At 48.9% G+C, this 144,179-nt stretch overlaps 1 protein-coding gene across 1 annotated transcript; it reads left to right on the top strand.

Annotated features, from left to right (window-relative positions):
- Positions 1–53,169: 53,169 nt before the first annotated feature.
- LOC134981180 (prostaglandin E2 receptor EP2 subtype-like) lies at positions 53,170–105,434 on the top strand. The gene is made up of 2 exons (XM_063948404.1): positions 53,170–54,351; positions 101,640–105,434. Exons 1-2 carry the CDS (start codon positions 53,542–53,544, stop codon positions 101,961–101,963), a joined length of 1,134 nt encoding a protein of 377 aa, XP_063804474.1. The 5' UTR covers positions 53,170–53,541; the 3' UTR covers positions 101,964–105,434.
- The last annotated feature ends 38,745 nt before the right edge of the window (positions 105,435–144,179 follow it).

Genomic DNA, 144,179 nt, shown 5'->3' with positions numbered 1-144,179 from the left:
AATATGCAGCTCTCGGTCTGCAACGACGGTCTCAGTGCCCCAAACGATACAGCATGATTGATGGCTGTTTGGGTGTGGGGTGTTGACCAGCGTTCCAGAAAACGAAGATCCATCGGTCCCATTTCTGGGTGTGCCGAGGCCAGTGGCTGCGACCTTGGATAGAGCTTTGCTGGATCTACATATGTGCAGTACATGTCCTGTGCATCACAGATCTGAAAACATCGGAGATGTGCGCAAACCATACACAGCGGTCATCCTCAGTAACCTGGGGGTTCCTCAGACGACCGATGCTCACACAGATGATCTGATGCTGCGTCTTTGGACGCAGCAGCGGACCAGGGAAGCCGTCAGGAAGAGGAGTCTATTTACATAAGACATATCTTAGCACAGCCGCTGCGTACAAAGACTCAGCTGCTGTGTGCACTGCGCCCACCTCTGGATCACGCCCCCAGTTCACATGAGGATTTCACCCTGGCTTTACCATTAATTACAAAACAATGGCCCTCATTCCGAGTTGGTCGCTCGCAAGCGGATTTTAGCAGATTTGCTCATGCTAAGCCGCCGCCTACTGGGAGTGAATCTTAGCATCTTAAAATTGCGAACGATATATTTGCAATATTGCGATTACACACCTCGTAGCAGTTTCTGAGTAGCTTCAGACTTACTCGGCATCTGCGATCATTTCAGTGCTTGTCGTTCCTGGTTTGACGTCACAAACACTCCCAGCGTTCGCCCAGACACTCCTCCGTTTCTCCGGCCACTCCTGCGTTTTTTCCGGAAACGGTAGCGTTTTTTCCCACACGCCCATAAAACGGCCTGTTTCCGCCCAGTAACACCCATTTCCTGTCAATCACATTACGATCGCCTGAACGATGAAAAAGCCGTGAGTAAAATTCCTAAGTGCATAGCAAATTTACTTGGCGCAGTCGCAGTGCGGACATTGCGCATGCGCATTAAGCGGAAAATCGCTGCGATGCGAAGATTTTTACCGAGCGAACAACTCGGAATGAGGGCCAATAATTCAAAGATTTACCATTGGCGCTTTTGGTAACTGGCTTTGGATTGAAACTGCTTTTACTACACTTAAATACCAAGAAAATAGATTTAATGTGATTTATAAAAGTCACGGTCACTCCAGGAGCAGACGTACAAGGTGGTCCATGTGTTACCCATCTGATCCCATATTCCTCAAACCTCTACTAACCACCCTGCATTGTAAAGAGGATTTACACATTGCTCTTCCCTGACACCAGACAATGAAATACCCCATTTGTGTCTGCCCAGCCTGCTATACAGGACAGTGGAGGCAACCAATCAGATTCCAGCTGTCATTTTCCAGATTGTACTACATAAATTACAGCTAGAATCTGATTGGTTGTTATGGGCAACACCTTCACTTTCCCTCTGTAGAAGGTCTGATACATCTCCCCCTGGAATACATACGATATGCTGGTGGATGGGATGCCTGTGGTCAATGCACAGAATCCCGATAGAGGGTCAGGTAAGTATGTTTACCCTGCTCCCTTACCCCCCCCCCCCTACCCGCCCAACAACCCTAACCCTCCCTTTCTCGCAGCCTAACCCCAACCTCCCCGTTTTGCATAAACCTAACTGTCCCTTCCCCGCAGAACCCTTCTTGGGGTTGTTTAACCCTAACCCCCCCTTTCCCCGCAGCCTAACCCTCCTTTCCCCACAACCTAACCCTAGCCCTCAACCCCGCAGCCTAACCCTCCTTTCCCCGCAACCTAATCCTAAACCCCCTCCCTGCATCCTAACCCTAACCCTCCCCCTGCAGCCTAACCCTAACCCTCCTTTCCCCGCAGCCTAACCCTAGTGCTCCCCCCCGAAGCCTAACCAAAACCCTCCCTTCCCCGCAGCCTAACCCAAACCCTCCTTTCCCTGCAGCCTAACCCAAACCCTCCTTTCCCTGCAGCCTAACCCAAACCCTCCTTTCCCCGCAGCCTAACCCTAGTGCTCCCCCCCGAAGCCTAACCCAAACCCTCCTTTCCCCGCAGCCTAACCCAAACCCTCCTTTCCCCGCAGCCTAACCCAAACCCTCCTTTCCCCGCAGCCTAACCCAAACCCTCCTTTCCCAGCAGCCTAACCCTAACTCCCCCCCCCCCCCCCCTCCTCATAGCTAAAATCTATGAGACCCCGGCATACTTACAGTCGTGATGCAGACGGTCGGGATTCCAAGTGTTGTCGGAGTTCCGATGCCGGGATTTTTTTTCCTGTGTGTCGGGATTCCGGCACCAGTATTTCAAGTGCCGACATCCCAACCGCCGGCAACCTGACTGCATCCCCTCCACCTAAGTGGGGTCTGAATATGCAAATATATAATTCCAGGATGAGCTCAGTGAAGACACAAACATATAATGCACATGATATATTGTTCCATCTTTCCAGCGTAGAAATGCGTAGTCATACAGCGCCGTGTAGTCAGTGGGACAATCCTCAGGCTGACAAATGCTGCCCGAAAGCTCACAGTGATCTCACTGCACCCATACACAATGTGTTATTGCAGTAATTATAAAAACTGACCCCTTTCATGGGCGCACTACTCCACCCCTCCACTGGAGGCGCAATGATCCAGTGAAAGTCTTTGTGGGAGTGACATTTTAGCACAGGGCATAGAACGCGCGTATGTATAGTAGACATGTTCCCATACCTCCATACAGGGCATGCGTGAGCCAGCTAGGCCAGGCGTGCCCAGTAAACACTTGCCCGTGATTCCCGTAGAGCGCAGAGTGTACATCACATGACTTAGCCGCTAGTAATGTAAGTAAGCATAACGCCATCCAGAGACTGTTATTATGTTTGCTCTGAAAAATACAATAAGCATAGCTTGTGGCTTTATAAAGGGATTGGGTAAAAACCGGAATGGTCCGGAGCCCGGAACGCCGGACAGAACCTGCTCCCTGCAGCAAACTGTCATTCTGGAGCTAGTAGTGCTTGTCCTCATCCGGGTATTTTCATGCCTGTGACAGCTGTCACCAGGGAGGCGGTGAGGGAGAGATTACAGCCACCCTGTATGGTCCGAACCGTTCCGGCTATTACCCAATGCATGGACCATTAAGGGAGGTTGTAATCTCACCCTCCCCATCTCTGTGGTGACACCTCCCCCGGGCAGGACACCCCCTGGACAGGGACGAGCACTACAAGCTCCAGAATGCTGCAGGAAGCTGGTCCGGTGTTTCGCGGTCCGAACCGTTTCGGTTTTTACCTAATCCCCTTTATAAATTGTACCCGGATCGCAGTCTCCACAAGAACTGTTGGGAACTTGGGACACGATCAAAGTATTAAAATCACTGATTTCTCTGGGATAACCCTATTTAGAAATTGCATGAAGCAGTGGTAACAACTTTTTTTCCCCCATGGTTTCAATGGTCATCACTGCTTTATAAATAGACCCATTAGTATTTATCTATACTAAAGTGTGACAGTCATTTGTCCTATAGTGAGATAGGTGCGGGGTATGGAAAAAGGTCAGCGCTACCTGTAATATTATGGGGTATATTTATCATTGATGGCAGTCAGGGTATTTACCAACAAAAACATCAGGACGGTAGAAGCTGGGGCATTTTAAGAGAGGAGGGGACCTGTGTGCAGCCTCCATTGTGGACCCCCTCCTCTATGGCATAATGTCAGAGTCTACTACACATCCGCAGGTCTCTGGGAACATGGCGCCCGTGCCTTGTTCCCATGGCGGCCATTTTCCGAGCGATTTATGCCCCCACTGGAGGGCCGCCGCCACGGGACTCCGGAGTGGTAAGTATACTATATGGGTGCACACACTGCACCTATTATAGAAACACCTATGGATAGAAGATTGGCAGTAAAGTGATAGCTATCCTTACCAAGGCCACCAGCTGGGTGGCACATTTTGACCTAATTAGTGTATTTTTTTACTGTGTTGTACTTTTCTTCTTTCTATTGGTTTTATAGTAAGCACTTTCAGTCTTCATTAATTATTTGAATATGACGCGTTTCGGGCCTTCTAGTTGCACTTTGGCTTGAAGAACATTGAAAACTCATATGTGTGACACATAAAAAAGACAGCCCTGGTGTCCCATCACTTTAATTCATAATTAATCATATATTCCGGATAAACAGAGCAGTATTTTAGCAAACACACTGTTTATTAAAGGAAAACAGTGATTCTAAGGTACTAGGAGGTTGGACTTTGAAGTTTCCACTTTTGTTCAACGCGTTTCTTTGGGTACACTTCTTTTACGAGGGAAGGGTGGGTGCGAATCTACATATGTGTTAGGCAGTGCATCTAGGTACCTGTGCAAAACTAGTTCACTTTGTAAATGAGGCCTATTAAGCTTCCCTTGTGAGAAATATACCAAAGAAACGTGTTGAACAAAAGTGGTAACTTCAAAGTAAAACATCATAATAAACTATGAATACACTGGTATTTATTATATTCCTGAGTTTGAGAAAGAGAGGAAGAACTGTAATTAGGGGACTCCCGGAAAATCACTGGAAAGACCTTGATAAATTTAAAAAAATCTGTGATAACTCCTTTTCTGATAAAAAATAATAATAATGGGAGAACTACTAGTTATCACTGAATGCTAAATAGAACCCTAAGTGCTTGGAATTTTTTTTTAAATGATTCAAATCCACTGTAATCTGGATATGTATTTTCATTCTCCCTGAATGTACCTGGAGACATTTGTGCCGGGATATAATGAAGTCCGATCTCAGCGGGCGTGCGGGATGCCGGCCGAACTGACACTTTTTTAAAGGGTCTATCTTTTACAAGGCATGGTTTAACCTTGTAAGTGATTGCCCTTTAAAAAAACATCCGCGTTCGGCCGGCTTACCGCATGGCCGCTGAACTTGGACTTCATTGCATTCCGGCCTTTGTGTCTGTATTGTTCGCAGCTGCAGATGTGATGGATGATATACAAGTAAACGACAAGTCAGCAGATGTTGCGCAGCTGTGACAGTGGGAGGGACGATGTTTAAATGTTGAAGTCTTGGAGCATTAAACAGCGGCATTATATTGTGGGAAGTATGTGTCACTGATGTTCTGCTGAAAATCCTCGTATTACAAACAGACAACTATCTAACTACTGTATAGTAATAGGGCAGACTATACTGCACATTATCATTTTCAAATTAAATACAGTATATAGTGGTCTATTTATTAAGGGTGACACCATGGGGGTCATTCCGAGTTGATCGCACGCTGCAACTTTTTGCAGCCCGTGCGATCCTCTAGACGCCGCCTATGGGGGAATAGATTTTTGCATGGCAAGGCTGCGAAAGCTTGTGCAGACGTAGACTAGGGTAAGAGTTACTCACCCTGTGCGATAACTTCAGCGTTGCAGGTGCCCCGGAACTGACGTCAGACATCCGCCCTCCAAACGCCTCGGCACGCCTGCGTTCGAATCGCCACGCCCCGAAAACAGTGAGTTGATGCCTGGATCCGCCTTCCTCCCGTCAATCTTCTTGCGGTCGCCGCTGCGACCGCTTTCTTCGTTGGGGGCGCCACTGCCGCAATGACGAGCCTGCGCAATGCAGCCGCCGCGCATGCGCAGTTCCGACCCGATCGCACGGCTTTATTGGTTCAGTAGCGCTGCCTTCTTTCAACATCTAATCTGAGCTGATTGTAGCCTATCTAGTTTAGCGTCCTCATTTTTGCATCCTATCAAAATAACAAGCCCAATCTGTAGATTCAGCTCTGAGCTGGCTTTTATCTAGTCATGTTATAAGTAGAAATGGCTGTGTCCCCACCACTTAGCAATGATCTGATAGCTGGCTATACGCTAAGCCCTCAACTCTAGCACTCATACACGTAGAGGTCTTCACCGTCAATTGCATAACAGCATGCATTGCTCTACTTACAGATGCAAGGGTGAAAATTGCATGCAAAAGATGCACGCTGACCTTAAAGGATGTCAAGGCAACAAAAGCACTTCTTTCTTTCGAGTCAAAACATTTATAGGAGAGTGGTTCTGACTTTGTAACAGTTAGGGTAATACCCATAAAGAGATAATAAGCTCACTAGAACCTCTTCTGAAGGTCTTCATGGTAATCCACCTTTCCTATAAAGTTCAATATGCTTTTTCAGCTTAGATGTTACAATTGTTCAAGCCTACCCTACCGGAAAGTACAGATTGCTGACCGGATTGTGTGAATTTATTAACTCAGGGTTTTGCTTATGGAACTAAACTGGTTGAAACACTTAAGGAGGTCCATGTGGTGTAACAGTGGATGTACCAGGTGAAGGATACTTGCAGAATGAGAACAGCAGATGGAATAGTGCAAAGTGTAGTGAAGAAGCCAAGGTCAGGGCAAGTAGCAAACAACAGTACAGTCCTGAACACTTTAGGTTAGGGCTGGTGGCAGACAAGGTATGGTCAGTACACATTCCGAGGTAAGGGCTGGCGGCAGACAAGGCAAGGTCAGTAGACAATCCAACGTCAAGGCTGGGAGCAAGCAAGAAAGTATCCTGAAGGCAAATCAAGGTCAAGACAGGAAAAGGCAGTGAGGTCCATGGTCAACACAGGTCTCAACAAGGAATACACTCAGAACACAGGATCAGCAGGATCTATCACCAGGATTGTTGATATAGGGAGTAAGCTATTAAAAAGCTTAAGGAGTCAGTAGGGTGAGATTTGGAGAACCAGTCACCTCCTTACAAACAGCAGCACCAGTCAGCTTCCTGGTTGCCTAGTAACTGGGTCTTCAAGGAGGAAGAACAGCAGTGCAGACAGAGCAGGAAGCTGGACATTTCTAATAGAAATAGAGAAATAATTAAACATGTAACCCACAACATTAACCTGATCCTCACCTACTTCTGTCCAACACTATTGGATGAATTAGTATGCCAAAATTTATAGAAACATATACTGTAATCTTTAAGATTGGGGGACATTGGAGGGGGTGGGCCCCCTCCTCTGTACGGCGCAGTAGTCTCCAGTATTGTGCCGGAGTCTACTGCGCATGCTCAGGTCTCCGGAAACATGGTGTCCGCCATGTTCTGGAGACCAATTTGACTACTGCGCACGCACGGCGGCCATTTAGGCTGCGATTTTGCGCCGCAACTGCAGCGCCCGATGCTGGACTCCGGAAAAAGGTAAGTATGAAAAAATATGGGTGCAGTGTGTGTGGTGTGGGCAGTTGCAGAGCAGTCCAATATTTAAATAGGGGAACCACACCAACTGCAACCCCAAACACTGCCAAACATTCCTGACCGGGACTCACTGGCTGTTGGTGTAGCGCCCCTATTTGAATTTTGGACTGCACTGCAACTGCCACTGGAATATATATATATATATATATATATATATATTTATTTTAGATAATTATGTTTATTGAAAATCCCCCTAACTTCTGAAATTCAAATCTTGTCAATCACAACCTGTCATTCTAAGCCCTGCGCATGTGCAGCCTGCGTAGCTGGCTATACGCTAGCAATAGGGAAAATAATCAGGGTAAATGGGAAGAAAGGATACACAGATGTGGGTAATAAATTGTAATCAAGGAAGTTTAGTTTTCCAAAGTATTTTTATTTTGGCTTTGATTAATACAGTTAGGGACAGAGATGCATTCAGTAAACATTATTGTCATTACATAGATCATTATAATACTGTACCTATCAGATTACTGGAGTGCCCATGTTGAATAATTTCCAGGTACTTGCAGATGAGCCGATTTAAACAAATATTTAGGAAAAACAATGAATCTTACTGTCACAACTGAGGGCCTGAGCGGACGGGAGGCAGCCTCAGTTGTAGGGGCTGAGATGTACCGGAACCTGGGAGGTTGTATCAGACCCCTGGACATGTAAGTAACATGAATAATAACTGCCCGAAGGCGTGACCACGACAACTTGGATAAAAGTCAATGATGTTTATTATGACAACTCCGCAACACAGCAGCAGTAAAAGAAAACGTAAAAGTCAGCAAAGAATAAATACAGTTCCTGGGTACTACAGGATGGCAGGAGCCACAGGGCACTGGTAGTGTGAGATAGTTCTTATGATCTTCTAGATGGAAAGTCCTTACCAGGCCCGACTGTAGCAATGGAGATAACCCAGGATTGTGCCAGCTGGTGTTCCAGGAAAAGCTGGGTTGCTGAAGATAAAACAGCTGCTGTGGATACTGGCTGGAACCAGACTGTTGTTAGCACGGAGTGGATACTGGCTGGAACCAGTTAAATAATAAATGAACTTGGGAGCGATGAAATATGAACTGAAATGTAGAACTTGAGAGCGGAGAAATAATAATACCGGTGGAGAGTGGTAAAGTGTAGAAAGGACACCGGCCCTTTAAGGGAAGCTGTACTCTGCTGGAAGCTGAGCTGGAAGCAGGTAATGTTGTAGCTGGAAACAGATGAATCCACAATGGATTGGAGAGTCAGGCTACACCGCAGGTGGAATGCTGGTGCGGGTCTCTATGGTGGAAGTCTTGAGACAGGAGCTGGAACCTGGAAGACAATCACAGGAGAGAGACAAACAGGAACTAGGTTTGACAACCAAAGCACTGACGCCTTCCTTGCTCAGGCACAGTGTATTTATACCTGCAGCAAGGAAGGGATTGGCTAGGCAATTATGCAGATTATCAATACTGAGAACAGATTGGTGGAAATGATCAGCTGACAGAATCCAAGATGGCTGCGCCCATGCAGACACTTGGAGGGAAGTTTGGTTTGTAATCCATGTGGTAATGAAAACAGTAATGGCGGCGCCGGCCACCGGAGACAGGAGGCGCCAGGCTGACAGATGCACATCCAACCACGCGGACACAGCGGAGGCCGCGGCTGACGTAATCGCCACTCAGACACTCTGCATGCAGAAGTTCAGGGACGGCGGCGGAGGCCGCGGGAGACGCCATGCCAGGTGTAATATGGCGTTTACTGTGACAGCGTCCCAGAGTGACAGGAGAGGATACAGGAATGTACACATCAGGATAACAGATGGGATCCGGTCCTGGAGCGCTGAGCCAGCCTTAGGAGGCATCTGATGGGTAAGAAATGGCGTCCAGATACCCGGATCGTGACAGCACCCCCCCCTTTAGGAGTGGCCCCAGGACACTTCTTTGGCTTTTGAGGAAACTTGGAATGGAATCTCCGGACCAAGGCAGGAGCATGGACATCAGAAGCATTGGTCCATGAACGTTCCTCAGGACCATAACCCTTCCAGTCAATAAGATATTGTAGTTGACCGTAACGGTGACGTGAGTCCAGGATCTTGGCCACTTCATACTCAACGCCTCGTTGAGTTTGGACTTTCGGAGTTGGAGGAAGTGAGGAATGAAACCGATTCAAGATCAGCGGTTTCAACAGGGAAACATGGAATGTCCTGGGTATTTTTAAGAAGGGAGGCAACTGGAGTCTGTAAGCAACAGGATTGATGACTTGTTCAATCTTGAAAGGACCGATATAGCGAGGTGCAAACTTCATACTGGGAACTCTTAACCTCAAATTCTTCGTGGATAACCATACCCGATCACCCACCTTGAGAGCAGGAACTGCTCGACGCTTCTTATCCGCAAACTTCTTGTACCTGAACGATGCCTTGAGCAGAGCTGATCGTACGCTCTTCCAGATATTGGCAAACTGATGCAAGGTGATATCCACTGCGGGAACAGAAGTTGCTGGAAGCGGTTGGAACTCAGGGACTTTAGGGTGGAATCCAAAGTTAGTGAAGAATGGTGTTGAAGCAGATGAAGAATGATACTGGTTGTTATGACAGAACTCGGCCCAGGGAAGTAATTGAACCCAGTCATCTTGAGAGGAGGACACATAGATGCGGAGGAAGGCCTCCAAGTCCTGATTCACCCTCTCGGTTTGACCATTGGTCTGAGGATGGTAAGCCGTGGAAAACTTTAGCTTGACTTGGAGGACTTGACATAAACTTCGCCAGAATTTGGCTGTGAATTGAACTCCTCGATCTGAGATAATTTCTTCAGGAAGACCGTGGAGTCGGAAGATCTCTTGTATGAATACTTGAGCCAACTTGGAAGCTGACGGAAGACCGGTGAGAGGAATGAAGTGTGCCATCTTGGTGAACCGGTCAACTACCACCCAGATGGTATTGAACTTGTTGCACATGGGTAAGTCTGTAATGAAATCCATCGACAAGTGGGTCCATGGTCGACGGGGAACGGATAGTGGAACCAGTTGCCCCGCAGGCGACTGGCGGGATACTTTATGTTGGGCACACTTTGGGCAAGATGCAATAAACTCCAAGACGTCCTTTTTCAGAGTTGGCCACCAATAGGACCTAGAGATAAACTCCAGGGTTTTTTGGATACCTGTATGTCCGGCAAAACGGGAAGCATGGGCCCAATGCATGAGCTTCTTCCTTAGCATCGGCTTCACAAAACTTTTCCCTGATGGGGGCGTAGAGTCCATCCCTACCGTGGAGAATGCCAACGGATTTATAATAGGATGCTTGTCTGAAGACTCTGACTCATTTTCTTGCTCCCATGAGCGGGAAAGGGCATCGGCCTTGCGATTCTGAGAGCCCGGACAGAACTGGAGTTTAAAGTCGAACCTGGAAAAGAAAAGTGCCCATCTGGCCTGACGAGGGTTGAGACATTGTGCGCCCTTCAGGTATAAAAGGTTCTTGTGGTCTGTAAGTATGGTGATTGAATGAGAAGCTCCCTCCAACAGATACCTCCACTCTTCTAGAGCGAGCTTGATGGCTAGCAACTCCTGGTCGCCAATGGCATAGTTGCGCTCAGCTGGGGAGAACTTCCGGGAGAAGAAACTGCAAGGGTGTAAGTGGCCATCTTTAGCCCTCTGAGATAACACCGCTCCTACTCCAACGGAGGAGGCATCCACCTCTAAGATGAAAGGAGAGTCGATGTCAGGCTGTTTCAGAACAGGCGCAGAGATGAACCTTTGTTTTAAAAGATGAAATGCTTGCATGGCTTCTTCAGACCACTTGGACGGGTTAGCACCCTTCTTAGTGAAAGCAGTAATAGGCGCCACAATGGTGGAAAAGTCTCGTATAAACTTTCGGTAATAGTTGGCGAACTCTAAGAACCTCTGGACCCCTTTGAGGGTTAAGGGTACCGGCCAATTTTGGATTGCTTGTAGTTTCTCAGGATCCATCTCTAGTCCGGAACCGGACACAATGTACCCTAGAAACGGAATGGACTTGACTTCAAAGACGCATTTTTCTAATTTGCCATAGAGATGATTGACACGGAGACAGGACAGAACCTCTTTAACCCAAAAACGATGTTCCTCTAAATCGTTGGCAAAAATGAGGATATCGTCTAGATAGACCACGACATGACGGTATAGAATGTCTCTGAAGATCTCATTGACAAAATGCTGGAAGACAGCTGGAGCATTGCTCAATCCGAAGGGCATGACGAGGTACTCATAATGTCCGTCACGGGTGTTAAAGGCGGTCTTCCACTCGTCACCCTCATGGATCCGGATGAGATTGTATGCACCTCGCAAGTCCAGCTTTGTAAAGATGGTAGCTCCGCTAACTCTGTCGAAGAGCTCAGTAATCAGGGGTAAAGGATAACGGTTCTTGATGGTAATGTCGTTCAAACCTCTGTAGTCGATGCACGGCCGCAGACCACCATCTTTCTTTTTTACAAAAAAGAAGCCTGCGCCGGCTGGAGAAGAAGAAGGTTGAATGAACCCCTTTGCTAGGTTCTCTTTAATATATTCCTCCATAGAATGCGTCTCAGGCAGAGACAACGGATAAGTTCGGCCTCGAGGTGGAACCTTCCCTGGAACGAGATCAATCGGACAGTCCCATTCTCTATGAGGAGGAAGGATATCAGCAGAAGCTTTACTGAACACATCCGTGAAATCTTGATATGGAGGAGGTGGAACATCAGACGACCTAGGGGAGGAAGAACAGACAGGCAATACTTTAAACAAACATGTCTCAGCACAGGAGGAACCCCATGCCAGGATTTGCGTAGTCGTCCAATCAATTGTAGGATTGTGAAGACGGAGCCATGGAAGGCCCAGGACCACAGGATGTGTGGCTCTTGGAATCACTAAAAAAGAAATAAGTTCGGAATGAAGAACTCCCACTCTCAGACGAACTGGTAGAGTCCTTAAAGAAATAACTGCATCAAAAATTTTGCTGCCATCCACGGCAGTTAAAGAAATGGACGAAGGAAGTCTCTCGGTGGGTAGGGACCACCGTTTAACATAGGCTTCGGTAATAAAGTTCCCAGCTGCTCCGGAATCAAGGAGGGCAATGACGTTCCGATAACGTTGAGCAACTTGAAGCGAGACTGGGAGATTACAATCTTGAGGAGATGGAGAGGAGATCATTACTTCTAGCCGGCCCTCTCCTTGGCGAGCTAGGATTTGGAGTTTCCCGGACGTTTGGGACAGGCATTAATGGTGTGAGACGGAGCTGCACAATAGAGACAGAGAAACTCGGAGAGACGTCTTCGGCGCTCAGCAGGAGTTAAACGGGAACGGCCAAGTTGCATGGGCTCATCTTTAGATGGTGACAGTTGACGAGGAGGAGGAGCAGAAGATTTTGGAGCAGATGATCTTCCACGCTCAGTTGCTCTCTCTCTGAACCGTAAATCAACTTTCGTGCAGAGTGAGATTAGCTCATCTAACTTAGAAGGTAAGTCTCTGGTAGCTAACTCATCTTTAATACGCTCAGATAAGCCATGCCAGAATGCAGCATACAGGGCCTCGTCGTTCCATGCCAGTTCGGATGCCAGGATCTGGAACTGTATCAGATATTGTCCTACAGTACGTGACCCCTGGCGTAAACGGAGAATCTCGGATGAAGCTGAGGTTACCCGGCCTGGCTCGTCGAAGATGCGCCTGAATGTTGACACGAAGGCAGTGTAGGAAGATAGCAGGGTGTCGGACCTCTCCCATAACGGTGATGCCCAATCAAGGGCTGAGCCACTGAGAAGAGAAATAATGTAGGCAATTTTTGTACGGTCACTGGGAAAATTGCCAGGTTGTTGTAGCTCAAACTGAATCTCACACTGGTTGAGAAATCCCCTGCAGAATCTTGGAGATCCGTCAAATTTTGCTGGCGTTGGAAGATGAAGACGTGGAGCAGAAATGGGTAAGGTGGGTGGGGTTATAGCTGGAGTCACTGTGGTTGACGCACCAGACGCGCCTGATCCACGGAGAGTTGTCTGAATCCCATCCAGCCGAGTAGAGAGATCCTGGAGACAGCGGATGATGTGGCCCTGTGCAGCCTCCTGATGTTCTAGTCGGGCTGCCAGTTCTTGCATCGGCCTGGCCGCTTGATCCTGGTCTCCGGCTGGATTCATTAGGTCAGTGCTTACTGTCACAACTGAGGGCCTGAGCTGACGGGAGGCAGCCTCAGTTGTAGGGGCTGAGATGTACCGGAACCTGGGAGGTTGTATCAGACCCCTGGACATGTAAGTAACATGAATAATAACTGCCCGAAGGCGTGACCACGACAACTTGGATAAAAGTCAATGATGTTTATTATGACAACTCCGCAACACAGCAGCAGTAAAAGAAAACGTAAAAGTCAGCAAAGAATAAATACAGTTCCTGGGTACTACAGGATGGCAGGAGCCACAGGGCACTGGTAGTGTGAGATAGTTCTTATGATCTTCTAGATGGAAAAGTCCTTACCAGGCCCGACTGTAGCAATGGAGATAACCCAGGATTGTGCCAGCTGGTGTTCCAGGAAAAGCTGGGTTGCTGAAGATAAAACAGCTGCTGTGGATACTGGCTGGAACCAGACTGTTGTTAGCACGGAGTGGATACTGGCTGGAACCAGTTAAATAATAAATGAACTTGGGAGCGATGAAATATGAACTGAAATGTAGAACTTGAGAGCGGAGAAATAATAATACCGGTGGAGAGTGGTAAAGTGTAGAAAGGACACCGGCCCTTTAAGGGAAGCTGTACTCTGCTGGAAGCTGAGCTGGAAGCAGGTAATGTTGTAGCTGGAAACAGATGAATCCACAATGGATTGGAGAGTCAGGCTACACCGCAGGTGGAATGCTGGTGCGGGTCTCTATGGTGGAAGTCTTGAGACAGGAGCTGGAACCTGGAAGACAATCACAGGAGAGAGACAAACAGGAACTAGGTTTGACAACCAAAGCACTGACGCCTTCCTTGCTCAGGCACAGTGTATTTATACCTGCAGCAAGGAAGGGATTGGCTAGGCAATTATGCAGATTATCAATACTGAGAACAGATTGGTGGAAATGATCAGCTGACAGAATCCAAGATGGCTGCGCCCATGCAGACACTTGGAGGGAAGTTTGGTTTGTAATCCATGTGGTAATGAAAACAGTAATGGCGGCGCCGGCCACCGGAGACAGGAGGCGCCAGGCTGACAGATGCACATCCAACCACGCGGACACAGCGGAGGCCGCGGCTGACGTAATCGCCACTCAGACACTCTGCATGCAGAAGTTCAGGGACGGCGGCGGAGGCCGCGGGAGACGCCATGCCAGGTGTAATATGGCGTTTACTGTGACAGCGTCCCAGAGTGACAGGAGAGGATACAGGAATGTACACATCAGGATAACAGATGGGATCCGGTCCTGGAGCGCTGAGCCAGCCTTAGGAGGCATCTGATGGGTAAGAAATGGCGTCCAGATACCCGGATCGTGACACTTACATTATGACATAATGTTATCACATAGGGTTCTAGGTGTATGGAGTCTACATTGGCGGATGTGTTTATTGAATTTTTCTGGATTGTTTGCATTGTAGGTGATGATAGATTTTGTATGAATATACCCCCAATATGATGGTGGCGATATAAGTTCTTTATTCCAGGCAAACAGGTGTAGTAGCCTGGAGAGCGCCATATCTCATATAGAGGTCTATTCACGAAGCAGTGAAAAGTGTGGAGAAGTGAGCCAGTGGAGAAGTTGTCCATGGCAACCAATCAGTGTTGAGGTAACATTTATAAAATGCATTCTATAAAATCATACAGAGCAGCTGATTGGTTGCCATGGACAACTTCTCCACTGGCTCACTTCTCCACACTTTTCACTGCTTCATGAATAATAGACCCCTATATCTGATGAACACTATTAGTTGATCTGCCCAGTTGCTGATACCACAGAAGTCTTTATGATGAAGCAACTCCTGGCTCCTTTGGGAAAGCAACCATGGGAGAGCAGCGAAACGCGTCAGCTGCCTGCTTTCTCAGCAGTTTCACCATCATAAAGACTTCTGTGGTTTCAAGAAGTAGACCTCACCGCTCCACCCGCAATTTCCAGTAAACTTCACCGTGTCTAACGGGAAACCATCCACTGTGAACATCGCTAAAATAGGATCACATTCATGGAACTGGTAAAAAACTACCTCAAGCTGGATCTTACACCTACCATTCCGGCCCATGTATACAAAAGCCAAGATGATAATTTGAGGAAAAGGAATCAATATCCACAGTATTTCTTACTATATCAGCTGTCTTTATGCCAATTCTCAAGGTTCTATGAATGCATGCTGCTACTTATTTTGTTTTTCTTTATACTTAGCGGTTTAAGGCTATATATTGGGGGTCATTCCGAGTTGTTCGCTCGGTAAAAATCTTCGCATCGCAGCGATTTTCCGCTTAATGCGCATGCGCAATGTCCGCACTGCGACTGCGCCAAGTAAATTTGCTATGCAGTTAGGATTTTTACTCACGGCTTTTTCTTCGTTCTGGCGATCGTAATGTGATTGACAGGAAATGGGTGTTACTGGGCGGAAACAGGCCGTTTTATGGGCGTGTGGGAAAAATGCTACCGTTTCCGGAAAAAACGCAGGAGGGGCCGGAGAAACGGGGGAGTGTCTGGGCGAACGCTGGGTGTGTTTGTGACGTCAAACCAGGAACGACAAGCACTGAACTGATCGCAGATGCCGAGTAAGTCTGGAGCTACTCAGAAACTGCTACGAGATGTGTAATCGCAATATTGCGAATACATCGTTCGCAATTTTAAGATGCTAAGATTCACTCCCAGTAGGCGGCGGCTTAGCGTGTGCAAATCTGCTAAAATCCGCTTGCGAGCGAACAACTCGGAATGACCCCCATTGTTGTATTAATACATGTTTACACATTCCATCCACTTTAGGGATTAACTACATTGTATTGGTCTTGAGGCCTATTGTGCGCTGTTTATTCTTGTTTATATTTAATCATTACTTTGGAGAAAATTCCATTATACACAGCTGACTTGGACTAAATATCTTTAGTAGCGTCTGATTAGTTTTATATCTCGTTATAATTACCCCTCATATTACACATTGTGGGATAACCCTAAAATGTAAAAGCCACTGAGTTATTCCCATATCTGTATGACAGGCAGAGACGGCCGCTAGGCGGGAGGGGGCAGGCTGGCGGTGTTTGGCCGCCTGCGTTGTCCGGACCATGCGAGGGGGTGGGCCACAGCGGCTGCGTGACGTCACACGCAGCCGCTGTGACCTGGACAGCGACGAGTAGCTTCCTGCGAGCATGCAGGAGCTGTGCTGGTAGGGAGCTACTCTTCAAGTACAAAAGCATCGCCGCTGTGTGATGCTTTTGTACTTGTGCGGCAGGGTAGGGCCTAACATGCAAGGCGGACTAGCACTGTGCTGGGCGTCCCCCCGCATGTCAGGGAAGCTGATCGTAGATGTGCTAAATTTAGCACATCTACGATCAGGTCTGAATTAGGCCCCATGTGCACTGCAGGTGGGGCAGATATAACATGTGCAGAGAGAGTTAGATTTGGGTGGGATGTGTTCAAACTGAAATCTAAATTGCAGAGTAGAAATAAAGCAGCCGGTATTTACCCTGCACAGAAACAAAATAACCCACCCAAATCTAACTCTCTCTGCACATGTTACATATGCCCCAACTGCAGTGCACATGGTTTTGCCCAACTGCTAACAAATTTGCAGCAGCGATCAGGTCTGAATTAGGCCCTATGTGTGCTTGCGATATTGGCTATGTGCGATTATGACTATGGGCCTAATTCAGATCTGATCGCAGCAGCAGAAAATGTGTTAGCAGTTGGGCAAAACCATGTGCACTGCAGGTGGGGCAGATGTAACATGTGCAGAGAGCGTTAGATTTGGGTGGGTTATATTGTTTCTGTGCAGGGTAAATACTGGCTGCTTTATTTTTACACTGCAATTAAGATTTCAGTTTGATCCCAGATATATTTCACCGTGTGTACACACCTTTATTATAATTTGGAAAGTAATTAGGATGCGATGCCCCAGACCATTAGTCCTTGGAGACGTGCTTCACACTTCCGACCTCTTAAAGATTTCTTCGTCATTATTAGTTCTCCAATTTCATTCTTGTACAGATGGCTGAGATGGAGTAAGTGCCATTCTGTAATATGAGCAAGCTTAAAGGGACAAATGCATCGGGTATATTAAAAACTGTTTGCAGATAAAGTGCTGCTTGCATGAAAGCCAATCTGTGCTGGCATACATCGTCGTGTTTTTCTACAACTTCCATATATATTATATTAGGGGGTTTGGGATGCCACCAGAGCCGGCCCTAACCAATATGATGCCCTAGGCAACATTTTGGCTGGTGCCCCCTAGCACCACCGCTGGTTCCGCCTCTGACCTTGTACCCCCTATATTTTAAATAGGAAAAGTTTGCACATTTGGCGCACAGCCCAAAAAGGGGTGTGTTTTTGCTGGAAAGGGGCATGGCCACACAATAACCCCAATTCCAATTAGGCCACACAGTACTGCAACTTTATTCACATATGATCATTCGATAGAGTCCATAATTCATATTACATCCCACGGTAGTATCACTTTACCTTATAAACGTTACTCCTCACAGTAGAGCCCCTTATTCACATTACATCACAGTGAATTGCTCCTTATTCACATTACACCACACCCTATTGCTCTTTATTCACATTAGATGACACAGTAGTGCCCTTTATATACGCAATGCCACATAGTAGAGCACCTTATACACATAATGCCACACATTAGTAATGCATTTACACACATTCCCCTTACACATATGAGACACATTATTAATGTCCTTATAAACATAATGCCCCTTACACATTATGCCAACCTTTATTAATGCCCCTTTATACATAATGTCCCATACACATATGCCGCACATCATTAATTCCCTTATACACATCATGACACACATAGTGCCCCATACACATTTGCTGCACATTAGTGCCCCTATACACATAATGACACACATACAGTAGTACCCTGTTACACATTTGCCGCACATTATTAATACCCTTATACACATAATGACACACATAGTGCCCCTTACACATATGTTGCACATTATTAATACATTGTTACATGACACACATAATGCTCCTTACACATATTCTGAACACTACTGCACAACCAACCCACTCACATGCACACAACACTCACACTGCCACTAACACTGTGACCTCTGCCTCTGCTTGGATACAGATGTGTCCTCATAAATATTGCCTAAATGCTAACATTGGGCACCTTTTTTATGAAAATGCATCTTATTTGCATTGCTATGTGGCTAGGATACACAATCAGCTTCTGCTGATTAAAATGATATGCAGCATGCCTATATACTGTGTGAGACTGTGGCTGTATCTGCATATGAAATGCTACACACAGAATATAGGCATGCCGCATATCATTTTAATCAGCAGAAGCTGCTAATGCCCCTAGGCATATCAAATGCCCTAGGCAATTGCCTAGTTTGCCTATGCCTATGGCCGGCTCTGGATACCACCAAAAAGTTACTTCTCTGTAGTAGGCCCAACTTGTTCTCATTTTGGAAACAGTTATTTTTTCCCCATCCCTGGAACTCTAGACTACCCAGGAACAAGAGGAACAGAGGATGTTTGTGGTGTATCTTATTAGTTCTCCCAGCCGGTTTCCAGGCTGTACACGTTGAGTTAATTAAGATATTATCTAGTTTACAGATTTTCAGCCTATTGAGAGGTGCGTGTAAAGTATAATTGTCAGATAAAGAGCTCTAAGTCCGTGTCTGTGCTCTAGAATGTAATCACGTCTACGGCAAACCATAGCTGGCAATAATGTAATATGTAAGGTTTATTCCTGTTGCTTAAAAATCTATGATGCTTTTGTTAAGTTTGTCCATTGCACACCCGCACCCATATATTATACTTACCCCTCCAGAGTCCTGCAGTGACAGTCCTGCACTGCAGACACAAATCACTTGGAAACGTGTCTAACGTGGCCATTTCCGAGATGTACCCGGGAAAAAGGTGCTGGCGACATGTTCCCGGAGACCTGCGCAATGCACAGCCAGTGTCTACTTGGTGACAGAGAGTAAGGATTCCGCAATGGAAGCTGCATGCGCAGCCGCATTGGTGTTTCTATCGTGGGTGCAATTTGCAAAATGTAAAACAAATTAGTTACGTCAGAACTGAAGTTATGGATTCAGTCCACTAGGGGGCGAGGAAGTGGAGGATTATGGGCACTTCTCATTATTCCTGGCACTGCATGATTAAAACGGAAATGTGAGCAGAGCAGTGATTAATGCAGAGCCTTGGGGGTCATTCCGAGTAGATCACACGCTGCAACTGTTTGCAGCGCTGCTATCAGATAGTCGCCGCCTATGGGGGAGTGTATTTTAGCCTTGCAAGTGTGCGATCGCATGTGCAGCCGAGAGGTACAAAAACAGTTTGTGCAGTTTCTGAGTAGGTCTGGACTTACTCAGCCGCTGCCATCACTTCAGCCTGTCCGGTCCTGGAATTGACGTCAGAAACCCGCCCTGCAAACGCCGGACACGCCTGCGTTTTCCTCTCCACTCCCAGAAAACGGTCAGTTGCCACCCCAGAACGCCTTCCTGCTGTTAGTCACCTTGCTCGCCGCTGCGCATTGTGGCCACAATGCATGCGCATTCCAGACCCGATTGCACGGCTGCGAAACACTGCAGCGTGCGATCGGGTCGGAATGACCCCCCTTGTCCAGTGTAATATTTTCCTCTTCACTACTGAAGAAAAAAACTGGGGACTTGTGTAACTATATTTCATTGTCAGATAAAATATGGCAGCGCTCGCCCACCCTAATTATGGTCCTGTGCAAAAAACTATGAAAACTAACCCCGCAAAGTGGTGAATTCACTTTCACCATTCCGAACCAGTAGTGTATGGAAAATGGAGCGATGTTTATCTGCATCTACAGCTATAAAATTATGTAACGAATGAAAAATGAAGAAATATTTTGTATAGCCGCCTCATGGGTTTTGTTTTTTTACACCTTATTACAGTTAATTTCTTTACATATTATATATAGTATAATGAACTTTATACAGCATTGTCAAATTCATTGTTTTCTCATTTTTGGGTTCATTTTCAGCTGAATATACAATTTTTCTCACATAAATGCGGAAATAACTTAAAAAAATAATGCACAGTTATCACTGCAATGGTGAATGTCATAAACAGGGGATCCGGTCTGAAGATCGACAGTGTCTAGGTCGACAATGTTTAGGTCGACCACTATAGGTCGGCAGTCACTAGGTCGACAGGGTCAGAAGGTTGGCAGGGTCAGAAGGTCGACGGGTCAAAAGGTCGACACGAGTTTTTCACAAATTTTTTTCTTTCATTTTTTGAACTTTTTCACACTTAATGATCCACGTGGACTACGATTGGAACGGTAATCTGTGCTGAGCGAAGCGGTAGCGGAGCGAGGCACCTTGCCCGAAGCATGGCGAGCGAAGCGAGGGGACACGGTGCACTAATTGGGGTTCCCGGTCACTCTACGAAGAAAACGACACCAAAAAAACATAAAAAACTCACGTCGACCTTTTGACCTGTCGACCTAGTGACTGTCGACCTATAGTGGTCGACCTAAACATTGTCGACCTAGACACTGTCGATCTAATGATCCACACCGGTGGTAACGTTTAGGGAGAGCAGTGTAGGGTGGTAGACAGAAAGGGTATCCGCTCTCTAGGTCAACAGCACTTAGGTCGTCAGTCACTGGGTCGACCACAATTGGTCGACATGAGTTTTTCAGGATTTTTTTTTCTTCATTTTCTGAACTTTTTCATACTTTATGATCCACGTGGACTACAATCGGGAACAGTAATCTAACCTTGCCTAAAGCATGGCGACCGAAGCGAGCCATGGGGGTCATTCCGAGTTGATCGCTAGCTGCATTTGTTCGCAGCGTAGCGATCAGGCTAAAAAAATGGCACTTCTGCGCATGCGGCGCAATGCGCATGCGTGACGTACGGGCACAAACGAACGATGCAGTTTTGCACAGGGTCTAGCGAAGCTTTTCAGTCGCACTGCTGGCCGCAGAGTGATTGACATGAAGTGGGCGTTTCTGGGTGTCAACTGACCGTTTTCAGGGATAGTTGAAAAAAATGCAGGCGTGCCAGGAAAAACGCAGGCGTGGCTGGGTGAACGCAGGGCGAGTTTGTGACGTCAAAACAGGAACTGAACAGTCTGAAGTCATCGCAAGCGCTGAGTAGGTCTGAAGCTACTCTAAAACTGCACAAAAAAAACTTTGTAGCCGCTCTGCGATCCTTTCGTTCGCACTTCTGCTAAGCTAAAATACACTCCCAGTGGGCGGCGGCATAGCGTTTGCACGGCTGCTAAAAACTGCTAGCCAGTGATAAACTCGGAATGACCATCCATGCAAGGGGACTCGCTGCGCTCACTGCCGGGATTCTGGCTGTTGGGATTCCGGCGTAGGTCACCTGACCGCCGGTATCTCATACCCAATCCCTAGAAGCTGTATACTAGAAAGACATGGAGGCGTTCAGGACCAAAATATTCCTTGATTCAGTCAGTGTCCTTGGCATAAGAAACAGCTCTGCATTCTGTAGCAGTAAGGACCAAGAGCTACGATGCCCCTGCAGACACAGCAGAAGTGATCTCTGGTACAGTGCAGGGAACAGTAGGGCGCGCATTCCCAACCTTTATCTATACTATACTATCAATATAATTGTATGTATGTATGTATGTTTGCGATAAACTCGAGAACTACTGAATCGATTTTGATTGGGTGGTCACTGAAACGTTCCTTGAGATCCTCCGAGTAACACAGGCTATGAATCATCTCACTAAAATGTTAATTGCCTAATTAGCGAACAAAATATTCAATGCATCAAATTCTAACTGTTCTCTTGCCTCAGAGCAATGGGGTGGAGGGAGGAGGGGGGGGGGGGGCATGGGCACACATGGACAATGCATACCTCCCAACTGTCCCAATTTTCGCGGGACAGTCTCTTTTTTTGGGCAGTTTCCCGCGGTGGGGAGGGGCAGTTGGGAGGCTCCTGTCACTGCTGTTCTGCTTTGTAGAGCAGAGGTGAATAGACGCTGTGCGCATGCACATAGCGTCTATTCACTGAAGACGGGGAAAGGGGGCCTGCCAGCAGCTCACAGAGGCTTACGATCGCAGAATCACCACAAAGCCACAGCCCCCTTTTCCTGAGACCACACCCCTTTTTCGGGAGCGCGCGCAGCGAAGCCATGCGTGTGTCCCTCTTTCAAGATAAAGAACGTTGGGAGGTATGGTAATGGGGCACAGAATAATGGGCACCCCCTGGTCATTTAGGAAAATGTTTAAGGACAGTCAGAGACATGCAGGCAACGGGAAAGTCAGGTGACAGCCAAACACACATAGGGGGTCATTCCGAGTTGATCGTAGTTGCTAAATTTAGCACAGCTACGATCATCTTCCCTGACATGTGGGGGGGGGACGCCGGCACAGGGCTAGCCTGCCCCGCATGTCAGTGCCGCCCCCCCTCCCAAAGAAGTGCAAAGGCATCGCACAGCGGCCTTTGCGCTTCAAGAGTAGCTCCCGACCAGCGCAGCTTTAGCGTGCTGGCCTGGAGCTACTCATCGCTCCCCGGCCTGCAGCGGCTGCGTGTGATGTCACGCAGCCGCTGCGGCCCGCCCACCGGTCGGTCCGGCCATGCCTGCGTTGGCCGGACTGCACCCACGAAACGGCGGCCGAACACCGCCGTTCCGCCCCCTCCCACCCAGCGATCGCCTCTGCCTGTCAATCAGGCATAGGTGACCACATCCCTGCTACGGCGCCGGCGTATGCGCAGTAGGGACCTGTTCGCTCTGCTGCGTGAAAAAGCAGCGAGCGAACGGGTCAGAATGACCCCCTATAATGTGGTTTACAACAAGGTATTTACAGACTGATGGAATTGGTAAACAATAAGAAAATAAAAATGTTTTTGCTACAGAAGGTATTATGACAGACGAGTGACTAATAAATGGTAATCAGTCGGTAACGACGGGTAGGCTTTGCTAGTTCTGCTATAATGTGTCGTTACCGCACTGCTAACGCTCATCAGCACAACAGTTATTTGCTGACTGCTGATGTGACATCCAGCCATACACTGATAACCACGAGGCACGATGAGCGCTGTCAGCATACTGGCACCATGTACCATACAGCTGCACTTCTGCCGGATAGAAATCCCTCTTGTCTTACATATATATTTTACCTACGTCTGTCAGCGGGTTCCAAAATTACTTGTTCCTAAATTCATTATGTTCGTTTGTTTCTGAGTGTAAGCCTTGCACTATGGGGGTCATTCCGAGTTGATCACTAGCTAGCAGTTTTAGCAGCCGTGCAAACGCTATGCCGCCTCCCACTGGGAGTGTATTTTAGCTTAGCAGAAGTGCGAATGAAAGGATCGCAGAGCGACTACAAAGTTATTTTGTGCAGTTTCAGAGTAGCTCAAAACCTACTCAGCGCTTGTGATCACTTCAGACTGTTCAGTTCCTGTTTTGACGTCACAAACCCATCCAGCGTTCGCCCAGCCACACCTGCGTTTTCCCTGGCACGCCTGCGTTTTTTCCGAACACTCCCAGGAAACGGTCAGTTGACACCCAGAAACGCCCTCTTCATGTCAATCACTCTGCGGCCACCACGGCGACTGAAATGCATCGCTAGACCCTGTGCAAAACTACATCGTTCGTTGCAATAGTACGACGTGCGTGCACATTGCGCCGCATACGCATGCGCAGAAGTGCAATTTTTTTGCCTGATCGCTGCACAGCGAACGATAGCAGCTAGCAATCAACTCGGAATGACCCCCTATATGCAGGGGAAACCATCATAAATAGGGAAATCACACTTTCCAGTTATTCTGTTTAATGAGACGCACTCAGTGCAATCCAAGAAAATTTAATAACGCTTCCCAGCTATATCCCCTGTTTGGTCTGATGCTCTGGGTGTAAGCGGGTGTGCGGAGCGGGTGGCGCCCAAATGTTTTTGCTTGTTGCATTTTCAGTGCCTCTCACTTTTACAGGCATCAGTCCAGTACACTTTGTGATCCTGTACCCAATGTATGGGTGAGAAAACAGGATACAAGTGAGCAGAACACTGGTGACCTGGATAGTGCAAAGTCAGGCGGAGCATCCTGCCTGTAAGAGCTTACATACTTAGGGGAAGGGGTGGGTAGTTGGAGGGTGAACTGGGAAGATATGTAGTGGAGGGGGAACAGTAACATGTTATAAGGAGAACTGGTGCGCTTTAATAAAAAGGTATGCTTTAAGGTCCTATTTAAAGATGGAGAGACTGGTTGAGAGTCTTATTAGGTAAGGAAGTGAGTTCCAGAGGATGGAGACAGCTAGCGAAATCTTGGTGGCGAGTGTGAGAGGAAGTGAGGTAGAGGAGAGGCGTCGGTCAGAGAGGAGTGGAGCAGGAGGGAGCATGGACAGAGATGAGGTTAGAGATGTAGGCAGGTTAGGAGTGGTTTAAGGCTTTGTACCTGAGAGTGAGGAGCTTGACCTGGATTCTGAGTGAGACGGGGAGCCACTGTGGCATGTTGAGGAGGAAGGAGGCAGAAGCTGTACAGCAGGAGAGGAACATGAGACGAGTAGCTGAGATAAGAATGAGCTGAAGTGGGGATACCCGAGAAAGAGGGAGACAACTGTGAGGAGGAGGTTACAGTAGTCTAAGTGGGAAATGACGAGAGCGTGAACGAAAGTTTTGGTGGCATCAGGGATAAGAAAAGGGTCGGACTTTGGAGATGTTCAGGCCTGGAAGTGGCAAGTATAAGAGAGTGCCTGAACGTGGGGAGACCGGATTAGAGGATGACACTGAGGAACTGGACTTGGGTGACAGAAGACAGTGCGATACAATCAACAAAGAGAGAGAGAATGTAAGAGATGGAAGGATCCTTAAAAAGGGGCTGGGGAGGAAGGGGGGGGTGAGACAATAATAATAAATGGCTGTAGAAATCCAAGGTGATTCCCAAAATCCTTACAATTACATTAGGAGCTGTATTACCCCTGGTGCTGGAAATAAATTGTCAGTTATTACTAATTCCACATTTGCTTCTGCAGAAATGGTAAAACGTCCCTTTTGGCAATGCCCATCAGCTATAGTCTGCAGGCCGCGGTTGTAGCGAGAAGCATCTAGAGCCCAGTGATAACACTACACATGATGAGGGTTACATGGTGAGCAGGATTACAGCAATGACTGAACTGTATTCACAAAACAATTAGACATTGCACAAATTGAACTAAAGATGATCTTTTCATGGTCTCGGGTCAGTAGTGATCAGCCGTGAAGGCCACTGGGGAATCGGGGATTGCCTGATATAATAGAAATACACAGTCGCTCACTTGCCAATAAGACCTGTGGCACATTCTCCAGCAGAGGGCACTATAGTGCAGTGAAGTAACCCACAGATAAAAAGGACAGACTACTATATTAAGTCATATCTTAAACTGCCATAAAATAAGAAAATCAGCTCTAGGTAAATAATTTACCAATATACACCTCCCTCTTGCCTGATCCATGTGAAAGTCCATTGCATTGAAATCAGTCAGTTTAGCGCAATATCGTGTTAGCAAGTTCAGTGAATACACAAAGAGAAAAGGTAGATTCCACGACAGGATATAATATGCAGGCTCAAAGTTTATCAGTATTAAAAAAAAAAAAAAAAAAAGTAATTTATATATATATATATATATATATATATATAATTTTAAATATTGATAAACTTTTAATCTGCATATTGGGGGTGATTCCAATTAGATTTGGATGTGGTGTGTTCAATCTGCAATCTAATGTGCAGTGTAAAAATAAAGCAGCCAGTATTTTCCCTGCACAGAAATAAAATAACCCACCCAAATCTATCTCTCTCTGCACATGTTATATCTGCCTCCACTGCAGTGCACATGGGGGGTCATTCCGAGTTGTTCGCTCGTTGTTATTTTTTTTTCTGCAACGGAGCGATTAGTCACTAATGCGCATGCGCAATGTCCGCAGTGCGTCTGCGCCAAGTAAATTTGCTAATAAGTTTGTTTTTTTACTCCCGACATTACAAGGTTTTTTCTTCGTTCTGATGATCGGAGTGTGATTGACAGGAAGTGGGTGTTTCTGGGCGGAAACGGGCCGTTTTATGGGTGTGTGCGAAAAAACGCTGCCGTTTCTGGGAAAAACGCGGGAGTGGCTGGAGAAACGGGGGAGTGTCTGGGCGAACGCTGGGTGTGTTTGTGACGTCAAACCAGCAACGAAACTGACTGAACTGATCGCAGTGGCAGAGTAAGTCTCGAGCTACTCTGAAACTGCAAAGAAATTTCTATTCGCAATTATGCGAATCTTTCGTTCGCAATTCTACTATGCTAAGATTCACTCCCAGTAGGCGGCGGCTTAGCGTGTGCAAAGCTGCTAAAAGCAGCTTGCGAGCGAACAATTCGGAATGAGCGCCATGGTTTTGCCCAACTGCTAAAAAAAAATCCTGCTGCGATCAACTTGGAATTACCCCCATTATATCCTGTCATAGTTTTGTTCTACTACTGTTGTTCTAATTGTAAAGCACAAACGGAATATGCTGTGCTATATAAGAATCTGTTAATAAATAATTAAATATACAGATATAATATAAAATATTTTATATATATATATATATATATATATATACATATATATATACACACAGGGTGATCAAAAGTCACAGTACGCCCTTTTGTTTAAAAAACTGTGCAGGAAATGGGAAAACTGAATACTCCAGTAAGGTATGGGTGAGGTGGGCTATCTTTTAGGGTATGTACCGAACATGGGCGCCATCTTTAAATCGTCCATATTGAATCTAAGTCAGTTTACCTATTTCCAGCACAGTTTTTGAAACAAAAGGGTGTGCTGCGACTTTTGAATCACCCTGTATCAGGGGCGTAGCCAGAACTTTGTGGGCCCCATAGCAACATTTTGAAGGGCCCCCGTCCCAATGCTTCTAGAGAGACACTTCTCTGCAGCAGTTGTTATGCCCTATAATAGTGCCCTAGTTCATTGTCTGACCCATAGCAGAGCCTTATTTAATGTTATGCCCCATAGTAGTGCCCTAGTTTCTTTTATGAATTGCAGTAGTGCTTAAGTTCACCCTATGTCACATTTCAGAGCTGCCAGTACACATCATGCCGCACAGTACCCCCAATTCACATTATGCCGCACAGTACCCCCAATTCACATTATGCCGCACAGTACCCCCAATTCACATTATGCTATATAGTGCTCCCTGTTCATATTGTGCCTCATTACAGTGCCTCCAGAGGCGGAACTACCGCCAGTGCAACCAGTGCATTACACTTGGGCCCGCCTCTGTCCAGGGGCCCAAGGCATGTAATGAGTCAAGCTGACTCATTACATGCCGCTGTGTGCTTCGGGCAACCGCTGCCCGCAGCACACAGCCGCCCCGAGAGGAGAGGAGAGGAGCAGCGGTACGGGGGAGAAGGAGGAGGAGGGAGGTGGAGGAGGGAGCCGCAGTAGCGCTTTACTACTGTTTGAGGCGCTGCTGCTGCTGGCCCTCTGCTGCACTATAGGCTGTCTTCCGAGAACAGCCTATAGTGAAGCAGAGGGGCAGCAGCAGCAGCGCCTCCACCAATAACACAGCGCTGCTGCGGCTCCCTCCCCCACCTCCCTCCTCCTCCTTCTCTCCAGCCCAGGAATCGTGAGTGACCAGAAGCTGCACCAAGGAGCCTGAGCTAGCGGAGAGGGTAAGTATAATTCTTTCTTTCTCTTTCTTTCTTTCTTTTCTTTTCTTTCTTATCTTTCTTTCTTTCTACAAAAAGGGGGACTGTCTGCCACAGTGTGTAAAAAGGGGGAATCTGCCTGCCACAATGTGTAAAAAGGGGGAATCTGCCTGCCGCAATGTGTAAAAAGGGGAAATCTACCTGACGCAATGTGTAAAAAGGGGGAATCTGCCTGACGCAATGTGTAAAAAGGGGGAATCTGCCTGCCGCAATGTGTAAAAAGGGGGAATCTGCTTGCCGCAATGTGTAAAAAGGGGGAATCTGCCTGCCGCAATGTATAAAAAGGGGGAATCTGCCTGCCGCAATGTGTAAAAAGGGGGATGCTGTCTGCCGTAATGTGTAACAAGGGCACGCTGTCTGCCGTAATGTGTAAAAAGGGCACGCTGTCTGCCGTAATGTGTAAAAAGGGGACGCTGTCTGCCGTTATGTGTAAAAAGGGGACGCTGTCTGCCGTAATGTGTAAAAAGGGGGATGCTGTCTGCCGTAATGTGTGACAAGGGCACGCTGTCTGCCGTAATGTGTAAAAAGGAGACGCTGTCTGCCGTAATGTGTAAAAAGGGGACGCTGTCTGCCGTTATGTGTAAAAAGGGGACGCTGTCTGCCGTTATGTGTAAAAAGGGTACGCTGCCTGCCGTAATGTGTAAAAAGGGGACGCTGTCTGCCGTTGTGTAAAAAGTGTACGCTGTCTGCCGCTATGTGTAACAAGGGCATGCTGTCTGCCGCTATGTGTAAAAAGTGTACGCTGTCTGCCGCTATGTTTAACAAGGGCACGCTGTCTGCCGTTATTTGTAAAAAGTGTACGCTGTCTGCCGCTATGTGTAAAAAGGGCACGCTGTCTGCCGTTATGTGTAAAAAGGGCACGCTGTCTGCCGTTATGTGTAAAAAGGGGGACGCTGTCTGCCGTTATGTGTAAAAAGGGGGACGCTGTCTGCCGTAATGTGTAAAAAGGGGATGCTGTCTGCTGTAATGTGTAAAAAGAGGAATCTGTCCGCCGTAAGGTGTAAGAGGGTCTCTACCTGGTGTAGTAGTGTTACTGTGCGGCGTAATTTGAATAATGGAGACTACTGTGCACCGTTTTATGAATTGGTATTATTTTGTGGCCACACCCCTTCCCCACCAAGCCACGCCACTATGTATTTTTGCGCGTGCCTACGGCGCGCGCTGCCCCTGTATTACATGCAGGGGTGGGGCTCCGATGCTGTTTCTTGCACACAGTGCTAAAATGTCTAGTTACGGCACTGTTGCTAGGTATCCATTTCTCTGGCCCTGAGTAGGTCCCCCTCACCAGATCCTCTCCAGGGGTGAGGGGGTGGACTTGGATGGGATGGGGGGCCCAAAGCATTTTGTCGCACCTGGGCCCACCACTCGCTAGTTCCGCCACTGAGTGCCTCTATATAACACATGTAACTGTGACAGGGAAGGTGGCCCCTCTCAGCTCTGGGCCCCATAGCAGCTGCACTCCCTGCACCTATGGTAGCTACACCCTGTATATAACACATGTAACTGTGACAGGGAAGGTGGCCCCATAGCAGCTGCACTCCCTGCACCTATGGTAGCTACACCCCTGTATATAACACATGTAACTGTGACAGGGAAGGTGGCCCCTCTCAGCTCTGGGCCCCATAGCAGCTGCACTCTCTGCACCTATGGTAGCTACACCCCTGTATATAACACGTGTAACTGTGACAGGGAAGATGGCCCCTCTCATCTCTGGCCCCATAGCAGCTGCACTCCCTGCACCTATGATAGCTACACCCTGTATATAACACATGTAACTGTGACAGGGAAGGTGGCTCATCTCAGCTCTGGCCCCATAGCAGCTGCACTCCCTGCACCTATGGTAGCTACACCCTGTATATAACACATGTAACTGTGACAGGGAAGTGGCCCCTGTCAGCTCTGGGCCCCATAGCAGCTGCACTCCCTGCACCTATGGTAGCTATGCCCTCCCGCATTGGCCGGGAGGCTCACAATATTCGGGTGGCGCTCCCAGCCCCCCGGAAAGGTAGGCAAGTCTCCCAGAACCTGCCTTACCCTCCTTAGCCCCCAGCACCTCCCCATAGCCACCATTAAAATTGGGCGGTCCGGGGAGGCCTATGACGTGATTCGCGCTAAATTGCATCATCGTAGACCTGCCCCGGGCTTTTTAAATCCACTAAACTGGGCACTGAATAGTGTGGGTGGGGCCATGATGATGCAATCAAATGCCCACGCCCCCACACTGCTCACCCATGGTTAAGCCACGCCCCATCCCTGTTCTGAGCGAGATAAATGTTAAGTGGAATCTGCTTGGTTGCTATGGTCAACATCTCCACTTCTAAAAAAACCTCACACCTTAGTAACTATACCCCAGATAGAGACAGCGGGGAGAGAGAGAAAGAAAGAGAGAGAGAGAGAGAGAGAGAGAGAGAGAGAGAGAGAGAGAGAGGCGAGAGAACGAGAATAAGAAAGAGAGAGAGAGGAGAGAGAGAATGAGAAAAAAGAGAGAGAGAGAGAGAGAGTCTTTTTTTAAATTGACAGTTACAATTTATAGTATATACAGATGGAGCCATCTTTATCTTGGCCTTTAATAGGATTAATTGAGCCAGGGCAGTTAGACTTAGAAGTGTATTTACTAAGCCTTGGATGGAGATAAAGTGGAAGGAGATAAATTACCAGCCAATCAGCTCCTAACTGCCATGTCACAGGCTGGGTTTGAAAATGACAGTTAGGAGCTGATTGGCTGGTACTTTGTCTCCATCCGCTTTATCTCCATTCAAGACTTAGTAAATAGACCCCTTGATCCCCTGCTGTAATGACTTAATCCCCTGATGTATTGTTCCCTGTATTGTATTGCAGCTGAGAACAATAGATGAAGGGTTTATGCTAATAAACCATGGTGTGCCTAGGTGCAGCAGAGAAGCCAAGATAAGTGTGGCTCCCTCTGTATACAGGATCCATAGTGAACTCAATGGTAAACCACGCCTGATATTCTGTTGCAATACTATCAGGTATCATTGCCATTTGAATGCAATAGCAAGACATTAGCTGCAGCATCAAAGTCTGAGTGGCCATGGTGTAACTTGTAATCCAGAGTAATTATTTATGACGCCTTATAGCGCTGTACAACGGCATGTGACATCTATAGGAGGCCTCTACTACCAGCCCAGGTGATCACACACCCTCACAGATTCCCTTTACTACCAGCCCAGGTGATCACACACCCTCACAGATTCCCTTTACTACCAGCCCAGGTGATCACACACCCTCACAGATTCCCTTTACTACCAGCCCAGGTGATCACACACCCTCACAGATTCCCTTTACTACCAGCCCAGGTGATCACACACCCTCACAGATTCCCTTTACTACCAGCCCAGGTGATCACACACCCTCGCAGATTCCCTTTACTACCAGCCCAGGTGATCACACACCCTCACAGATTCCCTTTACTACCAGCCCAGGTGATCACACACCCTCGCAGATTCCCTTTACTACCAGCCCAGGTGATCACACACCCTCACAGATTCCCTTTACTACCAGCCCAGGTGATCACACACCCTCACAGATTCCCTTTACTACCAGCCCAGGTGATCACACACCCTCACAGATTCCCTTTACTACCAGCCCAGGTGATCACACACCCTCACAGATTCCCTTTACTACCAGCCCAGGTGATCACACACCCTCACAGATTCCCTTTACTACCAGCCCAGGTGATCACACACCCTCACAGATTCCCTTTACTACCAGCCCAGGTGATCACACACCCTCGCAGATTCCCTTTACTACCAGCCCAGGTGATCACACACCCTCACAGATTCCCTTTACTACCAGCCCAGGTGATCACACACCCTCGCAGATTCCCTTTACTACCAGCCCAGGTGATCACACACCCTCACAGATTCCCTTTACTACCAGCCCAGGTGATCACACACCCTCACAGATTCCCTTTACTACCAGCCCAGGTGATCACACACCCTCACAGATTCCCTTTACTACCAGCCCAGGTGATCACACACCCTCACAGATTCCCTTTACTACCAGCCCAGGTGATCACACACCCTCACAGATTCCCTTTACTACCAGCCCAGGTGATCACACACCCTCACAGATTCCCTTTACTACCAGCCCAGGTGATCACACACCCTCGCAGATTCCCTTTACTACCAGCCCAGGTGATCACACACCCGCACAAAAGCCTTTGCTAAATAGTTTGTTATCACTACTCTCTCTTCAGTAGCTAAAGATGATATGGGTGTACGATCTGCTTCAGTGCAAACAGAACTCGTCTGTCAGCGGCGCTTCCGCCCTTTTCTTATCTGGCTGCGCTCTAATTCATATTGCTTCATATCCTGTATAGCGCAGGAGAGTCCACCTGCTTTTAGGAAACAACGTCCCCCAAACAGTTACTGTAATGCCCGTAGGTGATTGTAATGTGTAGGCAACATGACGAAGCTCCACGTATGTTATTGTACAGCGCTGATTATGCATCTGAGTCTGCAACCCCTTCGGTAACACGTCTACACCACTCCTATAACCCACCCATAAGACAGACCGTCTCATTTCAACTGCATAGCCAACTCCCTCACACCTCCCAGGAACATAAATACATTTTCAAGACATTTCCGAGACTGTGTGCCTAAATTGGTTCTGCGACTGTGCGCACAGTCTCAGCGCTTCTTGGGAGCAGGTGCAGCTGGAAAAAAATTACTTAGGTCAACAGAGTCAAACGTACTACATGGAAATGGCCGACACAGAAAAGGTTGACTTTTTGTTGTTGTTGTTATTTTAACCCTAATCCTAACCCTTCCCTTAGTGCCTATCCCTAATCGTCCCCTTCCGCAGCCTAACCTTAACCCTCCTCCAAGTGTCCAGCTCCTTCCGTCCCCTCAGTCAGCTTAACCCTAACCCTCCCTCCAAGTGCCTAACCCTAATCCTAACCCTAACTCTAGTCCCTAGCCATAACCCTTAACATTGTCCAAAAAAATAATTTGCATGTCTGTCAACCTAATTTCATGTTGACCATTTAACTGTTGAACTTTTGAGCCTGTCAAACTATTTACTGTCGACCATCTGGAGTTGAGCTACTGACTGCCTATTTTCCATCTGGATACCGTGGCTTGTTACACGTAAATCCAAAAGTGTCCGCATCTGCAGATTTTCCGTATGCCGCTCATGCTACACAGGCTGCATAAGCATCTTTGCAAACATACAGGGATTGTGAGCCATACGCATCTCTGCGGTCCCTATATGGGCCCTCCTGGGTTGTGATTGGACTGCAACAATTCAAACGCAAAAAACTGTTATGTAGGTGTGCCGTGGGCAGCGACGCATCCTAGTCATGCGTATGCACAGTGGAACCCAAATTCAGACACATCTCATGCACAGAGTATGGTGTAGATGCATGTGATAGGACGACAGCTGCACTGGCAGGTGAAGGAGCGGAATACGGGCGTACACTTGCCTTGGTATTCTGTTCACGCCAGATATCCGGAATTGCATTCACATTGTGGACTTGACAAAAATGTAAACAACCAGTGAGGTAGAGATTACAGTCCCCTGAAGGGTGATTTCATTAGGACTTTTCTAGTAATTGAATATATAAAGAGAACAGAAAACGATCCTTTCTTCTAGAAATAAATAAGAAGCAGTGCAACTTGAAATGGTCAAAACTCTCATTTGGACAAATCAAACTAACTTATCAGACAACAAACTCCCTTTTATTCAGAGACTGACGCTAATGCATTCGCTATAGCAGCCGCTGTGTCAACCGCAAATGCTAATGTCAGCAGCGTGCGACGGAGATCGCTAGCACTGAGATGCCCAGTTTCTGAGGCCATTGGAAGAGCAACTGTGACAGTGGTTCTGAGTAGTCCACCGTCGGCGCACTATCACTCGCACGGCGACACCCTATGGGCTGCTCAGTGTTTCCATCTCAAATACGTATCAGCACAGGCTCTGTGGCTATGGGTCTGCATTTGGGAACACAGCTGCATTCCTAAGCCACGCCCACGAGACGGCCTATTTTTGCGAACACTTCAGGCCGCCTCCCAGTCACCGCCCAGGAATGCCCATGGTAGCTCTATTGCACGCAGGTCCGTACGCAAAAACACTTATATCTGCGTACAGTCAGGGTAACACATGCGCCGCACTTTTTGCTCACGCTCAGTAGCAAAGAATCGCTCAACTGCGCAAACGTCGTCATAGTGTCTGCCTCTTAATCAGGCCTAGAGTGACGAGCCACTAAATGAACCACTTCACTTTCCCAGGCTGCCTCGCTGCTTGAGTTTGCACGCCCTTCCTGATGACACAGATATCATATACGTGAGGTCTCTGACACTCTGATTGGAGCACAATATAAAGTTCCATACTGCCCTAGAGGCTGATTCCGAGTCACACTGCTGCTTCTCTTGCCGTAGTCGTGACTTTATGCTAACGCTAGTATCAGACCTGCCCCTGGTGTACAAGTGCGCGTCTGACTGTGGAAAAGTGTGTGCAGACGCTGTAATAGCGCGTGGTGCGTCTTTAGACACCATCATCAATCGCACCATGGAAACTTGTAACAACCCCATTGTAGGTGTAGATTCTCCTTCAGAGTGTGAGCAATAAGCGTCTCGAGTTCGTAACCAGCTCTGCGGCATTCCCATAACACGCACATAAGACGGGCCATTTTGGGACACATACGCTGGAGGAGTTTTAGGCTTCACGCGCAGTAGCAAACAAACACTGAACTCCGTGAATGTGCGCATTGCGTGCCGCTGAGAATCAGGCTCCGAGTTTGCAGCCATGCAATGCATCATTTATCTAACATTCCAATCTAACACCACGCTGACATGGAAACAAGGAAATGACTGCGCAATAACAATAAAACGTCCATTTCATACACAGCAACGTGACCTCCGCTGCGACTCTAAACTGTAGTCATCGGCCCAAGCGAAAACGAATTAAAGGTGTGAATTTAAAAATGTCCTTAATCAATTCATTTCTGTAACTCACTGAAAAATAAACCACAGGGAGAATCATACAGTTTTCTCTGCAATGATTATTTCTACCGCGGCACTGATTTGGCGGCAAGGTAAATTGTGTGTAAAGCCCGCACTAATTACGTACTAGTGGGGTCATTCCGAGTTGATCGTTAGCTGCATTTGTTCGCTGCGCAGTGATCAGGCTTAAAAACGGCAGTTCTGCGCATGAGTATGCTAGCGAGCGATCAACTCGTAATGACCACCCTTGTGTATTAAACAAAGTTTGTGTACATTGGCCATAATTCCGAGTTGATCGCTCACTAGCTGCTTTTAGCAGCAGTGCAAACACTAAGCCGCCGCCCTCTGGGAGTGTATCTTAGCTTAGCAGAAGTGCAAACGAAAGATTAGCAGAATTGCTTGAAAATCTTTTCCTTGAGTTTCTGAGTAGCTCCAGACCTACTCCTAGATTGTGATCACTGCAGACTGTTTAGTTCCTGGTTTGACGTCACAAACACGCCCTGCGTTCGGCCAGCCACTCCCCCGTTTCTCCAGCCACTCCTGCGTTTTAGCCTGACACGCCTGCGTTTTTTAGCACACTCCCGGAAAACGGTCAGTTTCCGCCCAGAAACACCCACTTCCTGTCAATCAGTCACCGATCAGCAGAGTGACTGAAAAGCGTTGCTCGCCCCTGTGTAAAATTGCTTAGTTTTGTGTGAAATTACTTGGCGCGTGCGCCCTGCGGCCCATACGCATGCGCAGAACAGCTGATTTTTAGCCTGATCGCTATGCTGCGAAAAACAGCACCGAGCGAACTCGGAATGACCCCCATTGAGCCATCAGAAAACAAAGGTTTCACTATCTCACTCCAAAAATTCTGTATTTCAGAATATTCCGTACTTTGGAATATTTGGATATGGGATACTCAACTTGTATAGAGAGATGACCACCAGGCGAAGGTCCCCTGGGGGTCATTCCGAGTTGATCGCTCGCTGCCGATTTTCGCAGCGCAGCGATCAGGTGAAAAAGCAGCATTTATGCTCATGCATATGGGCCGCAATGCGCACGCGCGTCGTACGGGTACAAAGCCCGTTGTGGTTGTGCACTGACGGCCGCAAGAAGATTGACAGGAAGGGGGCGTTTCTGGGTGTCAACTGACTGTTTTCAGGGAGTGTCTGAAAAAACGCAGGCGCGTCTGAAAAAACGCAGGCGTGGCTGGGCGTTCGCTGGGCAGGTCTATGACGTCAAATCCGGACACAAATAGGCTGAAGTGATCGCAAGCACTGAGTAGGTTCAGAGCTACTCAGAAACTGCACAAACTGGTTTTGCTGAGCTCGGCTGCACAAGCGTTCGCACTTCTGCTGAGCTAAAATACACTCCCAGTGGGCGGCGTCATAGTGTTTGCACGGCTGCTAAAACTAGCTAGCGAGCGATCAACTCGGAATGACCTGCCCTGTCCTGTGCACTCACCTTTGCTTTAATTTGCACATTTTACAACCTGACTGAGCAACTCGCCTTTCTCCCTTCTGGGAAACATTCTTGATTGACACATTTCTCTCCTGACATAAGAGATGTATTTAGCAGCCCGCAACGTTGTTCCCTCTGAGAGACGTTTGAAGCTAAAGGTGGGTAACCTGCTACTTGTAAGTTTGTGTTTACTGTACAATAAAGCATGCAGAGAATGTGACACGCAGGCCTCATCGCACTTATAGTTGTGTTTGCATTGGCGTGTACTGTCATTCTGGGCTAACTCGCCAGCTACGTGGCATGCTGCCAGCAAATTCACTTACCTTGCGCCTACTTTAGTAAATTAATCTCCACTGTCACCTAAACATTCACTTGAACTGACATAAAGTAAACGTAAAATACAACTTAGAATGAGAAAAAATAACATTCAGGAAAAGATGGCCCTACATACAGAGGTGTATCCATGGCGCCCCGGAACTTGTACGGGCGGTGGCACCCCCTTCCCCCCAAACCCCTCCCCCTCTTCCCAAGTGTACCAGGGAGGAGGCGTGTCCTGCACATGGGATTAAATTGAAGGGAAATAAAAATAAACGTCAGGGGCGGTATCAGACTGGGGCATGGAGGGCTAGGTATGTTTCAACCTGCTAAAGTAATCCCACACAAGGGAAAATGCGATAAAACCCCTGTTTTCAGGGGTTTTATCGCATTTTCGTATGTACTAATCCCCGTCCACCGCGTTATCACCCCAGATGGCGATACACTATAGAAGCCTATGGGCTTCTTAACGCCGGCTGCCTCCTCCGCCGCCCCCCGTCACAGACACCGACCCCCCTCCCCCGGCATACCTTCTTCCAGGCAGCCCTGGTCATGGAAGCCAAACCTGTCCGCCACCTAGCAACACAACTTCCGGCTGCAGGGAGGAAGTGCCGGGGACAGCCTGCTGCCTGCTTCCCGACAGGTGAGCAGGTGGAGACCCAGGGAGATCACATGGTCTGAAAGATGGCTGTTTGTGTAGGAATATAATCAGTGTCATTATCATACAACAGAGGCTCAACCAGACTGTGTCATCTCCTGCCCCGTTTACCTCCAGCCTTCTGACCCATGCCATGTCTCTCCAGCCTCCTTCCTCATCTGTTCAGCCACCTGTCTTATCAGTCTCCTCCCCGTCACTCCAGCCACCTGTCTTATCAGACTCCTCCCCGTCACTCCAGCCTCCTGTCTTATCAGACTCCTCCCCGTCACTCCAGCCTCCTGTCTTATCAGTCTCCTCCCCGTCACTCCAGCCACCTGTCTTATCAGTCTCCTCCCCGTCACTCCAGCCACCTGTCTTATCAGTCTCCTCCCCGTCACTCCAGCCACCTGTCTTATCAGTCTCCTCCCCGACACTCCAGCCTCCTGTCTTTCCTGCTAGTTGCCCTGTCACTCCAGCCTCCTTTCTTTTTATCTTCTGTTCCACTCCTTCCTGACTTTCCAGCCTCCTGCCCCCTGTCACCCCAACCCCATCTCTTTGGCCTCCTGCCCACTATCACTCCAGCCTCCTGCCCGATGTCTAGCCTTCAGCCCCCTATAACTCTAGCCCTAAGCCCCCTGTCACTCCAGCCTTCTGCAACCCATCACTCCTGCCCCAAATCCCGTCACTCCATCCTACGTTGTCACCACAAGAGCTGACCCCTTCCCGACTCCCTCCGACTTTCCTTCTCTTCACCCTGCTGCATGCTCCTCTTCCTGCTTCCCTTCTTTCAGAGGAGCGTCCTAGCTCCTTTCCATGCGTGTGACATCATACACTTGTAAGTGTGGCATCATGACATCACACGCACCACACAGCAGTAAAAGGAAGCGGCTGCGTGCGTCCCTGTAGCTGGCTCCTGGTAGGATGTCTGTCAGCTGCCGGCAGGGGCAAACGCAGGATTTGTGAGGGGGGTTTCTTGGTGTGTGTAACTCACATTATATTATATATAGCTTAGCCTGTGGCCCCCCCTCCACACACACACACACACACACACACACACACACACACACACACACTGGGACTGAGGGTGTCACACTGTAGCTGTGGAGAAGCGCCTGCTGAGGAGGAGCGCAGGGAGTGAGAGACAAAGGCTCATGGGAGCTTCCTGGTCCCCTCGGCAACTGAGGCTACATGGAGGTCCCCGGCTACGCAGATCACACCGACAGCACTTTCATGTTGACAGCGCAGCGCCCTCTAACATTTTCGGCGCCTGGAGCTCGTACTCTGCCTCTACTGGAACCGCCCTCCTCACATGCTACAATATTGTAGGAAAAGGGGGGGGGGGGGGGGACTGGACTGCACACCCTATTTTTAGTTACACATAATAACAGGTTCTGCCATGCTGAGCCTTCTGATACCACAGAGGAGACAGAAAAATGCTGATACACACTCTATGCACTAAGAATACTGATAGTCAAAATGATTTTGATTAATTTTTACTATTAACATGGAGTATGCTACAGTTATGTCCCATTGTCTGCAAATTGCCGCCTCTGTGGAGCAAATATAACTTTGGATGACAATTAACTTTTTATAGGGAACAATAATATGTGGATAATACAATCATCGTCTAACTGCACTAACGACAGACTGGTCATCCAGCCGCAGCCCCGATCAGCTGGATCTTTCCTACACTATCTGGCCTAACACATGTAAAATGTATATACGAGCGGCGTGCAATAAAATTCCAGATGCACAAAAAGTATTTTATTTACAAACAAGGCGGACATTTTTTTTTTTCAAAGTATTCGCCAGAGGAGTTTGATGCAAAGTTGCATGCGCTCAAACCATTTGGAGAAGCAGCTGGACCAGTCCAAAGCAGGTATGTCTGACATAATCGATGAAGGTCTCCACTGCAGCTTCCGGCGACTCAAAACTAATCCCACTCTTCTTGCTCTTGATTTCTGGGAACACGAAGAAGTCGCAGGGAACCAAGTCTAGACTGTACAGCAAATGACCAAGCTTCTGGATGCGTTCATGTGCCAGAAAACCCACCACTTTCCTCGACTTGTGGGCAGGTGCATTGTCGTGGTGGAGAAGGGCACCACGAGCGCAAGTTCTTGGACAGCACCCGGAAATGACTTCCGGCACTTGCGGCAGGCAATGGTTGGCGTAGCTGAAGCACGAGTGCTACGGTAGCTACATGACCAATCTTTGCCACAAAAACAGACACCATGTGCTTGGCCACGCTGCGCTCATCTCGGAACTTCTTTGGCAGCGCACCTCCAACTGGGGTCCACTAGGTTGACTGTTGTTTGGTCTCGGGGTTCATCACCACTGACGATCTTGCAGATAGAGTTTGAGCGACCACTATCAAACTTGGCTAGCATGTTGTGGCACCAAGTCACTCAAGCTTATTTGCACTCTCAAGTTTCTGCTGAGGCCAAGGAGTATCTAGCGGATGGATCCCGAAGAGATGCCCCACCTTCAGTGCAGCATGGTTTTGCCCAGTTGTGTCCTTTTTTTGCTTGGCTTGCAAACCTGAACCAGGCCCATTATGGCACATTGTAGTTCCCCCACTTCATAATAACTAATTATGCCACACAGGGGTGTAAGGAGGGTAGTTCCGGTGGAGCTCGAGCTCCAGGCGCCCAAGACAGTACAGGGCGCCGCAGCTCGACTCTGCCGGAACCTCCCTCCCGCAAGCAGCTCGCGGCCGCAGCTGTCAGTCACTGACAGCTGGAAGCCCGAGCTGCATCAAGTCTCTCCCTCCTCCCTTCCGCTCCCCTCCCTCCTCTCCCCTCCCTCCCGGTCTGCGACTTGCGTGTGACGTCACGCGTCACACACACGGACGGGCGGAGACGCGGCCAGCAGCAGTCAGGAAGCAGGAGCGGGCAGGTGAGTATTTTTTTTTCTTTTGTGTTTGCAGCGCTACCAGGGGGCACACCTACAGGGGCATAATTTCTCTGGGCACAACTACTCCGGGCACAGCTACAAGGGGCACATCTACTGGGGGCACATCTACAAGGGGCACATCTACAAGGGGCACATCTACAGGGGGCACAACTACTCCAGGCACGGCTACAGGGGGCACATCTACTGGGGGCAAATCTACATGGGGCACAACTACTGGGGGCAAATCTACAGGGGGCACAACTACGCTGGGCACATCTACTGGGGGCAAATCTACAGGGGGCACAACTACAGGGGGCACAACTACTGGGTCCATAACTACAGGGGGCATAGCTGTGGCCACGCCCCTTCCCTATGAAGCCACGCTCCTATTGTTTGCCGCACGCCTTTGGCGCGCACTATGTTTAACCTGTGGGTGGGGGGGGGGGTGGGCGCCAAAGGAAACTTTCACTCTGGATGCTACATGGTCTAGAACCGGCCCTGGTGGCCACGCCCCCAATTCAGTGCAGGGGAGGGGGGGCTCCGAAACATACCTTGCTCCAGGCACCATGACACCTTGCTACCACTCTGATGCCACACAGTGCCCACAGTTCACATTACTCCACAAAGTCTAAGCAGTATATAGAATTACCGATTCATATTGTGCCACAGTATAGTGCCACCAGTTATGATATTGCATTGTAGTGCCCTAGTTATTATTAGGCCACACTGCAGTGCCCCAGCAAATACCATTCAACACTACAGTGCCGTCTAGTTCCTATAATACATTACAGTAACCAAACCGTCCCTGAAAACTCACCCTCTTCTCTAGCCGGCTGAGAATAGACTCTGGCACTAGGGTCACTAGTACCCCTTTCACGCCGCCTGAGGTGGGTCGTACCGGAGCCTGACACGGGAGCATGCAGAGTGCGACCCGCCTCAGACGCCTTTCACAACGCAGTCAGCAGCCCGGCATATTGCACGAGTTCAATCCTGCTCAAGAGCAGGGTTGAAATACCGGGTCACTTGACCCGGTATTTCAACCCCGGCATACTTTCACACCGCACATGAACACGGGTGCCAAAAACCCGTGTTCAGAGGTGCTGGTGTGAAAGGGGTATAGGAGACTGTGGGGGACATTTACTAAGCAGTGATAAGGGTGGAGAAGTGAGCCAGTGAAGACGTTGCCCCATCAACCAATCAGCAGCTCTGTATCATTTTATAGTATGCAAATTATAGCTGTTACTTCAGTGCTGATTGGTTGCCATGGGCAACTTCTCCACTGGCTCACTTCTCCGCTCTTATCACTGCTTAGTAAATGCATCCCTCTATCCCAGAGTCTAGTGAGCATGCACAAGTCTAGTGGCATGACGGACATTTTCCCAGTCATTTTCCCACTGCATTGCTGCTGCCATCATGGGACTCTGGAGGGTAAGTATTGAAAAAAATGGGTGCAGAGTGTGCGGTGTGGGACCCTTGCACTGCACCCATTACAGAGACGGCAGTGGCTGCGTGACTGTATCATACAGCCCACCAGGAACATTTGCAATCTGGCTGGACCACTATCATACCTCCCAACTGTCCCGATCTTCGCAGGACAGTCACGTTTTTTTTGGACTGTCCCGCTGTCCCACCCGCAGACCGCAGTCCCCTCCAGCTGCTCCTTTTTGGCAGGTACAGGACCTTTTTTTATGGTCTGAACTGATTTTTGGCTCTCTAAACTTCCATTGAAAGTATAGGAAAAGGGGCGTGACCCTTTACCAGTGGCCACGCCCCTTTCCTAATTTGAACTGATTTTTATGTTTAAAATGTTGGAGGGTATGTGAGTAGCAGTGACGTGCGGTGAGGTCAGTGGCTGGGGAGGCACTGGCAGCTACCCCCCCCCCCCCCCGCATAGAGGGAAGAAAAAAAAAAGTGTAGTCCCCGGCACATCACTAAAACCAGCACCAGGGGATACACTCAGTGTGGGGCCCCCCTGCTATAACATTAATCAGTCCCCCAAGCCACTCAGCCCAGGGCTGGAATTCCTCGGAAAGTGGGGACCCCAAAAAATAAAAATGGGGTCCCCCCTCCCGAGCAACAACCAGCACTGGACTGATAGCCCCGCACCCCTGGTGGCGGTGGGTACGGGGTTCATTGTATGTTAATATTGTTCTTTACAGGTGGCCTACAGGTCCCAGCAAGCCTGCCCCAGCATGTTGGCACTTGGAGAACCACAAGTGGCAGCATGCCCGGCACTTCTAATGGTGCCGCCTTCCAATGTATTTTCAACGGGCTTTTACTGCCTATGGCTTGGCCCCGCCCGCGACCGCCCCCCGCTCCCACACCTTTCCCATTGACAGCGGGAGGCACCACGATCGGTGCCTCCCAACCCCATTTACAGAGTAATAATGATTAGATTGCTATAAAGGAGATATTTATGACACAGAATATGTCATTGTATTATTTTAATCATTAATGACAGGGGACTGCACTGCACGCCCCTGGTGAATAGACGCTGTGCGCATGAGACAGAGGGAGAGGGGCATATGCCAGCAGTCCTCAGTGACTGTTTTTGGGAGTCCTGCTTTTCTCATGGAAAATGTTGGGAGGTATGCACTATGCATTAGGTAGCTCCCATCCTTCTCTATTAATGCATATTCCCCTAAAGAGTGTGAGCTTGCGAGCAGGGCCTTCCTACCTCTGGGCCTGCTTTAGATGTGGCTGTGCTTGCTGCTGCTGTTGCTATCTTTGGCCATATGGAATTCTGACTATATGCTAATATGGGCAGAAGCTAACCTGAGCATAGGGACACCCACCGCTGCCGCATCATTCCCGTCTGACGGCGGATAATTGCTGCTACATCAGAACCATCGTTGCATATCAGGTCATGTGGCAGGGTCTGAGTGCCTCCGAAGACGCGCAGGCTGAGCTGCTCTCCTGGGACGCAGAGGGCTTTCTAGTAGCACGTAATATCAAAACTGCTAATTTTATGCATGCCCAGAAAAATAAGATTTTACTTACCGATAAATCTATTTCTCGGAGTCCGTAGTGGATGCTGGGGTTCCTGAAAGGACCATGGGGAATAGCGGCTCCGCAGGAGACAGGGCACAAAAAGTAAAGCTTTTCCGATCAGGTGGTGTGCACTGGCTCCTCCCCCCATGACCCTCCTCCAGACTCCAGTTAGGTACTGTGCCCGGACGAGCGTACACAATAAGGGAGGATTTTGAATCCCGGGTAAGACTCATACCAGCCACACCAATCACACCGTACAACTTGTGATCTAAACCCAGTTAACAGTATGATAACAGCGGAGCCTCTGAAAGATGGCTTCCTTTAACAATAACCCGAATTAGTTAACAATAACTATGTACAACTTATGCAGATAATCCGCACTTGGGATGGGCGCCCAGCATCCACTACGGACTCCGAGAAATAGATTTATCGGTAAGTAAAATCTTATTTTCTCTATCGTCCTAGTGGATGCTGGGGTTCCTGAAAGGACCATGGGGATTATACCAAAGCTCCCAAACGGGCGGGAGAGTGCGGATGACTCTGCAGCACCGAATGAGAGAACTCCAGGTCCTCCTTAGCCAGAGTATCAAATTTGTAAAATTTTACAAACGTGTTCTCCCCTGACCACGTAGCTGCTCGGCAAAGTTGTAATGCCGAGACCCCTCGGGCAGCCGCCCAAGATGAGCCCACCTTCCTTGTGGAGTGGGCCTTTACAGATTTAGGCTGTGGCAAGCCTGCCACAGAATGTGCAAGTTGGATTGTGCTACAGATCCAACGAGCAATCGTCTGCTTAGACGCAGGAGCACCCATCTTGTTGGGTGCATACAATATAAACAACGAGTCAGATTTTCTGACTCCAGCTGTCCTTGCAATATATATTTTTAATGCTCTGACAACGTCCAGTAACTTGGAGTCCTCCAAGTCACTTGTAGCCGCAGGCACTACAATAGGCTGGTTCAGATGAAATGCTGACACCACCTTAGGGAGAAAATGCGGACGAGTCCGCAGTTCTGCCCTGTCCGAATGGAAAATCAGATATGGGCTTTTGTAAGATAAAGCTGCCAATTCTGACACTCTCCTGGCAGAAGCCAGGGCTAGAAGCATGGTCACTTTCCATGTGAGATATTTCAAATCCACCTTTTTTAGTGGTTCAAACCAATGAGATTTTAGGAAGTCCAAAACCACATTTAGATCCCACGGTGCCACCGGAGGCACCACAGGAGGCTGTATATGCAGCACTCCCTTAACAAAGGTCTGGACTTCAGGGACTGAAGCCAATTCTTTTTGAAAGAAAATCGACAGGGCCGAAATTTGAACCTTAATAGATCCCAATTTGAGACCCATTGACAATCCTGATTGCAGGAAATGTAGGAATCGACCCAGTTGAAATTCCTCCGTCGGAGCACTCCGATCTTCGCACCACGCAACATATTTTCGCCAAATTCGGTGATAATGTTGCACGGTTACTTCCTTCCTTGCTTTAATCAAAGTAGGAATGACTTCTTCCGGCATGCCTCTTTCCTTTAGGATCCGGCGTTCAACCGCCATGCCGTCAAACGCAGCCGCGGTAAGTCTTGAAACAGACAGGGACCCTGCTGAAGCAAGTCCCTCCTTAGAGGTAGAGGCCACGGATCTTCCGTGATCATCTCTTGAAGTTCCGGGTACCAAGTCCTCCTTGGCCAATCCGGAACCACTAGTATCGTTCTTACTCCTCTTTGCCGTATAATTCTCAATACTTTTGGTATGAGAGGCAGAGGAGGAAACACATACACCGACTGGTACACCCAAGGCGTTACCAGCGCGTCCACAGCTATTGCCTGCGGATCTCTTGACCTGGCGCAATACCTGTCCAGTTTTTTGTTGAGGCGAGACGCCATCATGTCCACCATTGGTCTTTCCCAACGGGTTACCAGCATGTGGAAGACTTCTGGATGAAGTCCCCACTCTCCCGGGTGAAGATCGTGTCTGCTGAGGAAGTCTGCTTCCCAGTTGTCCACTCCCGGGATGAACACTGCTGACAGTGCTATCACATGATTCTCTGCCCAGCGAAGAATCCTTGCAGCTTCTGCCATTGCCCTCCTGCTTCTTGTGCCGCCCTGTCTGTTCACATGGGCGACTGCCGTGATGTTGTCCGACTGGATCAATACCGGTTTTCCCTGAAGCAGAGGTTCTGCCTGGTTTAGAGCATTGTATATTGCTCTTAGTTCCAGAATGTTTATGTGAAGAGACGTTTCCAGGCTCGTCCATACTCCCTGGAAGTTTCTTCCTTGTGTGACTGCTCCCCAGCCTCTCAGGCTGGCGTCCGTGGTCACCAGGATCCAATCCTGTATGCCGAATCTGCGGCCCTCCAATAGATGAGCACTCTGCAACCACCACAGAAGAGACACCCTTGTCCTTGGAGACAGGGTTATCCGTAGGTGCATCTGAAGATGCGACCCTGACCATTTGTCCAACAGATCCCTTTGGAAAATTCTTGCGTGGAATCTGCCGAATGGAATCGCTTCGTAAGAAGCCACCATTTTTCCCAGGACTCTTGTGCATTGATGTACAGACACCTTTCCTGGTTTTAGGAGGTTCCTGACAAGCTCGGATAACTCCTTGGCTTTTTCCTCCGGGAGAAAAACCTTTTTCTGAACCGTGTCCAGAATCATCCCTAGGAACAGCAGACGAGTTGTCGGCATTAACTGGGATTTTGGAATATTCAGAATCCACCCGTGCTGTTTTAGCACTTCTTGAGACAGTGCTAATCCCATCTCTAGCTGTTCTCTGGACCTCGCCCTTATTAGGAGATCGTCCAAGTATGGGATAATTAATACGCCTTTTCTTCGAAGAAGAATCATCATCTCGGCCATTACCTTTGTAAAGATCCGAGGTGCCGTGGACAATCCGAACGGCAGCGTCTGAAACTGATAGTGACAGTTTTGTACAACGAACCTGAGGTACCCCTGGTGTGAGGGGTAAATTGGAACGTGGAGATACGCATCTTTGATGTCCAAGGATACCATAAAGTCCCCCTCTTCCAGGTTCGCTATCACTGCTCTGAGTGACTCCATTTTGAACTTGAACTTCTTTATGTACAGGTTCAAGGACTTCAGATTTAGAATAGGCCTTACCGAGCCATCCGGCTTCGGTACCACAAAAAGAGTGGAATAATACCCCTTCCCTTGTTGCAGAAGAGGTACCTTGACTATCACCTGCTGAGAGTACAGCTTGTGAATGGCTTCCAACACCGTCTCCCTTTCGGAGGGGGACGTTGGTAAAGCAGACCTCAGGAAACGGCGAGGTGGATCTGTCTCTAATTCCAACCTGTATCCCTGAGATATTATCTGCAGGATCCAGGGATCTACTTGCGAGTGAGCCCACTGCGCGCTGTAATTTTTGAGACGACCGCCCACCGTCCCCGAGTCCGCTTGAGAAGCCCCAGCGTCATGCTGAGGCTTTTGTAGAAGCCGGGGAGGGCTTCTGATCCTGGGAAGGAGCTGCGTGTTGCTGTCTCTTCCCTCGACCTTTGCCTCGTGGCAAATATGAATAGCCCTTTGCTCTCTTATTTTTAAAGGAACGAAAGGGCTGCGGTTGAAAAGTCGGTGCCTTTTTCTGTTGGGGAGTGACTTGAGGTAGAAAGGTGGATTTCCCGGCTGTAGCCGTGGCCACCAAATCTGATAGACCGACTCCAAATAACTCCTCCCCCTTATACGGCAAAACTTCCATATGCCGTTTTGAATCCGCATCGCCTGTCCACTGTCGCGTCCATAAAGCTCTTCTGGCCGAAATGGACATAGCACTTACCCGTGATGCCAGTGTGCATATATCCCTCTGTGCATCACGCATATAAAGAAATGCATCCTTTATTTGTTCTAACGACAGTAAAATATTGTCCCTGTCCAGGGTATCAATATTTTCAATCAGGGATTCTGACCAAACTACCCCCGCACTGCCCATCCAGGCAGTTGCTACAGCTGGTCGTAGTATAACACCTGCATGTGTGTATATACTTTTTTGGATATTTTCCATCCTCCTATCTGATGGATCTTTAAGTGCGGCCGTCTCAGGAGAGGGTAACGCCACTTGTTTAGATAAGCGTGTTAGCGCCTTGTCCACCCTAGGAGGTGTTTCCCAGCGCTCCCTAACCTCTGGCGGGAAAGGGTATAATGCCAATAATTTCTTTGAAATTATCAGCTTTTTATCAGGGGCAACCCACGCTTCATTACACACGTCATTTAGTTCTTCTGATTCAGGAAAAACTATAGGTAGTTTTTTCATACCCCACATAATACCCTGTTTAGTGGTACCTGTAGTATCAGCTAAATGTAACGCCTCCTTCATTGCCAAAATCATATAACGTGTGGCCCTACTGGAAAATACGGTTGATTCGTCACCGTCACCACTGGAGTCATCGCCTGTGTCTGGGTCTGTGTCGACCGACTGAGGCAAAGGGCGTTTCACAGCCCCTGACGGTGTTTGAGTCGCCTGGACAGGCACTAATTGATTGTCCGGCCGTCTCATGTCGTCAAACGACTGCTTTAGCGTGTTGACACTATCCCGTAGTTCCATAAATAAAGGCATCCATTCTGGTGTCGACCCCCTAGGAGGTGACATCCCCATATTTGGCAATTGCTCCGCCTCCACACCAATATCGTCCTCATACATGTCGACACACACGTACCGACACACAGCAGACACACAGGGAATGCTCCTAATGAAGACAGGACCCACTAGCCCTTTGGGGAGACAGAGGGAGAGTTTGCCAGCACACACCAAAAGCGCTATATATATATCAGGGATAGCCTTATAATAAGTGCTCCCCTATAGCTGCTTTGTTATATAAAAATATCGCCATAAATTTGCCCCCCCTCTCTGTTTTACCCTGTTTCTGTAGTGCAGTGCAGGGGAGAGACCTGGGAGCCGTCCTGACCAGCGGAGCTGTGAGAGGAAATGGCGCCGTGTGCTGAGGAGATAGGCCCCGCCCCTTTTCCGGCGGGCTCGTCTCCCGCTATTTTGAGAAATCAGGCAGGGGTTAAATATCTCCATATAGCCTCTAGGGCTATATGTGAGGTATTTTTAGCCTTTATAGGTACTCATTTTGCCTCCCAGGGCGCCCCCCTCCCAGCGCCCTGCACCCTCAGTGACTGCCGTGTGAAGTGTGCTGAGAGGAAAATGGCGCACAGCTGCAGTGCTGTGCGCTACCTTTAGAAGACTGCAGGAGTCTTCAGCCGCCGATTCTGGACCTCTTCTGTCTTCAGCATCTGCAAGGGGGCCGGCGGCGCGGCTCCGGTGACCATCCAGGCTGTACCTGTGATCGTCCCTCTGGAGCTTGATGTCCAGTAGCCAAGAAGCCAATCCATCCTGCACGCAGGTGAGTTGACTCCTTCTCCCCTCAGTCCCTCGCTGCAGTGATCCTGTTGCCAGCAGAAATCACTGTAACATAAAAAACCTAGCTAAACTTTCTCTAAGCAGCTCTTTAGGAGAGCCACCTAGATTGCACCCTTCTCGGCCGGGCACAAAAATCTAACTGGAGTCTGGAGGAGGGTCATGGGGGGAGGAGCCAGTGCACACCACCTGATCGGAAAAGCTTTACTTTTTGTGCCCTGTCTCCTGCGGAGCCGCTATTCCCCATGGTCCTTTCAGGAACCCCAGCATCCACTAGGACGATAGAGAAATGGCGTCTAAACAGCCATGACGCGCCTGCGTTTATCCGACAACTCCCCATTTCCACCCCCAAATGCTGTCTTCCGGTCTCTCACTTTGCGACTAACTCCTCGTGGCAAACGTGACATCGTAGTTACGCCCCCTGCTGTATAATGCTGGTAATCTTGGCTTTGCCGTGCAGGGTCGTGGCTACAATGACGCATCATGGACACCACGCCTCCACCACAGCCCCTTTGATGCGCCACACCCCCATTTACTCCCACCACTGACAGCAGCCACAATGAGCAGAGTCTATTACTAACATTATACGAGCGTCCATGTAAATATCACAGCACCTGTTCTCTGTCCGGACAGCCCCCTTTACCTCTCCATCCCTATACTAGTGATGCTCCCTCCACTGACAGGCTCCATATTGCACAACGAATGTGCTGATCTGTTCCTTAAGCTGTGTACACACTACACAATGTGTGTACCCAGCGGCATTGCAGGCGACAGGACCCATGCAGAGGCCGGGAGCAATGGAGTGGGTTATGCTGCATTCAACAGCATGGCCCTTGCTAGTGATATCTGGAGCACGCAATGTCAGTGCCTTAGCGTGTACACACTAGACGATGTTCCCGACTAGACGGGTCAAGAGGTCCTTGTCTGCCATCACATCTATGTTACATGCAGTTCTTTTATTTTTATAAACATCAAAAAACATCAGTGGACGGCTAGACGCTACTAAAATAATACTCAAAACATATTTAATCTATTTGCTAATCAATATCCATATCATATAAAACCAATTGCGAGCTAAGAGGTCGTATAAAAGACCATAATCTGCTTCCTAAGTGGCTTTCCTATGGCTGTCTCAGTACATAGGAGCCTGGAGCTTGCAATGCAATAAGCAGTTTCCTGCAAATAATAGATTTCAGCTACAGCTGCCTACAGCTACAGATTTCTCTCTCGTGAACTGCACACAGCTCCTTGCACACCCATCTCCATGCTCACTGAGCTCCTTGCACAGCCATCTTTCTCACTGAGCTCCTTGCACACCTATCTCCTTGCTCACTGAGCTCCTTGCACAGCCATCTTCTTGCTCACTGAGCTCCTTGCACAGCCATCTTTTTGCTCACTGAGCTACTTGCAAACCCATCTCCTGTCTCACTGAGCTCCTTGCACACCCATCTTTTTGCTCACTGAGCTCCTTGCACACCCATCTCCTTGCTCACTGAGCTGCTTGCACACCCATCTTTTTGCTCCCTGAGCTCCTTGCACACCCATCTTCTTGCTCACTGAGCTCCCTGCACACCCATCTCCTTGCTCACTGAGCTCCCTGCACACCCATCTCCTCGCTCACTGAGCTCCCTGCACACCCATCTCCTTGCTCACTGAGCTCCTTGCACACCCATCTCCTTGCTCACTGAGCTCCCTGCACACCCATCTCCTCGCTCACTGAGCTCCTTGCAAACCCATCTCCTTGCTCACTGAGCTCCCTGCACACCCATCTCCTTGCTCACTGAGCTCCCTCTACACCCATCTCCTTGCTCACTGAGCTCCTTGCACACCCATCTCCTTGCTCACTGAGCTCCTTGCACACCCATCTCCTTGCTCACTGAGCTCCTTGCACAGCCATCTTCTTGCTCACTGAGCTCCTTGCACAGCCATCTTTTTGCTCACTGAGCTACTTGCAAACCCATCTCCTGTCTCACTGAGCTCCTTGCACACCCATCTTTTTGCTCACTGAGCTCCTTGCACACCCATCTCCTTGCTCACTGAGCTCCTTGCACACCCATCTTTTTGCTCCCTGAGCTCCTTGCACACCCATCTTCTTGCTCACTGAGCTCCCTGCACACCCATCTCCTTGCTCACTGAGCTCCCTGCACACCCATCTCCTCGCTCACTGAGCTCCCTGCACACCCATCTCCTTGCTCACTGAGCTCCTTGCACACCCATCTCCTTGCTCACTGAGCTCCCTGCACACCCATCTCCTCGCTCACTGAGCTCCTTGCAAACCCATCTCCTTGCTCACTGAGCTCCCTGCACACCCATCTCCTTGCTCACTGAGCTCCCTCTACACCCATCTCCTTGCTCACTGAGCTCCTTGCACACCCATCTCCTTGCTCACTGAGCTCCTTGCACACCCATCTCCTTGCTCACTGAGCTCCTTGCACACCCATCTCCTTGCTCACTGAGCTCCTTGCACACCCATCTCCTTGCTCACTGAGCTCCTTGCACACACATCTCCTTGCTCACTGAGCTCTTTCCACACCCATCTCCTTGCTCACTGAGCTCCTTGCTCACCCATCTCCTTGTGCTCACTGAGCTCCTCTCACACCCATCTCCTTGCTCACTGAGCTCCTTGCACACCCATCTTCTTGCTCACTGAGCTCCTTGCACACCCATCTCCTTGCTCACTGAGCTCCTTGCACACCCATCTCCTTGCTCACCGAGCTCCTTGCACACACATCTCCTTGCTCACTGAGCTCTTTCCACACCCATCTCCTTGCTCACTGAGCTCCTTGCTCACCCATCTCCTTGTGCTCACTGAGCTCCTCTCACACCCATCTCCTTGCTCACTGAGCTCCTTGCACACCCATCTTCTTGCTCACTGAGCTCCTTGCACACCCATCTCCTTGCTCACTGAGCTCCTTGCACACCCATCTCCTGGCTCACTGAGCTCCTTGCACACCCATCTTTTTTCTCACTGAGCTCCTTGCACACCCATCTTCTTGCTCACTGAGCTCCCTGCACACCCATCTCCTTGCTCACTGAGCTCCTTGCACACCCATCTCCTTGCTCACTGAGCTCCCTGCACACCCATCTCCATGCTCACTGAGCTCCTTGCACACCCATCTTTCTCACTGAGATCCTTGCACACCTATCTCCTTGCTCACTGAGCTCCTTGCACAGCCATCTTCTTGCTCACTGAGCTCCTTGCACACCCATCTTTTTGCTCTCTGAGCTACTTGCAAACCCATCTCCTGTCTCACTGAGCTCCTTGCACACCCATCTTTTTGCTCACTGAGCTCCTTGCACACCCATCTCCTTGCTCACTGAGCTCCTTGCACACCCATCTTTTTGCTCCCTGAGCTCCTTGCACACCCATCTTCTTGCTCACTGAGCTCATTGCACACCCATCTCCTTGCACACCCATCTCCTTGCTCACTGAGCTCCTTGCACACCCATCTTTTTGCTCACTGAGCTCCTTGCACACCCATCTTCTTGCTCACTGAGCTCCCTGCACACCCATCTTCTTGCTCACTGAGCTCCTTGCACACCCATCTCCTTGCTCACTGAGCTCCTTGCACACCCATCTCCTTGCTCACTGAGCTCCCTGCACACCCATCTTTCTCACTGAGATCCTTGCACACCTGTCTCCTTGCTCACTGAGCTCCTTGCACAGCCATCTTCTTGCTCACTGAGCTCCTTGCACACCCATCTTTTTGCTCATTGAGCTACTTGCAAACCCATCTCCTGTCTCACTGAGCTCCTTGCACACCCATCTTTTTGCTCACTGAGCTCCTTGCACACCCATCTCCTTGCTCACTGAGCTCCTTGCACACCCATCTCCTTGCTCACTGAGCTCCTTGCACACCCATCTCCTTGCTCACTGAGCTCCTTGCACACCCATCTCCTTGCTTACTGAGCTCATTGCACACCCATCTCCTTGCACACCCATCTCCTTGCTCACTGAGCTCCTTGCACACCCATCTCCTTGCTCACTGAGCTCTTTCCACACCCATCTCCTTGCTCACTGAGCTCCTTGCTCACCCATCTCCTTGTGCTCACTGAGCTCCTCTCACACCCATCTCCTTGCTCACTGAGCTCCTCGCACACCCATCTTCTTGCTCACTGAGCTCCTTGCACACCCATCTCCTTGCTCACTGAGCTCCTTGCACACCCATCTCCTTGCTCACTGAGCTCCTTGCACACCCATCTCCTTGCTCACTGAGCTCCTTGCACGCCGAGCTCCTTGCACACCCATCTCCTTGCTCACTGAGCTCCTTGCACACCCATCTCCTTGCTCACTGAGCTCCTTGCACACCCATCTCCTTGCTCACTGAGCTCCTTGCACACCCATCTCCTTGCTCACCGAGCTCTTTCCACGCCCATCTCCTTGCTCACTGAGCTCTTTCCACACCAATCTCCTTGCTCACTGAGCTCCTTGCACACCCATCTCCTTGCTCACTGAGTCCTTGCACACCCATCTCCTTGCTCACTGAGCTCCTTGCACACCCATCTCCTTGCTCACTGAGCTCCTTGCATGGGTGACTGACAAGATGATAATTGGTATTGGTTCTAGCCCTGCAGGCAGACAGCTTTCAGGGGGAGAGGCCACGGGAGTGGCTTTGTGCAGCATGGAATTTGTTCTCATCTAACTTCAGAAACACTGCTCTCAGCTCTCTCAGAGAGGAACAGGAGAGCGGGCTCCTGGCTGTGACAAAGCCAGCAGAGGGCTGCCTGACACTGGAGACTCCGCCGTCCAGATACAACTTTCTATGGCTTCTCGGATTGTTTAATATTTCCTTCCCTTCCTATAAGTGTGCTTCGGGGAGGGGCGAGAGCTGTGGGCAATGTGTCTTCTCCCTCGTTGTGCCTCCCTATGCCTGGGCTGAGTGTAGAAGCCGCACTCTCCCATCTGCTGGGAGCTCACAGGTCATCCTGCCATGTGCCTGAACAGTAGGACCAGTTGGAGCAGCAGTGGCTGACCCTAGGAGCTGACCTTGCCAGCCTGGTCCTTTCAGGAGCATGAATGGGGACAAGGGAACGTCCAACACCAGCGAATTATGCAACTCCACAAAATATCTAAATCCGGATCAGAGTCCAGCCATCAGCGCTGTGATGTTCTCCGCAGGGGTGCTGGGGAACCTAATTGCGTTGGTGCTTCTGGAGAGGCGCAGGCGGGAGTGCCGGGGGAAAATCTCTCTGTTCTTCATCCTGGTGACTGGTTTGGTTATCACGGACTTGTTGGGCACCTGCATGATTAGCCCAGTGGTGTTGGTATCTTATACCAAGGGACTCACTCTGTCCGCCTTGGACCTTTGCAGCTATTTTGCCTTTGCCATGACCTTCTTCAGTCTGGCCACCATGATGGGCCTCTTCGCCATGGCTGTGGAGCGGGCGATGGCCATTGGACATCCTTACTTCTACGAGAAGTTCATCAAGAAGCGATGTGGCATCATCACCTTCCCGATTATCTACTGCTTCTGCGTCTTCTTCTGCCTCTTACCATTCCTGGGCTTTGGGGAGTACATACAATACTGTCCCGGGACCTGGTGCTTTATAAACATGAGGGGCCACAAAAAGTACGGGTACACTAGCAATGTGTACGCCATGTTGTACGCCGCCATTCTGCTGATCCTCATCATCGCCGTGCTGACCTGCAACCTCATCGTCATCGTCAGTCTGATCAGGATGCACAGGAGGCAGAAGACGCGGCGGGTTGGCTCCCTGATGACCAACAAACGAGAGAGGATTTCCATGTCCGAGGAGATTGACCATCTCATTCTTCTGTCCATCATGACCATCACCTTCATTATCTGTTCAGTCCCTTTAACAGTAAGTTGTTTCCGGTGTTTTTCCAGAATCTGAATATTTTCATTTAAAAATAGGAGGTCATATATATATATATATATATATATATATATATATATATATATATATACTGTTCCTAAACTATACAGATCGCAGACAATCTGCCCGTTTACTACTTCCTTCAGATATTCTTAAGTCGTAAACTGTTCTCAGCAAGATTCTCTCATTTCTGCATCTTTCTTTTCCAAGTATCTAGATTTAACACTGGGTTCTATTTACTAAGCACTGGATGGAGATAAAGTGGAGATAAAGTACCAGCCAATCAGCTCCTAACTGACATTTTTCAAACACAGTCTGTGACATAGCAGTTAGGAGCTGATTGGCTGGTACTTTATCTCCAGCGACTATATCTCCGAGTCCCCTTAGTAAATAGACCCCTAAATTAAAACAACACTATACTTAGGATCTGGCCTGAAGATCGACACTGTCTAGGTCGACAATGTTTAGGTCGACCACTATAGGTCGACAGTCACTAGGTCGACATGGATGGAAGGTCGACAGGGTTTCTATGTCGACACGTGCTAGGTCGACAGGTCAAAAGGTCGACATGAGGATTTATTTATTTTTTGTGTCGTTTTCATCGTAGAGTGACCGGGATCCCAAATTAGTGCACCGCGTCCCCTCGCATGGCTCGCTTCGCTCGCCATGCTTCGGGCATGGTGCCTTCGCTCCGCTACCGCTTCGCTCGGCACACTTTACCGTTCCAATCGTAGTCCACGTGGATCGTTAAGTATGAAAAAATAAAAAAAAAGATTTAAAAAAAAAAAAACTCATGTCGACCTTTAGACCTGTCGACCTAGCACATGTCAACCTAGAAACCCTGTCGACCTTCCATCCATGTCGACCTAGTGACTGTCGACATATAGTGGTCGACCTAAACATTGTCGACCTAGACACTGTCGATCTAATGATCCACACCCGTTGGAAGTAAATTTGGCGTATTGTGCTTAAGTTAAGCGTGCATGGAAAAGGTGTGCAGAGCGGCGCGCATCTGGAGTGTGCACCTCTTCAGGCGTGAGTGCAGTTCCCACCAGAGGAGCTGATTCAGTGATGGGAGAATAGCCATGAATAGGAGCAGATTTGCACCTGGGTAAAACCATAGTGCACCTGCAGGTGGGAGAGATGTTAAACGTGCACAGAGAATTATGGTGCATACACACTTAGCGATATAGTAAACTATCGCTCATTTTCCCCCTCCTGAGCGATATAGTTTACTATATTGACCAGTGTGTATGCAGCTGACGACGGCCGATGCGCGGCCCCGCGGGTCGTTAATGAGCCTGGGTGTCGGCCACACATGCAGCTCAATTTGGACTCATAATCCAAAGCTGCATGTACAGCCCGGCCGCGGCATGACGTCACTGCGCGCTGCAAAAGCAGACGGTATTTACCCTGCATGCACAAACAACAAATGTATTTGCCCCCCTTGCATTGCAACATGCTTTTTCCAGGTACAAAGCTGCTCCGAATCAACCCCGACATGTGTGCAGGTCTGCATAAGGCGCGTGACCAAAACTGTATCAGTAATCATGCGCACGGAATTCTATTGGCTAATGAAAGTATCGGAATCTTCCTGTGTTACTTGTGCGGATCAAAAAATATATATATATATTTCGAAAAAACTTTATTATCACCACTCATGCTAGTATTAACACACAGCAAGGAACAGTGGGGGTCATTCCGAGTTGATCGCTCGCTAGCAGTTTTTAGCAGCCGTGCAAACGCATAGTCTCCGCCCACCAGGGATTGTATTTTCGCTTTGCAGAAGTGCGAACGCCTGTGCAGCAGAGCGCCTGCAAAAATATTTTGTGCAAAACAAGACCAGCCCTGTACTTACTCTTCGCGTGCGTTGATTCTAACGTTAGAGGGACGGCTTTTGACGTCACACACCCGCCCAGCGTTCACTCAGCCACGCCTGGGTTTTTACAAACTCCCTGAAAATGGTCAGTTGACACCCAGAAACGCCCTCTTCCTGTCAATCTTCTTGCGGCCGGCAGTGCGACTGAAAACGACGCTAGAACCTGTGCAAAACCACAATGCTCTTTGTACCCGTATGTAGCGCGTGTGCATTTCGGTGCATAGGCATGCGCAGATTAGACGTTTTTTACACTGATTGCTACTCAGCGAACAACGGCAGCTAGCGATCAACTCAGAATGACCCACAATACCCTTGCATTTAATGGCAAATAGGAAACCACTACCTCTTCCACTTGCTCCTGAATTGAGTGTAATATAAGACGATGATGAACGCAGACAGAGCTGGTGAGGTTACTGCTGTGCGACTACTGCTGGAGCAGGGGAAGGGATAACGGCTGAGCACAGAGCACTGAGGAAGGTGAGGAAGAGACGCCTACCCAGTCTATCTGCGAAGAAGTCATTTCATTTTATTAACTAGCACATAGAGTATCCTGTATTGCAATACAGGATACACCGCAGATCTCACATTCTATACACAGACTTTCTAAGACCGAATACTTGTCTAACCGAACATAGGGGCCTGTTGGGTTCTGCAGGCTGTCCTCGCGGAGAATGCTGTGAATTGAGATGGCAATTCTATTCCAAACGTGCAATCCATTTTCCCAGCAAATTGATGTTTTTATTGTGGTACGAATTCATAATCCTGCACTTAGAGGGGTTTCAAGCAAATTTAGCTAAAAACCTCAATAATGGGTTAAATGAATTGGGACAGGTATGGTGAGGTGTAATGATGGGGTACAGGTATGTGGAGGTGTAATGATGGGGGACAGGTATGGTGAGGTGTAATGATGGGGGACAGGTATGGTGAGGTGTAATGATGTGGGACAGGTATGGTGAGGTGTAATGATGTGGGACAGGTATGGTGAGGTGTAATGATGTGGGGACAGGTATGGTGAGGTGTAATGATGGGGGACAGGTATGGTGAGGTGTAATGATGGGGGACAGGTATGGTGAGGTGTAATGATGTGGGACAGGTATGGTGAGGTGTAATGATGTGGGACAGGTATGGTGAGGTGTAATGATGTGGGACAGGTATGGTGAGGTGTAATGATGTGGGACAGGTATGATGAGGTGTAATGATGTGGGACAGGTATGATGAGGTGTAATGATGTGGGACAGGTATGGTGAGGTGTAATGATGTGGGAGAGGTATGGTGAGGTGTAATGATGTGGGACAGGTATGGTGAGGTATAATGATGTGGGACAGGTATGGTGAGGTGTAATGATGTGGGACAGGTATGGTGAGGTGTAATGATGTGGGACAGGTATGATGAGGTGTATTGATGTGGGACAGGTATGGTGAGGTGTAATGATGTGGGAGAGGTATGGTGAGGTGTAATGATGTGGGACAGGTATGGTGAGGTGTAATGATGTGGGACAGGTATGGTGAGGTGTAATGATGTGGGAGAGGTATGGTGAGGTGTAATGATGTGGGACAGGTTTGATGAGGTGTAATGATGGGGGACAGGTATGGTGAGGTGTAATGATGTGGGACAGGTATGTAGAGGTGTAATGATGTGGGACAGGTATGGTGAGGTGTAATGATGTGGGACAGGTATGGTGAGGTGTAATGATGTAGGACAGGTATGATGAGGTGTAATGATGGGGGACAGGTATGGTGAGGTGTAATGATGGGGGACAGGTATGGTGAGGTGTAATGATGTGGGACAGTTATGGTGAGGTGTAATGATGTAGGACAGGTATGTGGAGGTGTAATGATGTAGGACAGGTACGATGAGGTGTAATGATGTGGGACAGGTACGGTGAGGTGTAATGATGTGGGACAGGTACGGTGAGGTGTAATGATGTGGGACAGGTACGGTGAGGTGTAATGATGGTGGACAGGTACGGTGAGATGTAATGATGTGGGACAGGTACGGTGAGGTGTAATGATGTGGGACAGGTATGGTGAGGTGTAATGACGGGGGACAGGTATGGTGAGGTGTAATGACGGGGGACAGTTATGGTGAGGTGTAAGGACGGGGGACAGGTATGGTGAGGTGTAATGACGGGGGACAGGTATGGTGAGGTGTAATGATGGGGGGACAGGTATGGTGAGGTGTAATGATGAGGGACAGGTATGGTGAGGTGTAATGATGAGGGACAGGTATGGTAAAGTGTAATGATGTGGGACAGGTACGGTGAGGTGTAATGATGTGGGACAGGTACGGTGAGGTGTAATGATGTGGGACAGGTATGGTGAGGTGTAATGATGGGGGACAGGTACGGTGAGGTGTAATGTTGCGGGACAGGTACGGTGAGGTGTAATGATGTGGGACAGGTATGGTGAGGTGTAATGATGTGGGACAGGTATGGTGAGGTGTAATGATGAGGGACAGGTATGTAGAGGTGTAATGATGTGGGACAGGTATGGTGAGGTGTAATGATGTGGGGACAGGTATGGTGAGGTGTAATGATGAGGGACAGGTATGGTGAGGTGTAATGATGAGGGACAGGTACGGTGAGGTGTAATGATGTGGGACAGGTACGGTGAGGTGTAATGATCAGAGGCGTATCTAGCACGGGGCGAGCAGGGCACGTGCCCTGGGCGCCGTGGCAGCCCTCGGAGGTACGCGCGTGCGCAACTTTGGAGGTGCGTGTGTGGCCTCGGAGGGAGGTGCAGGAGGTGAGCAGGGCAGGCTAAACTGTGTGTGTGTAATCTACTGTGTGTGTTTCTGGGGCTAGTGTGGTGTGTGTGTGGCTGGGGCTAGTGTGGTGTACAGTGTGTACATAGCTGTGTGGCTGGGGCTAGTGTGGTGTACTGTGTGTACATAGCTGTGTGGATGGGGTGTGGCGTGGGCACAGAGTGACGGGGGGGGGGGGGGGAGCACAGTGGGGCATGTAACTGGCACAGTGGGGCATGTATCTGGCACTGTGGGGCAATGTAACTGGCACTGTGGGGCATGTATCTGGCACTGTGGGGAAATGTAACTGGCACTGTGGGGCAATGTAACTGACACTGTGGGGCATTGTAACTGGCACTGTGAGGCATGTATCTGGCACTGTGGGACAATGTATCTGGCACTGTGGGGCAATGTATCTGGCACTGTGGGGCAATGTATCTGGCACTGTGGGGCAATGTATCTGGCACTGTGGGGCATGTAACTGGCACTGTGGGGCTTGTATCTGGCACTGTGGGGCATGTATCTGGCACTGTGGGGCAATGTAACTGGCACTGTGGGGCAATGTAACTGGCACTGTGGGGCAATGTATCTGGCACTGTGGGGCATGTAACCGGCACTGTGGGGCATTGTATCTGGCACTGTGGGGCAATGTAACTGGCACTGTGGGCCATTTTCACTGGCCACACCCCTTCTGGTGCGTGGCCACACCCCTTCTGAAGTGTGACCACGCCCATTTTTTCCCACCAAGCGCGCCTATGGCGCGCGCACATGCTTCTTTTAGTCGGGAGGGGGGGGGGCGCCATTTTCCAGCTTGCCCTGGGCTCCAAAAACCCTAGCTACGCCTCTGGTAATGATGTGGGACAGGTACGGTGAGGTGTAATGATGGGGTACAGGTATGGTGAGGTGTAATGATGAGGGACAGGTATGGTGAGGTGTAATAATGTGGGACAGGTACGGTGAGGTGTAATGATGTGGGACAGGTACGTTGAGGTGTAATGATGGGGGACAGGTATGGTGAGCTGTAATGATGAGGGACAGGTATGTAGAGATGTAATGATGTATGACAGGTATGGTGAGGTGTAATGATGTGCGACAGGTATGGTGAGGTGTAATGATGAGGGACAGGTACGTTGAGGTGTAATGATGTAGGGCAGGTGTGGTGAGGTGTAATGATGTGGGACAGGTATGTAAAGGTGTAATGATGTGGGACATGTATGTAGAGGTGTAATGATGTGGGACAGGTATGTAGAGGTGTAATGATGTAGGACAGGTATGGTGAGGTATAATGATGTATGACAGGTATGGTGAGGTGTAAATGATGTGGGGACAGGTATGTAGAGGTGTAATGATGTGGGACAGGTATGTAGAGGTGTAATGATGAGGGACAGGTACGGTGAGGTGTAATGATGTGGAACAGGTATGGTGAGATGTAATGATGTGGGACAGGTACGGTGAGGTGTAATGATGTGGGACAGGTATGGTGAGGTGTAATGATGAGGGACAGGTACGGTGAGGTGTAATGATGTGGGACAGGTATGGTGAGGTGTAATGATGTGGGACAGGTATGTAGAGGTGTGATGATGTGGGACAGGTATGATGAGATGTAATGATGTGGGACAGGTACGGTGAGGTGTAATGATGTGGGACAGGTATGGTGAGGTGTAATGATGTGGGACAGGTATGGTGAGGTGGAATGATGTGGGACAGGTATGGTGAGGTGTAATGATGTGGGACAGGTATGGTGAGGTGTAATGATGTGGGACAGGTACGGTGAGGTGTAATGATGTGGGACAGGTACGGTGAGGTGGAATGATGTGGGACAGGTATGGTGAGATGTAATTATGTGGGACAGGTATGGTGAGGTGTAATGATGTGGGACAGGTATGTAGAGGTGTAATGATGTGGGACAGGTATGGTGAGGTGTAATGATGTGGGACAGGTATGGTGAGGTGTAAAGATGGAGGACAGGTATGGTGAGATGTAATGATGTGGGACAGGTACGGTGAGGTGTAATGATGTGGGACAGGTATGGTGAGATGTAATGATGTGGGACAGGTACGGTGAGGTGTAATGATGTGGGACAGGTATGGTGAGGTGTAATGATGTGGGACAGGTATGGTGAGATGTAATGATGTGGGACAGGTATGTAGAGGTGTAATGATGTGGGACAGGTATGGTGAGGTGTAATGATGGGGAAAGGTATGGTGAGGTATAATGATGGGGGACAGGTATGGTGAGGTGTAATGATGTGAGACAGGTATGGTGAGGTGTAATGATGGGACAGGTATGGTGAGGTGTAATGATGTTGGACAGGTATGTAGAGGTGTAATGATGTGGGACAGGTATGGTGAGGTGTAATGATGGGGGACAGGTATGGTGAGGTGTAATGATGGGGGACAGGTATGGTGAGGTGTAATGATGAGGGACAGGTATGTAGAGGTGTAATGATGAGGGACAGGTATGGTGAGGTGTAATGATGTTGGACAGGTATGGTGAGGTGTAATGATGGGGGACAGGTATGGTGAGGTGTAATGATGAGGGACAGGTATGTAGAGGTGTAATGATGAGGGACAGGTACGGTGAGGTGTAATGATGTGGGACAGGTATGGTGAGGTGTAATGATGTGGGACAGGTATGGTGAGGTGTAATGATGGGACAGGTATGGTGAGGTGTAATGATGTGGGACAGATATTGTGAGGTGTAATGATGGGGGACAGGTATTGTGAGGTGTAATGATGAGGGACAGGTATGGTGAGGTGTAATGATGTGGGACAGATATTGTGAGGTGTAATGATGTGGGACAGGTATGGTGAGGTGTAATGATGTGGGACAGGTACGGTGAGGTGTAATGATGTGGGACAGGTATGGTGAGGTGTAATGATGGGGGACAGGTATGGTGAGGTGTAATGATGTGGGACAGGTATGGTGAGGTGTAATGATGTGGGACAGGTATGGTGAGGTGTAATGATGTGGGACAGATATTGTGAGGTGTAATGATGTGGGACAGGTATGGTGAGGTGTAATGATGTGGGACAGATATTGTGAGGTGTAATGATGTGGGACAGGTATTGTGAGGTGTAATGATGTGGGACAGGTACGGTGAGGTGTAATGATGTGGGACAGGTATTGTGAGGTGTAATGATGTGGGACAGGTACGGTGAGGTGTAATGATGGGGGACAGATATTGTGAGGTGTAATGATGGGGGACAGGCATATAGAGGTGTAATGATGGGGGACAGGTATGGTGAGGTGTAATGATGTGGGACAGGTACGGTGAGGTGTAATGATGTGGGACAGGTATGGTGAGGTGTAATGATGTGGGACAGATATTGTGAGGTGTAATGATGTGGGACAGGTATGGTGAGGTGTAATGATGTGGGACAGATATTGTGAGGTGTAATGATGTGGGACAGGTATGGTGAGGTGTAATGATGTGGGACAGGTATGGTGAGGTGTAATGATATAGGACAGGTATGGTGAGGTGTAATGATGTGGGACAGGTATGGTGAGGTGTAATGATGTGGGACAGGTATGGTGAGGTGTAATGATGGGGGACAGGTATTGTGAGGTGTACATTCATTTTCCTGTAGCCCAAAATACTTCCTTTTACTGTAAAGACTTCCTTTTGCTGAATAACAGTAATTGCTGGATATCATATTTCCACTATTACTAAAACAAGTCATGTAAAAATCAACTATATTTCTAGAGCCTCCAATCCTGTGGTTATGGTCACTGACAGCCTTCTGTATGGTGCCGCTGTCTCAGTTGGTGTACAGGAACTATCACCCTCTCTATCATGCACTACTGACAGGTTATCTGTTGTGTCTTCAGACCTTGTAGCGATTCCCGTGAATAGCCACCACTTGGGGGGGACCCGCTGCATGCACGTCTTATGATACAAATTCACTATTGCAAACAGTCATCTAATTGAATTGACCCCTTACAGCTGTTTTTGTCTGTATTATTTGCTTAGAGGGAGGCCTGCGTAACTTCATAGTAATGGGAATCTGTCTGGGGTTTCTATTCAGGCTTCATCTCTGAGCCACCCAAATGTTGACAGGAAACTGGGCTGTAAAGAGGCGTTTTCACGTAGGCAAAGTTCAGTGCAGGCGTGTTGATGAACCCGTGGAGTTTGCAGAGATGTAATTGTGAATACTCCGTTTCCAGATTTATCTTTTGCAGCTACAATAGAGTAGTAGTGAGTGCACCCTAATGAGGAACAGTCGCAAACCAGGCGCACACACCGCGGCGGCTGCATTATATAATGTGATTCCAATGGGGTTGGACTGAACATGGAAGCCGCAGCGATTCTCAGATACGCTGATGCAGCAGGAGGCGTCTGGTACAAGCAGATGCCTCCTGCTCGCATTTCTGATCCAGTGCTGCATCCAATGGCGCAATATCCGATCACCTGCGACACCAACAGACGGACGCGTGACCCTTTGGGTCGCACAGGCCAGCCGTGCGCAGCAGCTCTGTCCAAGAGGTCAGGAAATATCCGTCAGAAGGCAGAGACCCTGGCCTCAGCACTCCCACAAAGCCGAAGAGACGCCTCCTTTTTGTGAAACGGCCTCCGTTCCCCATTGCCCCCAAACTGCTTCAGACTGTCAATCACTTGAAGTCTGCAGCCGTACTGCGCCTGGCAATGGAGGACTCTTACTGCATATGAGCAGTACGGGTCAGGTGCATGCGCAATGTACCGGACGTCGGTACTTTGCGTGACTTTTTTTTTTGCGTCAAGATCAATGTGGTCAATCAAGAGGCGGTCGCTGGGCCGGAGAGGGCTGAACGGCGGCGTTAAGCCGCCGTTTAGTAGGCACAGTCTTGCCAACGCAGGCGTAGCCGGACCGTTGGGGGGGCGTGGCGCGCCAGCCGCAGGAGCTGTGCTGGGCGGGAGTTACTCCACAGATACAAAGGCATCGCCTCTGTGCGATGCTTTTGTATTTGTACGGGGGGGGGGGGGGGGGGGGGGGGGCGGCACTGACATGCGGGGCGGACTAGCCCTGTGCTGGGCGTCCCCCTGCACAGCTACGATCAACTCGGAATGACCCCCAATAATCTGTTTGCATCTAAATACAAAAAAACATGTAGAGTAACTTTCACACTATTTTTCACTATACCAAGAATAAAAGAAGAGGAAATAAAAATCACATATTAACCTACACATATTCATATAAAATAATGATCTCAGATATGGTGTTTCGGAGAGTCCTCTGTTCTGTGTTTAGTTCCCTTAACCTTAGAACAGCTTTGTTTACTTTGAAATAATTCAGAGGTTGCTTACTACATGATGCCAGATTTATCTGAAAGATCATCCCCATCCTAAAACACTGACTTGCAGGAGTAGATCAATAAACAAAGTGCTCTGGTAACAGAAGTACCTGAAAATATATAGGGGGGGGATTCAATTCAAAGCGATGTTGGCTATTTACCGTAGCAGAAATGACCGCACTAAGTTTTCCCTCAAACAGTAGCTATCTGTGTGTGGTAAAACATGTGACGCTGGCGAGACAGGGTGTAACGTTCCAGAACGTTCCATTAATTTGATGTGATGATTTTAATCCCCCCCCATAGTGTTCTGTAATTTCTTACAAATGCTTAACTACAGCTGATATGCTTTAAAACATATTTCAATACATGTTCCTTTTATATAAATAATAATTCAATTAAAAGTAGTAGCAAAAATAAAGTTGCAACTTCATTAATATTTATTTATTATCAGTTATTTATATAGCGCACACATATTCCGCAGTGCTTTACAGAGACTATTTGACCATTCACATCAGTCCCTGCCCCAGTGGAGCTAACACTCTATGGGGGTCATTCCGAGTTGTTCGCTCGCTAGCAGTTTTTAGCAGTCGTGCAAGCGCTAAGCGGTCGCCCACTGGGAGTGTATTTTAGCTTAGCAGAAGTGCGAACAAAAGGATCGCAGAGCAGCTACAACACAAAATTGTGCAATTTCTGAGTAGCTCCAGACCTACTCAGCGCTTGCAATCACTTCAGACTGTTCAGTTCCGGATTTGACGTCACAAACACGCCCTGCGTTCGCCCAGCCATGCCTGCGTTTTTCCTGGCACGCCTGTGTTTTTACGAACACTCCCTGAAAATGGTCAGTTGACACCCAGAAACGCCCACTTCCTGTCAATCACTCTGCGGTCAGTAGTGCGACTGAAAAGCTTCGCTAGACCTTGTGTAAAAAATACATCGGCCGTTGTGAAAGTACGTCGCGTGTGCGCATTGCGCCGCATACGCATGTGCAGAAGTGACTTTTTTGCTTCATCGCTGCGCAGCGAACATTTTCAGCTAGCGATCAACTCGGAATGACCCCCTATATTCCCTATCACATGCACACACACATTCACACTAGGGTTAATTTTGTTGGGAGCCAATTAACCTACTAGTATATTTTTGGATTGTGGGAGGAAACCGGAGTACCCGGTGGAAACCCACGCAAGCACAGGGAGAATATACAAACTCCACACAGTTAGGGCCATGGTGGGAATCGAACCCATGACCTCAGTACTGTGAGGCAGTTATATAGGGGGTGATTCAGTGCATTTACCCCGACGGTCTGCACATATGCAAAACGGGTCTTGCGTTCTCAGTGCGAGCGAACGCCTGATTGACAGGCAGAGGCGTTTGCAGGGGAGGGGAGGGGTGGGGCGGCTGGTAAAATGGGGGTGTGTTGGTCATGTTATCCGGGAGTGGCGAGGCCAAGGACTGCGTCGCGAGATGCAGTTTCCTTGGCCTCGCAAGCTGCCCTGCAAAGGCAAGGCTGAAAAAGCTTAGGATCACTCAGCCTGCCTGTGCAGATGAATGGTTGCAGTGGTCATCTCAGATGCGATCGCATCTCAAATGCAGAGAGGAGGTGGTATGGAGGCAGGAGGTGGTATGTACCTCCTCCTACATTTGCATTGCTAAGGTTTGCAGTTGCAATCCTTAGTGAATTAGGCCCATAGTGAGCAATTAATGATTGTGAAGGGCAGAGCCGGCCCTAAGCAATATGATGCCCTAGGCAAGATTTTGGCTGGTGCCCCCTAGCACCGCCGCTAGTTCTGCAGGAGATGCCTGGCATGAGTCAGTTGGCAGCTCTGTTAACGTTGGACGCCGTTTGTTTATGAAAATGCATCTTATTTGTATTACTATGTGGCTAAGACGCACAAGCAGCTTCTGCTGATTAAAAGGATATGCGACATGCCTATATTCTATGTGCGACTGCAGCTGTATCTGCATATGATATGCTACATTACAGTGATTCACAGGAATACACTGCAACGTAGCATTTCGTATGTAGATACAGCCGCAGTCACACACAGAATATAGGCATGTCGCATATTATTTTAATCAGCAGAAGCTGCTGGTGCCCCTAAGCATACCAAATGCCCCAGGCACTTGCCTAGTTTGCCTATGCCTAAGGCCGGCTCTGGTGAAGGGGCAACTGTCCTTTTAAGATTGAATGTTAGAATGTTTAGTTCTGCTTTAAAAATAGAACTTAGGACCTTCATCAGTAAGGATTGTAGATTCTACTAAAAAGCAGACTGCAATCCTGTCAATCGCATTCTGCGGGCCGCTACCAACCGCCCACTAAATGCAATCACGCTCTAGTTGCTATCGCGCCGCGATTAGCATGGTTGCAGAAACTATGGAAGCCTCCTGCCGGCACAGCATGTTTCTCTGCCCGTAACAGCTTTTAGATAAAATAATTAGTTTGTAATAGAAATTGTTTTGATGAATCCAGTTTAATAAATCAATACCAACATAATGTATCACTATATCCGGAAAGTCTGTAATTGCTGCATTTCTCTAGTGTCCTTGCACAGAGCACTGCACACTCAGGGGCAGATTTAAGAACAAGTGATATTCACGTTATCACTCACTACGAATGATAAACGGTGCTCCAGCCAATCGGCTCCTGTCATGTGTTTGAAAAATGACCGGTAGATAATAATTGGTTAAAGCACCATTTAACATTCGTAACGAGCGATGACATGAATATTAGTCGTTGATAAATGTCCCCATTACTCTGACTGCAGGAAGTGTTTCTATGTTTCCGTGCAATGACGGAGCTAGCTGTGACTTCTTTGTACAGCGTGGTCAGCGCTATATTCAGTGAATGGAATGTTTCATTATTTGGCTTCTTGGGTTTTGTCTGCCCCTTTTTGGGGGTTATTTTACATCCTATTAAAGCTATTGGCTTATACACCAGCTCTTACAGGCGGAAAATGCGATTATAAAATGATGTGAATTTTCCATTCCCAAAGTGGATTGTTTTTAATCAAGAACTCCATGAAAACACTCCATCCACTGCTAGACATCCACCCACACCCCTAATTGCATGACAACGGAGAAACACCAGAGTATGGAGTGCAGTCTCCTTTGCTGGCAACGTAAGCAGGCGGACGTCTCTGAGACGCTGAGCCATTGCGTGCTGTGTGACGGAGGGTTATCTGGGAGCAGCACTCTACAACCGGCAAATCTCACACCAAGCCCCGGTCAGGCGTCTCATTCATGGGTCTCTTTGCAGAAACTGCATCTAGCCAATACCGAACTTCTATGGACACAAAATAAACAATTTTCTGCTGACATGAAATCAAGACACGCGGGTAGTGTCGATGCATAAGACACCCGGGTAGTGTCGACACATACAATAAGACACGCGGGTAGTGTCGATGCATGACATCCAGGTAGTGTTGACACATAAGATTCCTGGGTAGTGTCGACACATACGGTAAGACATCCAGTTAGGGTCGATACATAAGACACCTGGTTAGGGTCAATACATAAGACACCCGGGTAGTGTCGACACATAAGACATGCGGGTAGTGTTGACACATAAGACACCCGGGTAGGGTCGATACATAAGACACATGGGTAGTGTCGATACATAAGACACACGTGTAGGGTCGACACACAAGACACCCAGGTAGTGTTGACACAAACGGTAAGACACCCGGTTAGGGTCGATACATAAGACACCTGGTTAGGGTCGATACATAAGACACGCGAGTAGTGTTGACACATAAGACATGCGGAAGTGTCGACACATACGACATGCGGTGGTGTCGACACATAAGACATACGGTAGTGTCAACACATAAGACATGTGGGTAGTGTCGACACATAAGACACCCGGGTAGAGGCAGTATACAAGACCCCAGGGTAGAGGCAATACATAAGATTTATTAACCATACATCTGTGGTTGATTCCTACAGCCAGGAAACACATGGTACACATTGCGTGGCAGCACGGCAGCATGAAACGTGACTTGTGTCTTCCTGTGTCACTGCGGTTTTATTCCGGTCATAAAAGAGCAGACTGCAAATTCTGGCAGCACATCAGCCCGTACCACCTGTGACCTTCACCCCAGCCTATAGTACATAGCTCATAACAGGGTGTTATTACAGATATATCATTCCTCTCACATGCAGGATCTCCACCTAGCTGACGGGACACTACTGAGATCATGTGGACTCTACACTAGTATCACTGTCACCACCTCTCTTCTCCTGTATGTCATCCTTATTCTTATCTCCCAGGGTGTATATATATGTATATGTGTGACCGGCGGTCAGGAAGCGGCCAGTCACAATACCGATCCCGGGATCCCGGCTGTTAGATGGCCATCGGGGGGAGGTGAGCGCAACGAAGCCCCGTGTGGGTTCGTTTGTGGGTGGTAAATGACCGTTTATTGGGAGTGTCCGGAAAAACGCAGGTGTTCCCAAGTGTTTTCAGGGAGGGTGTGTGACGTCAGCTCTGGCCCCGATCAGCCTGTTGTGATCGCACTGTAGGAGTAAGTTCTGGGCTACGAGGAAACTGCACACAGTGGATATTTGCAGCTCGGCGTACACATGGGATCACACACTTGCACGGGCGAATTTACACTCCCCCTGGCCAGTAACTATCTGTTTGCAAGACAGCAAAGTTAGTAGCCCAGCGATCAGGGCTGAATTACCCCCACAGATCTCAGGACCAGCTGCTTCTCCCATGGGCAGCTTTACGTGACTTGCTCACGTGTTAGTAGCCCCAAACATCTTTTTATGTTACTCCTTTAAAGGAAAAACTGCAAATACTGTTTACAAAGACATTTTGTGATCAGTGTTTACAATATAAAATATGCATCACACAATGGGGGTCATTCCGAGTTGATCGCTCGTTGCCGATTTTCGCAACGGAGCGATTAAGGCGAAAATGCGCATGCGCTAAGTATTTTAGCACAAAACTTAGTAGATTTACTCACGTCTGAATGAAGAATTGCGATGTGTGGCATAATGTATCACGGACATTGTATGTGGTATAATATCTCGGGCATTGTAGAGTGTGGTATAGGGGGTCATTCCGAGTTGTTCGCTCGTTGCCGATTTTAGCAATGGAGCGATTGAGGCAAAAATGCGCATGTGCAGGGTACGCAGTGCGCATGCGGTAAGTATTTTAGCACAAAACTTAGTAGATTTACTCCTGTCCGAACGAAGAATTTTCATCGTTGAAGTGATCGGAGTGTGATTGACAGGAAGTGGGTGTTTCTGGGCGGAAACTAACCGTTTTCTGGGAGTGTGCAGAAGAAAAGCAGGCGTGCCAGCATAAAACGCGGGAGTGTCTGGAGAAACGGGGGAGTGGCTGGCCGAACGCAGGGCGTGTGTGACGTCAAACCAGGAACGAAACTGACTGAACTGATCGCAGTGTAGGAGTAAGTCTCGAGCTACTCAGAAACTGCTAAGAATTTTCTATTCGCAATTCTGCTAATCTTTCGTTCGCAATTCTGCTAAGCGAAGATACACTCCCAGAGGGCGGCGGCCTAGCGTGTGCAATGCTGCTAAAAGCAGCTAGCGAGCGAACAACTCGGAATGACCCCCAATATTAGATGGCACTACTGTCTTTGTAAAATTAGTTCCGCTGAGCAATAATAGATGTATATAGATATTTTCAGTCTTAAAATTGAAGCATTTTGTTTCTTGTTCATCATACATAGGTTGCATTGAAGTAAATCAACTCGCATCTTTTTCATTATCGGCTGTAATATAAAAGGGACAGAATAATACACTTCTCACACTGCTGTCTTATTGGGGGTCATTCCGAGTCGATCGCTCGCTGACGTTTTTCGCAGCGCAGCGATCAGGTCACTACTGCACATGTGTATGCACCACAATGCGCAGGCGCGTCGTACGGGTACAAAGAGGATCATAACTGGGCGATGGATTTAACTAAGAATCCATTCGCACAGCCGATCGCAGGGAGAGGGCGTTTGTGGGTGGCAACTGACCGTTTTCTGGGTGTGTTTGGAAAAACGCAGGCGTGTCCAAGCGTTTGCAGGGCGGGTGTGTGACGTCAATTCCGGGACCAGAAAGACTGAAGTGATCGCAGCGGTTGAGTGAGTCCAGAGCTACTCAGAAACTGCAAAAAAAAATTTGGTCCCGCTCGGATGCACATGCGATCGCACACTTGCAAAGCGAAAATACACTCCCCTGTGGGTGGCGACTATGCATTTGCACGGCTGCAAAAAGTAGCTAGCGAGCGATCAACTCGGAATGACCTCCATTGTTGGGTTAACCCAGGTTGTGGCGGTGAAAGGGTCCCCTAAAATGAAAAACAGGTCCATTGACCCAGGAATCTCACCTGGGTAGCTTGCAGGTTTGCAATGGAAAAGACCCGGATTAAGGAGCAGTCTGAATGGGTTAATGGCGTTTGGAGATGAAATCCTCTCCAAGCACCAGCAGAACATTTCCACGTGTGGAGTGTAAACGGCGCCAACTTAGAAATAACCAGGGCCTGTCTGGGACAGTTTTCCTAATTCTGGGTCAGACCCAGGTTTTTGCTGTGAAAGGGGTAAGAATTGTCATGTTATTGGTAGCCCAATTATGAATTGTTCTATCTTTATTTGTTTTTCTTTTCATTTTACTATATAACTTATTTCCTGGGGATTGCTGACTGCAGCTCCGCTCCACGCCCCAGGCCACGTGTATGACGTCAGGACATTCTAAGCAGCGAGAGTTTTTTTTCTCTTTCTTTCTATTGATTTAGTACTGTAGAGACAAGTTCTTGAAAAGAAAGGGTGGTGATAGTTTTGCACGCAGGAGACAGCTGCCGTCACTTCATACACTGGCACCCAGCCACGTGATAGTAACAGCTGGGCAGGGAAGCAGGGTGCAGTGTCCCAGTGGCACTGTTTTACGGACTCGCAACTTCCACGCGTCAGTGAATTATGTGGATGTCATGAGACACAGTTATAAACACCTCACAGCTGTACCATACAAGTGATGTGAATAAAAGCTACAGATGTGTCCTCACTTACTGGTTGTCCATACACCATATGGTGATAAAACTCATTGCGTATGATAAATGGTACTCTACCCAACCAGCTTCCAACTAGTGCCAATTTTTACCTATGGGCTGCAGGACTACAGCCCCCTTCCCCCCCTTCCCCCAGGTAAAATCTGCCACCCAGCTTAGTGAGCCAAATGCAGTCCATGAGACTGCCCTGGCTTCACTGTGACTGGCAGTGACTTCCTATTGGAAGACTCACTGCCAGTCACAGACACTACAGGCAATCCCATTGGAAGGTGTTTCCTCCCTCCGGGACTGCCAGATCAGGCTGCAATAGGCAGAGAGCTAGCTTCCTGTAGGAAGCCAGCTCCCTGCCTCGTCAGCTTCTATGGGCTGTGGCCAATGCAGTCCATGGAAGCAGCGGTTTTGCGCATGCGCAGACTGTCGCCGCTACTGCACATGCGCCGGGTCCTGGCGTCTGTGTACTGCAAATAGCACAGGCGCTGAGACCCAGGCAGCAGCGGGGACAAGGAGGGGAGGACTGGCAGAGTCACCAGCGGCAGTCCTCCTCCTCCAACAAGGTAGTAGCTGCTGCTGCTCCCAACTGTCATTTTTTAAACACATGACAAGAGCTGATTGGCTGGAGAACCATTTATCATAAGCTATGAGTTTTATCATTCACAATGAGTTTTATCACTCTTTGATAACTGGGCCCCTTAGTTCTGTACATGCATTTAGCTGTTACACTTACTCACACCATGCAATTTCATCTCACCACGATAGAGCTGAATCAGAAACAAATTTTATATTGCTATCTAAACAGAAGCAAATATGTGTTTCCTGTGAGAATATAGGGGGTCATTCCGACCCGATCGCTCGCTGCAGTTTGTCACAGCGCAGCGATCAGGTCAGAACTGGTGCATGGAAGCCGTCGTTGCCTAGCGATCGCCTCTGAGACAGAGGTGGTCGCTGGGCGGGGGGGGCGGGCTGGATTGACATGCGGGGCGGACTAGATTGTAGCTGTGCTAAATTTAGCACAGCTACGATCAACTCGGAATGACCCCCATAGTGCACACCGCACGTGTGTCTCAGCTTCTTTCTAAACACTCCACATATAACACCCAGATTCTTATGACACTTCTAGCCAGATACTGCAACTAACCGCTGTGTCGCCCTAGTGGGCGATCTCCCCTCTACAGGTCACTGGTATTATTATTATAGTCACTGAACTGTTGTTCAAATAAATGCAAAATCAACTATGAAAGTTTTTTTTTATTTTCTTTTTTAATATGGCCCAAGCCACCAACCCAGCTGTGATGTAGCACTGACTCTGCGGGGCATGCGGACCGCTGATCTCTGTGCTCTCTGAGGTAACGGCCCAGCTGGCGCGCTGCATGGAAACACCACAGACTAATAAAATGTTTTACATGCAGGCGGAGAGCAGGAAAGCCAGCAATCAGTGCTGGATCGCAGCCTCGGGGCGCAGATATAAAAATAAATTGGTCATTATAGAGGGATGAAGAAAAGATGGGGGATGGTCAATGATTAGTTTTATCTGGAAACGGCCTTTACATACATAACTTCCAAGGGGAAAATGAGTAAGTGCGGCAGAAGTGTAAGTGTTTGACCAGTTACTGACTGGGCATCTGTGAGTCAGGAACGTCACTTGTGTGGTCTGACTAGGAAATCCTTTCTGCCTCACCATCATCCTCTCAATACAAGGGTCCGGTGTTAAATATCAGATGACGTATATTTGGAAATGTGACACATATGACATGTTTAATATTTCCTTGCCCCCCCCCCCCCTCTACTCTTAAAGACCCTCCTCCCCTTCTCATAAAGACATGCAAATATTGTATCGTTGTAGAATATAAACTTACCACCGGGGGCGCTGTTGCTCCAGAGTCTACTGATGATGTTTTATTGTAAACAATTTGGCAGCCGTCACTGATAACTAATACCGCTTTCAGACTGCAATAGTAGGGTCGCATCAGGGATTTGTACACGGGTCCTTCCCGGTTGAGACCTCATTCAGACAGGCGGCCTGACCCGGTTTATTGCCGGGTTGGTGTCATCACCGCCGGCGCGCGCGGAAGCGGCGCTTGGAGATGAGATGATCTCCAAGTGCCGGCTCTTCTTATTCAGTGAACAGGTGCCGGGTCATATCGACCCAGCTTACCTGTTCACACTGCACAGCGAGCCGCATAGGCAAATGCAGGGGGGGTTCCAGTTGCCCGGAAACCCCCCTCCACTTGGCAAGTGGCTCAAATTATGAAGACAATAGCAATGATATATAATACGCTAACTAGAACTACCACCATATAATGCAGTTTAAGGGACAGAGCAGAGCTGCTGCACATGCCCAGTGGTAGAATCTTTTTCTACCAAGTTTGCTGTGTGAATCCTCAATCTGTACACTGGACAAGAGAGTAGCTACCAGGAAGAAGAGACAGGAGCCTTACCATGAGGTGGGAGAATGTGTGCTTAAAAAGTGCCGGACTGCTTCTATTATGTTTGTAATATTTATTTATTATGGTATGTTTAAACTTTTTCCTGACCACTTATTTATATTATTTAAATGTGTGATACAGCCTATACTATAGACCATCTATAGTGTTAAATATTAATACTGAACACGTGTTCAACACTGCTCACTACCCAAGTTCAAATACCAGGTTGCTCGACCTGGATTATTGCAACTGGCCCCTTTCAGACTGCAACACAACACTGGTTGCTGCGCATTCACGTGCAATAACCCGGTTTATTGCTGCCGGTCTGAAAGGGGTATAATAAATATCAAAGATACAAAAACAAAATTACCTAAGAGGAATGGATTTTGCCATTATCCTATATTGTAAAAAGAAAGACGTTGCATGAATGAACTTCTTCTTATACAGAAATGTTTTTGACACAACAATCTCCTTGTGTCAGTATAACAGGGGTCATAATATTACTGTGTGCTGTTGGAGGACCCTGTGTCTTCAACTATCTAAGTCTTTCATAGGGGATATTTATCAAAGTATGGAGAGAGAAAAAGTGGAGCTAACCAATCAGCTTCTAACTCTCATTTTACAGACTGTGGGGCAGATTTACTAACCTGGAGAAGGGATAAAGAAGTGATAAAGCAGTGATAAGCGCAAGGTGATAACGCAGCAGCCAATCATTACGGATTTGAAAAATGACAGTTAGGAGCTGATTGGCTGGTGCGCTATCCCCTTTCACTTATCACTACTTTATCCCTTCTCCAGGCTTCATACAATCTGCCCGTGTTTGAAAAATGACAGTTGGAGGCTGTTTAGTTGGTGCTTTATCTCTCTCCCTTTTATCTCTTGTCATGCTTTGATAAATACCATCAAGTAAGACCTGACTGCTGAGCATGACTCTTATGAGGAGACAATGGGCTCACGCACTACACAACATGGATGAAGATCACTTCCCCCAATCATCTTTGAATTGTATTGCCACAGATACCGGGAATATGGAGTGTTGTCTGGGCCTTATTGGACAAATAATGTATCTATTCGCCACGAAAAGGGTTTTTCAGATAAAAGTTTCATTTTCAGTTCAGAGGAGGAATATTTGGGGAATGACTGAGCTGCAGAAACCTATTCTGTAAACTTCTTCTTCCTTCTGTTCAAGTATAATATTTACACAGGACAAAGTACAAGTCTGACTAATATAAAACATTCTTTTGCAAGTTGGGACATATTAAGCATGTAGGATAGAGAGTTTGTGAGACATTATACAGAATCACTTTGCCAAATAGTATAACTCTTCAATCTAATCTATGCGCAATATTACTGCAATTATCTTGTATGGGTTCACGCAAAACCTACAAAATACTTTCTTCCACTACACCTATACTCCAAACATAGGGGGTTATTCAGAGTTGTTCGCAAACCAAAAAAGTTAGCAGTTGGGTAAAACCATGCTGCACTACAGCTGGGGCAGATGTAACATGTGCAGAGAGAGTTAGATTTGGGTGTGGCGTGTTCAAACTGAAATCTAAATTGCAGTGTAAAAATAAAGCAGCCAGTATTTACCCTGCACAGAAACAATATAACCCACCCAAATCTAACTCTCTCTGCACATGTTACATCTGCCCCACCTGCAGTGTAACATGTTTTTGTCCAATTGCTATCTTTTATGGTTGCTAACAAACCTGAATAACCCCCAAAGTGAGAATGACCGTCCAAAGAGACGGAGCAATAAGCTCAATAAACATGCCGTTTGCTTCCAAACCCATCCCACTGCTGCTGGTGCCAGAGTGACAAGCCTGGATTTCATTTCAGGAGTGTACTTCCCTTTGTAGAAAATAATGCATCAATTATATATGGCTAGAACAAGGAGTAAAACATCTGCACATTGGCGCTGCATAAGAAACTGTTAATAAATAAATGAAGAGAAGAGGCATATAGTACATGAAAGTCATTGCGTGGGAAGAAGATACCATCTCTAGCCTTCTCAATCTTTTCCTGATGGTGGTCGAGGGGTGGGGGAGGGGGGTGTATGTTGAGGTGACATTTAGAATGTCGACACCAGAATGTCGACACTTTCACTTAAATATCTGATATAGTTTATCACACACACGGACATTTCTTCCAAAATAACATTGCCCTTTTCCGCACCCCATGATTACTTACAGAAATACAGACACGGCTTATGAGTTTCCTCTACAGAACGCCTGGGAATTACTACAGCGTCTGATCTTTAAAACTATCCACAAAAATGAGCAGCCCTTTATAGGGTAAGGGGAGCCAAGTCCCGCACATTTCCTTACCCTACTATTCCCCCCTCCCCCCTTTAATTATCCCATTGAGTATTTTCTGGGGGGTTTTTTATTTTATTTTGTTTTTAATAACAATTGGCCTTATGCAGATGTGGTCCACTTGCCTACTTTTGAAAACTAGTTTCAGGAAGATTCCAGGCAGCAGAATACACCGCACAAAGCGTGGCGCGCCGTTGAGGGGGGGAGGGTGTCATGCTTCGCCCAAAGTGCGTGTTGAGGACTACCTATTAGCGTATTTATTGCCACTTAGGGGCAGTGGCGTAACTAGAAATTTTTCTCCCCCAAGCCAAAAAATTCTCCAGCGCCCCCCCTCCCTCATCCCCCATAATTGCCCCTAGTAAAGGGATGAATCTGCGCGCGCCAAAAAGGGGCATGGTTTTGTGGAAATGGGCGTGGCTTCACATAAAGGGGCGTGGCATTGCAGGAAAAGACTACCTTATACCCCAGTTTTGCAACCTGCACGCCCAGACGTTGGCCACCACAGGAAAGAAAAATAATCCTGATTCATGCCCCTTACATTATTTGTCATTTTTCCTCCTTATAGTAATGCCCAGTATACATTATGCCACATACTGCAATGGCCCTTAGACATTATACCACACAAAAATAATGCACATGACACAATATGCACACACTGTAATGCCCCCGACACATTATACCACACACCTTAATGCCTGTGACACATTATGCCACACACCGTAATGCCTGTGACACATTATGACAGGAATCGCAATGCCCGTTATACATTATGCTACACACTGCAATGCCCGATACATTATAGCACATACAATGACTGTGACACATTATGACACACACCACAATGACCCTGAGACATTATGACACACACTGCAATGACCCTGAAACATTATACCACATACCACAATGCCTGTGATATAGTATACCACACACCGTAATGCCTGACACATTATGCCACACACCGCAATGTCCGTGATACATTATGCCACACACTGCAATGACCCTGAGACATTATACCACATACCACAATGCCCGTGATATAGTATACCACACACCGTAATGCCTGTGACACATACCGCAATGCCCGTTATACCCTATGCCACACACCGCAATGCCCGTTATACATTATGCCACACTGCAATGCCCGTGAGACATTATACCACATACCACAATGCCCGTGATATAGTATGCCACACACCGTAATGCCTGTGACACATTATGACACACACCGCAATGTCCGTGATACATTATGCCACACACCGCAATGCCTGTGATATAGTATGCCACACACCGTAATGCCTGTGATACATTATGCCACACACCGCAATGCCCATTACACATTAAGTCCTACAGTAAGGCTTCTTATTTTTAAATTACCTGCTCGTTGCCAGGGGTTTCATGCTCTTGGTTCCATGCACGGTGCCAGGGGTTTTCATGCTCAGGGTGTCATGCTCGTTGCCAGGGGTTTCATGCACTGGGTGTCATGCTCGTTGCCAGGGGTTTCATGCTCTTGGTTCCATGCACGGTGCCAGGGGTTTTCATGCTCAGGGTGTCATGCTCGTTGCCAGGGGTTTCATGCACTGGGTGTCATGCTCGTTGCTAGGGAGTAATGCTTGTTGCTAGGGCTGTGTTCCCAGTGCCACATATGCCCAGTGCCAGATATTCCCCCACAGTGCCAGGTACACACATGCCCCCAATGCCATATATGCCCCACCACCCCAAGTGCCAGGTACACATATACCCCTCAGTGTCACATATGCCCCCTCAGTGCCACATATGCCCCCCAAGTGCCAAATATGTTCCCCCTCCCCCAGTGCCAGGTACAGCTCCCCCGCTGTTTTGCGAAGGAGGGACACGGAGGGCACAGCGCGCGCCTCCTGCGTCTCCGGCGTGTCTGTTGAATGAAGTGCCGGTTTGTGAGCCAATCAGAGCTCACGAACGGGCACTTCATTCAATAGACCCGCCGGAGACGCAGGAGGGACACAGGAGAGGCGCGCGCTGTGCCCTCCGTGTCCCTCCTTCACAGCAGCGGCTAGGGAAGGAGGGAGTCAGCAGATTGACATGCGGACGGCTCGTCCGAATGTCAATCTGTTCTAAATCAGTGGCGGCACCCCCCGCAGCCCTGCGCCTCCAAGCCACCGCGAGGGCTGCGGAAGCAGTAGTTACGCCACTGCTCAGGGGTGTGTCCTGCAATGACAGGTGAAAATTAGTACTAAAAGCAGCAGCAAAAAAAAAAGGGTAATACTATAGGTACACTAGAGTAATAATACAGGTGCACTAAATTATGATACCGTGTACATTTCTGAGAAGAAACGGACAGTATATTACACCCAGTACACACAGCATATAATACATTATATTATACACAGCCCCCCTCCCCATATTGTACCCAGTACCATATTACATTACATTATACACAGTCTCACTCCCCCATATTACAGACAGTACACCCGGTACCACATAACATTACATTATACATAGCCCCAATCAGTGCCTTAACTAGACATTTTTTTTTTTTAGCACTGTGTGCAAGAAACAGCATCTGTGCCCCCCTATAAAAAAAATTGGGCAAGTGTGTGCCGTAGGCGCGTGAGCCAAAAATTTAGGGGCGTGGCTTCATGGGGAAGTGGCGTGGCCACAGAGCTCCCTTTTGCAGATTACGGCAGGCAGAACTCCATTTTACACATTACGGCAGGCAAAGTCCCCTTTTTTACACATTACAGCAGCATGTCCCCCTTTTTTTACACAGTGCGGCAGGCAATACCCCGCTTTTTTTTTTTTTTACACATTATGGTAGGCAGTCCACCTTATTTATACATTATGGCAGGCGAGAGAGAGAGAGACTCACCTTTGATAAGCCGGCATGCCTCTCCTCTTCCCGCCCTATGCTCCCACAGCACAGGGCATTATGGGTGGGCTGGGGGCGGGCTGGGAGAGACGTCATCTCTCCCAGCACATAGGAAGGTAGCGAAGGAGGAGCTGCAGCGCTGCCTGGCTACCTAGGTGAGAGAAGCGGTGATGGCGGGGGGAGGAGGGTCGGACCCCACAGTGCGACGGAGCGGCCAGGTGGGTGTTGCTGGTGGTCCTGCGCCTCCAGTGGCACACACCTCGTTACGGCCCTGGCCCCAGTTCCCCAGTACACACAGGCCCATATTACATTATACAAAGCCCCACTCCCTCATATTACAGCAAGTACACACAGGCCCATATTATATTACATCAGGGCTTAAAGTGGTCCTGGAGAGGCAGGGGAACTCACCTCCCCCATGACTGTTCCTGCTTGCCGCAGAAAGTGGTGTGGCCTCACAAGGAAGGGGCGTGGCCACACAAAAGTACCCCAATTCAAAATGTCTCACAGTAGCACAATTTTATTCACATTGCCCGCCCCACATACTAGTGCTCCATTGCCGGTCCATGAGCTGCCCGGCGTCAAATCCTCGCCCCTGTCATTGCTGCTCCTTAGTCCAGCAGCACCCTCCTCAATGTGGCTGTGTGCTTCAGTGGCTGTGGGCTGGAGCATCAGGTCCCGGCTGCGGTGTAAAGCTATCAGCGGCTACCAGACAGTCCTGGCTCACGGACCGGCTGCTATTGAAAGAAGCGAGGCCGCACTTTGAATCTGGCGCCAATTGTGCACCATTCACGGCTCCCGGACCGCCAGCTAATGAGAAGCTGCCACTTGGCAGCTTCTCATTGGCTGGCGGTCTCGCGAGCCGTGATTGGCTCACGCCAGATTTTAAAAAGCCGCCCCTATTTTTGATTGGTGTTGCAGCCGGTCCGCGAGCCGGGATTGGCTGGCGGCCGCTGCCACCATTACAATGCAGCAGGGACCTGATGCTGTGGCCGGGCGGAGGCGGAACTGGTACCGCCTGCCATTAGAGGTGACGGAACGCAGTTCCGCCCCACTTTAACCACTGCATTACATTATACATAGCCCCAGTCCCCCATATTACAGCCAGTACACCCGGACCCATATTACATTAAATTATACACAGCCTACACAGTCCCCACAATATTACACCGAGCAGCACATTATATTTCACACAGCCCCCCCCCCATATCACAGATAGTACACAGCACCATATTACATTATATTATACACAGCACAATTCCTCACCCCCCTTAATATTACACCCGGTAGCACATTGCATATCACACAGCACCTCCCTCCCCCTTATTACAGAAAGTACCATGTGTAACATTACATCATGCACAGCACACACACCCCTCCCCCGACCACATTATACACATCCCCCCTTTCTCATAAAACCCCCAGCACACACAGCACACACCTGGCTATTGCTGCTCCTTCCTGTGAAGAGCAGGGGCAGGGACAGTGTGGTGGAGGGAGGCAGCAGCACTGGGCAGGAACATGAGGAGGAGAAGGAGGAAGTAAGCTGGGCTGTACTGTGCTACACGCAGCCCTGTGAGTGTGGTGGGCGGGGCCAGCAGCAGTGAAGCAGAGCATTGGTTGTCAGTAGACCAGCTGCTCTGCTGTTTATTCTCCTGCCTCCGCTCAGGCTGCGTGTGCACAGCAGGACGGCCACCACGGCTCTGACCTCTTACGTGCAGGCCCCGCCCCCCGCATTTCCGGACTCGCGCATGCGCAGTCCGGATTTACAGGGAGCTAATTTAAAAACCGGGAGGTCAGGCAAGGTATGCGGGGCAGCGGGAGGCTCATTGAAAAATCGGGAGCCTCCCGCTGAATGCGGGAGGGTAGGCAAGTCTTGGAGTTAGCATAGCTGCAGTGTTCATGGAGGCAGCATCGATACTTACATGTGCATCAGCTGTAAAGAGTTGCATCCTGCACGCTTCTGTGATCTAGTGCTGCGCCCTGCACACCTGCTTTGTGTAACAGAGCCCATTACCATTGCATCTGTACGGAACCTAATAAAAGCAAAAAAAAAAAGGAGAATGCACCCAGTAGGGAGCTATGGGGGTCATTCCGAGTTGATCGCTCGCTATCTACTTTTAGCAGCCGTGCAAACTCATAGTCGCCGCCCACGGGGGAGTGTATTTTCACTTTGCAAGCGTCCGAACGCGTGTGCAGCCGAGCGGGACGAAAACGTTTTTAGCAGTTTCTGAGTAGCTCTGGACTTACTCAGCCCTTGCGATCACTTCAGTCTTTTTGGTCCCAGAATTGACGTCAGACACCCGCCCTGCAAACGCTTGGACACGCCTGAGTTTTTCCAAACACTCCCAGAAAACGGTCAGTTGCCACCCACAAACGCCTTCTTCCTGTCAATCTCCTTGCGATCGGCCGTGCGAATGGATTCTTCGTTAAATCCATCGTTCAGCAACGATCCGCTTTGTACCCGTACGATGCGCCTGCGCATTGCGTTGCATACGCATGCGCAGTAGTGACCTTATCAATTCGCTGCAAAAAACGACAGCGTGCGATCAACTCGGAATAACCCCCTATGGTCCTTACTATGAGTTGCTCTCTAGGGGAGCCAAGCAAAAAAGAGCAAATACCAGTGCACCTTGGTATAACCGAGGTGGGGCAGATACAAAGGGGTATATTTACTAACATGCGGGTTAATAGAAGTGAAGATGTTGCCCATAGCAACCAATCAGACTCTAGTTATTATCTTCTAGAAGGTGCTAGATAAATATTAAGTAAAATCGGATTGGTTGCTACGGGCAACTTCTCCACTTCTATAAACCTGCACTTTAGTAAATATACCCTAGAATGTGCAGAGAGCTGTAGATGTGAGAGGGCTGTGTCCAAACTCAGACTGCAGTGTAAGAATAAAGCTGCCCAGCATTTGTACATGTAGCTGACATGCAGAAATATAACATGTATGTGACCCCTTGCAACATGTTTTGTCCAGGTGCAAATTTATTTGCTTTATTCGCCTTGCTGCCCTCTCAGAATCAGTCTGCTGTGTGCAAAGCCCTGAAACATGTGGATCTTGGATGAGATTGCTGATTGGCTCAGTGTTGGTTCTAGTTTTAAATAAAATCCCATATTCATCTGTAATGGATGATATCACTAGCTGCATCAGTACTGTACTGCCCGCACAATCAGGGTGGGCAGTACAGTACAGAGAGTTGGATTTGGGTGGGGTGTGTTCAAACTGAAACCTAAATTACAGTGTAAATATAAAGCAGCCAGTATTTACCCTGCACAGAATCAGAAACAATATAACACACCCAAATCTAACTGTCTCTGCACGTTATATCTGCCCCACCTGCACTGCACATGGGTGGTCATTCCGAGTTGTTCGCTCGCAAGCTGCTTTTAGCAGCTTTGCACACGCTAAGCTGTCGCCTACTGGGAGTGAATCTTAGCTTATCAAAATTGCGAACGAAAGATTCGCAATATTGCAAAAAGACTTCTCTGTGCAGTTTCTGAGTAGCTCGAGACTTACTCTGCCAGTGCGATCAGTTCAGTGCTTGTCGTTCCTGGATTGACGTCACAAACACACCCAGAGTTCGCCCAGGCACTCCCCCGTTTCTCCAGCCACTCCCGCGTTTTTCCCAGAAACGGCAGCGTTTTTTCACACACTCCCATAAAACGGCCAGTTTCCGCCCAGAAACACCCACTTCCTGTCAATCACATTACGATCACCAGAACGAAGAAAAAACCTCGTAATGCCGTGAGTAAAATACCAAACTTCTTAGCAAATTTACTTGGCGCAGTCGCAGTGCGAACATTGCGCATGCGCAATTAGCGGAAAATCGCTGCGATGCGAAGAAAATTACCGAGCGAACAACTCGGAATGAGGGCCATGGTTTTGCCCAACTGCTACCAAATTTACCGCTGCGATCAACTCAGAATTACCCCCTGAGGCAGCATTGGCAAGCACTGTGGTGCACGTTAGAGGACAGCGCTGAATTACAGAGCACAGTAGAAATATTTCCTAATTAGCGGAGATCATTTATTTGTCAGAGCAGTATAAATGATTCACACTGCGGTAGTCTGGATGGCAGTGCACATTATCGGGAGAGATAACATCCGGTAGCTGGGCAGACCTTTTACAGATTAACCAGAATCATCTTATCGTTGTTTTCCAGCCTCTTAGAGCTTTTATAACCGCAGAGCTCTCCCTGCGCGGCGGCCGAACTGTAACCAGAATCAATTACTGTACAGAATCTTCTTTATTTATTCATGATAAAATGAAGCCGGAGTGTAAACTCCTTAACTAGCAATCTCCTCCCAGTCCTGTATCTCACCTCATACAGAGTACTGTCCAGCATTTCCCCCAGTCCTGTATCTCATCTCATACAGAGTACTGTCCATTATATTTCCCCCCAGTCCTGTATCTCACCTCATACAGAGTACTGTCCAGTATATTTCCCCCAGTCCTGTATCTCACCTCATACAGAGTACTGTCCAGTATATTTCCCCCAGTCCTGTATCTCATCTCATACAGAGTACTGTCCAGTATATTTCCCCCAGTCCTGTATCTCATCTCATACAGAGTACTGTCCAGTATATTTCCCCCAGTCCTGTATCTCATCTCATACAGAGTACTGTCCAGTATATTTCCCCCAGTCCTGTATCTCACCTCATACAGAGTACTGTCCAGTATATTTCCCCCCAGTCCTGTATCTCATCTCATACAGAGTACTGTCCAGTATATTTCCCCCAGTCCTGTATCTCACCTCATACAGAGTACTGTCCAGCATTTCCCCCCAGTCCTGTATCTCACCTCATACAGAGTACTGTCCAGTATATTTCCTCCCAGTCCTGTATCTCACCTCATACAGAGTACTGTCCAGTATATCTCCTCCCAGTCCTGTATCTCACCTCATACAGAGTACTGTCCAGCATTTCCTCCCAGTCCTGTATCTCATCTCATATAGAGTACTGTCCAGTATATTTCCCCCCAGTCCTGTATCTCATCTCATACAGAGTACTGTCCAGTATATTTCCCCCCAGTCCTGTATCTCATCTCATACAGAGTACTGTCCAGTATATTTCCCCCAGTCCTGTATCTCATCTCATACAGAGTGCTGTCCAGTATATTTCCCCCAGTCCTCTATCTCACCTCATACAGAGTACTGTCCAGTATATTTCCCCCAGTCCTGTATCTCACCTCATACAGAGTACTGTCCAGTATATTTCCTCCCAGTCCTGTATCTCACCTCATACAGAGTACTGTCCAGCATTTCCCCCAGTCCTGTATCTCATCTCATACAGAGTACTGTCCATTATATTTCCCCCCAGTCCTGTATCTCACCTCATACAGAGTACTGTCCAGTATATTTCCCCCAGTCCTGTATCTCACCTCATACAGAGTACTGTCCAGTATATTTCCCCCAGTCCTGTATCTCATCTCATACAGAGTACTGTCCAGTATATTTCCTCCAGTCCTGTATCTCACCTCATACAGAGTACTGTCCAGCATTTCCCCCCAGTCCTGTATATCATCTCATACAGAGTACTGTCCAGTATATTTCCTCCAGTCCTGTATCTCACCTCATACAGAGTACTGTCCAGCATTTCCCCCCAGTCCTGTATCTCATCTCATACAGAGTACTGTCCAGTATATTTCCCCCAGTCCTGTATCTCATCTCATACAGAGTACTGTCCAGTATATTTCCTCCAGTCCTGTATCTCACCTCATATAGAGTACTGTCCAGTATATTTCCCCCCAGTCCTGTATCTCACCTCATACAGAGTACTGTCCAGTATATTCCCCCCCAGTCCTGTATCTCATCTCATACAGAGTACTGTCCAGTATATTTCCCCCAGTCCTGTATCTCATCTCATACAGAGTACTGTCCAGTATATTTCCCCCAGTCCTGTATCTCACCTCATACAGAGTACTGTCCAGTATATTTCCCCCCAGTCCTGTATCTCATCTCATACAGAGTACTGTCCAGTATATTTCCCCCAGTCCTGTATCTCACCTCATACAGAGTACTGTCCAGCATTTCCCCCCAGTCCTGTATCTCACCTCATACAGAGCACTGTCCAGTATATTTCCTCCCAGTCCTGTATCTCACCTCATACAGAGTACTGTCCAGTATATCTCCTCCCAGTCCTGTATCTCACCTCATACAGAGTACTGTCCAGCATTTCCTCCCAGTCCTGTATCTCATCTCATACAGAGTACTGTCCAGTATATTTCCCCCCAGTCCTGTATCTCATCTCATACAGAGTACTGTCCAGTATATTTCCCCCCAGTCCTGTATCTCATCTCATACAGAGTACTGTCCAGTATATTTCCCCCAGTCCTGTATCTCATCTCATACAGAGTACTGTCCAGCATTTCCCCCAGTCCTGTATCTCATCTCATACAGAGTACTGTCCAGTATATTTCCCCCAGTCCTGTATCTCATCTCATACAGAGTACTGTCCAGCATTTCCCCCAGTCCTGTATCTCATCTCATACAGAGTACTGTCCAGCATTTCCCCCAGTCCTGTATCTCATCTCATACAGAGTACTGTCCAGTATATTTCCCCCAGTCCTGTATCTCATCTCATACAGAGTACTGTCCAGCATTTCCCCCAGTCCTGTATCTCACCTCATACAGAGTACTGTCCAGTATATTTCCCCCAGTCCTGTATCTCATCTCATACAGAGTACTGTCCAGTATATTTCCCCCAGTCCTGTATCTCACCTCATACAGAGTACTGTCCAGCGTTTCCCCCCAGTCCTGTATCTCACCTCATACAGAGTACTGTCCAGCATTTCCCCCAGTCCTGTATCTCACCTCATACAGAGTACTGTACAGCATTTCCTCCCAGTCCTGTATCTCACCTCATACAGAGTACTGTCCAGCATTTCCCCCAGTCCTGTATCTCATCTCATACAGAGTACTGTCCAGCATTTCCTCCCAGTCCTTGTATCTCACCTCATACAGAGTACTGTCCAGTATATTTCCTCCCAGTCCTGTATCTCACCTCATACACAGTACTGTCCAGTATATTTCCCCCAGTCCTGTATCTCACCTCATACAGAGTACTGTCCAGTATATTTCCCCCAGTCCTGTATCTCACCTCATACAGAGTACTGTCCAGCATTTCCTCCCAGTCCTGTATCTCATCTCATACAGAGTACTGTCCAGCATTCACCCCCCAGTCCTGTATCTCACCTCATACAGAGTACTGTCCAGCATTTCCCCCAGTCCTGTATCTCACCTCATACAGAGTACTGTCCAGCATTTCCCCCAGTCCTGTATCTCACCTCATACAGAGTACTGCCCAGCATTTCCCCCAGTCCTGTATCTCACCTCATACAGAGTACTGTCCAGTATATTTCCCCCAGTCCTGTATCTCACCTCATACAGAGTACTGTCCAGTATATTTCCCCCAGTCCTGTATCTCACCTCATACAGAGTACTGTCCAGCATTTCCCCCAGTCCTGTATCTCACCTCATACAGAGTACTATCCAGCATTTCCCCCCAGTCCTGTATCTCACCTCATACAGTGTACTGTCCAGTATATTTCCCCCAGTCCTGTATCTCATCTCATACAGAGTACTGTCCAGTATATTTCCCCCAGTCCTGTATCTCATCTCATACAGAGTACTGTCCAGCATTTCCCCCAGTCCTGTATCTCATCTCATACAGAGTACTGTCCAGTATATTTCCCCCAGTCCTGTATCTCATCTCATACAGAGTACTGTCCAGCATTTCCCCCAGTCCTGTATCTCACCTCATACAGAGTACTGTCCAGCATTTCCCCCCAGTCCTGTATCTCACCTCATACAGAGTACTGTCCAGTATATTTCCCCCAGTCCTGTATCTCATCTCATACAGAGTACTGTCCAGTATATTTCCCCCAGTCCTGTATCTCACCTCATACAGAGTACTGTCCAGCATTTCCCCCCAGTCCTGTATCTCACCTCATACAGAGTACTGTCCAGTATATTTCCCCCAGTCCTGTATCTCATCTCATACAGAGTACTGTCCAGTATATTTCCCCCAGTCCTGTATCTCACCTCATACAGAGTACTGTCCAGCATTTCCCCCGGTCCTGTATCTCATCTCATACAGAGTACTGTCCAGTATATTTCCCCCAGTCCTGTATCTCATCTCATACAGAGTACTGTCCAGCGTTTCCCCCCAGTCCTGTATCTCATCTCATACAGAGTACTGTCCAGCATTTCCCCCAGTCCTGTATCTCATCTCATACAGAGTACTGTCCAGCATTTCCTCCCAGTCCTGTATCTCACCTCATACAGAGTACTGTCCAGCATTTCCTCCCAGTCCTGTATCTCACCTCATACAGAGTACTGTCCAGCATTTCCCCCCAGTCCTGTATCTCACCTCATACAGAGTACTGTCCAGCGTTTCCCCCCAGTCCTGTATCTCACCTCATACAGAGTACTGTCCAGCATTTCCCCCAGTCCTGTATCTCACCTCATACAGAGTAATAATAATAATAATAATAATTTTATTTATATAGCGCTCTTTCTCCAATAGGACTCAAGGCGCTTAACAGATACACAGCATAATATAGTACAGAAAAATAATGAAGTACATTTTTCATAAAATACAGAAACATGAAGATACTAAAAGAGATACTATGGAAATGCTTGAGTAAACAGGAAAGTCTTGAGTCTACTTTTGAAGGATTCTATAGTTGGGGCCTCTCGCACTGTGCTGGGAAGTGAGTTCCATAGAGTCGGAGCCGCATGACTAAAAGCTCGACCCCCAGATGAATTACGGTAGATTCTAGGTACTGCTAAAAGTCCTTCATCTACAGATCGCAGTAATCGAGTGGGGCAGTATGGGATCAGAAGCTGTTTCAGGTACCTTGGGCCTTGGTCATGTAATGCTTTGAAACTCAGTAAGCCAATCTTGAAGAGGATTCGCCATCTTACAGGCAGCCAGTGAAGGGAGTAGAGGATGGGTGTTATGTGGCTGGAACGGGGCTGGTTGGTTAACAGCCTGGCAGCTGTGTTTTGCACCAGCTGTAAGCGTTGCAATTCTTTTGCTGGTAGACCAAGGTAGAGGGCATTACAGTAGTCTAATCGAGATGATACAAATGCATGTATGACTTTTGGCATATCATCTGAGGGAATTAAGTGCTTGATTCTGGCTATGTTCCTCAGGTGAAAGAATGAGGATTTGATTGTGGCTGATATCTGATGTTTAAGTGTCAAGCCATCATCCAGGACAACGCCAAGATTCCGCACATGATCACTGGTCTGTAATTCTGAATCCCCGAGTGTAAGTCCAGTTGGTTGGCTATGCTGCAGTCTTGTCCTTTGATGTTGCGGTCGTATTATAAGGACCTCTGTTTTATCCGGGTTCAGTCGCAGCCAACTGGCGCTCATCCACTCCTGTAGTTCAGCTAGACAGCCATTCAGGGTTGCTACTGGGTTATCAGTGCCCGGAGCAAAGGACAAGTACAGTTGTGTATCATCTGCATAGCAGTGGTAGACCAGGCCATGGCGCCTGATTATTTCGCCCAATGGGAGCATGTATACTGCAAAAAGCATGGGGGATAGTATAGAACCTTGTGGGACACCACATGGCAATGGCACTGGTGGTGATGAGTATAATCCAGATGATACTCTCTGTGACCTGCCTGTGAGAAATGATTTGAACCAGTTTAGGACTGTGCCATCCAGACCACAGAAGTGTATCAGTCGCTCAATCAGAAGCCCGTGGTCCACGGTATCAAATGCTGCCGAGAGATCCAGAAGGATTAATATTGAACAGTCACCTCTGTCTTTTGCCATCAGAAGATCATTTAACACACACACCAGGGCTGTTTCAGTGCTATGTCTTCTCCTGAATCCTGATTGAAATGGATCATAAATATCATGGGTTGTCAGGCGAGTTTCCAGTTGATTTGCAACCACTTTCTCAATAACCTTTCCTAGGAAAGGAAGGTTTGATACCGGTCTGTAGTTGGACATGCAGTCGGGATCTAAATTAGGTTTTTTAAGAAGTGGTCTAACAATTGCTTCCTTTAGGGGTCCAGGAAAAATGCCTGTCTGCAAAGAGCATTGAACAATTTTTGCAAAGACAGGACCGATTATATCCGTACAACCTATTAGAAGCTTGGTTGAGGCTGGGTCCAGACCACAGGTGGTGGGACGCAAAATCCGAGCAATTTCAGCAGTGTCCTTTACATCCACTGGGTCAAAGCTGGTCCATGAAGGCAGGTAGCTTATATTGGCAGGCTTTGTAGTTTGGCTCTCCTTTGATGGCACTGTGGATATTCCAGCCCGGATGGTGGATATTTTATCTGCAAAGAAGTTTGCAAACTCGTTGCATCTTGCTTGGGAAAGGGTCTCATCAGTCTGCAGGCATGCTGGCTTGCACAGCATCTCCACTGTGCGGAAAAGTTGAGCTGGCCTATTGTTTGCTGCTGTGATCTCATTTGACAGGAACTGTGATTTCTTGCGAGTGATTGTCGATTGATATTCTTCGTTATGCTTTATTAGTTTTATTTTGTCATCCACTAGGTTAGTCTTCCTCCATCGTCTTTCCAGTCTACACCCCCTTTTCTTGAGCTCACTAACACTGTTGTCGTACCATGGAGCTTGACGATGTGGTTTACGAGGTCTTATACGCACAGGGGCGATAATATCAATTGCAGCCTTAACATCCCTATTATAATAACGGACTAGGGAACAGGGATCTTCACAGGCACCCAGTATAGCAGAGAGATCCATATTTGCTGCAAGAGCCTGGGGAGTCATACCCCTCCTTGGACGGTATCTGGTCAACTCCACGGGCAGAGATCTTATTTGAGGGGTTGCAACTGAGAACCAGAGGGAGTAGTGGTCTGACCAGATGACTGGGTTTATTTTTAGGTCAGTGACTTCTAATCCAATCTGAAAGACAAGATCAAGAGTGTGACCACTTTTATGTGTGGCAGAGGGAATTATCTGTGTGAAGCCCAGACCATTCATTGTGCACAGGAGGTCTTGGCCAAGGCGTGAGAGCTCATCATCCACCCATGCATTGAAATCCCCGAGGATGAGCCATCTTTGATGTTCCAGAACCAGGCCAGCAACAGTGTCTGCAATTTCTTGTAGAAATATCTTTCCATCTCCAGGTGGCCGGTAGATGAGAAGTACTCTGAAACCTAATCCTGTCGAACTCTGGGCAGCAATGCACTCAAATGAGCGAGTAGTTTCAATAGGGTGGACCCTAAGTTTAAGTTCATTTTTGAAGCAGATAGCCACCCCGCCACCCCTGCGGTCCAGTCTTGGGTTGTGGATGACAGAGTAGTTTGTTGGTACCGCAGCCTCTAATATAGGTGCTGCATTTTCATCTAGCCAGGTCTCTGTAATACAGGCTAGATCTGCAGATTCAATAAGGTCAGCAATTGTTGCAGTCTTGTTTCTTATAGATCTGGCATTACAAAGGACTGACCTGATTGGGCATACCAGAGGGCCTTCCGTTTTCTTTATGTTAATTGCAGGAGCTCTGGGTATGGGGGTCACAAAGCGAGAGTTGACAGTTCTGTCCTTCCAAACATAGGGCCGTCTTTTGGGTATTACTTCTATTTGATTGTTCTTTGTGTATGGGGGTGAGCAGGTGGGCAAAGGACGTAGATGGTTACCGGGGGAAATAAGTTTCCTGCCTGCTCGCTTCCCACGAATGCGCCTGTTTTTTCTTTTTAAAATGCCAAGGGATTGGAGAATAGAAGCCTGTGATGGTGTGATAGGAACTGCAGAACGTGGTGGGCGGAGTGAAAGAATGAAGCTGGAGCAATATGTATACATTTGGTCATCAATGACAGATTACTATGAGTTTGAGCTGCATATGATGATGAGAGAGGGAGAGAAAGCAGTGTTTTTTTTTTTTTGTTTTTTTTTTTTCTTCCTTTTTGTGTTTTGTTTTCCCCCAATCGGTATTTGGTCCAAAATTCTAATGGGTTTATGAACAAAGTTATTGCTATAACCTATTGGGTATATTTGAAGCAAGTGATAAATAAAATAGCTGCTGATTTAATCAATTATCCTAGCATAGGCAGACTTTTGGGAAGGTGTTAGAAGCCAATTCCTACTGTGTAGGTGTGAAAAGTCTCAGTGTGAGAGGCCTTTGAAGTAGGTTTCTTGTGTGTGGGGGGAAGTGATAACATGTCCTGGGAAATGGATCCTGAGTTGAAACAGTGAGCCTTCAGCAATTCAGAGCCTGAATATACTGATATTAGTAGATTAATGCAATAAGTCAGTTATTAGTTGCTCAGAGAACAGAGGTGGATGATGTCTTAGTGAGGGGCTAGATGTAGCCAAAGATAGGTTGTAATCCACAGTACCTTATCTGGGCAATGTCCAATGCAGAGTGCAGCAGCTGCTAAACTGAAGGATTTCTCAGTGGAGGTTTGCAGAGGATTCAGTCCAGGATTCAATCCAGTGTGTATCTCAGCGCAGGAATGCAATCCGTTGGTTTTGATGAGATGCCCGCGTAGAGTAGTACAAGTTAAAGGTAAGTCCTTGGATATTTCTGATGATTCATAGGTCAGTTGTGGTGAATTTAAGCTGTTTTATGGAGATGATCAGGAGCATACAAAAGGTGAGGCAGCCATCTTGGGCGCCCCTCCTCCTCATGAGTACTGTCCAGCATTTCCCCCAGTCCTGTATCTCACCTCATACAGAGTACTGTCCAGCATTTCCTCCCAGTTCTGTATCTCATCTCATACAGAGTACTGTCCAGCATTTCCCCCCAGTCCTGTATCTCACCTCATACAGAGTACTGTCCAGCATTTCCCCCAGTCCTGTATCTCATCTCATACAGAGTACTGTCCAGCATTTCCTCCCAGTCCTTGTATCTCACCTCATACAGAGTACTGTCCAGTATATTTCCTCCCAGTCCTGTATCTCACCTCATACATAGTACTGTCCAGTATATTTCCCCCAGTCCTGTATCTCACCTCATACAGAGTACTGTACAGTATATTTCCCCCAGTCCTGTATCTCACCTCATAGAGAGTACTGTCCAGCATTTCCTCCCAGTCCTGTATCTCATCTCATACAGAGTACTGTCCAGCATTCCCCCCCCCCAGTCCTGTATCTCACCTCATACAGAGTACTGTCCAGCATTTCCCCCAGTCCTGTATCTCACCTCATACAGAGTACTGTCCAGCATTTCCCCCAGTCCTGTATCTCACCTCATACAGAGTACTGTCCAGCATTTCCCCCAGTCCTGTATCTCACCTCATACAGAGTACTGTCCAGCGTTTCCCCCAGTCCTGTATCTCACCTCATACAGAGTACTGTCCAGCATTTCCTCCAGTCCTGTATCTCATCTCATACAGAGTACTGTCCAGCATTCCCCCCCCCCAGTCCTGTATCTCATCTCATACAGAGTACTGTCCAGCATTCCCCCCCCCAGTCCTGTATCTCACCTCATAACCTCATACAGAGTACTGTCCAGCATTTCCCCCAGTCCTGTATCTCACCTCATACAGAGTACTGTCCAGCATTTCCCCCAGTCCCGTATCTCACCTCATACAGAGTACTGTCCAGCATTTCCTCCCAGTCCTGTATCTCACTCATACAGAGTACTGTCCAGCATTTCCCCCAGTCCTGTATCTCACCTCATACAGAGTACTGTCCAGCATTTCCCCCAGTCCTGTATCTCACCTCATACAGAGTACTGTCCAGTATTTCCTCCAGTCCTGTATCTCATCTCATACAGAGTACTGTCCAGCATTCCCCCCCCCCCAGTCCTGTATCTCACCTCATACAAAGTACTGTCCAGCATTTCCCCCAGTCCTGTATCTCACCTCATACAGAGTACTGTCCAGCATTTCCCCCAGTCCTGTATCTCACCTCATACAGAGTACTGTCCAGCATTTCCCCCCAGTCCTGTATCTCACCTCATACAGAGTACTGTCCAGCATTTCCCCCAGTCCTGTATCTCACCTCATACAGAGTACTGTCCAGCGTTTCCCCCAGTCCTGTATCTCACCTCATACAGAGTACTGTCCAACATTTCCCCCCAGTCCTGTATCTCATCTCATACAGAGTACTGTCCAGCATTTCCTCCCAGTCCTGTATCTCATCTCATACAGAGTACTGTCCAGCATTCCCCTCCCAGTCCTGTATCTCACCTCATACAGAGTAATGTCCAGCATTTCCTCCCAGTCCTGTATCTCACCTCATACAGAGTAATGTCCAGCATTTCCTCCCAGTCCTGTATCTCATCTCATACAGAGTACTGTCCAGTATATTTCCCCCAGTCCTGTATCTCGCCTCATACAGAGTACTGTCCAGTATATTTCCCCCAGTCCTGTATCTCACCTCATACAGAGTACTGTCCAGTATATTTCCCCCAGTCCTGTATCTCACCTCATACAGAGTACTGTCCAGTATATTTCCCCCAGTCCTGTATCTCACCTCATACAGAGTACTGTCCAGCACCCCCCCCCCGTCCTGTATCTCACCTCATACAGAGTACTGTCCAGTATATTTCCCCCAGTCCTATATCTCACCTCATACAGAGTACTGTCCAGTATATTTCCCCCAGTCCTGTATCTCACCTCATACAGAGTACTGTCCAGTATATTTCCCCCAGTCCTGTATCTCACCTCATATAGAGTACTGTCCAGTATATTTCCCCCCAGTCCTGTATCTCATCTCATACAGAGTACTGTCCAGCATTTCCTCCCAGTCCTGTATCTCACCTCATACAGACTACTGTCCAGCATTTCCCCCAGTCCTGTATCTCATCTCATACAGAGTACTGTCCAGCATTCCCCTCCCAGTCCTGTATCTCACCTCATACAGAGTACTGTCCAGTATATTTCCCCCAGTCCTGTATCTCATCTCATACAGAGTACTGTCCAGCGTTTCCCCCCAGTCCTGTATCTCACCTCATACAGAGTACTGCCCAGTATATTTCCCCCAGTCCTGTATCTCACCTCATACAGAGTACTGTCCAGTATATTTCCCCCAGTCCTGTATCTCACCTCATACAGAGTACTGTCCAGTATATTTCCCCCAGTCCTGTATCTCACCTCATATAGAGTACTGTCCAGCATTTCCTCCAGTCCTGTATCTCACCTCATACAGAGTACTGTCCAGCATTTCCTCCCAGTCCTGTATCTCACCTCATACAGAGTACTGTCCAGTATATTTCCTCCCAGTCCTGTATCTCACCTCATACAGAGTACTGTCCAGTATATTTCCTCCAGTCCTGTATCTCATCTCATACAGAGTACTGTCCAGCATTTCCTCCAGTCCTGTATCTCACCTCATAGAGAGTACTGTCCAGCATTTCCTCCCAGTCCTGTATCTTACCTCATACAGAGTACTGTCCAGTATATTTCCTCCCAGTACTGTATCTCATCTCATACAGAGTACTGTCCAGTATATTTCCTCCAGTCCTGTATCTCATCTCATACAGAGTACTGTCCAGCATTTCCTCCCAGTCCTGTATCTCACCTCATACAGAGTACTGTCCAGCATTTCCTCCCAGTCCTGTATCTTACCTCATACAGAGTACTGTCCAGTATATTTCCCCCAGTCCTGTATCTCACCTCATACAGAGTACTGTCCAGCGTTTCCCCCCAGTTCTGTATCTCATCTCATACAGAGTACTGTCCAGTATATTTCCTCCCAGTCCTGTATCTCATATCATACAGAGTACTGTCCAGCGTTTCCCCCCAGTCCTGTATCTCACCTCATACAGAGTACTGTCCAGTATATTTCCCCCAGTCCTGTATCTCACCTCATATTGGGGTAGATGTACTAAGCCTGAAAAGTGATAAATATCACTGTGTTAAAGCACCAGCCAATCGGCTCCTAACTATCATGTCACAGGCTGTGTTTGAAAAATGACAGCTAGGAGCCGATTGGCTGGTACTTTATCACTGTGATATTTATCACTTTTCAGGCTTAGTACATCTGGCCCACAGAGTACTGTCCAGCATTTCCCCCAGTCCTGTATCTCACCTCATACAGAGTACTGTCCAGTATATTTCCCCCCAGTCATGTATCTCACCTCATACAGAGTACTGTCCAGCATTTCCTCCAGTCCTGTATCTCACCTCATACAGAGTACTGTCCAGCGTTTCCCCCAGTCCTGTATCTCACCTCATACAGAGTACTGTCCAACATTTCCCCCCAGTCCTGTATCTCATCTCATACAGAGTACTGTCCAGCATTTCCTCCCAGTCCTGTATCTCATCTCATACAGAGTACTGTCCAGCATTCCCCTCCCAGTCCTGTATCTCACCTCATACAGAGTAATGTCCAGCATTTCCTCCCAGTCCTGTATCTCACCTCATACAGAGTAATGTCCAGCATTTCCTCCCAGTCCTGTATCTCATCTCATACAGAGTACTGTCCAGTATATTTCCCCCAGTCCTGTATCTCGCCTCATACAGAGTACTGTCCAGTATATTTCCCCCAGTCCTGTATCTCACCTCATACAGAGTACTGTCCAGTATATTTCCCCCAGTCCTGTATCTCACCTCATACAGAGTACTGTCCAGTATATTTCCCCCAGTCCTGTATCTCACCTCATACAGAGTACTGTCCAGCACCCCCCCCCCCGTCCTGTATCTCACCTCATACAGAGTACTGTCCAGTATATTTCCCCCAGTCCTATATCTCACCTCATACAGAGTACTGTCCAGTATATTTCCCCCAGTCCTGTATCTCACCTCATACAGAGTACTGTCCAGTATATTTCCCCCAGTCCTGTATCTCACCTCATATAGAGTACTGTCCAGTATATTTCCCCCCAGTCCTGTATCTCATCTCATACAGAGTACTGTCCAGCATTTCCTCCCAGTCCTGTATCTCACCTCATACAGACTACTGTCCAGCATTTCCCCCAGTCCTGTATCTCATCTCATACAGAGTACTGTCCAGCATTCCCCTCCCAGTCCTGTATCTCACCTCATACAGAGTACTGTCCAGTATATTTCCCCCAGTCCTGTATCTCATCTCATACAGAGTACTGTCCAGCGTTTCCCCCCAGTCCTGTATCTCACCTCATACAGAGTACTGCCCAGTATATTTCCCCCAGTCCTGTATCTCACCTCATACAGAGTACTGTCCAGTATATTTCCCCCAGTCCTGTATCTCACCTCATACAGAGTACTGTCCAGTATATTTCCCCCAGTCCTGTATCTCACCTCATATAGAGTACTGTCCAGCATTTCCTCCAGTCCTGTATCTCACCTCATACAGAGTACTGTCCAGCATTTCCTCCCAGTCCTGTATCTCACCTCATACAGAGTACTGTCCAGTATATTTCCTCCCAGTCCTGTATCTCACCTCATACAGAGTACTGTCCAGTATATTTCCTCCAGTCCTGTATCTCATCTCATACAGAGTACTGTCCAGCATTTCCTCCAGTCCTGTATCTCACCTCATACAGAGTACTGTCCAGCATTTCCTCCCAGTCCTGTATCTTACCTCATACAGAGTACTGTCCAGTATATTTCCTCCCAGTACTGTATCTCATCTCATACAGAGTACTGTCCAGTATATTTCCTCCAGTCCTGTATCTCATCTCATACAGAGTACTGTCCAGCATTTCCTCCCAGTCCTGTATCTCACCTCATACAGAGTACTGTCCAGCATTTCCTCCCAGTCCTGTATCTTACCTCATACAGAGTACTGTCCAGTATATTTCCCCCAGTCCTGTATCTCACCTCATACAGAGTACTGTCCAGCGTTTCCCCCCAGTCCTGTATCTCATCTCATACAGAGTACTGTCCAGTATATTTCCTCCCAGTCCTGTATCTCATATCATACAGAGTACTGTCCAGCGTTTCCCCCCAGTCCTGTATCTCACCTCATACAGAGTACTGTCCAGTATATTTCCCCCAGTCCTGTATCTCACCTCATATTGGGGTAGATGTACTAAGCCTGAAAAGTGATAAATATCACTGTGTTAAAGCACCAGCCAATCGGCTCCTAACTATCATGTCACAGGCTGTGTTTGAAAAATGACAGCTAGGAGCCGATTGGCTGGTACTTTATCACTGTGATATTTATCACTTTTCAGGCTTAGTACATCTGGCCCACAGAGTACTGTCCAGCATTTCCCCCAGTCCTGTATCTCACCTCATACAGAGTACTGTCCAGTATATTTCCCCCCAGTCATGTATCTCACCTCATACAGAGTACTGTCCAGCATTTCCTCCAGTCCTGTATCTCACCTCATACAGAGTACTGTCCAGCATCCCCCCCCCCGTCCTGTATCTTACCTCATACAGAGTACTGTCCAGCATTTCCCCCAGTCCTGTATCTCACCTCATACACAGTACTGTCCAGCATCCCCCCCCCGTCCTGTATCTTACCTCATACAGAGTACTGTCCAGCATATTTCCTCCCAGTCCTGTATCTCACCTCATACAGAGTACTGTCCAGCATTTCCTCCCAGTCCTGTATCTCATCTCATACAGAGTACTGTCCAGTATATTTCCCCCAGTCCTGTATCTCACCTCATACAGAGTACTGTCCAGCGTTTCCCCCCAGTCCTGTATCTCACCTCATACAGAGTACTGCCCAGTATATTTCCCCCAGTCCTGTATCTCACCTCATACAGAGTACTGTCCAGTATATTTCCCCCAGTCCTGTATCTCACCTCATATAGAGTACTGTCCAGCATTTCCTCCATCCTGTATCTCACCTCATACAGAGTACTGTCCAGCATTTCCTCCCAGTCCTGTATCTCACCTCATACAGAGTACTGTCCAGTATATTTCCTCCCAGTCCTGTATCTCACCTCATATTGGGTAGATGTACTAAGCCTGAAAAGTGATAAATATCACTGTGTTAAAGCACCAGCCAATCGGCTCCTAACTATCATGTCACAGGCTGTGTTTGAAAAATGACAGCTAGGAGCCGATTGGCTGGTACTTTATCACTGTGATATTTATCACTTTTCAGGCTTAGTACATCTGGCCCACAGAGTACTGTCCAGCATTTCCCCCAGTCCTGTATCTCACCTCATACAGAGTACTGTCCAGTATATTTCCCCCCAGTCATGTATCTCACCTCATACAGAGTACTGTCCAGCATTTCCTCCAGTCCTGTATCTCACCTCATACAGAGTACTGTCCAGCATTCCCCCCCCCATCCTGTATCTTACCTCATACAGAGTACTGTCCAGCATTTCCCCCAGTCCTGTATCTCACCTCATACAGAGTACTGTCCAGCATCCCCCCCCCGTCCTGTATCTTACCTCATACAGAGTACTGTCCAGTATATTTCCTCCCAGTCCTGTATCTCACCTCATACAGAGTACTGTCCAGCATTTCCTCCCAGTCCTGTATCTCATCTCATACAGAGTACTGTCCAGTATATTTCCCCCAGTCCTGTATCTCACCTCATACAGAGTACTGTCCAGCGTTTCCCCCCAGTCCTGTATCTCACCTCATACAGAGTACTGTCCAGTATATTTCCCCCAGTCCTGTATCTCACCTCATACAGAGTACGGTCCAGTATATTTCCCCCAGTCCTGTATCTCACCTCATACAGAGTACTGTGCCCTCATTTCCCCCAGTCCTGTATCTCACCTCATACAGAGTACTGTCCAGCATTTCCTCCAGTCCTGTATCTCACCTCATACAGAATACTGTCCAGCATTCCCCCCCCCCGTCCTGTATCTTACCGCATACAGAGTACTGTCCAGCATTTCCCCCAGTCCTGTATCTCACCTCATACAGAGTACTGTCCAGCATTCCCCCCCCCCCGTCCTGTATCTTACCTCATACAGAGAACTGTCCAGTATATTTCCTCCCAGTCCTGTATCTCACCTCATACAGAGTACTGTCCAGCATTTCCTCCCAGTCCTGTATCTCATCTCATACAGAGTACTGTCCAGTATATTTCCTCCCAGTCCTGTATCTCACCTCATACAGAGTACTGTCCAGCGTTTCCCCCAGTCCTGTATCTCATCTCATACAGAGTACTGTCCAGTATGTTTCCCCCAGTCCTGTATCTCATCTCATACAGAGTACTGTCCAGCATTCCCCCCCAGTCCTGTATCTTACCTCATACAGAGTACTGTCCAGCATTTCCTCCAGTCCTGTATCTCACCTCATACAGAGTACTGTCCAGCATCCCCCCCCCCCCCCCCTATATCTTACCTCATACAGAGTACTGTCCAGCATTTCCCATCAGTATACAGTATAAGTGCAGGGAGAAGGTGCTGCATAACCAGTGATGTCCTTATTCCCTGCTACTTTAAAGACTGGGGGACAGTGTCGGACTGGAGCATGAAGGCCCCCCCCGGGGTATGCAGTGATAGGGGCCCATGATTAGAGGTGTGGCCAGCCTCCAAAGGGGGTGTGGCCAGCCTCCATAGAGGTTTGGCTAACCATTATAGAGTACCTGGTCTGGACTCCTTGTTAATTTATATAGTAATTAATGCTAGTGCATGCATGATAATGTGCCAGATTAATGACAGCAATGTACTTTAGAGAATACATCATAATCCTGTGCAGTATAAGGTAACATATGTATAATATATAATTCAAGTGCACAGTCTATAACCTGATCTAGAGGAGGAGGAGGAGGGCCCCCTAGGCAGTGGGCCCTACCGGTAGTTTCCCCTGTACCCCTGTGGGCCAGTCCGAGCCTGCTGGGGGATACTGTAAGTCACTGTGATAACGTGTAATCAGGGCAGCCATCAACGGGGTCTGCCGGTTCTACAGACCCAGGCCCAGACAGAGAATGGGTCCAGATAGCATCTGTGTGGATCTGGTACCAGGCCACCAGCTTCCAGCCTGCAAGCTACAATTGGCCTGCGACCAGCGCCAGATTTGAAATGCCACCGTTGCTGTCTTTCCATGGCTTCCTGCCGGTCCACCTGCTATAACCAGATAGCGGCCTGGTGCCAAATCCACCCCGCTGGTGGGACACAGGGAAAGATGGAGGCTGCTGATTGGACAGGGGGAGGTGAAATGGCTACTGGACGGACAGGGGGAGGTAAGAGGCTGCTGGAGGGAGTGGGACACTGGGAGGTGAGAGTTTTATGGAGGGACACAGGGCGAGTTGAGAAAATGCTGGAAGGACACAAGTGAAGGTGAGAGACTCGAGACAGGGGGCCCTGTCTATTTTGTCAGTCCCGGGCCCCACAATTTCTGATGGCAGCCTGTGTGTATTGAAGGTATTTGCAAATTTCTCCTGTCAGCTAAAGAGCAAAAAAACGATCTACTGTATACTGAAACTTTGCTGGCACATCTATAAACCGGGAGTAAAACAACAGTAAGAGTAACGTATTACTTAAACATATTTTTTGTTGCATAGTTGAAGTCGTCATTAGGCTGAAAGACGAAATTAACTAATTTATCGATAGGTCAAAAGCCCCATTACCTATAAAAAATGGGAAATAAATCCTTCTTGGTTCCATAACAACAAATCCGTTTCACCCTGGGTCAGCACCGGACGCTAACACAATTCAGTGGCCATGTGTGTTTAACCATAATGCTTTTATTTTCCCTGTACTTGTCTAATATACGATAAATGTATAAAAATATATGTATAGGAGTTTACCTTGTTTCTATGATTGTGCTAAAACTGCTAACAAAGTTTACCATTAAGTACAGTTCCATGATTTGTTTTCTCTTCTCCATAATCTTTATGATGGCTCTCGAAGCTCTCATGTACAAGGTGTGTTAATCATCGCACAAAACATTATCATTGTCCATGGCCTAGTGTTTGACAGCATTGGGTAGGGGTATGACATAATTGACGTTGTAGTCGATCTTGAAATATCTCCTCCAATGGGTCCTCTTTGCCCAATCCGAGACTACTCGTTATCATGATGCCATTGCCTTACACAACTATTCATGTGAGCACAGTGTTAGATCGGAGGTGCCAACGAACTTCTATACAATTTCCTGCCTATCTCTAGGTCACAGGTTCTCAAACCCGGTCCTCAGGACCCCGCACGGTCCATGTTTTCCAGGTCACCTGTAGATTTTTAAAATGTGACAGTTGGTGATACACAGAGCAGCTGCTGGGTCACATGGAAAACGTGAACCGTGTGGGGTCCTGAGGACCGAGTTTGAGAACCACTGCCCTGGGTCAGCACCGGACGCTAACACAATTCAGTGGCCATGTGTGTTTAACCATAATGCTTTTATTTTCCCTGTACTTGTCTAATATAGGATAAATGTATAAAAATATATGTATAGGAGTTTACCTTGTTTCTATGATTGTGCTAAAACTGCTAACAAAGTTTACCATTAAGTACAGTTCCATGATTTGTTTTCTCTTCTCCATAATCTTTATGATGGCTCTCGAAGCTCTCATGTACAAGGTGTGTTAATCATCGCACAAAACATTATCATTGTCCATGGCCTAGCGTTTGACAGCATTGGGTAGGGGTATGACATAATTGACGTTGTAGTCCATCTTGAAATATCTCCTCCAATGGGTCCTCTTTGCCCAATCCGAGACTACTCGTTATCATGATGCCATTGCCTTACACAACTATTCATGTGAGCACAGTGTTAGATCGGAGGTGCCAACGAACTTCTATACAATTTCCTGCCTATCTCTAGGTCACAGGTTCTCAAACCCGGTCCTCAGGACCCCGCACGGTCCATGTTTTCCAGGTCACCTGTAGATTTTTAAAATGTGACAGTTGGTGATACACAGAGCAGCTGCTGGGTCACATGGAAAACGTGAACCGTGTGGGGTCCTGAGGACCGAGTTTGAGAACCACTGCTCTGGGTTGTTAGACGATGATAGACATCACTTCTCATGAGACGTCTGTGTTTGTTTTGCAGGTACAGGCCTATCTAAACAGAGTTAAAGGCGATAAAGGAGAAGACAAGATGGACCTTCTAGCTCTCAGGTTCCTGTCTGTGAATTCCATCATTGACCCATGGATCTTCACCATATTACGCCCCTCGGTGCTCAGGCTGATGCGCTCTGTCCTGTGCTGTTATAGCTCTATTAACCTCAGGAGTATCAAAGGGTCCCCTTCCCTCAGCAGCCGCCTATCAACCAATAACAAGCTAAACTGCACCGACACTACGTACGGGATTTCCCAGAAGAATCAGTTCTGTAACGAGGACAAAATCACCTGGGGAGACAAAGCAGAAACCTAGAGACGTAAGCTGTTATCCCATGGCAAGCGGTGGTTGCAGCTCAATTAAATTTTGAAGGCTCATAGAGGTCATCTATCAAAAGACAAAGCTCTAATATCGAGGAGAACATTTGTAACGGTAATCTGCATGCAACTTTTTGGAACAGGGCGACGTGACGGAGTTCAGTTGGGCGAATGAAGTCCGGAGAGATAATCACTATACTGTAGGTGGTAAAACCTTAGGCCAAAACACTTGAAGACATTGTGTCATGTTCTTGTTGAACGTTTTTAACGTCTGTTCTGTTTTCCGTGGCTGAAATCCCTTTATGAGTGTTCTGTCGCTTCGGGGGAAGGACTTGTGATTTCAGGTGATCCTACCTCGTCAATTGATGATTCGTTGCTTAATGGCGTCGTAACTACAGTATATGGTATCACCCCTTACCATTATATTGCCAACCATGTAATGCAGGCGGCGCTCCAGTTTCACCGCAGAACGTTATGTGAAAGCGCTTTCTTTGCGTTTTGTAGTAACTACATGATAAAAGCATCATTTATCTTAAAGCGCAACACCAAATTTTACAGGACTGTGTGTTTATTTAAGTATAATCTACAATCCAAAGGACTCATTTAAGGTTATCTTGTCATTGGTTACCCTTTTAAGCAGACAAAAACACTCGTTGAAATTCTGGTGCTTAAACATTTGAGAGATCCATTGTCAAATTCTAAGCAATCTGACTAGATTGCTTAGATCTTAAACACGGATCTCTCGTGTGTATGCCCCCCAGCGATAGCGATGCGCGGCCCGGTTCGTCGCTATCGCCGTGCTAGATTGGCCTGCGTGCAGGCTCAATCTAGCGGGTCGCTCACTTCAGCGCTGTGTGAAGTGAACGGCCCCCCAAGTGCTGAGCGGGGGGAGAGATGTATGCTGAGCAGCCTGGCCTTAAAAGAATGGAGATTTCCATAATCTATTTTAGCTGAAACACTAAATCACTGCTGAAGACTGTGGATTACGCATGCACAGATTTACGGCAACCAAATGACTATTACTGTATGTCTGCTATAGGTAAAAAGGTCTAAAGTGAGTCAGAAGAATAGAGTTTTATTTAAAATAAAATCCCAGTAATGTCTATGGTTACGCATCACATGCGGTATATTTAGTATAGCCAGTGATGTCTACAGATCACATCTTCTGTTGTCTTCTGACAAAGGGGGCTATACTCAGATTTCTCCCGATGCGGGGTGGTGTACATATGTTTTGTACATTGGACGTTAGGTTGTGACGTTCAGTAGAGAGACACTTACCAGAAGCCTGTTTCGCCTGTGTGAGGACTCCTCGGTGAAGGACAGGATTTTCTGGTCAGCATGTAAAGTTCAGGAGCGACATCCTGACTGAGACAAGTAGAATAAGAGGGATGTTTGAGCTACAACTCAGGGGCGACATTCCAAAATTCAAATGAACCACTCCTTGGGCGGGATGTATTAACATACAGAGGTGTAATGTTCTCTATTTCATTCTAATTCCCCGCCAGGCCAGAGCAGGCAGGCCGCTGCTTCCCCTCACCAAGTCCAAACCTGTTTCCGTGACATGGCGTAATCACCGCGCACCGCAACCAGTTGGGTATGAATCTCAGCTGCTGATAGCGCAGAAATCTGATCACACTGCGCACCTCAATGTGTGACCATGTTTCCTCCCTCCCCGCCATCTTACACCTGATGTTGGGATAGTATGAGGTAAATTTACTAAGATGGGAGTTCTATTTAAGACGGGATGTTGCCCATAGCAACCAATCAGATTTATCTTCTAGAAGGTGCTAGATAAATGAGAAGTAGAATCTGATTGGTTGCTATGGACAACAACCCATCTTCAATAGAACTCCCATCTTAGTAAATTTACCCCTATGACTGATATGAGGGGCAGTCTAATAGCCATGAGGGAAAGCCGTGGCCTGCCTGCTCTGGACTGCTGGGAAATCAGACTGAAGTAAAGTACACACCACACGTGAGAGGTCTTGTTACCTTATTTACTGAACCACCCTCATACCTTTGGCAGATCTCGAACCAATCAAAAAAAATCAACCAATGGAAATGCCATATTAATGTTGGAATTCCCAGTTCTAGTGAATGTACATATTTGGCCTGAATCATTTCTGCAGTGCTAGAAAAGTTAAAATTTAAGCGTTGTGCAATGTAACTACACTTTCATTAGTAGACAATTTGTTATTTAAACTAACGTAAAATGGAGTTACCCCGAATCAATATTTTCAGCGTAACTTACTCATTTCTACATTGATAGTGACATATGAAGAAAACAGAACTGAATATAACATAAAAATATGTTAAAGGAGTAAATATTGTTGAACATATACCGAATAAAATGCCATGACAAATAGCACTTTTTTAATTTGTTCTATTTACAACATTAAAATATAATTTATTTATGGAAAAATAATAGAAAACTAAACCTGTGTCCATTCATCTTTACATAAAAATAAAGTGTTTACATTACTTGTCTGAGAGCCGAACATAGAACTTGATTCATTTTTGTAAGTAAAGCAAAACAGCAAGCAACTGGGCAAAACCATGTTACACTGCAGGTGGGGCAGATGTAACATGTGCAGAGAGAGTTAGATTTGAGTGGATTATGGGGGTCATTCCAAGTTGTTCGCTAGCAGATTTTGGTCGCTGCGCAGCGATCAGGCAAAAAATAGGCACATCTGCGCATGCGGTGCAATGCGCACACGCGTCATACTATTACAACGAACGATGTAGTTTCACACAAGGTCTAGCGAAGCATTTCAGTCGCACTGCTGGCCACAGAGTGATTGACATGAAGTGGGTGTTTCTGGGTGTCAACTGACTGTTTTCAGGGAGTGCTCGAAAAAACACAGGCGTGCCAGGAAAAACGCAGGCAAGGCTGGGCGAACGTAGGGCATGTTTGTGACGTCAAAACAGGAACTGAATGGTCTGAAGTGATCGCAAGCGCTGAGTAGGTCTGAAGCTACTCAGAAACTGCACAAAATTATTTTGTAGCCGCTCTGCGATCCCTTCATTTGCACTTCTAAGCTAAAATACACTCCCAGTGGGCGGCGGCATAGCGTTTGCACGGCTGCTAAAAACTGCTAGCGAGCGAACAACTCGGAATGACCACCTATATTGTTTCTGTGCAGGGTAAATACTGTCTGTTTATTTTTACACTGCAATTTAGATTTCAGTTTGAACACACTCCACCCAAATCTAACTCTCTGCACATGTTACATCTGCCCCACCTGCAGTGCAGCATGGGTTTGCCCAGTTGCTTGCTTTTTTGCTTTGCTTACAAACATGAATCAGGCCCAAAGTCACTTATACCCAATGTAACTACAAACCTACTTATCGTCTACATTCCATAGGCGGCAAGCCTTTTACTGGTAATATGTACAGCATGAATGTTATTTAATGAATGTCTATTTGTTAAATGTGTTGTTGTTTTTTAAATAAAATTGTTGTGAGCAAACCATTGTACGTGGTAGATTATTGGGGGTCATTCTGACCCGATCGCATGCTGCAGTTTTTTGCAGCCGTGCGATCGGGTCACAACAGCGTGCAGGCCGCAATGCGCAGGCGCGTCGCTGCCTGGCGACGAGAAGAACGAAGAAAGCATTTGCAGCGGCGAACGCAAGAAGATTGACAGGAAGAGGCCGGCCGGGGGGTGTCAACTCACCGTTTTCTGGGAGTGTCGAAGAAAACGCAGGCGTGCCCGGCGGTTTGCAGGGAGGTATCCTGACGTCAGCTCCAGGAAGGGTCATCGCAGCGGGTGAGTAAAGGTGGGTACACACTAATAGATATATCTGCAGATTAATTGATCTGCAGATATATCTATGTACGGATCAGACAGTGTGCTGTGCATACACACTGCCCAAACCATCTGGGGACTGACGTCATGAACTGGGCGGGCACCGGCCCGCCCGCCCAGTTCAGCTGTCAATCACCGCCGGCCGCTGCAGCATATGTACGGGCGGGCGTCCGACCGCCCCGTACACACACAGCGACGCGCCAATATATCGATAGATATATTGGCCGTCGGCTGTGCTGCGGGGCCGACGCGATACGTCTGTGAACGACGGAGTTCACAGACGTATCGGCCGTACACACTGGCCGATGGTCCCGCGATATATCGGCCGTTCAAGAGAACGGCCGATATATCGACCAGTGTGTACGGGCCTTAAGTCTTGAGCTGTGCAGAGACTGCACAAACTTTTTGCTTGTGCAGCTCTCTGCACAGCCGATCGCAGCCCTGCACAGCCCTAACCCCCTCCCCTGTAGGCGGCGATTACCTGGTCGCAGCAGTGCAAAAATAGCCTGCGTGCGATCAGGTCTGGATGACCCCCACTGTACGACAGTGTGGGAAGCAATTTGCCAGCAAATATCAATTACTGCAGAGTTAATGGCAAAACCATAAACCTCAAGGTGTGTTCCACACTGCAGGTACTGTGGAGCTGGGGACACACAACCATGAGCAAAGAATGGATTATGTGCAAATTAGTCGTAGCGTAGGGCGTAACCGAGCGCTGAGGCTTGGGAGCAAGAGGATGTGTAATCATTCATCTCAGATTCCCTATTCTCTACTATACACATTACACTTAAGGGGTATACACACGGAGAGATCCATGCTTAAATTCTAAGCAATCTGACTAGATTACAGAAGAGCTACGTCAATAGATGATGCAGGCGGAGCTAGTGTTACTGATGATCTGCAGCCACCTCCCCCTTCCTCAGGTCCTGGGGGTGGTCTTCTGTATGCCGGCGGTCGGGCTCCCGGCGCTCAGTATACCGGCGCCGGGAGCCCGACAGCCGGCATACCGACACTTATTTTCCCTCGTGGGGGTCCACGACCCCCATAGAGGGAGAATAAAATAGTGTGGCGTGCGTAGCGCGCCACCGTGCCCGTAGCGTTGCGAGCGCAGCGAGCCCGCAAGGGTCTCATTTGCGTTCGCCACGCTGTCGGTAAGCCGGCGGGCGGGCTCCCGGCGCCGGGATGCTGGTCGCCGGGAGCCCGACCGCCGGCCAGCCGTAGTGAACCCGGTCCTGGTGTCTGCATGGTCCTCCTCCAGCTACAGCCCACCCATCTGGTACTCACATACGCTGTGTCTGTTGGACGGCATTCATCCCCTCCTCAGATGCTGGTGGCTTCCTTTTCTAGCACGACATATGTGATGTCATGGTGTCACCGCTGCTGAAGTGAAGAAGAGCCATGAAGAGGAGCAGGCTCTGTACATCTTGAAGACAAGATGAGAGGGGGCTGACGGGACCAGGGAGGTGGGGAAGCTGCTGGAGGGATACAGGGCATGGAGCTGCTGGAGGGACACAGGGCATGGAGCTGCTGGAGTGACAGAGGCAGAGATGTGCATAAGGGGCGCTACTGTGGGCCTTATATGTATAAGCGACACTACTGTGGTCATTTTGTATAAGGAGCACTACTATTGTGGGCTTATATACAGAGTGCCCACAGTAATAGTGCCACTTATATGTACAAGGGGCACTACTGCCTGCTGTGGGCATTCTGTATATAAGCAGCAGTACTACTGTGGGCATTTTGTGTTTAAGCTACACTTCTGTGGGCATTATGTGTATAAGCGGTTTATACTACTGTGGTCATTCTGTGTAAGGGGCGCTACAACTGTGGGCATTATGAGGAAGGAGGACTACTACTGTGGGAATTATGTATAAGGGGCACTACTGTGGGCATTGTATATAAGGGGCACTACAGTGTGGCATAACGCGTATAAAGGGAACCATTGTGAATAAAGGGCACTACTGAGTGACATAACCATGTGGTGTAATATGAATCAGGGGCAGGGGTGTATCTACCTATTGGCCAGGATGGCACTCGCCATGGGCGCCAGGCAAGGAGGGGGCGCTGCCTGGCTGTGCCACCCGCGGCCAAAGGATAGAAAAGCAGTAATGTCAGACTGTACCTGATGAGAGTCTGTTACTGCTGGAGCGGCGCTGGTGTCCGGCAGCACCACACTTGTAATCAGACTCAAAATAAACTACAGCTCCCAGCAGCCCTTGTTGCTGGGAGCTCCCGGCAGCAAGGGCTGCTGGGAACTATAGTTTATTGTGAGTCTGATTACAAGTGCGGTGCTGCCGGACACTAGTCTGATCACTAGTGCAGTGCGGTGCTGACGGACACTAGTCTGATCACTAGTGCAGTGCGGTGCTGACGGACACTGGCGCTGCGCCGGCAGTAACAGACTCTACCAGGTACACATCAGTGGTGCAAGTAGAAATATTTTCTTATGGGTACTGAGTGCTGAAAAATGGTCGTGGTCATGTGTTGTGATGGGGCGTGGTCACATGCTGCTAGTGGGAGTGGCTACATGACACTAGCGGCGTGGCCAGATGACATAGCCCCTTTTTTTTGGTATTCTGGAGGCAAGGCAAAAAATATATAGTAATGCCTCCAGTATAATAGAAATATATAGTAATACCTCCAGTATAATAGAAATATATAGTAATACCTCCAGTATAATAGAAATATATAGTAATACCTCCAGTATAATAGAAATATATAGTGATACCTCCAGTATAATAGAAATATATAGTAATGCCTCCAGTATAGTAGAAATATATAGTAATACCTCCAGTATAATAATAATATATAGTAATACCTCCAGTATAATAGAAATATATAGTAATACCTCCAGTATAATAGAAATATATAGTAATACCTCCAGTATAATAGAAATATATAGTAATACCTCCAGTATAATAGAAATATATAGTGATACCTCCAGTATAATAGAAATATATAGTGATACCTCCAGTATAATAGAAATATATAGTAATGCCTCCAGTATAATAGAAATATATAGTAATACCTCCAGTATAATAGAAATATATAGTAATACCTCCAGTATAATAGAAATATATAGTAATGCCTCCAGTATAATAGAAATATATAGTAATGCCTCCAGTATAATAGAAATATATAGTAATACCTCCAGTATAATAGAAATATATAGTGATACCTCCAGTATAATAGAAATATATAGTAATGCCTCCAGTATAATAGAAATATATAGTGATACCTCCAGTATAATAGAAATATATAGTGATACCTCCAGTATAATAGAAATATATAGTGATACCTCCAGTATAATAGAAATATATAGTGATACCTCCAGTATAATAGAAATATATAGTGATACCTCCAGTATAATAGAAATATATAGTGATACCTCCAGTATAATAAAAATATATAGTGATACCTCCAGTATAATAGAAATATATAGTAATGCCTCCAGTATAATAGACATATATAGTGATACCTCCAGTATAATATAAATATATAGTGATACCTCCAGTATAATAGAAATATATAGTAATACCTCCAGTATAATAGAAATATATAGTAATGCCTCCAGTATAATAGAAATATATAGTAATACCTCCAGTATAATAGAAATATATAGTAATACCTCCAGTATAATAGAAATATATAGTGATACCTCCAGTATAATAGAAATATATAGTAATGCCTCCAGTATAATAGAAATATATAGTGATACCTCCAGTATAATAGAAATATATAGTGATACCTCCAGTATAATAGAAATATATAGTGATACCTCCAGTATAATAGAAATATATAGTGATACCTCCAGTATAATAGAAATATATAGTGATACCTCCAGTATAATAGAAATATATAGTGATACCTCCAGTATAATAGAAATATATAGTAATGCCTCCAGTATAATAGAAATATATAGTGATACCTCCAGTATAATAGAAATATATAGTGATACCTCCAGTATAATAGAAATATATAGTAATGCCTCCAGTATAATAGAAATATATAGTGATACCTCCAGTATAATAGAAATATATAGTGATACCTCCAGTATAATAGAAATATATAGTAATGCCTCCAGTATAATAGAAATATATAGTAATGCCTCCAGTATAATAGAAATATATAGTGATACCTCCAGTATAATAGAAATATATAGTGATACCTCCAGTATAATAGAAATATATAGTGATACCTCCAGTATAATAGAAATATATAGTGATACCTCCAGTATAATAGAAATATATAGTAATGCCTCCAGTATAATAGAAATATATAGTGATACCTCCAGTATAATAGAAATATATAGTGATACCTCCAGTATAATAGAAATATATAGTAATGCCTCCAGTATAATAGAAATATATAGTGATACCTCCAGTATAATAGAAATATATAGTAATGCCTCCAGTATAATAGAAATAATAAGAATTTACTTACCGATAATTCTATTTCTCGGAGTCCGTAGTGGATGCTGGGGTTCCTGAAAGGACCATGGGGAATAGCGGCTCCGCAGGAGACAGGGCACAAAAAAGTAAAGCTTTACTAGGTCAGGTGGTGTGCACTGGCTCCTCCCCCTATGACCCTCCTCCAGACTCCAGTTAGGTACTGTGCCCGGACGAGCATACACAATAAGGGAGGCATTTTGAATCCCGGGTAAGACTCATACCAGCCACACCAATCACACCGTACAACTTGTGATCTAAACCCAGTTAACAGTATGACAACAGAAAGGGCCTCTTAAAGATGGCTCCTTAACAATAACCCGAATTAGTTAACAATAACTATGTACAAGTATTGCAGATAATCCGCACTTGGGATGGGCGCCCAGCATCCACTACGGACTCCGAGAAATAGAATTATCGGTAAGTAAATTCTTATTTTCTCTATCGTCCTAAGTGGATGCTGGGGTTCCTGAAAGGACCATGGGGATTATACCAAAGCTCCCAAACGGGCGGGAGAGTGCGGATGACTCTGCAGCACCGAATGAGAGAACTCCAGGTCCTCCTTTGCCAGGGTATCAAATTTGTAAAATTTTACAAACGTGTTCTCCCCCGACCACGTAGCTGCTCGGCAGAGTTGTAATGCCGAGACCCCTCGGGCAGCCGCCCAAGATGAGCCCACCTTCCTTGTGGAGTGGGCTTTTACAGTTTTAGGCTGTGGCAGGCCTGCCACAGAATGTGCAAGTTGAATTGTGTTACAAATCCAACGAGCAATCGACTGCTTAGAAGCAGGTGCGCCCAACTTGTTGGGTGCATACAATATAAACAGCGAGTCAGATTTTCTGACTCCAGCCGTCCTTGCAATGTATATTTTTAAGGCTCTGACAACGTCCAACAACTTGGAGTCCTCCAAGTCGCTAGTGGCCGCAGGCACCACAATAGGTTGGTTCAGATGAAATGCTGATACCACTTTAGGGAGAAAATGCGGACGAGTCCGCAGTTCTGCCCTATCCGAATGGAAGATTAGATAAGGACTTTTATAAGATAAAGCCGCCAATTCAGATACTCTCCTGGCAGAGGCCAGGGCTAGTAACATAGTCACTTTCAATGTGAGATATTTCAAATCCACCTTTTTCAATGGTTCAAACCAATGGGATTTGAGGAAATCTAAAACTACATTTAGATCCCACGGTGCCACCGGAGGCACCACAGGAGGCTGTATATGCAGTACTCCCTTGACAAAAGTCTGGACCTCAGGGACAGAGGCCAATTCTTTTTGGAAGAATATTGACAGGGCCGAAATTTGAACCTTAATGGATCCCAATTTGAGACCCATAGATAATCCTGATTGCAGGAAATGTAGGAAACGACCCAGTTGGAATTCCTCCGTCGGAACCCTCCGATCCTCGCACCACGCTACATATTTTCGCCAAATGCGGTGATAATGTTTCACGGTGACTTCCTTCCGTGCCTTAATCAAGGTAGGAATGACTTCTTCTGGAATGCCTTTCCCTTTTAGGATCTGGCGTTCAACCGCCATGCCGTCAAACGCAGCCGCGGTAAGTCTTGAAAAAGACAGGGACCCTGCTGTAGCAGGTCCCTTCTCAGAGGTAGAGGCCACGGTTCGTCCGTGAGCATCTCTTGAAGTTCCGGATACCAAGTCCTTCTCGGCCAATCCGGAACCACTAGTATTGTTCTTACTCTTCTTTGCCGTATGATCTTCAATACCTTTGGTATGAGCGGCAGAGGAGGAAACACATACACTGACTGGTACACCCAAGGAGTTACCAGTGCGTCCACAGCTATTGCCTGTGGATCTCTTGACCTGGCGCAATATTTGTCCAGTTTCTTGTTGAGGCGAGACGCCATCATGTCTACAATTGGTCTTTCCCAACAGTCTATTAACATGTTGAAGACTTCTGGATGTAGACCCCACTCTCCCGGATGAAGATCGTGTCTGCTGAGGAAGTCTGCTTCCCAGTTGTCCACGCCCGGGATGAACACTGCTGACAGTGCTATCACGTGATTCTCCGCCCAGCGAAGAATCTTGGCAGCTTCTGCCATTGCACTCCTGCTTCTTGTGCCGCCCTGCCTGTTTACATGGGCGACCGCCGTGATGTTGTCCGACTGAATCAACACCGGCTTTCCTTCCATACTCCCTGGAAGTTTCTTCCTTGTGTGACTGCTCCCCAGCCTCTCAGGCTGGCGTCCGTGGTCACCAGGATCCAATCCTGAATGCCGAATCTGCGGCCTTCTAATAGGTGAGCCTTCTGCAACCACCACAGAAGTGACACCCTTGTCTTTGGTGACAGGGTTATTCGCAGGTGCATCTGCAGATGCGACCCTGACCATTTGTCCAACAGATCCCTTTTGATGTACTGACACTTTTCCTGGTTTTAGGAGGTTCCTGACCAGATCGGATAACTCCTTGGCTTTTTCCTCTGGAAGGAAAACCTTTTTCTGAACCGTGTCCAGAATCATTCCTAGGAACAGCAGACGAGTTGTCGGGATTAAATGGGATTTTGGAATATTCAGAATCCACCCGTGTTGTCTTAGCACCTCTTGAGATAGTGCTAAAGCTGTCTCCAGCTGTTCTCTGGACCTTGCCCTTATTAGGAGATCGTCCAAGTATGGGATAACTAATACGCCTTTTCTTCGAAGAAGAATCATCATCTCGGCCATTACCTTGGTAAAGACCCGAGGCGCCGTGGACAATCCGAACGGCAGCGTCTGAAACTGATAGTGACAGTTTTGAACAATGAACCTGAGGTACCCCTGGTGTGCGGGGTAAATCGGAACGTGTAGATACGCATCCTTGATGTCCAAGGATACCATAAAGTCCCCTTCTTCCAGGTTCGCTATCACTGCTCTGAGTGACTCCATCTTGAACTTGAACTTTTTTATGTAGAGGTTCAAGGACTTCAGATTTAGAATAGGCCTTACCGAGCCATCCGGCTTCGGTACCACAAATAGAGTGGAATAATACCCCTTTCCTTGTTGTAATAGGGGTACTTTAACTATCACCTGCTGAGCGTACAGCTTGTGAATGGCTTCCAACACCCTCTCCCTTTCGGAAGAGACGGTTGGTAAGGCAGACTTCAGGAAACGATGAGGAGGATCCGTCTCTAATTCCAACCTGTACCCCTGAGATATTATCTGCAGGATCCAGGGGTCTACCTGCGAGTGAGCCCACTGCGCGCTGTAATTTTTGAGACGGCCCCCCACTGTCCCCGAGTCCGCTTGAGAGGCCCCAGCGTCATGCTGAGGTTTTTGCAGGAGCCGGGGAGGGCTTCTGTTCCTGGGAAGGAGCTGCCTGTTGGTGTCTCTTCCCTCTTCCTCTGCCTCGTGGCAGGTACGACAAGCCCTTTGCTCTCTTATTTTTGTAGGAGCGAAAAGGCTGCGGTTGAAAGGTCGGTGCCTTTCTCTGTTGGGGAGTGACTTGAGGTAAAAAAGTGGATTTCCCGGCAGTAGCCGTGGCCACCAAGTCTGATAGACCAACTCCAAATAACTCCTCCCCTTTATACGGCAAAACCTCCATGTGACGTTTTGAATCCGCATCGCCTGTCCACTGTCGTGTCCATAAGGCTCTTCTGGCTGAAATGGACATAGCACTCACCCGAGATGCCAGTGTGCAAATATCCCTCTGTGCATCACGCATATAGATAAATGCATCCTTTATTTGTTCTAACGACAGTAAAACATTGTCCCTATCTAGGGTATCAATATTTTCAATCAGGGATTCTGACCAAACTACTCCAGCACTGCACATCCAGGCAGTTGCTATAGCTGGTCGTAGTATAACACCTGCATGTGTGTATATATTCTTTTGAATAACTTCCATCTTTCTATCTGATGGATCCTTAAGTGCGGCCGTCTCAGGAGAGGGTAACGCCACTTGTTTGGATAAGCGTGTGAGCGCCTTGTCCACCTTAGGGGGTGTTTCCCAGCGCGCCCTAACCTCTGGCGGGAAAGGGTATAATGCCAATAACTTTTTTGAAATTATCAACTTTTTATCAGGAGCAACCCACGCTTCATCACACACGTCATTTAATTCTTCTGATTCAGGAAAAACTGTTTGTAGTTTTTTCACACCATACATAATACCCTGTTTTACGGTATCTGTAGTATCAGCTAAATGTAACGTCTCCTTCATTGCCAAAATCATATAACGTGTGGCCCTACTGGAAAATACGTTTGAATTTCTACCGTCGTCACTGGAATCAGTGCCCGTGTCTGGGTCTGTGTCGACCGACTGAGGCAAAGGGCGTTTTACAGCCCCTGACGGTGTTTGAGGCGCCTGGACAGGCATTAATTGATTGTCCGGCCGCCTCATGTCCTCAACTGACTGTTTAAGGGAAGATAAACCATCACGTAATTCCACAAATAAAGGCATCCATTCTGGTGTCGACCCCCTGGGGGGTGACATCTGCATATTTGGCAATTGCTCCGCCTCCACACCAATATCGTCCTCATACATGTCGACACCACGTACCGACACACACCGCAAACTCACAGGGAATGCTCTAATGAAGACAGGACCCACTAGCCCTTTTGGGGAGACAGAGGGAGAGTCTGCCAGCACACACCACAAAGCGCTATATATACAAGGGATATCCTTATATTAAGTGCTCCCTTATAGCTGCTTTAATATATATATATATAGCCATTAATGTGCCCCCCCTCTCTGTTTTACCCTGTTTCTGTAGTGCAGTGCAGGGGAGAGACCTGGGAGCCGTTCTGACCAGCGGAGCTGTGACAGAAAATGGCGCCGTGTGCTGAGGAGATAGGCCCCGCCCCTTTTTCGGCGGGTTCTTCTCCCGCTATTTTTCCAGTCAGGCAGGGGTTAAATATCTCCATATAGCCCCTATGGGCTATATGTGAGGTATTTTTAGCCTTGTATAAGGTTTATATTTGCCTCTCAGAGCGCCCCCCCCCAGCGCTCTGCACCCTCAGTGACCGCCCAGTGAAGTGTGCTGAGAGGAAAATGGCGCACAGCTGCAGTGCTGTGCGCTACCTTATGAAGACTGAGGAGTCTTCAGCCGCCGGTTTCCGGACCTCTTCACGCTTCAGCATCTGCAAGGGGGTCGGCGGCGCGGCTCCGGGACCGGACTCCACGGCTGGGCCTGTGTTCGATCCCTCTGGAGCTAATGGTGTCCAGTAGCCAAGCAGCAAATCCACTCTGCATGCAGGTGAGTTTACTACTTTCCCCCTAAGTCCCACGTTGCAGTGATCCTGTTGCCAGCAGGACTCACTGTAAAGAAAAAAACCTAAACTAAACTTTCTCTAAGCAGCTCTTTAGGAGAGCCACCTAGATTGCACCCTTCTCGTTCGGGCACAAAATCTAACTGGAGTCTGGAGGAGGGTCATAGGGGGAGGAGCCAGTGCACACCACCTGACCTAGTAAAGCTTTACTTTTTTGTGCCCTGTCTCCTGCGGAGCCGCTATTCCCCATGGTCCTTTCAGGAACCCCAGCATCCACTTAGGACGATAGAGAAATATAGTGATACCTCCAGTATAATAGAAATATATAGTGATACCTCCAGTATAATAACAATATATAGTAATGCCCCCATTATACAGGAAAATACAGCCACTGTCACACTCCCAGTAATCCTGACAAAGTGGGAGGAGCCGTCATGCTGCCGAGCACCGTGGTCTTGTTGCTTTGTGGCGCATTATAATTGTGGCAATGGCAAAGTGTGTGGCAGGTGGTACTGCGTACCCGCTGCAAAATTCTTAAGGGTACTCCGTGCCCGAACGTACCCGCATACTTGCACCGCTGGTACACAGCAATTGTTGTATAGCACAGTGCTACAGATCTATTAGTTGTTGAAGATAATATAAAAGTGTCCGTATTTGGGAGAAGGGACTGTAGTACCTGGAAAACTACACGATTTTCATGCATGTTAGATGTAAGTAACTAGTAAGTAAGCGAAAACTTTAACTTGTTGAGTGTAATAAAGAAAATACATATCTTACCTATTTCAAGGCCATATTCAAGGAAATATATATCAGTTAATTGTATAATTGATCATTTTATCTTGGAAGTGATGGCACCCTGATGTTTTTTCTAACAGGAAGCACTTCTACCATCCAACTAATGGTGTTTGGTTAATGGCTGGGTCCATTTGAGGCTCATCTCACAGCAGCTCATTAGCATTTCATTCAGGATGCAGTCAAGATGCCGGCATTTGGCATCCCGGCGGTCGGAAAGCTGACGCCAGCATCCCGAAACTGCTCGGAATGCTGATGCTGGCATCCCAACATAGATAGCAATGCAGAATGCCAAAATACGGATAAAGTTGGTGCCAAAGTCTCCACTGGCAAGCCACGTGGGAGGGTTAGGGTTAGGCTGCGAGGGCTGGAGAGTTAGGGTTAGGCTGCAGGGAGGGAGATTAGGAAGGGTGGGTTAGGGTTAGGCACCACCGAAGAGGATTTTTTTTTTGGGGGGGGGGGGGGGGGGGGGGGGTTAAGGTCAGGCTGTGGGAAAGGTGGGTTAGGGGGGAGGGATGGTGTAACGTTAATACGAGACACTACTGTGCGGTGTAATGTGAATGAGGGACACTACTGTGTGGCATAATTTGAATTGGAAGTACTATTGTGTCCACGTCCTTCCCCCACAAGTCCATGCCCCGTTTCCAATACTCACACCTTATTCCAAATGTGTGTAGGGGGGAGGGGGGGGGGGGCGCCAGCCCCTTACTTTGCCAGGGGCACTCGGACCCCTAGATACACCCCTGATCAGGGGCACTACATGCAGTGTAATGTGAATAGGATTGTGCTACTGTTTGGTGTCATTTGAATTGGGGGTACTCTTGTGTGACCACGCTGCTTCTTTGTGAGATCAATGTCCCTTTATAAAGTATGGAAAGTAGGGCACTAATTTTATAATTTGCAGGGTGTGCTATAAACACTAGCACTGGCCCTGGCTCTGCTTAATTCTGCAGTAAAATGAGTTCCACCACCTCTCCAGGACCACTTTAAAGGCCCATGTAGACGGGCCAATGTGGGAGAGATGTGTGCTGAGCGAACCGCTCAGCACACATCTCTCCCGCCACTCAGCACAGCGCGATCTGTGCTGAGCGTGCGGAGGGAGACGGGGGGCCGCTCATTTCACCCAGTGGGTGAAGTGAGCGACCCGCTAGATTGGCCTGCATGCAGGCCAATCTAGCACCAGCGATAGCGATGTGCGGGGCTGCGCAATGCTATCGCTGTAGGGGGTACACACGGAGCGATAATGCTCAAATTCTAAGCAATCTAGTCAGATTGCTTAGAATATCGCTCCGTGAGTACCCCCCTTAAGCCCTGCCTGTTTGTGTAGGAATATTAACAAGGTCTTCATCATACAATAGCGGTTCAACCAGACACGTTCCCCCCGTGTCACTTCCTGCCCCCTGTGTCTCTCAGCTACACCATCATCTGCTTCCTGCATCTCTCAGCCACACCATCACCTCCCCACTGTATCATTTCTCAGCACACCATCACCACCCCCTGTGTCGTCTCTCTACACACCATCACCTCCCTGTCTGTAATCTCTCAGCACACCATCACCACCCCCTGTGTCATCTCTACACACCATCACCTCCCTGTCTGTAATCTCTCAGCACACCATCACCTCCCCCTGCGTCGTCTCTCTGCACACCATCACATCCCTGTGTCATTTCTCAGCACACCATCACCTCTGTCTGTCGTCTCTCAGCACACCATCACCTCCCCCTGCATCGTCTCTCAGCACACCATCACCTATCTCCTGTGTCGTCTCTCAGCACACCATCACCTCCCTGTCTGTTGTCTCTCAGCACACCATCACCTCCCTGTCTGTAATCTCCCAGCACACCATCACCTCCCTGTCTGTCGTCTCTCAGCACACCATCACCTCCCTGTCTGTAATCTCCCAGCACACCATCACCTCCCTGTCTGTCGTCTCTCAGCACACCATCATATACCCCCTGTGCCGTCTCTCAGCACACCATCACCTCCTCCTGCATCGTCTCTCAGCACACCATCACGTCCCCGTGTCATCTCTCAGCACACCATCACCTTCCTGTCTGTCGTCTCTCAGTACACCATCACCTTCCTGTCTGTCGTCTCTCAGCACACAATCGCCTTCCTGTCTGTTGTCTCTCAGCACACCATCGCCTTCCTGTCTGTTGTCTCTCAGCACACCATCACCTTCCTGTCTGTTGTCTCTCAGCACACCATCGCCTTCCTGTCTGTTGTCTCTCAGCACACCATCGCTTTCCTGTCTGTTGTCTCTCAGCACACCATCGCCTTCCTGTCTGTTGTCTCTCAGCACACCATCGCCTTCCCGTGTCGTCTCTCAGCACACCATCACCTTCCTTCTGTCGTCTCTCAGCACACCATCACCTTCCCGTGTCGTCTCTCAGCACACCATCACCTTCCTTCTGTCGTCTCTCAGCACACCATCACCTTCCTGTCTGTCATCTCTCAGCACACCATCACCTTCCCGTGTCGTCTCTCAGCACACCATCACCTTCCTGTCTGTCGTCTCTCAGCACACCATTGCCTTCCTGTCTGTTGTCTCTCAGCACACCATCACCTTCCCGTGTCGTCTTTCAGCACACCATCACCTTCCCGTGTCGTCTCTCAGCACACCATCACCTCCCCGTGTCATCTTTCAGCAAACCATCACCTTCCTGTCTGTCGTCTCTCAGCACACCATCACCTTCCCGTGTCGTCTCTCAGCACACCATCACCTTCCTTCTGTCGTCTCTCAGCACACCATCACCTCCCTGTCTGTAATCTCCCAGCACACCATCACCTCCCTGTCTGTCGTCTCTCAGCACACCATCACCTACCCCCTGTGCCGTCTCTCAGCACACCATCACCACCTCCTGCATCGTCTCTCGGCACACCATCACGTCCCCGTGTCATATCTCAGCACACCATCACCTCCCTGTCTGTCGTCTCTCAGCACACCATCACCTCCCTGTCTGTCGTCTCTCAGTACACCATCACCTTCCTGTCTGTCGTCTCTCAGCACACCATCGCCTTCCTGTCTGTTGTCTCTCAGCACACCATCGCCTTCCTGTCTGTTGTCTCTCAGCACACTATCACCTTCCTGTCTGTTGTCTCTTAGCACACCATCGCCTTCCTGTCTGTTGTCTCTCAGCACACCATCGCTTTCCTGTCTGTTGTCTCTCAGCACACCATCGCCTTCCTGTTTGTTGTCTCTTAGCACACCATCGCCTTCCTGTCTGTTGTCTCTCAGCATACCATCACCTTCCCGTGTCGTCTCTCAGCACACCATCACCTTCCTTCTGTCGTTTCTCAGCACACCATCACCTTCCCATGTCGTCTCTCAGCACACCATCACCTTCCTGTCTGTCGTCTCTCAGCACACCATCGCCTTCCTGTCTGTTGTCTCTCAGCACACCATCACCTTCCCGTGTCGTCTTTCAGCACACCATCACCTCACTGTGTCGTCTGTCAGCAAACCATCACCTTCCTGTCTGTCGTCTCTCAGCACACTATCACCTTCCTGTCTGTTGTCTCTTAGCACACCATCGCCTTCCTGTCTGTTGTCTCTCAGCACACCATCGCTTTCCTGTCTGTTGTCTCTCAGCACACCATCGCCTTCCTGTTTGTTGTCTCTCAGCACACCATCGCCTTCCTGTCTGTTGTCTCTCAGCACACCATCACCTTCCTGTGTCGTCTCTCAGCACACCATCACCTTCCTTCTGTCGTCTCTCAGCACACCATCACCTTCCCGTGTCATCTCTCAGCACACCATCACCTTCCTGTCTGTCGTCTCTCAGCACACCATCGCCTTCCTGTCTGTTGTCTCTCAGCACACCATCACCTTCCCGTGTCGTCTTTCAGCACACCATCAGCTCACCGTGTCGTCTGTCAGCAAACCATCACCTTCCTGTCTGTCGTCTCTCAGCACACCATCACCTTCCTGTCTGTCGTCTCTCAGCACACCATCACCTCCCTGTCTGTCACTCATCTTTCAGCACACCATCACCTTCCTGTCTGTCATCTCTCAGCACACCATCACCTTCCTGTCTGTCATCTCTCTGCACACCATCACCTCCCCGTGTCGTCTCTCAGCACACCATCAGCACGCATCGTGCAAGCTGGATGAAAACAATATTGTGAGCTGTGAGGTGTTCAAAATAGACTGGAAATGAGTGGAAATTAGTGTTATTGAGGGTAATAATACTGTAGGAGCAATAACACCCCCAAATTCTGTCATTTTAGCTGTTTTTATGATTTAAAAAAAAAAATCCAGATTCAAAACCAAAACCCACAAGGGCGGTTTTGGCAAAACCAATACAGATCCAAAACACGAAGGAAATACAGATCCAAAACGCAAACACCCGAAAAATGAGCCGGCGCTCGCCTCTAATATGTGTAAGTGGGGCCCATGCATTTCATGCTCATAGAGGCCATTAGCTGTGAGCAGCCGCTGAAACGGCTTCTGGTGGTCTCATGGGATACGTGTCACTAGCTAATTCCTACTCGCAGCCGATGGAGGAGCGAGAACTCAGCTGCTGTGATGATGGGCCGCTAAACTGTAATGTGTATTCAGGTAAATATCCCAGCATTACATATATGTGACCATTCGCTAAGTGTTTCATCGTGACACTAGTGATTAATGATGAAAGGTGAAATGCGTTGGTGCATTATTATCAGAGCATTTTAAGAATAATCAGATGTTTCCATTTATTGCACCAGATGGACCTTTCTGTTTTCTTTCATTTTCCTAACTTTAGATGTAATTACTGGTACTCAGCAGGGCTCAGAACTGAAATCTGCCACGTCATTACACTGGCGGAAAGCGCGCATTGGAAGATATTCGGTCTCAGCCCTGTCACTCATCTAACCACATGTCCATGTCTGCAGAGATAAATAATGTGCAAATAAAGTTGCAACCATCACTTAGCGCAGCTGAGCGGCTCTGCATTTGGCAGGGCTGTCATCAGAAATTGTGGGGCCTGGGGTTGATGAGATTGGCACCCCCCACCCATCCCTAAAAACTACCAGTCTAGAAGACTTAGGGTCCTATTCATCATCATTACACATTGGACACTGCCAAACATATTTCCAATCTCTCATCTCTGCTCAAGGCTCTAACCCCAAACGACTCTTTAATACATTTAAATCACTTCTGAATCCTCCCTCACCTACCCCACCAGCCACTATCAAGGCACAGGATCTTGCTTCCTACTTCAAGGAGAAGATTGATAAGATCCGAGATGAAATGGTATGCTCTTCGGCAGCCAGTGACCTGCTCCGTTCTTTACCTGAACCCTCTGGCACTCTCTCTTCATTTTATCCCACAAATGAAGATGAAGTATCGTCACTCTTCTCATCCTGCTTCTCTACTACCTCTCCTCTTGATCCTTTACCCTCACAAATAAGTAAAGCTCTGTCTCTGGTGCTCATCCCTACCTTAACTAACATCTGTAATCTCTCTCTCTCTACTGGTATTTTTCCTTCACTCTTCAAGCATGCAGTGATTACTCCCATTTAAAAAAAACCCACAAAATTCTGACCCTAATGCTCTCTCAAACTACCGCCCTATCTCTCAGCTCCCTTGTCTCTCTAAGCTACTTGAGAGACTTGCCTACACTCGACTCACACACTTTCTTAACTCGCACACTTTATTGGACCCACGTCAGTCAGGCTTTTGTTCCCAACACTCCACAGAGACAGCACTGACAAAAGTGGTTCATGATTTGGTCACTTCTCACTACTTATTCTTCTAGATCTACCTGCTGCATTTGACACTGGTGACCACTCTCTTCTCATACAGACACTACAATCCCTAGGTCTTAAAGACACAGCCCTTTCTTGGTTCCTATCCTACCTATCTAATCGCTCCTTCAGTGTTCGCTTCTCTGAATCTACCTCCTCTTCGCTACCTCTTTCAGTTGGAGTACCGCAAGGCTCAGTCTTGGGTCCTCTGCTTTTCTCTATCTATACCTCATCTCTTGGTAAACTAATCACCTCTTTTGGATTTTAGTATCATCTGTACGCAGATGATACTCAAATCTACCTATCCTCCCCTGACTTGTCCCTGTCTGTACTGGAACGTGTCACTGAATGCCTTTCTGCCATTTCATCCTGGATGACATCTCACCACCTCAAACTTAATATTTAAAAAACAGAGTTAATTATATTTCCACCAGCCAATAGCAGTTACCAACCTGATATCTCTATCACTGTTGAAAACTCGACTATCTACCCTACCCCACAATCTCACTGCCTAGGTGTCATCACTGACTCTGATCTGTCCTTTGTTCCCCACATTCAATCTGTATCAAGATCATGATACATGCATCTAAAAAACATATCCAAAATACGACCATACCTTCCACAAGACACAGCTAAAACTCTAAACCCTGCTCTCATTATCTCCCGCATTGATTATTTGTTAGGGTCTCCTGCCCTGTGCTGCCACGTCGTCATGGCAACCGGGAGACAAGTGCTAGTGGAGTAACCTGAGCGCAGCTGATACTCCGGTTCGGGTCTTTTGCTGTGCAGTGGTTATAGGCTCTGTGCACGGCAGGGGATCCGGTGCTGGTTTTTGTGCTCACAGTCTGTGAGGTCTGAGTGGGGCGTGGACAGCACCTGCTTTATAAGGCCTCTTTTCAGGGTAAGCAGATGCTGCTGAATCTTTGTTGGTTAGTCAGTTCATGAACGTTAGCCAGTACTGTGTAGCTTTGTATTTGTTTGTTGCTTACTGCAAATAGGCCTGGGAATTTGGTATTACACTCTGCCAATCCAGACCTAGCAGTAAGACTGGAGTCAGTCGTTTAGCTTGCTGGGGTTCTGTTACTACCCTGTGAACTTAGCAAGTTTGCGGCTGTATTCTAAGACCTGCCTGTCTAATCCTGTCTCACTGTGCTAGGTGTCAGGGGTCAGTTTAGTGGCAGTAAGCTAAAACCTGTGCACTGCAAGTGAAAATTTGGATTGTGGAGATTCTCCTTGTGTCTATCATTCCATCTCTGACCAAGGAGTTTACTGCCACACCCGTTGGTAACCCTTTAGGGTTTTGCTGTTGCCCTTAGCAACGGCATTTCGGGTACTCTACGTATTAAAACACAACATCTTGCTTTTTCCATCTTAGCAGTTCTAATATAAGGGAGATACCCAGTTCCTTAGCCTCTGGGCTTCTCTGTTCACTTTGTGTGTATTTTGTTACCCTATCACCTTCTGTGTACGTTATGTCATATCCCCCAGTTTGTCTGTGAGTCCATCTGTTTTGCATAACAGTTCAAACACCAGTACATTCCTGCAGACACTGGAGTGCATAACAGTTCTGACACCAGTACTTTCCTGCTGGCACTGGTGTGCATAACATTTTCAGCAGCCTAATACTCCTGTTGAAATTTTGTGGGAATATGGAGCATACCCCTCAAAATACGTTGCAACAGGTGGTCGATCAGGTGCAGGTCCTGACTCGACAATTTAATGATTTGTCCATTAAAATGCACACCTCCCAGGCTGCTGGCGGAGCTCCCGCAGCAGCAGCACCTGCAGGGGTTAAGGAGCCGAAAGTAAATCTCCCGGATCGTTTTTCTGGAGATCGCTCGCAGTTCTTTTGTTTCAAGGAGAGCTGCAAGCTATACTTCCGGCTTAGGCCTCAGTCTTCTGGGTCGGAGATTCAGCGGGTGGGCATAGTGATTTCCTTGCTACAAGGAGACCCACAGGTCTGGGCATATGGGTTGCAGCCTGACTGTCCGTCGCTTAAAAGTGTTGATGCTTTTTTTACGGCACTGGGCATGTTGTATGATGACCCTGACAAGACGGCCTCAGCCGAGGCTCAGATTTCGATCCTTAAGCAAGGGCGCAGGCCAGTTGAGGTTTACTGTACGGAGTTTCGGAGGTTGGCCCATGATACCCAGTGGAATGACCCAGCCCTGAGACACCAGTACCGAAGAGGTCTTTCTAACCAGATAAAGGACCAACTGGTACAATATCCCTTGCCTGATAGCTTGGATCAGCTCATGCAGTTATCCATCCGGGTGGATAGACGGCTGAGAGAGCGTAGGCTTGAAAGGGAGACTGAGATTTCCTTCCTTCCCAAGGGAACCTCAGACTCTGAGGAATTTTCTGAGGAGCCTATGCAGATTGGGGCTACCCGCCTCTCCTCGCGTGAGAAGACGCGGAGGAGACAGCAGGGGTTGTGTTTGTACTGTGGGAATAAAGGTCATGTGGTAGTATCATGCCCAGAAAAGCCGGAAAACTTCAGGGCCTGAGGGTGATGGGAAATATCCTGTCAGGCCAGAAGTCAGAATTTCCCAAGAAGACTTTTATCATTCCGGTGACCTTGAAGATCCTCGGTCAAACTGTCAAGACTGAGGCCTTTGTGGACAGTGGGGCCGACGGGGTTTTTATGGACCGCCAATTCGCCCTGAAACACTCTGTTCCCTTAGTACCCTTGGCATCGGAAATTGAGATTTGTGGGTTAAACGGGGAACCATTATTCCAAGGTAAAATTACCTCTTGCACTAGCCAGATTTCTTTGTTTATTGGAGCCACACACTCTGAAAAATTGTCCTTTTATGTGACTGTCTGTACTTTTGCCCCATTGGTGTTGGGGTTACCCTGGTTAAGGGCCCACAATCCTCAATTTGACTGGGTCTCTGGGGAGATTCTTAGTTGGGGTACTGATTGTTTCAGGAGTTGCTTGAGCCTTCCAGTCAGGCTCTCGCAGCTAAGTTTGCCAGGATTGCCAGGGTGTTATGCAGATTTTGCGGACGTGTTCTCCAAAAAAGTTGCAGAGGTACTACCTCCCCATCGCCCCTATGACTGTGCCATTGATTTGTTGCCAAATGCTAAGCTTCCCAAGAGCAGGTTGTACTCCCTGTCACGTCCTGAGACTCAGGCTATGGCAGAGTACATTCAGGAGAACTTGGCTAAGGGATTTATCAGACCTTCACAGTCTCCAGTTGGGTCGGGGTTCTTCTTCGTGGGTAAAAAGGACGGTTCGTTGCGACCCTGCATCGACTTCAGGGAATTGAACCGTATCACGATTAAAAACTCATACCCACTGCCTCTCATTTCGGTCTTGTTTGACCAGCTTCGTACTGCCACCATTTTTTCTAAGATTGACCTACGCGGTGCGTACAATCTAATCCGAATAAGAGAGGGGGATGAATGGAAGACTGCCTTTAATACCCACTCAGGGCATTATGAATATTTGGTGATGCCTTTTGGGCTCTGTAATGCCCCGGCAGTCTTCCAGGATTTCATGAATGATGTGCTCAGGGAATATTTGGATAGATTCTTAGTTGTATACTTAGATGACATCCTAATCTTCTCCCATTCCCTGGAGGAACATCGGAAGCATGTACGCTTAGTCCTCCAGAAACTCAGAGACCACCGGCTTGGGGCAAAGCTGGAGAAGTGCGAATTTGAAGTTCAGCAAATCGCATTTCTAGGATATATTATCTCCCCAGAAGGTTTCCAAATGGAGGGTTCCAAGGTACAGGCAGTCCTGGATTGGGTGCAGCCCACTAGTTTGAAGGCGCTTCAGCGTTTCCTGGGCTTTGCGAATTTTTATAGACGATTTATCGCTGGATTTTCGTCTATAGTGGCGCCCTTGGTGGCACTCACTAAGAAAGGGGCGGATGTTGCTCACTGGTCTTGTGAGGCTAAAGCGGCTTTTGCCCGTCTCAAAAGGGCATTTGTTTCGGCCAAGGTGCTGCGACACCCAGATCCAGAGCGTCCTTTTGTGGTGGAGGTGGATGCCTCTGAGATGGGTATTGGGGCAGTGCTTTCTCAGATGGGAGTGTCTGATAATCGCCTTCATCCCTGTGCTTACTTTTCCCGTAAATTTTCGCCTGCCGAGATGAATTATGACGTGGGTAACCGGGAATTGTTGGCTATTAAGGATGCACTCGAGGAGTGGAGACACTGGCTTGAGGGGGCTAAGTTTGTGGTCTCAATTCTCACTGACCATAAGAATCTGGCATATTTAGAGTCAGCGAAGCGTCTCAATGCCAGGCAGGCACGATGGGCTTTGTTTTTTGCTCGCTTTAATTTTTTGATAACATATCGCCCTGGGTCAAAAAACATCAAGGCTGATGCGCTCTCGCGGAGTTTTGCTCCAATCCAGGAGACCACCGAGGAGCCGTTGCCCATTGTTTCCCCATCATGTATTAAAGTGGGCATTACCCAGGACCTCTTATCATTAGTCCTTAGAGCACAGGAGCAGGCTCCTCCAGACCTTCCGGTAGGTCTTTTGTTTGTGCCTCCTAGGTTAAGACAGCGAGTGTTCCTGGAATTCCATGCCAAGAAGTCGGCAGGTCACCCGGGTATTGCCAGAACTCGGGAGTTGCTATCTAGGGCGGTGTGGTGGCCCTCGGTGGTTAAGGATGTGGATCAGTGGGTTCGGGCATGTGACATCTGTGCCCGAAATAAGACTCCTAGAGGGGTTCCTGTTGGCCCATTACATCCACTCTCTATCCCATCTAAGCCATGGACCCACATTTCAATGGATTTTGTGGTGGACTTGCCCAAATCCTCGGGGATGACAGCCATCTGGGTTGTCGTTGACAGGTTTTCGAAGATGGCGCACTTCGTTCCACTGGTTGGGCTGCCATCAGCCAGACGCCTGTCTGAATTATTTATGCTGCATGTTGTGCGTCTCCACGGGTTGCCACTTGATGTGGTCTCTGACCGCGGATCCCAGTTTGTGGCCAAATTCTGGAGGGCATTTTGTTCCGATCTCCAGATTTCTGTCAGCTTGTCGTCAGGCTACCATCCGCAGTCTAATGGGCAGACTGAAAGGGTGAACCAGTCCTTGGAGCAGTTCCTCAGGTGTTATGTCTCCAAGTGTCAGACTGACTGGGTTGCTCATCTATCCATGGCGGAGTTTGCCTATAACAACGCGGCTCACTCTGCTACAGGGATCTCTCCCTTCCTTTGTGTGTATGGGCATCATCCTAAGGCCAATTCTTTTGACCCCGTGGACTCCACGCCTGGTGGTTCCTCTGTGGTTTCGGTCCTTAGAGGTATTTGGCGGAAAGTGAAGAAAGCCCTTGTGTCTGTGTCATTAGTGACCAAAAGGGTTTTTGATAAGCGGAAAAGACCCTGCAGCTTCAAATTAGGAGACTTCGTCTGGTTGTCTACCAAGAATTTGAAGTTGAGACAGCCATCTCATAAGTTAGGGCCCCGGTTCATCGGCCCTTATAAGATCACCAGGGTTATCAATCCGGTGGCATTTCAGTTAGATCTGCCCCGTTCTTTGGGTATCAATAAAACATTTCATTGTTCCCTTTTAAAACGGGCGATTAGTAATCCTTCTACCAGTGGAAGACCTTCCCCTCTTCTGATACGTGGCCAGAGGGAGTTTGTTGTTGAAAGGATTCTTGACTCCAAGGTGGTTCGGGGTCGGCTGTCATTTTTGGTGCACTGGAAGGGGTATGGCCCGGAGGAGCGGTCGTGGGTGCGCAGTTGTGATCTTCATGCCCCCAGACTGATACGCTCTTTCTTCTCGCAGTTCCCCGATAAACCCGGTGGTAGGGGTTCTTTGACCCCTCGTCAGAGGGGGGGTACTGTTAGGGTCTCCTGCCCTGTGCTGCCACGTCGTCATGGCAACCGGGAGACAAGTGCTAGTGGAGTAACCTGAGCGCAGCTGATACTCCGGTTCGGGTCTTTTGCTGTGCAGTGGTTATAGGCTCTGTGCACGGCAGGGGATCCGGTGCTGGTTTTTGTGCTCACAGTCTGTGAGGTCTGAGTGGGGCGTGGACAGCACCTGCTTTATAAGGCCTCTTTTCAGGGTAAGCAGATGCTGCTGAATCTTTGTTGGTTAGTCAGTTCATGAATGTTAGCCAGTACTGTGTAGCTTTGTATTTGTTTGTTGCTTACTGCAAATAGGCCTGGGAATTTGGTATTACACTCTGCCAATCCAGACCTAGCAGTAAGACTGGAGTCAGTCGTTTAGCTTGCTGGGTTTCTGTTACTACCCTGTGAACTTAGCAAGTTTGCGGCTGTATTCTAAGACTTGCCTGTCTAATCCTGTCTCACTGTGCTAGGTGTCAGGGGTCAGTTTAGTGGCAGTAAGCTAAAACCTGTGCACTGCAAGTGAGAATTTGGATTGTGGAGATTCTCCTTGTGTCTATCATTCCATCTCTGACCAAGGAGTTTACTGCCACACCCGTTGGTAACCCTTTAGGGTTTTGCTGTTGCCCTTAGCAACAGCATTTCGGGTACTCTACGTATTAAAACACAACATCTTGCTTTTTCCATCTTAGCAGTTCTAATACAAGGGAGATACCCAGTTCCTTAGCCTCTGGGCTTCTCTGTTCACTTTGTGTGTATTTTGTTACCCTATCACCTTCTGTGTACGTTATGTCATATCCCCCAGTTTGTCTGTGAGTCCATCTGTTTTGCATAACAGTTCAAACACCAGTACATTCCTGCAGACACTGGAGTGCATAACAGTTCTGACACCAGTACTTTCCTGCTGGCACTGGTGTGCATAACATTATTGCAATAGTCTCCTAACGGGTCTTCCCAAAACGAGACTCGCACCACTACAATCCATTCTGAATGCAGCGGCGAGGCTAATATTCCTCGCTAGACATTCATCGTCCACTCTGTCAGTCCCTCCATTGGTTACCTGTATTCTACCGTATTAAATATAAAATACTTTTACTCACACACAAGGCCATTAACCAAACTACAGCAACGTACATCACTTCGCTTGTCTCAAAATATCTCCCAACCCGACCTCTTCGCTCTTCACAAGACCTGCGTCTCTCATCCACACTCATTACTCGCTCCCACTCACGATTGCAGGACTTTCATCGGGCTGCACCCACTCTGTGGAATGCCCTACCATGCACAATAAGACTCTCCTCTAGACTCCAAACCTTCAAGCGTTCCCTGAAAACTCACCTCTTTAGGCAAGCGTATCACATTCCAGAACCGCCCACATAACTTTTATAAACCTTCTTATCAAACTGCATCCACTCTGTACAGTCCACACATATCCTCACATGTCTTCTCATTCTTCACTCTCCCTTCCTCTCGAACCCGGTTCATCATTGCTGTGTGACCATATCACATACCTCCCAACTTTCTAAATATTGAAAGAGGGACGCACGTGCGGTGAAGCCGCGCGCACCCCCAAAATGGGTGTGGCTTATTGAAAAGGGGCGTGGTTTCACGGTGGACCTACAATTGCAAGCCACGCCCCCATTTTGGTCACTGAGGGGGCATGCCCAGCGCTCCGTGAGCTGCTGGCATGCCCCCGCTCCTCCTGTCTCAAGTGAATAGACGCTGTGCGCACGCGCACAGCGTCTATTCACCGCTGCGATGACAGGAGCCTCCCGACTGCGATGACAGGAGCCTCCCGACTGCCCCCCCCCCCACCGCGGGACACTGCGGCCCGCGGGTGGGACAGCGGGACAGTCCCCAAAAACCGGGACTGTCTCGCGAAAATCGGGACAGTTGGGAGGTATGATATCATACAGCCCACCAATAACCTTTGCAATCTGATTAACAACTATGCAATAGATAGCACCTATCCTTGTGTATCAATGCCTATTTCCCTATAGATTGTAAGCTTGCGAGCAGGGCCTTCCTACCTCTATGACTGTTTGTTATCACCCAGTTTGTTATATCATTGTTATTTCCAATTGTAAAGCGCAACGGAATTTGCTGCGCTATATAAGAAACTGTTAATAAATAATTAAAATAAATGACACATGCAGAAACGGTAGTTTCCACATATTTTATGTAACGGCCCATTCATCTTAGAATGACAGCTTCTGTTCTGCCGTATGCACTCGTTTTTTGCTGTGCTTTTTCAGGGCCGAAACTAGGATTGCTCTCACGCGGGGCAAGACAGTAAAAAAGAATAAAAATAAATATATATTTTTAAATAAATAAATAAAAAACCTGAAAGAAATAAAATTAAAATTAAAATAAAAAAAGATAATTATAATTAAAATACAAATATATATATATATATAATCCCACACGTGACACCACAGAGGAGCACTTATACATGTTACACGTTACAACAGCTTATACACGTTACACCGCAGAGGAGACACTTATGCACATTACAGCACAGAGGAGCCGTGTATACACATTACATAAATTGTATAGGGGGCACACTGACACACATATGGTGCAGGTCCCAGGGAAACACTGACACCCACACACAGACCAGGAGCACACTGACACAAAAACATATTGTATATGAACACACTGACACACACATACGGTATAGGGACCAGATGCACACTGACACACACTGTATATATGGACCAGATGCACACTGACACACCCACACTGTATATACGGACCAGATGCACACTGACACACAGTGTATATATAGGGACCAGATGTACACTGACACACACACACTGTATAGGGACCAGATGCACACTGACACACACACACACACACACACACACACACTGTATAGGGACCAGATGCACACTGACACACACACTGTATAGGGACCAGATGCACACTGACACACACACACACACACACACACACACACACACACACACACACGTTGTAGAGGGCCAGAGGGGGCGCTGTCTGCCAGAGAAACATACCTCACAAATCTCTGTCACAGGTCGGCTCCAGTTCCCTCTTGTTCAGAGTCCACGCTGCTGCACTGTGTCCCTCCCCCTGTTCCCAGGCATGGGGGAGGGCTGTGTGCACTGCTCAGGGCTGCCGGAGACTGCTGTGAACGTTCCCCTGTCAGAGGAGCCTGTAGTGCTGCAGCGTGAGTGACAGTGATTCATTCACTGTCACTGACTGCAGCCAGCATGCCCTCATCAGTCCCTGCCAGCCGCTGCCAGACTCTCCGTCCTCTCTCCCTCTCCTCCCTCGATGCGTGACAGCATCGCGCGCGGTGCCCTCCTGTTTGTCTGCGGAAACAGCCTCCCTAGCGCCACAGAAATCACCCCTCCCCATTTATCCGGGCTTGGGATCGGCTATGAGATTCACATAGGCTGGGTTGGTGACCTCCAGAGGTAGGTGTTGTGGCCTCTGGAGGATTTCTTTGTGGCCGAGGCAGCAGCCTCTGATGTCTTGTGGCCAGGCCGGTCTTATGGCCGGGCAGCTGCCTCTGGTGATGTCTTATGGCCAGGCAGCAGCCTCTGGTGATGTTTTGTGGTCGGGCAGTTGGACAGCAGGCTCTACAGTTATAATGATGTACACCTGAAGAAGTAGTGACACAGCGACACACAGTAGAGGAGTAGGAATAACATGGTTAAGCCGAGAAAATACCTGCCGATGTTGAACATGGTGGCAATAGCCTCTGGATCATTGAACTTATGTCCTCCTGTGTTACCTAGGACAACCAACCTGAATCCAGCCTTCCTCTTCCCCTGTAGCCAGCAGTAGTATATTCCTCCATCACTCTTCTCTACAGCACGGAAGTTCAGATGGTCTCCATAGTCTATTGTCAGTCTCCTATTATCGTATTCCCCGACTAAGTAATCTGATAGCATTAGTTTATAATCCTCTTTTTCATCCTCTTTATCCCAAGCCACAGATTGTCCTAGTTTGGCTCCTGGGCATTGAAGGGTCAGAGGGTCGCCTTCTGGAATAGTGTACATTTCAGTTGCAACCTTAAGTAACTTGGGAAGCCAAGGAATACGTTTCTTGACCGCTTTTATCATACGTTTTATAAAGTTGAGAATCTTTTCGAGGAAGCTTAGTGGTGTCTTTCTGCAGGGGGACGTACAGCGCCTGATCAGGAGCTCTGGTCTGCGATCAGCAACATATTTCTTAATTTTTGCTGGAACGGCGCCTGAGCCACAAGGTGCCTCTTTTTTTATCCATGAACAGGTATCTAGGTAACAGGTAGTCACTCTGCACAAAGCATAAGCCCAGTCTCCTTTGCTCTCCTTTCACATCACACCGATCACATGTGGACCAGTCCGAAAAAGAAGTGAAGACCGTAAAGTGTCTCTTTCTCAGGTCTTCTTGTTCATGTAGGGTATGGTTCTCAATTGTTGTATAAGACGTTCTGGACTCCTGGATGTCAATATCATAGCCATAGAAAAACTGCTTGTCCCATGTGCCGCACAGATAGTGTCCAGAATCTTTTACCTGTGCCTTAAATATCACCAGGTCAAACATTTGCATGCTGAACCTCAGGAGAGCGTCAGTGTTGCTGTGCAGGTTCTTACTATCAAGTCGGGTTCCACCGTTGATGTCTGTAAACACCCGGGAAAGCTCTCCACCCAGGTTTTTTTGGTAGTACCACACTACAGACTCAATCTCGTCTGGCTTACAGTGGCATTCCAACTTGATGGTCATGTCCGACAGGTATGCCGCTGTGTCATACACCAGGAATGATGGGCAGTGCATGGTCCTGAAGACATCCTTCTTCTCCACAATCTCAAAGCCACAAGCTGGCGTGATGTTAATCAGGAAAGCCACAAGACATAAAAGGTGACGACTCCGCGGAGCCATCACCGTAATATAATAATATCGCAAAATGTAAATCTCAGTAAGAGAGAAGTACGAGACCTCTCTCCTGTAGTCACAAGTGACAAATGAGCAAGCTAGGAGTAACCGCGGGTATTGTCTCCTCTGTTACTGTGATGCAACGATGATGCAATAATGATGCGACATTCCACTGTCACCATGGAAACCGCTCAGGCAGACTTATCCATTACCAACTGATAACTACATGTTATACAATAACAAATCCTGATATTGGACTATTATTATTATTCATACATTCGCTACACTTTAATGCTTGAGGTAAATGGGATTATGGGAATACAGTAAATACACTGACTGACATGACGGCCCTCTGACCATTTCTTATAATTATTCTTTTGTCCCTTTCTTAGCTATGGCTAAGCCCCAGTAGTGAGGAGACACCGGAACTGTGTGTTTTACAAGTCTGCCAGCTATTCCGGGGGGGTGCAGGGGTACTACCTGAAAAATAGGGAGTCTCCCGCATCGTCCATGACAGTAGGCAATTATGCGGCAGCCCCTAACTAGCAGTGCCACGATTTCTGCATTATTCTGCAGGGCCACAGTTACATGTAAATCAGGTCGTCAGGCTTCTGGACCTCACATTTCACTGGGGAACAGAGCAGGATGTGACAGGCTGGTCTACCTGAAAGTCCTGGTGCTGTACATCCTCTGGCATTCAGGAGTCTCCCAGACATACTGGGATATAAACATATGCCCTCAGTGGCGGAACTAGCAAGCGGTGGGCCCAGGTGCGACAAAATGCTTTGCCCCCCCCCCTCCCCCATCCCATCCAAGTCCACCCCCTCACCCCTGGAGAGGATCTGGTGAGGGGGACCTGCTCAGGGCCAGAGAAATGGATACCTAGCAACAGTGGCGTAACTAGACATTTTAGCACTGTGTGCAAGAAACGGCATCGGAGCCCCACCCCTGCATGCAAAACAGGGGCAGTGCGTGCAGTAGGCGCGCGCAAAAATACATAGTGGCGTGGCTTCGTGGGGAAGGGGTGTTGCCACAAAATAATACTAATTCATAAAACGGTGCACAGTAGTCTCCATTATTCAAATGAAGCCACACAGTAGCACCACTACACCAGGTAGAGACCCTTTTACACCTTACAGCGAACAGATTCCTCTTTTTACACATTACGGAGACAGCGTCCCCTTTTTACACATAATGGCAGACAGCGTGCCCTTGTTACACATAGCGGCAGACAGCGTGCACTTTTTACACATTACGGCAGACAGCGTACACTTTTTACACATAACGGCAGACAGCGTGTCCTTGTTAAACATAGCGGCAGACAGCGTACACTTTTTACACATAACGGCAGACAGCGTGCCCTTGTTACACATTATGGGAGGCAGATTCCCCCTTTTTACACGTTGCGGCAGGCAGTCCCCCGTTTTTACACTTTGCGGCAGGCAGAATCTCAGTTTTTACACATTGCGGCAGGCAGATTCCCCATTTTTACACATTACGGCAGGCAGTCCCCCATTTTTACACATTATGGCAGGCAGTCCCCCATTTTTACACATTGCGGCAGGCAGATTCTCCCTTTTTACACATAGCGGCAGGCAGATTCCCCATTTTTACACATTGCGGCAGGCAGTCCACCCTTTTTACACATTGCGGCAGGCAGATTCCCCATTTTTACACATAGCGGCAGGCAGTCCCAACAAATAAAGAAAGAAAGAGACAGAAAGAGAAAGTAGAATCATACTTACCCTCTCCGCTGGCTCAGGCTCCTCGTGCAGCTTGACGATTCCCGGGCAGTAGACTAGGTGGAGGAGGGAGCCGCAGCAGCGGCTTTGTTACTGGTGGAGGCGCTGCTGCTGCTGCCCCTCTGCTTCACTATAGGCTGTTCTCGGAAGACAGCCTATAGTGAAGCAGAGGGGCAGCAGCAGCAGCGCCTCCACCAGTAACAAAGCGCTGCTGCGGCTCCCTCCTTCACCTCCCTCCTCCTCCTTCCTCCGTCCGTACCGCTGCTCCTCTCCTCAACGGGCGGCTGTGCGCTGCGGGCAGCGGTTGCCCGCAGCGCACAGCGGCATGTAATGAGTCAGTTTGACTCATTACATGCTTGGGCCCCTGGACAGAGGCGGGCCCCAGTGCAACGCACTGCTTGCACTGCCAGTAGTTCCGCCTCTGTATGCCCTGCCTACCTGAATATAGGTATAAGAACCAATCATGCCATAACCAGACATTTGTGGCCCTAGTAGCAATACTCTGGAGGAGCAAGATGCCCCCGAGGCTGAGAAAAGCTGCACCCCCTGCCGCTAGGGTAGATACACACAGCTTTGACAGAAGTGGAGGCAGAACATAAAAAAGGGTAGAATTCAATGAAAAAATTAAACAAATGTAATTACTTGCCACACTTTTTAAGGGGTTCACTACGGCTGGCCGGCGGTCGGGCTCCCGGCCACCAGCATACCGGCGCCGGGAGCCCGACCGCCGGCTTACCGACAGTGTGGCGAGGGCAAATGAGCCCCTTGCGGGCTCGCTACGCTCGCCACGCACGGGCACGGTGGCGCGCTACGCGCGCCACACTATTTTATTCTCCCTCTATGGGGGTCGTGGACCCCCACGAGGGAAAATAAGTGTCGGTATGCCGGCTGCCGGGAGCCCGACCGCCGGTATACAGAAGACCACCCCTTTTTAAGGTGGGTCAGCGCACTACAAGGGGATTGTAAGCTTGCGAGCAGGGCCCTCCTACCTCTATGTCTGTCTGTTCTTGCCCGGTATTGTTCTATAACTGTTGTTCTAATCATAAAAGCGCAGCGGGATATGCTGCGCTATACAGAGGCGGAACTACCGCCAGTGCAACCAGTGCGTTGCACTGGGGCCCACCTCTGTCCAGGGGCCCAAAGCATGTAATGAGTCAAACTGACTCATTACATGCCGCTGTGTGCTGCGGGCAACCGCTGCCCGCAACGCACAGCCGCCCAGAGAGGAGAGGAGCGCACTGCAGCGGCACGGGGGAGAAGGAGGAGGAGGGACGTGGAGGAGGGACCGCAGCAGCGCTTTACTACTGGTTGAGGCGCTGCTGCTGCTGTCCTTCTGCTACACTATAGGCTGTCTTCCGAGAACAGCCTATAGTGAAGCAGAGGGAAAGCAGCAGCAGCAGCGCCTCCACCAATAACACAGCGCTGCTGCGGCTCCCTCCTCCACCTCCCTCCTTCGCCTTCTCTCCTGCCCGGGAATCGTCAGAAGCTGCACCGAGAAGCCTGAGCCAGCGGAGAGGGTAAGTATAATTCATTCTTTCTTTCTTTCTTTCTTTCTTTCTTTCTTTCTTTCTTTCTTTCTTTCTTTCTTTCTTTCTTTCTCTGCCACAATGTGTAAAAATGGGGAATCTGCCTGCCGCAATGTGTAAAAAGGGGGAATCTGCCTGCCGCAATGTGTAAAAAGGGGGAATCTGCCTGATGTAATGTGTAAAAAGGGGGAATCTTTGCCGCAATGTGTAAAAAGGGGGAATCTGCCTGCCGCAATTTGTAAAAAGGGGGAATCTGTCTGCCGTAATGTGTAACAAGGGCACACTGTCTGCCGTAATGTGTAAAAAGGGGACGCTGTCTGCCGTAATGTGTAACAAGGGCACACTGTCTGCCGTAATGTGTAAAAAGGGGACGCTGTCTGCCGTTATGTATAAAAAGTTTACGCTGTCTGCCATAATGTTTAACAAGGGCACGCTATCTGCTGTTATGTGTAAAAAGGGGACGCTGTCTGCCGTTATGTGTAAAAAGTGCACGCTGTCTGCCGTAATGTGTAAAAAGGGGGACTCTGTCTGCCGTAATGTGTAAAAAGGGGGACGCTGTCTGCCGTAATGTGTAAAAAGAGAAATCTGTCTGCCGCAATGTGTAAAAGGGTCTCTACCTGGTGTGGTGGTGCTACTGTGCGGCGTAATTTGAATAATGGAGACTACTGTGCACCGTTTTATGAATTGGTATTATTTTGAGGCCACACCCCTTCCCCACAAAGCCACGCCACTATGTATTTTTGCGCGCGCCGACGGCGTGCACTGCCCCTGTTTTGCATGCAGGGGTGGGGCTCCGATGCCGTTTCTTGCACACAGTGCTAAAATGTCTAGTTACGGCACTGTTGCCAGGTATCCATTTCTCTGGCCCGGAGCAGCTCCCCCTCACCAGATCCTCTCCAGGGGTGAGGGGGTGGACTTGGATGGGATGTGGGGGGGGGGGGGGGGCAAAGCATTTTGTCGCACCTGGGCCCACCGCTCGCTAGTTCCGCCACTGGCGATATAGGAGAAACTGTTTATACATAAATAAATAAATAAGTTGTGGTCATAGGAGAATGGTAACATAGGGCACAGTCACACAAGTAATTACAGTGTCTGTAGCTGGGCTGCTCCTTATGCAAGGGCGCAGCAAACCTTTTTACCCCAAAATATATTTAGATATGCCGACGTTACCCCCTTGATTTGAAAGGAAGTAAATCATATATTATTGTGCATATATACTATTTATCACTGTTTATATGGCATTTCTGGATACTGTGTGTATATATATATATAAATATATATATATATAATATATGATTTCCTTCCTTTCAAATCAAGGGGGTAACGTCAGCGTATCTAAATATATTTTGGGGTAAAAGGTAAAAAATATATATATTGTGCATATATACTGGTTATCACTGTTTATATGGCATTTCTGAGATACTGTGTGTATATGTATATATATATATATATATATATATATATATATATTATTATTATTATTATTTTTGCCAATTATTTAATTTTTTTTGCAATGAATGGGTTAATTAACACTTTCTTCCCAAAACTCCAGAATGAATGCAAGAAAGGTGGATGAGGAGGGAAGGGGGGGGGGGGGGGGGGAGGGGGGGTGGACACGACTTTTAGGAGACAGATGGTCACATCCTCCCCTCAGTAATGTCAGTGGGAATTTCCCACTGTTATGTGGTCACTGTCTGATCCTGCAGAACTCCGTCAGTGGTCAGCCACAGAACACTTCAAGTCCTGTGTGTGGGTTGACGGGCCGCAGGCGGGAGGACAGGACAGCGCAGGACGGGCAGGCGTGAGGGAGCGCGGTGTGATGTCAGCACGTCACACCGCGGCCAGGAACACAGCACAGGGCGGCCAGGAGCACAGCGCAGGAAGGGCAGGAGGGAGCGCGGTGTGACGTCAGCATGTCACACCGCGGCCAGGAACACAGTACAGGGTAGCCAGGAGCACAGCACAGGGCGGCCAGGACCACAGCACAGGGCGGCCAGGAACACGGCACAGGGCGGCCAGGAGCACGGCACAGGGCGGCCAGGAACACAGCACAGGGCGGCCAGGAACACAGCACAGGGCGGCCAGGAGCACAGCACAGGGCGGCCAGGAGCACAGCACAGGGCGGCCAGGAACACAGCACAGGGCGGCCAGGAACACAGCACAGGGCGGCCAGGAACACAGCACAGGGCGGCCAGGAGCACAGCACAGGGCGGCCAGGAACACAGCACAGGGCGGCCAGGAGCACAGCACAGGGCGGCCAGGAGCACAGCACAGGGCGGCCAGGAGCACAGCACAGGGCGGCCAGGAGCACAGCACAGGGCGGCCAGGACCACAGCACAGGGCGGCCAGGAACACAGCACAGGGCGGCCAGGAACACAGCACAGGGCGGCCAGGAAAACAGCACAGGGCGGCCAGGACCACAGCACAGGGCGGCCAGGAACACAGCACAGGGCGGCCAGGAATACAGCACAGGGCGGCCAGGAATACAGCACAGGGCGGCCTGGAACACAGCACAGGGCGGCCAGAAGCACAGCACAGGGTGGCCAGGAACACAGCACAGGAAGGGCAGGAGGGAGCGCGGTGTGACGTCAGCATGTCACACCGCAGCCAGGAACACAGCACAGGGTGGCCAGGAGCACAGCACAGGGCGGCCAGGACCACAGCACAGGGTGGCCAGGAGCACAGCACAGGGCGGCCAGGAGCACAGCACAGGGCGGCCAGGACCACAGCACAGGGCGGCCAGGAACACAGCACAGGGCGGCCAGGAACACAGCACAGGGCGGCCAGGAAAACAGCACAGGGCGGCCAGGAACACAGCACAGGGCGGCCAGGAACACAGCACAGGGCGGCCAGGAACACAGCACAGGGCGGCCAGGAATACAGCACAGGGCGGCCTGGAACACAGCACAGGGCGGCCAGAAGCACAGCACAGGGCGGCCAGGAACACAGCACAGGGCGGCCAGGAACACAGCACAGGGCGGCCAGGAACACAGCACAGGGCGGCCAGGAGCACAGCACAGGGCGGCCAGGAGCACAGCACAGGGCGGCCAGGAGCACAGCGCAGGTAGGGCAGGAGGGAGTGCGGTGTGACGTCAGCATGTCACACCGCGGCCAGGAACACAGCACAGGGTGGCCAGGAGCACAGCACAGGGTGGCCAGGACCACGGCACAGGGCGGCCAGGAACACGGCACAGGGCGGCCAGGAACACGGCACAGGGCGGCCAGGAACACGGCACAGGGCGGCCAGGAACACGGCACAGGGCGGCCAGGAGCACGGCACAGGGTGGCCAGGAACACAGCACAGGGCGGCCAGGAACACAGCACAGGGCGGCCAGGAGCACAGCACAGGGCGGCCAGGAACACAGCACAGGGCGGCCAGAAGCACAGCACAGGGCGGCCTGGAGCACAGCACAGGGCGGCCAGGAACACAGCACAGGGCGGCCAGGAACACAGCACAGGGCGGCCAGAAGCACAGCACAGGGCGGCCAGGAACACAGCACAGGGCGGCCAGGAACACAGCACAGGGCGGCCAGAAGCACAGCACAGGGCGGCCAGGAGCACAGCACAGGGCGGCCTGGAGCACAGCACAGGGCGGCCAGGAACACAGCACAGGGCGGCCAGGAACACAGCACAGGGCGGCCAGGAACACAGCACAGGGCGGCCTGGAGAACAGCACAGGGCGGCCAGGAACACAGCACAGGGCGGCCAGGAACACAGCACAGGGCGGCCAGGAACACAGCACAGGGCGGCCAGGAACACAGCACAGGGCGGCCAGGAGCACAGCACAGGGCGGCCAGGAGCACAGCACAGGGCGGCCAGGAACACAGCACAGGGCGGCCAGGAGCACAGCACAGGGCGGCCAGGAACACAGCACAGGGCGGCCAGGAGCACAGCACAGGGCGGCCTGGAGCACAGCACAGGGCGGCCAGGAACACAGCACAGGGCGGCCAGGAACACAGCACAGGGTGGCCAGGAACACAGCACAGGGCGGCCAGCAGCACAGCACAGGGCGGCCAGGAACACAGCACAGGGCGGCCAGGAACACAGCACAGGGCGGCCAGGAACACAGCACAGGGCGGCCAGGAACACAGCACAGGGCGGCCAGGAGCACAGCACAGGGCGGCCAGGAGCACAGCACAGGGCGGCCAGGAGCACAGCACAGGGCGGCCAGGAGCACAGCACAGGGCGGCCAGGACCACAGCACAGGGCGGCCAGGAACACAGCACAGGGCGGCCAGGAACACAGCACAGGGCGGCCAGGAAAACAGCACAGGGCGGCCAGGACCACAGCACAGGGCGGCCAGGAACACAGCACAGGGCGGCCAGGAACACAGCACAGGGCGGCCAGGAATACAGCACAGGGCGGCCTGGAACACAGCACAGGGCGGCCAGAAGCACAGCACAGGGTGGCCAGGAACACAGCACAGGAAGGGCAGGAGGGAGCGCGGTGTGACGTCAGCATGTCACACCGCAGCCAGGAACACAGCACAGGGTGGCGAGGAGCACAGCACAGGGCGGCCAGGAGCACAGCACAGGGCGGCCAGGAACACAGCACAGGGCGGCCAGGAGCACAGCACAGGGCGGCCAGGAACACAGCACAGGGCGGCCAGGAGCACAGCACAGGGCGGCCTGGAGCACAGCACAGGGCGGCCAGGAACACAGCACAGGGCGGCCAGGAACACAGCACAGGGTGGCCAGGAACACAGCACAGGGCGGCCAGCAGCACAGCACAGGGCGGCCAGGAACACAGCACAGGGCGGCCAGGAACACAGCACAGGGCGGCCAGGAACACAGCACAGGGCGGCCAGGAACACAGCACAGGGCGGCCAGGAGCACAGCACAGGGCGGCCAGGAGCACAGCACAGGGCGGCCAGGAGCACAGCACAGGGCGGCCAGGAGCACAGCACAGGGCGGCCAGGACCACAGCACAGGGCGGCCAGGAACACAGCACAGGGCGGCCAGGAACACAGCACAGGGCGGCCAGGAAAACAGCACAGGGCGGCCAGGAACACAGCACAGGGCGGCCAGGAACACAGCACAGGGCGGCCAGGAATACAGCACAGGGCGGCCTGGAACACAGCACAGGGCGGCCAGAAGCACAGCACAGGGTGGCCAGGAACACAGCACAGGAAGGGCAGGAGGGAGCGCGGTGTGACGTCAGCATGTCACACCGCAGCCAGGAACACAGCACAGGGTGGCGAGGAGCACAGCACAGGGCGGCCAGGACCACAGCACAGGGCGGCCAGGAACACGGCACAGGGCGGCCAGTAGCACGGCACAGGGCGGCCAGGAACACAGCACAGGGCGGCCAGGAACACAGCACAGGGCGGCCTGGAGCACAGCACAGGGCGGCCAGGAGCACAGCACAGGGCGGCCAGGAGCACAGCACAGGGCGGCCTGGAGCACAGCACAGGGCGGCCAGGAACACAGCACAGGGCGGCCAGGAACACAGCACAGGGCGGCCAGAAGCACAGCACAGGGCGGCCTGGAGAACAGCACAGGGCGGCCAGGAACACAGCACAGGGCGGCCAGGAACACAGCACAGGGCGGCCAGAAGCACAGCACAGGGCGGCCTGGAGCACAGCACAGGGCGGCCAGGAACACAGCACAGGGCGGCCAGGAACACAGCACAGGGCGGCCAGGAGTACAGCACAGGGCGGCCAGGAACACAGCACAGGGCGGCCAGGAGCACAGCACAGGGCGGCCAGGAGCACAGCGCAGGAAGGACAGGAGGGAGCGCGGTGTGACGTCAGCATGTCACACCGCGGCCAGGAACACAGCACAGGGTGGCCAGGAGCACAGCACAGGGTGGCCAGGACCACGGCATAGGGCGGCCAGGAACACGGCACAGGGCGGCCAGGAACACGGCACAGGGCGGCCAGGAACACAGCACAGGGCGGCCAGGAGCACAGCACAGGGCGGCCAGGAACACAGCACAGGGCGGCCAGGAACACAGCACAGGGCGGCCAGGAACACAGCACAGGGCGGCCAGAAGCACAGCACAGGGCGGCCTGGAGCACAGCACAGGGCGGCCAGGAACACAGCACAGGGCGGCCAGAAGCACAGCACAGGGCGGCCAGGAACACAGCACAGGGCGGCCAGGAACACAGCACAGGGCGGCCAGAAGCACAGCACAGGGCGGCCTGGAGCACAGCACAGGGCGGCCTGGAGCACAGCACAGGGCGGCCTGGAGCACAGCACAGGGCGGCCAGGAACACAGCACAGGGCGGCAAGGAACACAGCACAGGGCGGCCAGAAGCACAGCACAGGGCGGCCTGGAGCACAGCACAGGGTGGCCAGGAACACAGCACAGGGCGGCCAGGAACACAGCACAGGGCGGCCAGAAGCACAGCACAGGGCGGCCAGGAACACAGCACAGGGCGGCCAGGAGTACAGCACAGGGCGGCCAGGAACACAGCACAGGGCGGCCAGGAGCACAGCACAGGGCGGCCAGGAGCACAGCGCAGGAAGGGCAGGAGGGAGCGCGGTGTGACGTTAGCATGTCACACCGCGGCCAGGAACACAGCACAGGGTGGCCAGGAGCACGGCACAGGGCGGCCAGGAACACGGCACAGGGCGGCCAGGAACACGGCACAGGGCGGCCAGGAGCACGGCACAGGGCGGCCAGGAACACAGCACAGGGCGGCCAGGAACACAGCACAGGGCGGCCAGGAGCACAGCACAGGGCGGCCAGGAACACAGCACAGGGCGGCCAGGAGCACAGCACAGGGCGGCCTGGAGCACAGCACAGGGCGGCCAGGAACACAGCACAGGGCGGCCAGGAACACAGCACAGGGTGGCCAGGAACACAGCACAGGGCGGCCAGAAGCACAGCACAGGGCGGCCAGGAACACAGCACAGGGCGGCCAGGAACACAGCACAGGGCGGCCAGGAGCACAGCACAGGGCGGCCAGGAACACAGCACAGGGTGGCGAGGAACACAGCACAGGGCGGCCAGGAACACAGCACAGGGCGGCCAGGAGCACAGCACAGGGCGGCCAGGAACACAGCACACCAGGAACACAGCACAGTGCGGCCAGGAACACAGCACAGGGCGGCCAGGAGCACAGCACAGGGCGGCCAGGAACACAGCACAGGGCGGCCAGGAACACAGCACAGGGTGGCGAGGAACACAGCACAGTGCGGCCAGGAACACAGCACAGGGCGGCGAGGAACACAGCACAGGACGGCCAGGAACACAGCACAGGGCGGCCAGGAACACAGCACAGGGCGGCCAGGAACACAGCACAGGACGGCGAGGATCACAGCACAGGGCGGCCAGGAACACAGCACAGGGTGGCGAGGAACACAGCACAGGGCGGCCAGGTACACAGAACACCAGGAACACAGCACAGGGCGGCCAGGAACACAGCACAGGGCGGCCAGGAGCACAGCACAGGGCGGCCAGGAACACAGCACAGGGCGGCCAGGAACACAGCACAGGGCGGCCAGGAACACAGCACAGGGCGGCCAGGAACACAGCACAGGGCGGCCAGGAACACAGCACAGGGTGGCGAGGAACACAGCACAGGGCGGCCAGGAGCACAGCACAGGGCGGCCAGGAGCACAGCACAGGGCGGCCAGGAGCACAGCACAGGGCGGCCAGGAACACAGCACAGGGCGGCCAGGAGCACAGCACAGGGCGGCCAGGAGCACAGCACAGGGCGGCCAGGAGCACAGCACAGGGCGAACAGGAGCACAGCACAGGGCGGCCAGGAACACAGCACAGGGCGGCCAGGAGCACAGCACAGGGCGGCCAGGAGCACAGCACAGGGCGGCCAGGAGCACAGCACAGGGCGGCCAGGAACACAGCACAGGGCGCCCAGAAGCACAGCACAGGGCGGCCAGGAGCACAGCACAGGGAGGCCAGGAGCACAGCACAGGGCGGCCAGGAGCACAGCACAGGGCGGCCAGGAGCACAGCACAGGGCGGCCAGGAACACAGCACAGGGCGCCCAGGAGCACAGCACAGGGCGGCCAGGAGCACAGCACAGGGTGGCCAGGAACACAGCACAGGGTGGCGAGGAACACAGTACAGGATGGCCAGGAACACAACACAGAACGGCCAGGAACACAGCACAGGGCGGCCAGGAACACAGCACAGGGCGGCGAGGAACACAGCACAGGACGGCCAGGAACACAGCACAGGGCGGCCAGGAACACAGCACAGGGTGGCCAGAAACACAGCACAGCGAGGAACACAGCACAGGGCGGCCAGGAACACAGCAAGGAGCACAGCACAGGGTGGCGAGGAACACAGCACAGGATGG

This window comes from Pseudophryne corroboree, chromosome 12, assembly GCF_028390025.1.
Source record: "Pseudophryne corroboree isolate aPseCor3 chromosome 12, aPseCor3.hap2, whole genome shotgun sequence".
NCBI classification, from domain to species: Eukaryota; Metazoa; Chordata; class Amphibia; order Anura; family Myobatrachidae; genus Pseudophryne; species Pseudophryne corroboree.
Note: the sequence above shows the minus strand (reverse complement) of the source record. Positions and strands in the feature narration are given on the sequence as shown.

Excerpts from the sequence above, each read along its gene's own strand:
- LOC134981180 (XM_063948404.1), top strand. The coding sequence starts at position 53,542 with ATGAATGGGGACAAGGGAACGTCCAACACCAGCGAATTATGCAACTCC. Across the intron at positions 54,352-101,639 it reads TCTGTTCAGTCCCTTTAACA|GTACAGGCCTATCTAAACAG; the intron begins GTAAGTTGTTTC and ends TTTGTTTTGCAG.